Source organism: Ischnura elegans, chromosome 7 (assembly GCF_921293095.1).
Source record: "Ischnura elegans chromosome 7, ioIscEleg1.1, whole genome shotgun sequence".
Taxonomy (NCBI): domain Eukaryota; kingdom Metazoa; phylum Arthropoda; class Insecta; order Odonata; family Coenagrionidae; genus Ischnura; species Ischnura elegans.
The window spans coordinates 103,159,268-103,267,977 of NC_060252.1; the positions used below are offsets into that span (position 1 = coordinate 103,159,268).

Genomic DNA, 108,710 nt, shown 5'->3' on the forward strand with positions numbered 1-108,710 from the left:
TAGTTTCTATACGAGTAGATAGGAGTTCTACATCGTATGTGATTACCAATGCATGCATGAGGCACAGAGCTCAGGGAAACATAGCTTAATAAGTACCTTTTAAAACTGCCTATGGTCGGAAAGTTTCCTTCGTTTGATAAGGTATTAATAATCCTTATTTAAGCCAAGCGCTACCAGCTAGCAGGGTACTCTGCTACCTGCTAGCATCCTGCGTCGTATCAGCGCTCAAAGCCTTGCCCCAAGGTCACCTCACTTGTGGCAGCGGGAACCAGAACGACGTCACATGGGGTTTTCCCAGCATTCATACTTAGCCGTCGCGTTTTCGCGCGCTTGAAAATTTTCACTTTTCATTTAATCGCGAAAAATAGATATCGTCATTTAAAAATCTAAAAGCGTGAATTACCCACTCCAGGAGTAATAATCTTTTGATTTAGGGAATAAAAAAGTAATAGGAAACCACCCTATTGCGGAATTTTAGGATAAATGGTTAAAAATGGTGAGTTTTACGGCTTTCTGAGGGATATTTTATTAAACCTTACACTATTCTATTAGTAATATCAATCCAATTAAGTCAAAAGGATTAAACTTAAAAAAAATTCTGAGCTCTGGGGGGGAGTTTATCCCCCTCGCTGTGCCACTGCTGAGTATGTCCTTGAGTCTATGTATTTTGTAATGTTCACACGATCTACGGAAAGTTTTGGATAAATGGGACAAAGTGTACTGCTTCCGATGTGCACCATTTGATACGGATTGTAATGCAATTTTCTTCATCAGCAGGTGAAACGCCAGTTTCCAATGACAGTGGAGCACCATACAATTGGAGGACCAACCTTCGAGGTGATTACACGGGGTTAGAAGTGCCTCCCGTTTGCACGAGTGACCTCATTTGCTGGGCCTTCCAAATCGCACGGGGTATGGACTACTTGGCATCACGAAAGTTAAGTACAAAATCGAACAACTTCGAAGACCGTGTTCCAAGCTCGGAGTAAACGTAAAGATATCAACCAGAGCGATTTTTGGTCTATGAGCGTGCTAGCAAGTTGAAGTGGGCCTCGGACCTCATAAAACTCTCCCCAGAACATAATGAGATGACTTGTTCATTACACCTACCTACAAGGCCAGAATTCTTCGAGAATGGCTGGGTGGGCATCTTTCAGAGAAAATATATACAAGATCTATATTCGACTACTTAGCAAGAGGCTAAGATTGAAATGTAAAATTTTAGATTACCTAATAGAAGTTGGCTAATAACAGAAATAGAGTTTGTTTACTTTTTCTTTATTTCGAATGAAAATTTCCCTTTTATAAATTTAAAAACTCGGAGAGGAAGCATCACGATTCTGATAAAGACTTTAAGTTTTACTGTAAAAGTACTTATTTTATTAGAAAATGTTGTTCGTTTCATTTCCATGATAATATTGACGATGTGGCTTTGAATACTGGATTTTGGTCCCTGCACAAACATGTTAACTTACATGCATTTTCTCTTGAGGGTAGTCAGTCCTTTCTCGTTTTGTGAAGACGGTAGGTATATAATAAGAGATTTTCAATGCTAATGAAAAAAGGTTTATGCAATTGTCACGGTCTTTGTTCTACACGTTCAAATTTCCTACAGAATTAGAAGGAACAGAAATTTATCTTCTGTGTCAAAATAGCTAAACATGTAGCAGTTCGTTCGAAACTAATGGTTTGCGATTTTACTTCGTGAAATGGTGACATGAAAGATGTCAAAATAAACCTTGTTATATTCCTCACAATATTAATTAAAATCTGTAGCACTTTCGACCTTTGGAGGTCATCACCAAGAGGTAAAAGAAAATGTTCTTTTTACTTCTTGATAATACCCTGAAAAGGTGGAACCCGGTAGAGTTTTTAATAAATACTGTGTGGTATACATATAGGAAACAAAGTTTATTTTAGAATCTATCATCTAGCAGTTCCTTGCTATAAAATAGTCATCCAGTCAGTACTCCTCCTGATGTACTGAGCTGAACTCCAAAACGACGATAAACCCGAGTATGATGAGTTGAATATAAATATTTATGGATGAGTCCTCAAAGGGTGCAATTTTTATTAATACAGTAGATTCCGTTTAATGGGTCCACCGGTTACTTGGGGCAGCCGCTTAATTGGGGCGGATCTTGAAGAACAGAACTCAATAGAGGATTATACCACATTATTCTCCGCTTAATTGGGACAGCATGCCGCTTTATTGGGCCATGAGTTGGCGACATAGACTCTATACGCGCGACGAAATTAATTTTTTTTTTGTTTTCAGAATACTATTTTTTTATGATTTCCTCCTTTGATTTACTCTTATTTTTCACAAATGTTCCTATTCTTTCCCTATTTTAAAAGCTCTAGTTGTTATACTATCCGCAAGAGATTAGGACTTTTCTTTAATAGGACTTATTGTTAGTAAAAGACATTTATTCAGCGTCGCTCCAGGCTGTGAAAAATATTTTTAACTAAATTGTTATAATTCTTAAAAATCAAAATAAATTAACTAAACTCACTGATTTATTAATCAAATTAATAGTTTAATAAACTTATGTTGCATTATAAAAATTATTTACTCTTCTTTCTATCATTTGAATGTTTGTTTATGCCCATATACAGGATAGTTCGCCTAATTGAGGCAGCCACTTACCTAATTGGCGCAGAGTGCACAAGTCCCCATACGTCCCATTAACCGGAATCTACGGTAATTGATTCTTAACATAAACGTAAGATACTGTTCCTTGAAACTGAGGCCGGTGACTTAAAGTATACAACCAAGTATCACTTGAATCGAGGAAATATTCAGAAGAAATTCGGGAGTGGTTCACTTGGAGAAGGGGTACATTTCAGGGGAGATGGATGAGGTATAGAAAAATGCCATGAATTCCTGATCAGTTCGATTGGCTTATTTTGATAGACTGAGTTTATTTACACGTTGTCCGTTTCATTGAAAACTTATTTTAATTTAATTTGACAGTCTCGGAGAAGAAGCATCACAATTCCGACAAAGGCTCAGATTAGTGAAGTCATTTTAGGTGATTTGAACTTCTTTATCCCCTCGTTACGGCCTTGATATGAATGTGAAACACGTTAATGTTTGATTATGTTGCATGTGCTCCCTTTCTCGATATAAGTGATCTTTGAATTACACTTACAATTATAACACTTACTATTTTTTATGTTAACGTCACATAAAATGATAAGGCATGCTTTCAAGCCACAAAACGATGATGTCTTCCAAAATTACAGGTTCTTCATGGTGACTTGGCTGCGAGAAACATTTTGCTGGCCGAAGATAATATTGTAAAGATATGTGACTTTGGACTTGCAAAAGCAATGCACCAAGCCAATAACTACCAGAAAAGGGGTGACGTGAGTATGCCCAAAAATAATTCTCACAGCAATTTTAAAATCTTCGGAAGACGATATAGCCAAACCATTGAATACCGAGTTGTGAGAGGAGCCAGTACGCTAAAAAATAATTTTTTTTACAATGCACAAAAATATAGCGATTCCTGAGGCAACATGGCACTCCAAATCACGATCTTGGCAAGAATTTTTTCGTAGCTAAACTCACAAGCAAATTATTTTAGGTTGAGCATCCTCATCGCCTGCTGGAATGTTTTTGAAAGATTTATAATATAAAATTTGATCAAGAAGAAAAGCAAAATGAAGTCAATATGACATGCACTTGTAAATATATCTGTGAATATTCAAAGATATGAAGTGAAACACTTTCGACATAAAAATTTTTAAATTACAGTCAACATATGTGCCACTCACTGCAGCATTATCAAGACTCACAAAAAAAATCATGTGGAAAGAGCAAAGTGTTTCTCCCTTCATATCTCATCATGGATCTCCACAAAGTATCTGCCTCATCCATTCAATTTATTCACTAGGCAATGGTGATGATTGCAGAGATTAGCTTAAAAATAGTTTCTCGACAATTTCCACTGATTTATCTTTTGCTCTTCACACATGTACATTTTCACAGGGTCCGTTACCAATAAAATGGCTAGCGATTGAGTGCTTGAGGGATAAGACCTTTTCTACCCAATCGGACGTTTGGTCGTGCGGTATCGTACTCTGGGAATTATTTTCTCTGGGTCAAACTCCGTATCCAGGTAATTATTGTTAATGTTGACTATTTAATTATTACATGGTTGTGCGGATTGTGCTAACAGACATCATAATTATGATATGCTTTAATTATTTCCCAGGGATGGTGGTAGATGAAAGGCTGTACGATAAACTGTTGGCTGGTTATCGCATGAAAAAACCTCGTTACGCCACGGATGAAATGTAAGTGAGGAATATTGTATCTTAGTTTTATGCTCATAACAAAGCGTTAACTCATTTATAAATGGGTTGGCCATGAATCCACACAGAGATTGCAATAAAAAATATGGAGATTATTTTTTCCGAGAAAGGGAGATATACTTACCGTCCTCAAATGTCTAAATGAAGAAAAATACTTGTTCTATTATTTTTATATTGATTTATCATTTTCATTTCAAATTTTCAAGCCAACATACTGTAAAAAATACCTATCAAAGGAACTTAAATTTGAAATTCAACCAGAAAATATATGCAATAATTTTAGGTGGTGCATCCTATTCTACGTTGAAATGTTTTGAAAATTTTACAATAAAAGTTTAATCTAGCAATAAGTAAATTTAATGAATGCTTAAAGTAAAATTATATGAGAACCCTAAAACCCAATGGGTACAAGTGCAATTTTGACCGTTTTGGAGATAAGAGCAGATAATGGTTGGTGGGATACAAGACATTGTGACAACAAAGGGATACAAATGTGCTGATAAGTATTCATATCATACCTGAAATGTCAAACCTTGTAAATCAAAAATTTCATAAGCAATAGATTTCTATGCCTTTAGTAGTAAAACCTCGTGCATCGTACATTACAACTGAAAAAATATATTTTAAATGGAATTAAGTGAATTTAAAAACCTAAACATTTATTTAAATGTTGAGTGACAATAAAATAAAGTTTTTTTATTAATACCATAACTTTTGATATTTTGGATTAATGAGGTTTAACATTATACTATATGGATTCCATGATTCATTTGTAACCCTTTGTTAAAACAATATTGTGAACCCCTTCTACCATTGTCTGCCATTATCTCCAAAATTTTAACTAAAATTTGCACTTTGACTTCCAGGGTGCTTATATGCTCTTAAATAAATTTTTAGGATAAATAATTAATGATTTATCAAATTTAAAATTACTTATTGGAATATCTTGTATGATGTTGGGCCCAATATGGTGGAAGTTCTTAATATTAGTAAATTCAGACATTGCGATATTTCCTCTGAGTTTTATTATGACACTACACGTTTTGTCATTACAAACAACATTATCAAGTTTAATCGGTCTTAAGAGTTCCTCCTGATATATGTCTTGGTTCTTGAAGGGTAAGGCAAGGGGGTAAGGTGGAAGATGCGGTTTGGGTGGCGTGAAGTGGGGATATTGAAGGTTGTGGAAGGGAAGGGTCGTTTTTTAAGGTCTCGGAAGAGGAGCAGGGTGTGGGGTGGGGGGGGGGGAGAGAAAACAAAGGTTCCAGGGTGGGTGATGGTACCACGCACGTCTTCACTGTCTTCTTTCATGTTGTAGTCATCCAGATGGAATCCTCGTTGTGTCATAATAAAACTCAGTGGAAATATTGCAATGTGTAATTTTACTAATACAAATTACCAATTGGAGATGTAATCGATAATTTCCCCCCCAGATATGCAATAATGCGTGACTGCTGGAGGGAGGAGCCAAAGGAAAGACCAACGTTCTCACAGATGGAGGCTATTTTTGGTGGAATGCTGGATGAATCAACCAAAAGCGTGAGTATCCAAATGCGTCTTCGCCTGGCTCAAGAAATTATATTCCAAATGATAGACTACGAGCCAGGGGTGCGTTAAAATTAATAATAATATGTATACCTTAAGCGAAGCAACCAAAAATAGCTAGCGAAACTGATAAACAATTTAGTATCGCGAAAACCTCAATAAATAAACCCTCAGTAAAAATAACTGTAAACAGTAGCAGTAGTGCAGTGAGAGGGGGGGTTTTGGGGGATAAACCCCCCCTAGAGCTCAGCAAAATTTTTAAGTTTAATCCATATTAATTAATTGGATTGATATTACTAATAGAATAGTGTGAGGATTAATTAAATATCCCTAAGAAAACCATAAAACTCACCATTTTGAACCATTTATCTTAAAATTCCGCAATTTATTAATCTCTCACCCACAGCTTATCCTGGTGGGTATTCCATACCCCCACACCCACCGGCATTACTTGTACTTAAACCCCCCCTAACCTTAATTCCTAGCTGTGCCCCTGAACACTAGAGACACTTGCATCCTACTTCCAGCAAAATAATTACCAAAGAATAATATAGCTACTTAAATTTAATTGCGTTACTGCTAACAATAATATATTTGGTGATTTTTTCTTGTAAATGTAACATTGAAAAAAAATGTCACTATAACTTGTCATCTACCCATTTTTTTATGAATGTAATCGTTATTTTCATTATGATACCATACTGTTGAGCCTCAGTCAAATACGTGGAGAGGACGTGTATCATTATCCACAATAACTTTACCTCTGTTTCACTGGGTAATTTTAATTACATCTTATTCCTTATTTGATGATATTTGATTGCATTATGCATTCTGCCAAAAAATAACAGAATAGGTATGTAATAGGTTCTTGCGAATTTACCTCTAATGACATGTCTTGAGTTTTATAAAAAATCATTTTAAATGGGAGGTAAATGAAAATTAAAGTCCTCATTTCCACAACAGGGCGAATTCACATTACAGGAATTTTGGATCAACAGATTTTTTTAATGTGGGGCTTTTATAGATATTGCTTACATTTTGTTCCAATAATGGATGATAATTGTGTCTCATATCTGATTTCTTCAAAAATTTGAAGTGACGGCCGTGATAGTTTTGTGTAAGTGTAGAGGAAGTCGTTGGATTAAAGAATATAATAATGGACTTAAGCAATTGTGGAATTCACGGCCTCAATTGAGACACATAATTCACTTCAATTTGTAAGAATTGACTGCAATTTAGAGCAGTAACTTCACTTTCCCCATCTCGGGTGCATGGTGACCTGGTGACTTGAGCAATTGGTTACTGATTGAAGAGGCCAGGTTGAACTCCCCGGTGCAGGGGCACAGCTAGGAATTAAGGATGGGGGGGTTTAGGTGCCACTAGTACCAGGATGTGTGGGGGTATGGTATACCCACCAGGATAAGCGGTAGGTGTGAGGTTAATAAATTGCGGAATTGTAACACGTTGCGTACCGGGGTATTTAAATTCCTAGGAACACAAAGTTTGTAAATATGTGTCTGTTAGGGCGTAATGCCTTTGGTTTAAACATGGTTAAGAAGCTAATGTTTAGAATATAATTTTACCCAATCAAACGCTATGATGCATCAATTCATTATGAATAACGAACAACAACTGAAAATGTAACGACGAATACGTATTGTAACTTTTAAAATTGTTTAGGTTGATGCGCCTATATGATGAGAATCTTCATCATCTGTCCGTAATGTTCGGGAAAAAAATGACGAGAATTCTTGCCATCCGTACGCAACGTATTAAGATAAATTGTTCTGAATGGTGAGTTTTACGGCTTTCTGAGGGATACTTTATTAATCCTTACACTTTTAATTAGTAATATCAATCCAATTAAGTAATATGGATTAAACTTAAAAATTTCTCTGAGCTCTGGGTTGGGAGGGGGTATATCCCCCAAACCCCCCCCCCTTGCTGCGTCACTGACTGGGTGAAGAACTTCAAGTTGGTCCAAAAGAACCGTGCCCGTTGCCCTGAATGTGTGATATTAACATGCCTATGGCTAAGTCTGGGGTATCTCTACCCTCTCCAATTCAACCCAACCTGTGGACTTTAACCACTGCGTGAGTGAGAAAGCCTATCACTGGAAATGACTTTTGCATACCCAAATAAGTAAATAGGGTAGTTTCCTTCATCAAAGAAAACGAAATGCATTGATTGCAAATCGTTACCCACCATTAGTGAATTCATAATATACAAATTATTTGGTTTTAGAAATACCGTTTTAGACGAATGGCAAGGGTCAATTTTATCCTCATTTGAAAAAGGCCAGATTGGCGCCCATACGATTCCACGTGACGTCACAGGGACCTGGTTTCTACACAAGAGGATAGGGGTTTTACATCATCTGAGGGTACCAATGCATGCATGGGGCACAGAGCTCAGGGAAACATGTCTTAATAATCACCAATTAAAACTGGCTAAGGTCGGAAAGTTTTCTTCGCTCAGAGCCTCGCCCCAAGGTCACCTCAGTTGCGGCAGGGGGAACCAGAATGACGTCACATGGAGTTTTTCCCGGCATTCATACTTACCTGTCGTGTTTTCGCGTGCTTGAAATTTTTCACTTTTCATTTAATTGTGAAAAATAGATATCGTCATTTAAAAATCTAAAAGCGTGAAATACGTACTCGAGGAGTAATAATCTTTCGATTTAGGCAATAAAAAAATAATAGGAAACCACCCTATTCTCTGTAAGGCCTACTCCCTTTCAATCTATCTAAAAATCCTAGTCTCTTCCTTCCCCTCCCCCGTTAACTATCATTCTACCCTCTTAACACCCTTTTCAATATTCTCATCCACCATGTCCAGCACTTCGTCGTTTATCCTCCTCTCTTGTCCATTTCACCTTCTCCATACCCACATTCGAATGCCTCCAGTATTCTCTCGTCCTCCTTCCTAGGTGTCTGCACCGTAGAGTGCTACACTCCAGACCAAACTCTTCACTAACCTTTTCTTTAAACTCTTACATAACGATCCTCTCAGAAGCTCCTTTCTGTTTATTAAAGCCTCCTTCGCTAATCCAATTCGCTTCCTGATCTCCTAACTAATGTACCCGTTTTCCTCTATTGTGCTGCCTAAATAGTTGAATTGTTCTACACGCTCAAGTTTTTCCCCACCTACTTTTATCTTGAGCCTCACATTCCTCGCTCATGATGCTTTACAAAACCGCATAACCTTGGTCTTCTTGTGATTATTCCTCACCCCATACTCATCGCACTGCTCGTATTCTGCTGCTTTCTCTCCCCTGTCATTCTGTATTCCTAGTCCAAATTCTCCTATTTTGTGCCCATCCCTCCCTTCCCCGACTGAGGCGCTCTTGTCCCCCATCACTACCAGATTTTTCTTACACCAGTTTTTTCTTACACCAGTTTTCTCTAATTATTTCCTCTAGCTGTTCATACACCTCATCTACTTCTTCCTCCCTATGATTGCTAGTGGGCATGTAAACTTAGACCACCACAAGGTTGGTGGGCCGCGTCTCAATTTCTACCACCAGAATCCTATCGCTTACCTGGTATATACCTACCACACGCTTACCCATCTTCCCGTTTAATACTAAAACTACCCCTCGCTGGCTTTCTTCCCCACCACTCCAATAGTCCCCCCATCCCTCCACCTCACATTGCATAATCCTAAGATATCTATCCTCCCTTTATCCATTTCCCTTTTGATATTTTCTAACTTCCCCGCCCTCATCATTGTTCTCACATTCCACATCCCTACATTTATAGCCAACTTCTTCTTCTCCATCTTCTTGGTCTTCCTTTCTTCCTTCTTCATTGCTGATGCTGCTGTCATGATGATAAGTCTCTGCAAGGAATTCGCATGTTGACGACCCGGAGGAACTTGCCATGCCCGACACCTGCCCTTTGCGGATGGGTCCCAGGCGATGAGATTCCGAGGCTCATTTGGTTGTACTCCATGTTATCAGGGAAGAGATAGTTGGTAGGATTTCCCACTTCCATTCCAACAGTGTTTTTTAACGTGACACCATCACGTGGACTACCTTTCGTCTGGCCCCTACCCTTCGACCTATTTGGCTTGGGTGGCCCTACCAGGAATAATTTAGAATTAATCCCACCAGTGCAGCTCTAGGGGTGATAGGATCTTCCCAGTCTTTCCAATGCGACAAGGTTGTAGCCCATGGGAAAGGTGTATACCATTATTGCCGGAGATTAATTTACGGCCGCAATTGACGGAACAGGCGGTGGCATTAATCCAGTAAAACAGACTTACAACTAGTAAGTGAGCTGTAGGCATTTCACAACCTCACAACTTCCTTTCAAAATTGCAAGGTTGCAGAAATAAGCATTCGAAGTTGCAGCCAAGCTATGGCTTTCGTGAAAACCTTCGATTATGTTCGATGGTCATCGCATCGGATAGAGAAAAATCTTGATAAATGCAGCATAATTTCTCCTAAAGAACGGGAAACGGAGTGTAAATTATCAAGCAATGATTATATAATATGTTTCCAGCATATCAGCGTACACAAATTATACCGACCCTGTACCATCCGCATAGTTTGAAAGCAAGGACATGAACGTTTGAAATTTGGAAGACGACATCATTTTGGGCTGTTCAGGTGGACTGAGAAATATTTTGGGCGAAGAACAATTTTGGGTTAGTTTTCACACCTATTATATTAACCCCATAAGAAATGCATTGATATCGGCTCAAGCCTCTTTTTTTTGCTGTTTAAAATCATATACACTGCAGCTCTAGGGGTCATAGGATCTTGCAAGTCTTTCCAATGCGACAAGGTTGTAGCCCAAGGGAAAGGACGTGACACCTGACATCCAATAAACTGTATAAAGCCTACCCTACTTTATCCACTCGCCACCGGCCGTGATGATAGAACGCGACCCGGGTTCCGAAACGTCAACTGAATGGAGAGAGATAGCCCAATTGGAAGCCTAAATAGCCTTTTTTACTATATTCGCCAGGAAAGCATTACTAGTAGATCTGACTATAGCATACCTTTCTTTTCCTTTCAGCACTACGCAAACATAAACTTCAGCCAGTCTAACGCAAGGAGCCAAGAAGTGCCTACTCCATACCTGGGTGAGAAGAAGGCGCCCACTTATGAAAATGCAAGAAAAAAGCCAACAAATCAAATGATATGCACCGATTGGCCAACGAGCCCAGTGGTCGGAAACCATGGAGAGCTAGCGACCATCGGCAATCATGTGTGGCCATCCAAAGGAAAAGAGTTGAGTGATTCCGAAGGGAGAGTCCGATCAACTCCCTTAAAGTTCTTCACTCATAAGCCCGCGGATCCTGTAAATATCACCTCCTACATGTCAATGTCAAAACTGCAAAATGAACCCATCCAAACGGACGAGACAAAAGTGCGAGAAGCAAAGATGGAGCCACCGCAAGAGTCAGCTCAGCTGAGTCCCAGAGAAGAGTTTGGGACACTCCCGGAATCCGAATCAACAGCGGCAGAGCCCTTACTTCAGCATCAACGAGATGCTCCCCAAAGATTAGACTCGCTCAATTTGGGACGACAGAGCTTCCACTCAAACCCGACTTATGCGAGTCAGGCGCTCGTCCGCTGATATTCTGCCCCATTGCACAAATAACATGCCCGGTAATAGGTTGGCTAGATAATTGATAATAATGGCTGATCGCAAGGCAGTGGCGAGAAAGATTTTCCGGGGAGGTTTCACGTGTGAATATTGTGGAATAGTGTGTGTGGGTTGCATATATTTCGTGAGGATTCAATATGAGGAAGAACCCTTTAATCAGTAGGTACCTCCCAAGCATTTTCGGAGGTGGCGGAAAAGAGTGTTTCAACCCAACTGGTTACAGCTTTAGCTGATCGTTGGTTATCAAATAAAATCCTACATTATATATTCCAAGGGGTAGCCAATACGGTCACCACATGATCACACCCCTACCCAAAGAACCAGATGAATAAAAAAAAAATGCCGTTGACTCTCATGGGTACAAAAGGCACCAAATATTGGACGATTTTTACAAATCACTCACGAATAGCCAACATAATTTTTTCCTTAAGCAGCCAGCACGGGCCCAATTTTGTCCATCTTTGAAACCACCTAGTCTGGTGCAAATTGACTTTTTAGTATCCGCCAAGGAATGGCCAAATGATGTCCGATACACGAGGTAACCTCATGTATCTCTTCAAAAAAGTTCACTGACGAAAGATTCAAAGAAGTTTTTCTGGCTGCATGTATTTCTAATGCCAGGGTGGTGCAATGCAAGAAAATAATTCCTTCGTTCTTCTATGGAGACGGAAACTTCAAGGCCGCCTCTAAGTTTGGGATTTATTTTTCTTTGATTTTGTTACGATGATAATTTGTATGATCACTTTAAATAATTTATGGAGAATTCTAGCCAAATAAGCTGCCTCAAGGCTCAATAAGCTGCTACTAAGTTCCATAAGCTGCATTAATTTAATCAGTTCAATACGCTGCCGTGGAATACTTTGCTATAAGTATTCATATCATCCCTTTTATTACCAATGATCATCCAATAATCGGGTCCATTTATATCCCTTTTTCATTATCAAGGAACGTACCTACATTACATTTATATTGAATATTATTTTCCGTCTGTTTATGGTGGCAATGCATATTTTTTATTATTTTTATTCTCATACCACCGAATACATCTCATATTGGCCATTTTACATCAGGGTGTTCAACTAATTCAACAATTACACGTGCACAAACAACCATCCTCTGAACAGGGGCGACCTACCCGTGTGGAACTCAAACCCGCTGCCTGTTGTTGGGCAGGCGAAGACTTTACCATGTCGCCACCGAGGCCGTACAATCATTAAAATATACATAAAATGAATATCTGTGAATATGATAAATAAATATCAGTTTATATCAAAATCAGTTAATGGTGGTCATTGAAATCCTATAAGCACATCAAAAATGTTCGGCCATATGATCGAATGTTCGGTCTGGCCAGGTCGACTGGTCGGCAATGGCCTCGAGCATATAGGGGTGGAGGGGCACAACGCTTGGGTCTATCAAGAAGATTGAATCAGCTGAACCAAAGTTTCTTTTTCCCACTTACACAATTTTCCATTAAGTTTCACATACAGTAGATTCCGTTTAATTGGTCCACCGGTTACTTGGGGCAGCCGCTTAATTGGGGGAGATCTTGAAGAACAGAACCCAATAGAGGAATATCCCAAAGTATTCTCCACTTAATTGGGACAGCATGCCGCTTTATTGGGCCATGAGTCGGCGACATACACTCTGTACTCGTGATGAAATTTAATTTTTTTGTTTTCAGAGTACTACCGTATAAGCGCGTGTAAGAGGCGCACCTTTTTTCCCAGGTATTGCAGCCGAAAATGGGGGTGCGCCTCTTACACAAACCTCTTATCTTCCCCCCTCCCCTTCACCAGTTGCAAGTTCAAGGGGAACTGAGTGGCCTTGGTTTTCAGCGTGAGTCAGTCATCTGAAACCCTGGGTCAAAATCAAGCGGCAGGCAGGGGAGTTTCTCCCTTAGTGACGTATTTTTAAAATGCTCCTGTTTGAATTTCTTGCAAGCATCGCGCCGTCACGTCGGTACCCCAGAGGTGAACATTGAAAAGATCGCGCGGGGTGATTCGCTCCGGAGCGCGCGCTAAATTTATTGCCACGAGTGGACATCCCGCGGCATTTATATTGCATATAGTAATATTGGTGTCACAACCTGCGGTTGAAAAAATTCGAACGAGTGTGCTCATTGTTGGACTTAATGGTGGATAGAAGAAATCGGAAATGCTTATAAGTGAAGAGCGCTGAAGGAGAGGTCGAGGGGAAGAGGGCTCCCTCCCCTCCGTATTTAAAGCTACGAGCGAAGGAGCAAGGGAAGAACACGTCCGATCTTGCATGTGACGTCGTTGCCTTTAAAGCGAAGGGGCGAAGGCGCAGCAATGTGATATACGCAGTTTGCGTTGCCTGAGTTTCCAGTCCGTCTCGTCTTGTTTGAATGCGCATATGCTACGCTTGTTTCTTCCGAAATTGTGCTGTTTGGACTATGTTGAATATTAGTAGCCTTATTTTAGCTAGAAATCTCTGTGTCAATCAATTAGAGCTCAAAAAACTTAAATGCTGTAAGATATACGTCGCGTTAGGTCTAATTCTTTTTAGAACCTCGTGCGTGTCATACAATTGCTGAAAGATATCGAGATATCTTCGAGCTCAGAAGGTGACTCACGTAGCATTTGACCTCCAGAAACTCGGGGAATTGAACCTGGTAGACCGAAAAAGGTCAGTTGGTGGTATGGGGTAGGGATGAAACACGTTTCCATTGTTCCCCTGTAACTTGATATTTTCCTTTGGAGTCTCGGAAAGGAAAAAAACGGTAGAGGCATTAGCTGATGGAGAGCCGAGTGTAGTTCCGTTAGGCCCCTTGCACACACACCGATTTTGGACGGCCGGTGGAATATTGGCCGATATTTTACCGGCGAAGCGATGCTTGCACACACGCCGGATTTTTTCCGGTCAAACGATACGTTGCTAAGTATTTGAGCCGGCGTCGGCGATCCACAGTGACAATAGCCGGCAGCTAACCGGCATTTTGCCGGTGCCAGAGTGTGGTCGGTACGTGTGCAAGCTCCAATGCTCTCCCATTGTTCACTATTGGAATGTGGACGGCCGATATTTTACCGGCCGTCCAAAATCGGTGCGTGTGCAAGGGGCCTTAAATCTACGACGTGGTTATTATCCTACGGCGCTGAGATTGCCCCGATTGTTGTTCAATCTCTTGGGAAAGCTCATGCCATTTGCCTATCGTGTTTTGCCTTAAAATTTTCCACGGCTGCAATTCTATTGCAATACTCCTGCGAGAGCTTTTAAACAAAATTGTTCGTGAGTAGGACAAGCAACGTAGAGCGATGGCGTATGCAAAGAGAGGATCGGAACTCTTTCTACTCCCTCTTATGCCGCCGCAGTTATCAAAATTTCCTCTTTCAAATAGTATTGAAAGAGGACATTTCGATAACTGTCGAAATTCCCGGCATACGTCTGCAACATCGCACGATAGGATAAAAAATTTTTTTTTCTTTATAGCTTCGATCCTCAAAATAGGGGTGCGCCTCTTACACAAGCTTATACGGTACTTTTTTATATTTTCCTCCTTTGATTTTACTCTTATTTTTCACAAATGTTCCTATTCTTGCCCTATGTTGAAAGCTCTTGTTGTTATACTATTCGCAAGAGGATAAGACCTTTCTTCAATAGGACTTAGTACAAGACATTTATTCAGCGTCGCCCGAGGCTATGAAAAATATTTTTAACAAAAATGTTATAATTCTTTAAAATGATAATAAATTAACCAAACTCGCTGATATATTAATCAAATTAATAGTTTAATAAACTTATGTTGTATTATAAACATCCTTTAGTCTTCTTTCAATCATTTCAACGTTTGTTTATGCCCATATACAAGAGAGTTCGCCTAATTGGGGCAGCCGCTTAATTGGGGCAAAGTGCACAAGTCCTGATACGTCCCAATTAACAGGAATTTACTGTATTACAAAAAAGGATCCTAAAGTTGGCCTCTTAATATGTTGTCATCCACCGCTCATTTAAATCGGTTTACAATAATGAGGGGTATAAACAAAAATTTATGCTAATGATGATGTGATCTATCAAATTCATTACTTTTCAATCCTATTCCTCTCAATGACAGACATAATACTGCAAAATGTTATAAGGATAGTGGATCGCATTGCACTTATCACCCAGCCGCGGACATTTTTGAAAGCCGATTAAAATGCGACCAAAGGGACAAAAAAACTCAATGGGATGGAATTTGGCCTCCTCCCTGCAGTCCCCTTGGTCGGGTTATATGAGACTTTTTTCTGGACAGGGGAAATTCCCAGATGCGTCAACCAGTTCCGTGAGAGAAATACTAGGCTGATGCAGCGATTGAATAAGGCTTCACAGGAGAAATGGTATATTCAATAAAATTAACTTAAGGAAACATTTTTACTTTCTTCTAAGTGCTTATTTCCACGCACAAATGTGCTGTTTCATGTGCTGCGTAGAAATAAAAAATATAATAGCATATTTTGATGATGTTCATAACTAATTGCTATTTAGTTGAAGGAAATTCCTCAAGTGAACTTTTAGTATTTTTGAAGAATAAACAACATAAGCGACATAAACAGTTCAAGAATGATCAGATGTACATGGAATTTTGTAATGTACGCAGGCAGTGTAAGATTCTGTCTAAACAGTGCTATAGTAATTATATCAACAGAGTAAATGGCAATCTTCAAACGAACATCAAAGTGTTTTGGGGTCATTTTAATAGCACTAAGGGAAGACCGACCGTTCCAAAAAGAGTTCGGCTCAACGATGATATTTCTGAAGACCCAGAGGAGATGTGGAACTTTTTCAGAAACTTCTTTCCATCTGTATATCAGGCAGAGTCAGCGGATTCACTTAGTTTTAACTCGGATATTAATCTTTGTTTGTCTGACTTCCATGCTTCGTGAAAGGTGGTTGAGGAACGCTTGTCTTAACTGGATGCAAGTTAGGGATCTGGCCCGGATTGTATTCCTCCAGATGTATTGAAATACTATAGTAGTGTGCTTGCTCCACACACAACTTTATACTTCAACGCTTTGATGAAACTTGGAAGATTTCCTCGAGTTCTTAAAAGTGATATGTGGTACCTATATTCAAGAAGGGCGATCCGTCAGGTATAAAGAATTATCGTCCAGTTGTAATACAACCTGCAATAGCTAAGATTTTTGAATCAATTATTCTTCGTAGGCTCTCTTCCTCTTTGAATAATGTTCTCATGCCTTTCCAGCATGGCTTTAAGAAAGGACGATCTGCTACAACAAATTTGGTCCAGTACCAGGATGACATCATGCAGGCCTTTTCTCGTAACCACCAAGTCGATTCTATCTACATATCTGGATCTATCCAAGGCTGTCGACCGAGTGAGTCATGCTTATCTTGTAGCTAAGCTCGGTGGACTGGTTATCACTGAATCACTGCTCGGATGGTTTGATGGCTATTTTCGTGGTCGCTTGTTGACCGTTAAGTTTGCCGGGGCTGAGTGTGCTGAGTTTGAAGCTTCTTTCTAGCATTCCTCAGGGGTCGCTGCTAGGAAACATCCAAGAGCGTTTCCAATGCACGAAGCTAATTAAAAGTGAGCTTTCATTCAGCCAACTCAGTCATTGACGTACAAAAAAGTTAGTGGGGAAGAGTTTTCAATAACGCAGTATTCATTTACATTTGCACACAAAATGAAAGAATGAGAAAATGCCACTTAATAAAATCTTTACAGTAAACAACACGGAAACCCAGTAGCCAAAAACCTGTAAACAACTTAGCAATTAATAATGTGTATCATCTATTTCTTCACTTTTTCACAGCATTCATTGTCAACACTCCAAATTTCAATGCCTGCTCCAGACTTTAGCTGCTAAAGTTCCACTTTATAAAGTGAGATCCTTGGGACGATTTTGAAACGAACTTTAGCTAAAATCTCACTTTACCATAAAGAGAGACTTTTTAAAGTGAGCAATTTCAGTGTCGTCAATGAATCGAACCCTTAATGGAAGATTATCAGATAACATTTGGTACATTGTCATTAAAGGTAGAGGGATACGTTTCATAAAGTTGTTAATAGGAGATGGATTATTGTTACTGCTTCAAGAATGGTTTTATTGTCAATATAATGTAGAAGCAAATACTTTAAATGCACAATAAATGGGTACAGTACATTGTATTCCTTTAATCTGTGTTCGGGGCATGCTCAACGGACTTGCACGCCTTCCCCGGTGCAACAGCCTTGCTTTCGTGAACTGGCAATATCCTAGTGCGGTCCCGTTTGGTAACATGGCATTAATAGAATTTATTTTACATTCACAAATATCAATATTTTTATAGATTACAGATCATAGAAAAATTACAAATAAATTAAGAAGTGTTATTTCTAGTTTCGAGGTAAGCTGTAGGACTACTTAATGTTTTAACATTTTCGTTTATTGCGGACAAAATGTACATTCAAAAAATGTACAAAAGACATTTTCTTGATCTAAATAAATGTTCACAACTTATTATGGAAGATGAATGCTGTAGATGCAGTAGTTTTCCCTAGGTTGAGTTACAAAGTTCATGAAGTTGACAAAACGGCTAATTTTACGGTGTGCGGAGTCACTTACTGCACTAATGCATCTACATTTTTAATTTTTTCATAAAACAAAAAATACATCGGAATTAATAATAAAATTTTCTTTAAAATGATGTATTATTCATTATTATGCCATTCGCACAAGCCCAGATATAAATTTGCTAAGTATGAAGGCACATCATTGTGATGCCGACACGAAGCCTTGCATACACAACGGAAGTTGCAAAGAAGACTACCTCGAAAAGGTAGTTTTGAGTAGACTAAGAGGCACCTTCACACAGATCCATGATCAAAAAGCATTCTGTGTTTTTAATTTGGCGTGAATACAACTGGCTTCAGAAAGAAGGTTGAAATACAGTAAACTCTTGTTATTACAAAGTGCACCGAAAAAGCGGACCAGTAATAACGAACTTAGTTAAAGTTTTTCTTTTGGGAATAATCGCAAAAAAAAACATTCCTTATATCTTCAATCTCCTGTACTTATAGTCACATTTCAGAATAGCTTTAGAGCCATGTGCATGACATACATGATTAATTTATGAACAAATACAGTAAATCCTTGATATACGAACAAGATGCATTAGGGAGATCTTGTCGGTAAGTTGATAAACCTATGGAAGGCATTGATCCATATACATATTAAACTATTCTCGTTTGGTTTTGAAGTCATCTGCTTGAGAAGTGATCCTAAGGAAAACAATTTTGGACTTCCTAAATCTTACCCTCTGATTTCATTCAGCAGTTTCTTGTCGTTCTTCTATTTTCGAGACTATCAGGCATCCAAAACATCCATGCGTTGAACAAAAATTACTTGTCTGCCGCAAAACGCAATCGAGGGTTGATATCTTCCTGAAAAAAGTAAGTCCTCAACATGCGAACTAAATGCATTCCTAGAGTTAAACCCTTGTTCTTAAGTTGAATTTGTTTGGAAGTCGATTAACCTATGCAAGGCATCGACAAGTGTGGTTATCCTGCAAAATGCAACACTGCATTGCAATTTTGTGTTAACTAATGATTGTGACGATCTGATGTAGCTCTGCTTGCGATGTGGCCGGAGCAAAAAAATTCGCTTGCTGCAGGAAGGAAGAATAGGCGAAACATAGAACAGTTTCAGAGTTCAAAACGGATTAATTGATACTTGGTTCAGACTGTGCCCAAAGCGTGAGTTCCTCTACGGCACACTGCATTGCATCGGCCAATTCAATAGGTGTAAAATTTTAAATTCGGGCACATTTGAATTTTTCGAATATTCGTACCTCTAAAAGGTCATACATAGAATGTTCGTAAGAAAACTTACAGCCCGGCCAATTTATGAGCGGTAATGAGTGGGTCACTATGGTTCCACAGGAATGAGGCTTATTAAAATGTTGCATGGATACTGATATACCTCCTCCTGAAGAAAGAATCACAATTGACACTCTCGGGCACAGAGCACGAGGAGAATTTGAATGTAGCACGATGATTATGACAAAGCGTAGGGTATATCCACCTAAATGCCATTGCTTATCCAAATAACTTTGTATTAAAGTTCATTTTATAACCGCCAGGACTGGGACTGATGCTCATAATTTTGCAATATTGAAAATTTCGTAATGTTTCTTTTAAAATAGATTGGATTAGCCTTTTCGTTAGGAATAACTATTTACTTCATAAAAATGAGAACTTTGTAATGATGAGAGTCTAGCACAGGGGTCTCCAAAATACGGCTCGCGGAGGGCTTTCATTTGGCCCGCGGACTCGTTTCAAGTAGCGTGCAATTCTCGCTCGTTTAACTCTGTGAGGCGCCGCTAGGAGCATTGCAGCACTGTACTACACCTCAAAGTCACCTTCAACTCTTCGTAAATAAGAAATACGCCACCGGATACTTCAGTAGACATTGGAATCGAATACTTCAGTCATCGGTAAATTTGCTATTGAACTTGGAATGTGGCTCTCGTCATGGGTGCAGCCAGAAATTTAGGCTGGGGGGGTGGGGGGTGGGGGTTTAGGTGCAACTAATACCGGGGTGTGTGGGGATGTGGGGTACCCACCATGATGAGAGGTAGGTTAGAGATTAGTAAATTGTGGAATTTTAAGATAAATGGTTCAAAATGGTGAGTTATACGGCTTTCTGAGGGATATTTTATTAATCCTTACACTATTCTACTAGTAATATCAATTCAAATAAGAAAACTTAAAAATTTCTCGGAGCTCTGGGGGGTTTTTTATCCCCCAAAACCTCGCGCCCTCACTGCGCCACTGGCCCTCGTGGCCTAGTAAATTGGAGACCCCTGGTCTAGCATAACAATCTTGACCCCAACCACCTAATCAACCTTTCTATGTACATAAAAAGAACAATTTGACTCTTCTTCGGGCATCCAGTATCAGCGCTCAAAAGGTAGGCTAAAATGAGAAGATTGCAGCAGCTCTCTCATGCACTCCACAACTCTGCCATCATTTGTGAAAATTCTCTGTCACCCTTCTCAGCCACTCACCGACACAAAATTCTCTTCTCCAACTCTTCAAAAATAATGACAAATGACTCTAAATGACAAAAGTCATGGTACAAACAGCTACTTCGCAATGATTGCCTTCTCTCAGCCTATACAATGAAATTTTACCAAATCATACAACAAATCTATGTGAAATAAAGCATTTTTTCACAGTATGAAAGTAAATTCTGTATTTTGTACATATGCAAGACAGTTTTTCATCTCATTATTCAAAAATATTTTCCAGAAAAACATGCATAATACAAGGATGACTTAGAAGTCCAATCATTTCCATTACAAAATCATTCTTTCAGTCAATCATACCCATTGATGAATGGAATATTGCAGAACAAAAGGAATTGTAGACGAGCTATCTAACATTTCAAACTTCTATTAATAAATACATAGGATTAGAAAAATAAATTTCACTGTATCAGTGCTCTTCCATAGCAAATTAAGCTATCTCAGAGGTTAGTTTCTCAGCGTTTAGCACAAGAACATTTGATGCTCAATCCATAAACAGAACCAATTATTCACAACACTCAAACACTGGCCGACAGCCAGAAAGACTGTGTGCAAGTCAAGCTTTTTCACCACAAATGACAATTCATCAATCACAAATACCCACATTCACTAACATGTCATTGGCCGGCAAGTTATCCATTAAACTTCATGGTGTAAGAATCTTTGCACCCTTCTTCATTTCGGGATAGAGATCTAAAAGAAAATGTGACTAGAATTAAATACAGCCCTCAAAGTCTCAGCAAGTCCCACTTCCATGCTAGACGGATCATTCATAATGCATGCATATATAAAGGAGTTATATTGATAGTATAAAAATACACGAACTTGGTACATCATCTGCACAAATGAATTGAATAGCATCAATCACACCATAAGAAATTTGTCTTTCACATGAACATTCAATTAGAATTTATCCCATTTCCAAATTTCCAAAGTGTTACAGAGCAAGCATTCAAAAGGAAATAAAAGACTTACTTATTGAAATCCAAGTAATTGATATCAAGATTTCTCTATGTAAATTACCCTAAATTGCAATTAAAGGTATGCAAGTACCCAAATTAGTCACCTTAGGAGATTAAATATCATCCAACTATGCATGCAGGGGAAATAAATAATAGTGACATTCATAGGCTTGATTCAAGGGTTTGCCCCTAGACTTAGAGAAGTTAAACAATATTTAACCATTAAAGTTGTGCCAGAATGATAGAACTGCTTATATTAGTCAAAATGCGCTCACCAAATAAACAAGAGATTTTTTGTCATAAAATGGTCGTCTCATCCTAAACTAATGAGTTCTAATGATATTTCATCACTCAATGATAGTGAATTTTGTATAATGTATATTTCACTATCATATATATGTATATATATTATAAATAAATTCATAGGTAAAGTAAGAAAGGGATAGGAACATATAATGGAAAAATTGGTTACTCCTGTGGGCCAAAGCAAAGGGAGTTTCCTGTGTATGAACCCCTGCCGAAATCATGGTGAATCTAAGCGTCCTGGTAGCACAACTGGTAGAGCACCTGGCCGGCAACCAGGAGGTTCTGGGTTCGAGTCCCAGTCAGGCCGCATTTTTACCCTCTGATTTCTGGCTTTTTCCATCTACCACAGCACCGTTGTCCTCGTCCTTTTTCAATTATATGTTCCTATCCCTTTCTTTCCTTACCTTTGAAACTATTTGTATGTTTGCGCTTAAGGCGCTGCGTGAATGAATGAAGTAGTATACAGGCATCCCCTGAGTTACGTATGCCTCGACTTACGTAAATCCGTACTTATGTAAGTGATAACCGTATTTCAAGTGATTACGTTAATTTTCGAATGAGAGCACGATGAAGTAGATATTTGCTTGTGTACCCAATGGCAGAAAAAATATCGAATAATTATAGAGTTTTTTACGTGATAAACAAAACAAAGTGACCCATTTAATCATTCCTTGAAGGAATTTTCATTTATTTCTGTAGAAAAATCGCTTATAAACCCTAAGTCACCAATCAACGTGAAAATTTGCCGTTCTAGCGATGGAAGTGGTTGCACTCACTCCCGAACTCCAACTTTCAACTATTTAAAAATTCTATCCTTAAGTTTGGAAATTTCCATCTGTGGAATTTAAAGAAAATAAATTTCGAGCAGAAATCTTTATTGCGGAAAGGAATTGGTTAGAACCCACCTAAAGGCATTGAAATTTTGAGTGTTGGCAAAGAATGCTGCGAAAAAGTGAAGAAAAAGTTGACACACGATACTAATTGCGTACTTGTTTACATGAATACTGCGTCATTGAAAGTTTTTCCCCACTAACTTTGTTGCAAGTTAATGACGGAGTTGGCTGAATAAAAGCTCACTTTTAATTAGCTTCGTGCATTGGAAATACCAGAAATACTCTTTGATGTTTCCAGCGAAGTAAATATTAAAATGATGATATTTTCACGTAATTTTATTGAGATGTGAGAATAAGGAAGTATGTTAGCATGTGTTAAAGATTGAGTGTTTGTGCGTGTGAATGTAGTGATTTACTGGTATTTTTTGTGTGTTATTTGCTCATAATCCTCGACACCCCTCCTACGTCTGGTTACACAGTACATTAACACGTACAAGTTGATGTACGTTTGCGTGAATGATTTTGGTGGACCGGAACGGAACATGTACGAAAGCATGAACCAAATTAGTACAGGTTCTATTTTCCGTTCATGCATTCGCACAAGTTGGGTGGTTACACGGTGCATTTTAGCGTTCATTCTCGCATTCATACATTTAGACATTAACCCGTACGTGTTAATGTATCGTGTAACCAGGCCTTTAACTGTGACAATGGAACTACTAGATTCTTTTTTCTCCTTTTTCTTGACCTTATTTTAATATATAAAATGATGTTTCCTGGAGTTTAGGTCAATAATAATAATCTATTCTGTTCATACATATATATATATATGTTTATATATATATTTCTATAAATTATATTGTTTATAAAAAAAACCCGATTGCTCCTTTTTTATGTATATATATTGTATATTGCCTAATTCTCTGCATTTTATATTGTTTCACATTTTTTTTCTAACATAGCCCTGAAGATGTTTTTAAAATAAAACGAAACATTGGCTGCTAACTTTTAATTTATTGACCTAAACTCCAGGAAACATCATTTTATATACTACTAGATTCATCAATCAACGTAATATATAAAAGGCAGAAGATATAATGATTAAAGGTAAGTAGACAATGCAAACTATGGGCCCTTAGATCGCAGTTTAACATAATGAATCAATTTAAGTATTCAGTTTAGTAATGTAGCGTTGAGATACCGTACTTTTCCGAATCCACGCGATCAGTCAATTTGGAGAGTAATATTACGCATTTTGATTGGCAATGCTGAGATGCAACTCTCAAACTATATTAATGTTTATTTATTTTTTATCCAATAACGTAAGAATACGTGGAAGAGTTCATGATTATCGCAGTGAATTGAATGAAACTTCACCGAGAATTAACCGCACATTTCTCCGCTGAGAATTCACCCCACCGATCGAAATCTCCGAAGCACTAACGCAGAATGTTCGACTTACGTAAATTTCGACTTACACAGAGTCTGCCGGAACGCATCCCTTACGTGACTCAGGGGATGCCTGTATATATTATAATATATTTTACTATAATAACATAAATACATATATTATAAAATAATCACTATACTTAGTCAGCAGGACTGGAAAATTAGCACTTCATAATATCAAATTTCGTTATTTTGAACCTTTTTTAATAAGTTGCAAAAAAAAATTTTCTTTTGTTCCCACCGTCCTTTTTGACTAAAGTGGCCTTATATTAAACATTTTCGGTGGTTATTTACAATCGAATTTTTGAAAATGCTATTTTTTCATTGGTTTTATGCTGTGAAATATTGTTAAAAATCACACAACCCTATTGTTTAAAGTTAAATACCTATCAACAATCTTAGCGCTGAAGAAATTCTCGTCCATTAAGAAGGCCGAATGCATGGAATAATCAAATCCCAATTGAAAGTTGCAATACAGGAGCCATTCTGCCCTCAATATGGGCTTGTGTATAAAGTATTGCATATATTATTGGTGATATCCTTACTACCTCTCCCCACCTCTCGTTGTCGATAACCACGGTAATTTCCCTGACCTTTCCCTGCTCTGAATCCGAATCTGCGGGGTATTTTTAACACTCCTACTCCAAAAAAATGAGTGTAAGAAATACCTTATTCACGTGTTAAACTACCAAGTATTGCTGACACAATGTTTACAAGTAGGCACATAAATAGGGGCAATGACTCAGCCACGATATTTCTACAGAAGTTATACTTCCCCTCGATTCTCACGGTAAGTTTTCAGGTGAACCCTTTCCCTCCAAAGTTGCAACATCATTTACAATACCCTGCGTGACATTCTTCATATGTTAAACTACGAAGAATATTCGATGCAATGCTTACGAGTAGGCACGTAAATAGGGGCTTGGGCCAGCCACGATATTTTTACTGAACTCCAACTTCCCCTCGATTCCCACCGTAACTTTTTAGGCAAACTCTTTCCCTCCAGAGGTTGTACTATCATTTACGATTTCACGCTTTTGATGGACCACAGTAGGAAGTGCTCATTTTTTAGCTAATTACGACAGCATAACTAGTTTTGTTTATAAATTTTTCACCATAGTTCATATAGACTAATTCAAATGCTCCTTGGGACTAAGCCCGATTTGTTTATAATTTCACAAAATGTCTTTCTTTCAAAGATTCGTTATATCGAATAACATCATGTATTCACCATGTTACGGCAATGAAATAGTTGGTCTTTGGGGTGAAAGATGGCATACAGATGCCTGGAGTGACAAGAGTGACTGAGTGGTACCCCAGAAGGGGATGGACTGCGTTTAAGGTGCCGGAGCAGGGGGTTGTATTGTTAAGGGTGCCTCGGAAGGGGAAGGGAGAAGAGACAATAGTGTGTGAAGGGACTGGAAGGGATGAAAGGAAATGTGAAGTCACAACAAGTCAATGTGCGGTGCGTACTCCACGAATGTAAGAACGATTCCAAAACAGCTGTAACAACGATATAAAAACTAAAATACAGTCCATTTTAAATCGAAGCCGAAGGTGCAACACACCCAGGGTTCCCACTCTAGCTAAATTATAAAATTCACGTTTTCTTCCAGGTTTTCACGGTCTAAATTGCGTCAAATTCACAGTTTGTTGATAAGCCATTTTAGGAAGAAATATTGAACACATAAAAATCACTGGCCGCACATTAACTGAAAATATAGCAAACGCGATAAACGCCGGGAATAAAAACGCAGCGATGAAAGTGCTCTCATGACGTCGCCTATCGTTAGCGAAACTTATGTAGGGCCGGCTAAAGGTTGTGAGTGGGAAAATGGAGGGTGACAGGGAAGTGAAGAGGTGTCTGATTTCTCGCCAGGGTTAATGATCACTTTGGCCAAAGGTCTTACAATCACAGCCTTAAGGTCGGTATGTCTTCATGGCACACGGACCAATTAATAATTGCGCTTCGAATATACGTGTGCAGATAAATGCAAGGGCAGTGTCTGCGAGTGACTGACCTTGAAATATGATCGACGAGTCGATTTTTATTTTTATCCGTCAATCGTAGATCTACAATAAAGTTTGAGAGGTTTTTAAGGTTTTACGACGAATGTCACGGCTATTTCCAGGTTTTTTTTTACGGTAGACAGAATTCATGGCTCATTCACAGTTTTAAGGTTTTAACGGTTGAGTGGGAACCCTGACACCATATGCTTTTCGCCGGGACATCAATTTCATTACGTATTATCAAAAACTTCGTAATATCCTGCTTCGAATAATCCAGAGTTTACTGTATATGATCTGAAAATTGCAATGTGCTGGCAGTTCACAAGATGGATGCCGCACAGTCCTACCTCGTTATCATTCCGGTTACATCAGAACATACTCTAATTTCATTCTCATAATCATGAGCAGAATGAAAAAAAATACAACAAACTTTGTTTTAAGAGCTGATTTATGTTCATATTAACTACCGATTGAATGATATATCGCATGACCTTGTAAAACCACACTAACTGTTTCCTTTAAGTTCAAAATGGTGTTTTTTTAACACGAAATTTTCCACTTCAATGAGTTGGCATGGAATAACTCAGTCAGTCCATGATTAGAATACAAATGGTAATTTCCACACTATTCAATTTAACACTTAACGACCTACCATGGTTCCGACACTAAGTGTCATTTTCAAAGTGTCGAAACCATTGTCGGTCGTTAAGTGTTAAATTGAATAGTGTGGAAACTATCATTTGTGTTTTTATCATGGATATAGCAATATTCCACACAATTAAGCCTGAAACGATTTTATAAACTCAGTAAGCATTAGAATTACAATGACTACATACCAGATAGCATCTTGAGGTTTTTCCAGACTTTACCCTGAGCTTCTGCCCTCACATGTCCACGACCTTTCTTCATTCTCCTGATCCTCATCAATTCTTCTGATGCTCCTTGGCAATAGGCACAACGTAAAAGGCAAAACCCATTACCTCGTACTTGACCAGGAATGAAATAACCAGGGCAGGAAGCAGCTCTGTGAGAGAAAAAGATTGAAATGCAATATGAAAACAGGTAACTCATACATGGAGACCATATAAGAGTTAAATAGCAGTGCCTTAAAGAGTTGTGTTCAAACAGCTTACATCTCATCAAAAAATTGTAATCAGAATATAAAATAATTAAACATCAAGCATCCAGCAGTTATATTGAATGATATTACTTATTCATGCCCAAAGTACTTCTATTTGGTGGAATGCATGTAAGTTCACATCAAAGAACATAATTAATGGTATGCGAGGGAAATACGACTACAGGATAAAACTAGAAAAATCATAGGAGTAGCTACATCATAAAGAAATAGATATGGAATTTTTAATGTAAAATAAACTTAAGTCAATCTTTTTAACTTTCAAAAAGTAATGCCTTAATTATACTTCTTGATGCAAGACCATAAAAAAGATTGATTACATGTATTTAAATCTTCCCTATTGGTGGACATATGACATCTAATACAAAGAGCCAGATGCAAATGCAGCAGGAGGCCAGTGTTATACATTTGCTCAAAAATTTATTTTGGTTCATGGTAGTTTCCTGGGGCCAAGAACCAGCCAGGTATACTGATCCCAAGCAATGCTCGAGGGTGACCCTTTTCCGAACCCTTCCTCGGGCTCCCAGAGATAATCCGGGTCCCCAGGGAGACGGACGTCACAGCATGAGATTACCCCTGCCGATATGACCTGTCGTTATACATTTTTTACTTTATCAATAGAGTGGTTTCGTATTATTTTCTGCCATGTGAGGTGACCTTGGGGCGAGTATGTGTGCGCCGCTGCGATGCAGGCTACTGGCCAGTGGCGGAGTACCCTGCTAGCAGGTAGCGCTTGGCGTAAATAAGGATTATTATTACCCTATCAAACAAAGGAAAATTTCCGAACTTAGATAATTTTAATAGGTGATTATAAAGAGATGTTTCCCTGAGCTCTGTGCCTCATGCATACATTGGTAATCTCAGACGATGTAAAACTCATATCTACTCATATAGAAACTAGGTCCCTGTGATGTCACGTGGAGTGGCATCGCTTGGGCGCCAATTTCTGGCCTCTTTCAAATGAGGTTAAAATTTATCATTGCCATTCGTCTACACTGGGATTTCTAAAACCAAATAATTCGTATATTATGAATACACTAATGGTTGTTAAGGAATCGTAATCAATGCATTTCGTTTTCTTTGATGAAGGAAACTACCCTATTCCAAAACTTAGAGGTGAATAAATACACCTTTCATACTCATTGCCGTTGAGAGATTAAATGCATCTTTTGGTCAAGGTTCTACGATGGAAAATAAGGATTTTACGAAAAGTGATCAAATTTACACCGATTGCCTCTGCTGAATTGGGAAAGCCGAAATTTTGTGAGGGGAGGGGGGGACGCAAAAAGCTTTTTCTCCCCCACTCCAATTTTTAGCTTGTCTATGTGTTTCAGGAATTTTGGTGACGCGGATAGGTGTTTGGCAGGGTGTGAGTTTTCGCTGACTTGCACTACTTCATCTATTCTTCTACATCTGCATCACTCCATGTGAGCCACCTTTCGGGTGTTTGGCAGGGGGTGACCAATCACCAGCATGCAGCATGTAAAAGAATCCCCACAAGTGCACTCGATTTTGTCTGCGATCTTTAAAAAAAAACAAAAATGGCGCAAAAACACCAGGATATCTGCATTTTAATGCTAGGGTACACCGGACTTATTATTTCTGTTATAATTCCCTACGTTAAATGGATTTATTTTATTTGCCTAAAAGGAATGTTTCACGTCTACTCAGACGTCTGCTCTAGCAATGCTGACAACGATTAGCGGCAGGGAAAAAAAAACCTCTTGATTAATTTTTAAAGATTCTTAAATGCTTAACCAATCGTAAATTAGGAAATGTTATTGACGGTCTATAATTGCGTATTTCATATCGCAAATTCGCAATTATTGCTGTGGCCTCACTTGTGGTTGAATACGGCCTAAGGGAACCGGAGATTTCGACATGCTTACAGATAGATAGATTCGTTTATGTGGTGGGGGATCAGCTCCCAGGGCACTTAGACCTGTAGGTCCATTGTGCTAACCACCGATAATGGAACACCCACAGAGGCCAATTTCCTAAGCGAAGGACAAAAGGTCCCCAATGGGAAGATCTCTAACTTCCTTGGGTTCTATAAAAGGTGAGCCCAGGGGGGCTATGCTCGAAATTTTAGTCGTGCACGACTTCATTGTCGTGTGCGAGTCACGTGGTACGGAGCCGAGCGCTCTGGCCATTTGGTATGCTCGAGCTCCTTGGAGACGAATGCGACTGTCTCGTGCACGACTCCAGCCGAGCGGGGACTGTCGAGTGGTCGAGACCCCTCGACTTACCCTTCGAGTGTAAGCAGAGTGCTTAGTGCTCATCGTAATGAATGCATAGTTGTTGCATGTGCTCGCAATTGAAGAGCTGGAAGAAGCAAAATTAGATGCTTAAGATTCCACGAGGTTATAATTCCGTTTTGGAAAAATAAATTTCAATTAGAACACAAGTAATTCGTGCGTTTATACCGGTTGAACAAATAACTTACAGCGGACTTAATCGACGGCTTACGAGGTTTTGTGCGGGAATCGCCAAGATCTTCGGCATTGACGTATGAAACAAAAGGAGTGCTCGTAATATATTGTAGAAGATTGTCTACATGCCATTAGCTATGACTTCGATGTGATAATTTTACTCTCCAGAAAATAATTTAATTGATAACACACTATTTCTGAGTTTTGATCAACATAATTCCAAGGCATTTTAACGCCTAATGTTTTTACGGCGCTTCGTTTTTATGCTGAAGGACCTTACCAGTCATTCGTTGGGCAGGATGAGTACACTGCTATATATCAATCTACGGCTGGCAGATGCATTACCGAAGTGACTCATGCCATAACGCGCATTTAAGGGTGCGGTTCAAGTAGTGATTATTGTTGGTGGAAAATTCTAGGATTGATTTTAACATATATTTATCTTTATGTATACTTGTGATGCTAACACGAAAATACTGAATTTAATGCTGGGTTGTATGGGTCACTTTCGACCTGAGTCTACGATTTATGGCATTTCTATGGCAGAGCGAAGTGATTACATTTAAGTGGAGAAATAGTTGATCTAAATTCAACTACAGTAAAGGACAGAGGGAATTTCATTCAGCGAAGCGAAAGTCTATAAATCAATGCCTTTAAGAAATATTTTCACGAAATATATGACAATGTTTAGAACTTTTCGGACCATGCTGACAATTTTAAATTATAATAAGACGCTAGAGACTTTGGAGCCACTTAGTTGTATGTTCTTTATACTTTAAATGATTGAATAAATACTTGAAACGTAAAAATTACGTAGTGGGAGCAGTGCTATCTTTGCCTATATTACGATATGCGTTCCAATGGTGTTAGGTATAGTACATTATCTATATTCCATCATTTTTCCGAATGTAACGTATAGCTTCGCTTTTAAATTACCTATTACAAGAGTCGATAGGTATCTTCGGTTGACTCTTGAGGTTTGGTTCCGAAATCAAATTATAACATAATTAAATTTTCAACAGAAGCGAATGGGATGCTAAGTGGGATTGATGCACTGTTATTGAAATATGTTCATGGACATTTTGATAACTTTCTACTTAACTTCAATACCCTTCGTGAGCAGCAGAGAATGGGATTTATAATGAAAGTAAAAAGAGGCAAAGAAAAGGTAAAAAAGAAAATCTAATGAAAGTAACTTTCCTACCTTCGTAAATGCCCTTGCGAGCATTCGTTCGTGGGCACAAAAAGCACCGCTACTATTGAAAATGCATCTTGCTACCACATTTCAAAAGAATGCAAATGATATCACAAATATCCTCACACTCATTGACGCCGGTACCGGTGATCACGAATATCGTTTCAAGCAATGCTGAATTTACTTCATCATACTAACCAAACACCTTACCGGGCTTAAAAATAGGTTTCTTAATTTTAAGACCATGGAGTACGCACCGTGTATTCCAACGGAAGAAAGTGGTACATAAACAGAATGATTGCTCGAAATAAGGAAACATTTAATGAATTATTCATCATAAAGCTACACACATTTCATTTCAACACTGGTAAACCTTCATTCCTTCAGTGGTATATCACAAATTTACGCTGATCCAGTATATTTAGTCCGAGTCATATCAACGCTAAGATATTTGAAGTTAAATGAAAATGGTAGCAAAATGCAAACATTAACACTTCCATGAAAATCGCACAAGAAATTGATATTAGAAACTGTAAAGTATGTCACACGAGTTCACAATCACAACACTAGCGATGATTCCGTCTATGACATCCACGTAATTTACGCTTTCGTCGACGAATGTATTATAAATGGCCATAAATGTGATTTCAAGCGACAAAAAGGTTTCCTAATTAAATAATTACCCTTTTGGAAGTCGTGGACTTACGGCGAACAATGAGGCAAACGATGTAAACAAGCCGTGGCTGAAGATGGACGTATATTGTTACAATATTAATAAAAATAATTCTGTCACTACTAATCACAAGGGTATAATCATTGTAGGCGTAGGAAAACAAGTAGGCAGAACACAAAATCCTCTTCAAGACAGTTGTACTCTAACATTCCGATATATTGAGTACCAAAAGTTAGCGATATTCCTCCGTCGACGACTGTTGAACTCTTGAATATAAACGCTTATTTACTTAGGCTAGGAAAAATCTAATGGAAAAACGGAAAAATCTCCAAACACGAACCACATCGCACCAACTGGAGTAAGAAATTGAGTCCGCAGTGTAATTAAATATCGTAAATATCTTAACTTTTTAACTTCTTTCCGGGCTGCCGAGTATTCTATGGCGTTTTCAGAGTCTCATTTGTCACAGAAATTTGCTGTTGCTATATGAAATTAGCTGTTGTTTACTTCTCGAGCGCTCGTTTCTGCGACGTTGCCACGTACCCTTCGTGTCACTCGAGCGACCTATGTCGCACTCGGCCGACTTCGTCTCATGCATACCGATCTCCGCTCGACTCGGGATACCACTCGACATCACCACTCGCTTCGTTGCCGAGCGCTCGGATAAGTCGAGCGATTTCGAGCATAGACCCCCAGGTGTCTATATCGAGTCCTCATGATTGCGGGGCACTCGCATATTAGATGAGTGGTTGTTTCTTCTCCCATCTCACACCATCTACACCATCTGAGTCTGTTACCCCCAGCAGATGCTTTTGTCTCATTACATGATAGTGTCCCGTAAGCAGGCCTACTACCGTCCGCAATTGACATCTGTTCATATGGAGAAGTCTTCTCTCAAGTCTAGGAGAGAGCTCTCGTATTAGAGTTTTTGCCTGACGTAGCCCCGGTACGCTGCGACAAGTCAAGGTCATACTGGAGAGAGAGAGAATAGTAGAAGTGAAGGCAGCAAGGGAAGCAGAAGTAGAGATAGCATGAGTCATAGTTGGGCACTCGCCTGCGTAGATAATTTTCCATTAGTCCTGCTTTCCTATAAACGCTGCTGCGCGATGGCACGATTGCGTGCTAGTTGTCTTCACGGGAGTCCCGTGTTCCTGTTTTCCATGCATCGTGGTGCGCGATCGCACACAGTGATCGCGTATCAGGGTTCCCACTCTACCTACATAATAAAATTCACAGTTTTTTCCAGGTTTTCACGGTCTAAATGTCATCAAATTCACGGTTTGTAAACAAGCCATTTTAGGCAGATATATTGATCACGTAACAATCATCAGCCGCACGTTAACTAAAAATGTAACAAGCGCAACAGATGCCGTGGGTGCAAACGCAGCAATGGAAGTGCTACCTCTTATGAAGTCACCTATCGTTAGCAAAATTCATGTCCAGCTAAAAGGGTGTGAGTGGGAAAATGGAGAGAGCAGGGTGGCAGGGAAGTGAAGAAGTGCCTGATTTTTTTGCCAGGGTTAATGTCTTCCAATCGCAGGCTTAAGGTCAGTGTGCTGTCATGGCACACACGGACCAATTAATAGTTGCGTCTCGAATACACGCGTGCAGATAAATGAGTGGACAGTATCTGCACGTGACTCGGCCTTGAAACATGATCGAAGTATCGATTATTCTTTTAATCTGTCAATCTTAGTTCTACAATCAAGTTTGAGAGATTTTTTTTAAAGGTTTCATGGCGAAATTCACGGCTATTTCCAGGTTTTTTCACGGTAGACGAAATTCACAGCTTATTCACGGTTTTAAGGTTTTCACGGTTGAGTGGGAACCTTGCGGATGCGCATCCCGCAGCAGTTACATCCCGGTCTTGTGCTAGATGCGACTACACTGCGTGGTGCCTGACAGCAAGGCCGTAGCCAGGGGGAGGGATCAAGTGGGATTGATCCCCCCCCCCAAAATGAAAAAAAATTAAATAGATACTTTATGCTCGCTTGGTGCTCACACGACGATATTATATAGCGGTGCATGGACATCCAGTAGTCCAATGCGACTCAAGTCAATAATTATCCAAGCAAATTTGTAGGTGCAGTGTGTGTAGTTGTAGTGCAGTGTGTGAAAAAATAGTGCCATGAATTAGTAGAGAGGTGAGTGACTTATGAGCCTCCTGAGGGACCGCAGAATTGACATCGACACCGAGGAGTTAATTCATTTGGTCGCTGCAAAAAAGCTAGAAGGCTAAATTCAATTTTATAATATTTTTATATTTTCCTTTAAGGGTTTATAATAAATATGTATATTAAACCGTATACGCTATTTTATTTATCTTATAAAAATAATTTTATGTTTGTCTACTATTCCACAAACCCCCCAGGAAAATATTTTCTGGCTACGGCCTTGCCTGACAGTGTAGTTTCCGACATCGCGCAGTGGTTTGAAGCATTCGAGAAAACACCTTTCCGAATCAGTGATCTTACAGCCACGGATACGTAGCTTTTGGAAACCAGGTATGACACGGAGCAGTAGGAATATGAGTACAATCAAGTTTTCACAGATAATAAACATCGCGGTCAGGATAAAAAAAGCTCTTAATGATTCTGGAAAGCAATCTAAAATAGCAGACGATGGGCATAAATAATGGTCGCGTTCAGCAGACTCAACAGTTGCGGAACCAGTGAGACAATTTCTGCTGAACGCCCTCTGGTAGGTCACCGGTGTTACTTATCAGACGCCATTTTTTCCACCGGATAAAATCACCGATCACTGGTTGGAACATGTTGAGAATCAATATGGCAGGCAGCACGTCTTCTGGTGCTATAGTTGCAAAAAGATATACGTACAGAGGAATGACATATGAAATTCAGGATACTGAAGAAAAACAAGTAAAACTGGCTTCACGTTTGTCATCGACTAAGTAAGCTATCGTCCTGAAAACGAGGGACTATCCTTTCGTAATAGTTTTCATTCCGCGGCCTATTTCTTCTGAGGCGTACGGCTTAGGGATTTCTCCTAAAGAATCTCGTCTCGCGTTGAATTAAACCGAACAAATTGTTCACCGTATCATCGTCTCCTGCAATTAAAATCGCCAGCGCTTCTACTGGAATCACATTACCGCCCAATTTGAATTGTTTCTGCTATTTGGTCACGTGACTGACCACTGTTCAGCAACCGTTCAGCAGATCGCAACCACCGGTCGCTCACCGGTGAGGGATCTCTTGATCCTGGTGTGTGTCTGCTGAACGCGACCATTATTTCATCATTTGTTTTATATGAATTATTATTCGTGCTGCCTCTCCTCATCATTAGCCTGGATAGTCAGGAGTATGCTATACAGACTTTAGACACGATATTCTTACTTATTAGTTAATGATATCACTCCCTGTTAGCAGATTTCTGATCCTAATGGCCTCAGCTCTGAAACCGAAACAACTCAACTTGACAATTGCAATGGTACTCGAAGCTCTTGAGTCAAGTAATAACTACTCAAATCGAATCAAATTTTCAAGTACTAGCATATCCCTAAAATACCAATTACTTCTATTACCTTACTCACCATGGCCAATATGATTTATGGTCAATTGTAGTAATTATTTCAGTTCTCCGGAAACATACAATACCACACTTTACCATTAACACTACATAATATCACCTTACCTCCTGCCAGTTCCAATTCCATTACATATGCTCATCTTATCAATAATATACAGATAGCGACCAATATCTTCAAATTTGGTGACATTTCTGATCTCATCGAGGGCCAGTATCATGTTGCCAAAAATAACCTATAAAAAAGAACACCTACTATAGAATGACATTAGCAAGCTACGAAACATTCTATATATGGGTACGTGTATGTGTGTATGTATATAGGTATATATTTATACAGTAGATTCCAGTCAATTGGGACATATCAGGACTTGTGCACTTTGCCCCAATTAAGCGGCTGTCCCAATTAGGCGAACTACCCTGTATATGAGCATAAACAAACGCTGAAATGATAGAAAGAAGAGTAAATAATTTTTATAACGCAACAAAAGTTTATTAAACTATTAATTTGGTCAATAAATCAGCGAGTTTAGTTAATTTATTTTGATTTTTAAGAATTATAACAATTTAGTTAAAAATATTTTTCACAGCCTGGGGCGACTCTGAATGAATGTCTTTTACTAAGTCCTATTAAAGAAAAGTCCTAGCCTCTTGCAGATAGTATAACTACAAGAGCTTTCAAAATAGGGCAACAATAGGAACATTTGTGAAAAATAAGAGTAGATCAAAGGAGGTATTTATAAAAAAAAAATAGGTATTCTGAAAACAAAAAATTTTAATTTTGTCGCGAGTACAGAGTGTATGTCGCCGACTCATGGCCCAATAAAGCGGCATGCTGTCCCAATTAAGCGGAGAATACTCTGGGATATTCCTCTATTGGGTTCTGTTCTTCAAGATCTGCCCCAATCAAGCAGCTTCCCCAAGTAACCGGTGGACCCATTAAACGGAATCTACTGTATATAGCAACTCAGAGGAAAAAAAAATGTTTTGAATAATACCCACCTTAACACTCAAGTTCTCATTCACAACTAATCTTTTCTCAGCCTCCAACACTTTGCCTACTTTCCAGCAGGCAAATACTAAACGTTTTTTCCTCAAAACACCCAGGGTCCATGAATTACTTGGTAGTGATATGCGATGAACATCCCTCACAAGTGCTTCAATATCCAATGACGAGGAACCTTCCCCCATTCTTTTGTCAACTGTCTCGGATGGAGAGAAAGCAGGCCTGTTGAAAACAGCGAAGAATAGGTCATTAATCTCAATATTTAGTAAAAGAGAGAATTGTCTGGTGAGTTTAAAAAAAAACAACAAGTTGAAAGCCAATATGAATCTCAGCCAAAAATGATTGCAACGAATATTAAATAGGCATCTACAAAAAGCTTGCATTAACGAGCTATGATTTATAAGTAAATCAAATTTTATTCTGCAAAAATAATATAATTTTCATTTGATAAGAGAGAAATAGACGCATATTTTGACTCCCCAGAGTAAGGCATAGCTTTGGTGACATGCATCTTCATTGTTGTCCTATGCTAAAGCACATCAATATCCACTGTCACAATCTTTTTTATTGAACATCAAATTTCAAGTTTAATTTTGAAATGGATATTAGTCCATTATTACACGCAATGGCACACAGAACCAGATGCAATTGATTCATATAAAGCTTGCAATGGTGAATTATTCAGTCATCTCTAGATTTGCCTAATAAAAAATCCAAATTGACAAATATTTTTATATAAAGCCTCAAGAAAATATTAGAAAACTGCTCAAAGTAAAGAGAATAAATCAGTCCAATGTAGTATAAGTTTAATTCATTTTTATGATAAGACACTCATGGTGACCATAGAGCAAATGATGAATTGGCTTCCATCTTTGATGCATAGGATGAAATAAATAGCAACATCAAAAATATTATATTCAAGGAGACAATACCGTGATCAATGAGCAATTACATAGTGCTATTCATAGGGAAATGTGAAAACTGTCCATTTCAGACAAATAAGTTTGAAAATTGGTGAATTTGCAATTCTAATTTTTTCCCACTTACTTGGAATAACATGCGTAAAAGTTATTTGTTGGAACACTAACAAATATTCACTTTAAAAAACTGCTTGAGAATAAATTCACAACCACGGTAATTTGAAAAATAATTCCATGTAGCAACTAATAAAATGAGCATAACTTGTTTCTAAGTTCACAATTAAATCATTGTCAACATCATAATACCTTATAAGATTGTGTAAGAGGCGCACCCCTATTTTGAGGATCGAAGCTATAAAGAAAAAAAATTTTGTGACATTTTTTTAATCCTATCGTGCAGTGTTCCAGACGTATGCCTGGAATTTCGACAGTTATCGAAATGTCCTCTTTCAGTACTATTTGAAAGAGGAAATTTTGATAACTGCGGCGGCATAAGAGGGAGTAGAAAGAGTTCCGATCCTCTCTTTGCATACGCCATCGCTCTACGTTGCTTGTCCTACTCACGAACAATTTTGTTTAAAAGCTCTCGCAGGAGTATTGCAATAGAATTGCAGCCGTGGAAAATTTTAAGGCAAAACACGACAGGCAAATGGCATGAGCTTTCCCAAGATATTGAACAACAATCGGGGCAATCTCAGCGCCATAGGATTGTAACCACGTCGTAGATTTAAGGCCCCTTGCACACGCACCGATTTTGGACGGCCGGTAAAATATCGGCCGTCCACTTTCCAATAGTGAACAATGGGAGAGCATTGGAGCTTGCGCACGTACCGACCACACGCTGGTACCGGCAAAATGCCGGTTAGCTGCCGGCTATTGTCACTGTGGATCGCCGACGCCGGCTCAAAAACTTAGCAACGTATCGTTTGACCCGTAAAAATCCGGCGTGTGTGCAAGCATCGCTTCGCCGGTAAAATATCGGCCAATATTTTACCGGCCGTCCAAAATCGGTGTGTGTGCAAGGGGCCAAACGGAACTACACACGGCTCTCCATCAGCTAATGCCTCTGCCGTTTTTTTCCTTTCCGAGACTCCACAGGAAAATATCAAGTTACAGGGGAACAATGGAAACGTGTTTCATCCCTACCCCATTCCACCAACTGGCCTTTTTCGTCTACCAGGTTCAATTCCCCGAGTTTCCGGAGGTCAAATGCTACGTGAGTCACCTTCTGAGCTCGAAGATATCCCGATATCTTTCAGCAATTGTATGACACGCACTAGGTTCTAAAAAGAATTAGACCTAACACGACGTATATCTTACAGCATTTAAGTTTTTTGAGCTCTAATTGATTTACACAAAGATTTATAGCTAAAATAAGGCTACTAATATCCAACATAGTCCAAACAGCACAATTTCGGAAGAAACAAGCGTAGCATAAGCGCATTCAAACAAGACGAGATGGACTGGAAACTCAGGCAACGCAAACTGCGTATATCACATTGCTGCGCCTTCGCCCCTTCGCTTTAAAGGCAACGACGTCACATGCAAGATCGGACGTGTTCTTCCCTTGATCCTTCGCTCATAGCCTTGTAGCTTGAAATACAGAGGGGAGGGAGCGCGCTCCTTCCCCTCGACCTCTCCTTCAGCGCTCTTCACTTATAAGCATTTCCAATTTCTTCTATCCACCATTAAGTCCAACAATGAGCACACTCGTTCGAATTTTTTCAACCGCAGGTTTTGACATCAATATTACTATATGCAGTATAAATGCCGCGGGATGCCCACTCATGGCAATAAATTTAGCGCGCGCTCCGGAGCGAATCACCCCGCGCGATCTTTTCAATGTTCACCTCTGGGGTACCGACGTGACGGCGCGATGCTTGCAAGAAATTCAAACAGGAGCATTTTAAAAATACGTCACTAAGGGGGAAACTCCCCTGCCTGCCGCTTGATTTTGACCCAGGGTTTCAGATGACTGACTCATGCTGAAAACCAAGGCCACTCAGTTCCCCTTGAACTTGCAACCGGTGAAGGGGAGGGGGGGGAAGATACGAAGTTTGTGTAAGAGGCGCACCCCCATTTTCGGCTGCAATATCTGGGAAAAAAGGTGCGCCTCTTACACGCGCTTATACGGTAGTTAGCAAATAGCAGTTAAAAAGAAATAAATAATCTTCTTTTTGATTTACTTCATTTAAAATCAATTATCTTCAAATCTTGTGTTAAAAGATAAGATCTTTTAACCCTTAACCAGTGGCGTTAAATATTTGTTACACTACCAGTGACTATTTGTTTATTCACAATAAAACAAAAATTCATAAAACGTTGCAACGGCATTTTTTTTGTTACGTTTAATTTTTCTTTGACTTCTCCACTTTTATAAAACTTATATTTAATATAATGCATTCCCACTACGAGCAAAATTTTCCAGTAAAAATTGTTATTTGAAACAGGATCAAAAAACTGATACCAAAAACACTTGAGTTGTTATTATTAACGTACTTTTTTAAATTAACTGCTTAATTATCCATGATATGAGACTAAAAATATTTCCATACAAATCATTAATAATATGTAATTATTATTATTGTTCTTGAAAGATCACCAGGAATTGTTTTTAACAACTTTTTGAATCATTTCCACCAGCATTACATTTATCTGTTTTTCCAATTCAATGACGCGAGGTCTCAGAGACCACTACTAAAATTCATTTGCAAATTTTCAGATATAAATAATAAGAACGTTAAATTTTAAGAGTGCTACGTCCTTATTATGCAAAATTATGACGCTCACGAGGATTATAGATATTTTGAAATAGCAATTTTGAAAATATTCATAACTTTAGAAACCCAGCAGTCTCCCAGACCGCACGTCACCGGTTGAGGGTTAACACAGGCAGCAGATTTTGCAAGCATTAGCAGGAAATTTTTGTGAGAATTGATCTTCTAGTGAATAACAATTAATTACAGTACTAAGTCACCTACAGTGTAATTTTTTGGGGATCAACTCATCATTTTATCAAAATTTTTCGTTTACAAAAACATGCCATGAGAATCATTGCACATAAACGTTACAAATTTCCCAGCAGACCAATATTTAACGACATGCTTATCCTCATGATTCCGCATGTATATATATATAGTTAACTATTATGTATGTTAAGAAAAGCCTAAAAAATTATACTTTGAATAATAATGTACATAGTAATTATACAAAATGTCATTGTGATACACATCATAATTTTGTACGAACAAATGTTGCTAAAAGGGGTCCCAGAGAAATGGGCATAATACTTTTTAATAATTTCCCTGCTGATATTAAAAATGTTAATGATGATATTTTGCTTAAAAATAAGTCGAAAAAACTCTTACTAAGAAAAATGTATTATCCAGTTGAGGGATATCAGGATGATGCTCTTCAACACTTCAATGTAAATATGTGTACAGGGTAATATACTGTTTGTTATGTTGTACTGTTATATGTACTGTTATCAACATATGTATGTATATATTGTATTACCTGACGTGCCTTATATCTGGGACATTATTTAATGTACAAGATCGCTGGGCAAATAAAATAATAATAACGAGCGTGCTGCGCCCGATCCCAGCCGGCTTCCCCCGCTCTTTTCAATGCAGGTCCACAGAGGGATAGGCGCGTTTATAATTTTAAAAGGCAGGGTCTTATGTACAAATTTAATTGGAATGTTCATGCACAAATTGAGGTCAGAGGACCTCTTTAAACACAGCATTGGAAGTATTTACACAATCCTCTGTTAAACGCACATGATGACTCATACTTATATATCAACAGGAGACTTGAATGTGGAATCAGCCGCATTTTGATAAGTTATTTAAAGAATGCGAGATATTGTTGCAAATGAACAAATGTATCAGTTTGACCGCCGTTAACGTCAGGAATATTTACTTTTTTTATTATTTAAAATCAATTTTAGGAAACAATAGCAATATATAGGAAGTAAGATATGCCGTAGCATTTTCTCTGATAAATTCTGCGCATTTTGGTACCTCATTTGTAGAGTTTGGTTGCGTATAAGTTGAGAAAAAGGTATCTATAGAGTAGAAATAATATAGAAGATAGTACTCGTACACACCGGACAAAGTCCTCAGGTGGGGGACTGAGGAGGCGCAGAGGTGTGGCTAAGGAGCGCCACTCTGGAGGTGGTGCCCAATCTTCAATCTCAGCCTCCTCCCCCGATTCCACGTCACTATTGTCCACAGCACACGACTCGTCACACACACCCTTCTTGATTGCTCCCTCTGGAGAATGCTTTCCTTCCGGATGGACTCCTTTTTTCCGCAATACCTTTCTCTTCTTCTCAAAATGAGACAGAAACCAACAATTAGCAAGGATCATCTGCAAATTAGATGGCCTTCTGACAAGCAACACTGCAATAGGGTAGTTTCCTTCATCAAATAAAACGAAAGGCATTGAATGCGATTCGTTACCCACCATTAGTGTATTCATAATATACTAATTACTTGGTTTTAGAAATCCCAGTTCAGACGAGTGGAAATGGTCAATTTTAACATCATTTGAAAAAGGCCTGATTGGTGCACATGCGATGCCACTCCACGTGACGACACCGGGACCTAGTTTCTATTCGAGGAGATAGGAGTTATACAACGTCTGAGATTACCATGAATGAGGCACAGAGCTCAGGGAAACATCTCTTAATAATCACCGTTTAAAACTGCCTGAAGTCTGAAAGTTTCCTTCGTTTGATATGGTATTAATAATCCTTATTTATGCCAAGCGCTACCAGTTAGCAGGGTACTCTGCTACCTGCTAGCATCCTGCATCGTATCAGCGCTCAAAGCCTCGCCCCAAGGTCACCTCACACGGTGACAGAGGGAACCAGAATGACGTCACACAGGGTTTTCCTGGGGTTCATTGGCCGTCACGTTTTCGCACGCTTAAAATTTTCACTTTTCTTTTAATCGCAAAAAATAGATATCGTCATTAAATAATCTAAAAGCGTGAAATACGTACTCCAGGAGTAATAACCTTTCGATTTAGGCAATAAAAAAATATTAAGAAACCACCCTATTGACTTCAACACTAACTCTCCACAAAAAAAATTTTCAAAAGCCTATTACGAAAGTAGTTTTATTTTTTGATAAAATTTGATTTAAAACTATGAGATTTCGGTGTTAATCTTGGGGAAGTTATTATATTATTACAATGCTTGCATATTTCTAGGCAATTTATAGTTTTTTTTCACATTTCGTTATGCATATGCTTTTATTAAGCATTTTACATAACATTTAATACAATATCGATTGTAAAAAATTTCTAACAAAACAAATGAAGGAAATGGTTCAAGTTGTGTTAATATCATAGAGTGAGTAACAGTGGCCTCATCTGAAAGCGGCCTGAATTTCACGGCACCGAGCCGTGAACGGCACCCAGCAAAAATTTGTTTCGTCTGAAAGCGGCTTTAATGTAGCACTGTCTGTATTTCACGCCAAAAAGGAAGGCCGGATTGATATAGGTGCTGTGATGACCGCGGTAGCTGTCCATGTGCCGTGCTGTCCCCAATGGCCAAGTGGCGTCAAGGGCGTGATTCGACACGGTGCCGTGCTTTCAAATTACCATAAGTCTGTAAGGATATGTATCTTCAAACAAGTAGGATTGTGCAGTTGATGGCACAATGCCGTCGATTGCTGCTGTGGTCAGCACGGCACTCATTTCAATTTGGCCCAATGTTTTGCCATCTACGGCATGAAATACACCCAGTACTACCTTGAGGACACTTTTGGACGCCTTGACTTTTCAGCAGCCACCGTTCACAGCACGGAGTCGTGAAATTTAGGCCGCTTTCAGACAAGAAGACTGCATTTCATGGCGATCGGCGATATCGCAAAAAGAATTTAAAAGTAGAAGACAATAGACTATTCCTCAACAGAACCAATCCTTACAATCATAGACCTTCCCATTTAATTTTGAGAGAATTTCAAAATTTTGGAACAAATGTGTCCGTTGGGTGTTTAAGGGTTTGCAATATGTTGTATCAGCCCCAAGGGCTTTTTTACTGTTTTTTTTCCTAACCAAGAGGGGCAACAAGCCAGGATGACGGCAGTTATTGAAGGGTAGCGGGGCAATGTGGTTGTACGCTCGAAGCATGAACCATGTCATTTTCGTGTAGTGTATTAATAATAATAATATGTTTTATTCGCCCTAAAGACCAAGGTAAATTTATCAAGGTATAAAGCATGTCAATCATAAACATAAGTTACTTAACAAAACATAAAATCAGTCAACACATATACCACATAATCAAAAATCAACAATCAAAACAGAGAATAAAAAAACACATTGTAAAACATATCATCAAGCCCTTCCTTTACTCACATAAGTATTCCTCCAAAGAATATTAGGAACGTAGTAGAAGGAACCTTTTTAACTGCATTTTAAATGCATTAAATTTTTAAATACTTTTTTATATCAGGAGGAAGTTTGTTGTAGAGTCGTATCCCCATTTCCATACGGCCAAGTTTGTTAAAAGAAAACATGGAAAGAACTGTGCTCATGTTAATTTCCCAACAGGTTAAAAATCTGTTTAATCTTGCTTGCACTAATTATATAATTCCTACCTGGCATTAACAGAAATTAAATTAAAAGATCACACAAACATGAAGGTACTTTTACCTTTACCTTCTTGTGCAAATGGCCAGATAGTTGACTGGACTTGGGTTTCCTTAATATTTTGTTCTGCAATCCAACTCTGCCAACTATTTCCTCTTCATTATCTAGTGTAGGTGAATCTTTCTCTGCTTTTTGGCAATTTCGACATTGTTCCGCTGAAGTTTCTTTCTTAGCAAAGTCTTTAGGAATGGTATATCCCAAACACTTGGGGGATCTAAAAAAAGAAAGTACAATGGACAAAAATTACCTAATAATGCAATGCACATAGCATAAAACCCAAGTTAAAGTAAGTCAGCCCTACCTGGAACTTTGACAAATATTTAACTGGTCAATCACAATCAGAAAAGCTCCAACTTCTGCAAGGCTGCGGACTTCCTTCATGTTGTTCAATATGCCATTAACGCTCCCAAAATATATCTGTCAGGAAATAATGGTGCATTAATTTCCTTCATTAGTAGAAACGTAAAAAATACTTACATGATCAACAACTGACCTTGACTTGCAATTTTTCATCTATCAAAACCCTTTTCTTTGCTTCAACCGTTTCACCATCACTCCAATTGGCAAATATCACTTGATTCCCTTTCAGAACACCAACAGTCCACATATCTGATGGGAGTACAATATTAAGGGCTTCTTTCATGAGCACTTGAAAATCAAAGATCTCAGGCTCCACCATGCTTGCTTCACTATCCTCTGCACTATCACCTTCCATATCACTGATGGCACATTCCTGGGGGTCAGGCGATGCAAATGGATCTTCAGTCCGACAACCTTTCTTTTTCCTTGAGGAATTATATACATCCGGCGGTGGAAAAATTGAGGGAACAGCATGCTTCTTCAGCGTAAATACTTTTTTTTCAATTCTATGCACTTCACCCCCAGGAAGACCTTTAACCTCCCAATATTTATCAATGTCATCTTCCTTAAAATGTAGTTCACACACAACATCCGTTTTGACAAAACGACGGTCTGTCCTACCAATGGCCTTATCCCAGAGCGGCACAAGGTTGAGGTCCTGCAAATGAAAAGGTACACAAGAAACTTAACTCAACAATTACTCAACTTAAAGCTTGAATTAGAGGTTTTACTATGCTCTGTATGCCTCCAGGTATCAAATAAGTTTCAAAGATTCTCCGAACATCTCATGCTACTGACAAAAATGATTTCCACAAATAGTTTTTTTGACCAGGGTACTGCCAAAATTCATGATTACAACCAAGAATTAGAAACAAGAGAGGTACACAGATACACTAAACATAGAGGTCATTCCAAATCAATTCCTAGATTGCATAATGCATCAGCCAAGGAATTTTTGTTTCACACACGGATGTTTTTGACGCCTGATAGTCATGAAAATGCTGAATGGATTCGGAGGGCAAGAGTTAGACACACCAAATTTCTTTTCCCTAGGATCACTTTTCAAGCAGATGATTTCAAAACCAAACGTGAATAGTATAAGATATTATTTTGTAAGAAATTTACCTCTTTCGTTGTAACAAATTCTAAAAATCACCATTAATGCTTAACTTTGTTTAAATTAGAAGATATTGTCATTTCAGATCCATCTTTCGCCAATTTGATCGAGCTGTCCCTGGTAGATGCGATTGTTCTACAGTTTAATTACAATTTCAGCCACATTCTTTTATTGATAAAATGAAACTATTGCACTGTTTGCACGAATTAGCTCATAATTGAATCGCATATATATCATACAAATGGCTCTGAGCAATTCCGAAGTCTGGCTAAAAGTAAGGGAGACTGAAAATAGAACAAATTTCGTCAAGCTATGTATTTTTTGCTTAAAGCAGAAGAAAGAAAAAGAAACGGTCTTCCAAATTTCACTATTACAAACCTCTACAAAATGATGGTTTGTATATTATGAATAGTGAATCACAATCAAGAGAATCTTTTATAAACTATTCAAGCAAAAACAGAATGAATGTAAGTGAAAAGGAAAAACGGCATTTTTTGTTGGGAAAATTTAAATATTTGAATATTTTGGCTGAAAATCAGCTGTTGTATGCCATTGTGTGAAGCTGGATCAGAATTTATGAAATGCAAAACGTGTGTAGAAAATAAGATGCATAATACTCCTTTTAAAAGTAAGAGAGAAAGGGCTAAAGTTATTTTGGAAATTGTTCATACTGATGTATGTGGACCTTTTCAAACAACGGATGTTAAAGGTGAAAAGTATTTTGTTTCCCTTATTGATGATTACAGTAAATCAACATGATACTCTGCTAGCCACCTCTAGGGTGTTTGGAAGGGGGTGACCAATTACCAACAGTAAAATAGCTAGAGTTTATGCCATGAAATTTAAAGCTTAAGTTTTTGATTGTTTTGTTGAATACGTGAATGAAGTTGAAAATCTAACAGGTATAAAATATTGAATTCTTGAAATGTGACAATTTTAGGAAAGAATATTTGAATGGTAGGAATTAAAGTTTAGCAAAAGGTAAAGGTATTGTCATTAATAATTGCCCCGCTTATGTAAATGACCTAAATGGAACAAAAGAATCATGGTTTAATCGAACAATAATGGATGTTTCACGTTATTTATTGGCTGGGGTGAAAGTACACGAGACATACTGGCCTGAAATAGTCTGCATGGCTACTTATTTGAAAAATTGTACATATATGTACTTTTCATTTTTATGCAAGCTTTGGATTGTATTTCGAGTTCATACATTCACCACTTCATTTGCTTTGCTCTCATTATTCAGCGTTCAGCTACTGAATCCGCGAGGATGCATTGCATGAACGGTTCAGCTATTAAACTGGTAGAGTTCAGTAGATGTTCAGTCCAGCAACCCAACCCAGTTAAATCCAATGTTTTCAGTAAAGCAACTGAACCCGGTTAAATCCAACATGTTTTTGGTACAGCAACCGAACCCGGTTGAGTGTTTCAAAAAGCAGCTCAGTTACTAAAACCGATTGTTAAAATTTTCAGCTGGGTAGGTTAATACTATGGAATAAAGACTCCATATGAAATATTTTACGACAATTAAGAGATTGGATGTTTATAATTTACGGCTCTACCCTGGTATCGTTTTTGTAAGAATACCAGAAAAAAAAGACCTTCAAAGAAGGACAGAAAAGCCGATATGGGATTTATGATCAGTTACAGTAATTTTGGTTATTGTGTACTCGTAAAAAATGGAGTTATTTCATTTAGTTACGGGATAACTCATTTACCATTTTCTAACATATAATTTCACAGATAAAGGACAACAGAAAATAATGAATACTAGTATAACTAGTACTCTAACAATAAACCCATTAAAAAATAAAATCTATACAGAAAAGCACATCCAAAAACCCTACATGAGGACGGTAATGTCCCACCTCTAATGTGTTATCAATGGCTGCACGAGAAATTCAAGTTCCAACCTTGGCCGCTAGAGGGCTGGCCTGCACAGGCGAGGCAGCTAGCAGATGTTTTACTGTAGAATCAATGTTATTTCGAAATTGTTTTAGACTTCAATTCGGCGAACATTGATGGGTTCTACCCAAATTTATGACAATATGCGTTAGATTATAGTCAGACCTGTACTCGATGCGAAGGAAGAGACGCAGATGCCCGTGATAATTTAGCCATCTGAAATTATATACACACCGACGCCCTCCACAAGAAACTGTTATAACTTTGTGTAAACGGTGATCGTCCGCCGATTGAGCTTAGACGCACGAAATAATCGGGAAGGAAATCGACATATGAATGATTACTCAAGAAATTGGCAGCATTCAAATTTATTAACCATTATAACATCAAAGGATATTTCGAAAACAGTTATCAGGCTATTGCTATGACTACTTGACAGGTTTCTTACACTGGGATGTGATCAGGCACGAAAATGGCAATTTTGGCAACAAATACCTCCATAACAACTAATCATCTACCTCAGACCAGAGGTAAAAAAGTTGGCGTTTCTACACATGGACTGAAATATATTATATCCACTCCCAAGCAACAAATAAATGTCATGTAAGACATGGGATTTGAACCCAAAGACCCTTTCATCAGCAGCTAAGTGTTCTTTACGTACAACTTGTGCATAATAAAGACAATAACACAAAAAAGTCCAATTTACCAATGCCTCAGGGTATATGGGGTGCTCGACTATCAGGAGCGGCTCCAGGATTTCTTTCTGGGGGTGCGGGGGGGCGCAAGGAAACCCCATAATACAGAACTAATGCAATGGTAACTGGACCCTATTAAATATCTTGCATATTTTTAAGGGTCTGGGGGGGTACGTGCCCCCCTAGATCTGCCTATGTTGACTATTGTTGCATTAATGTAAAAACCAACATACAAGGAGCATTAAATTATAATAAAGGGAGAAATTAAACAGAAGTATAATGTGAATAGCTGTGATACTGTTTGATGATGACTTCCACACTGATGCAAGTCTTCATTCCCTGAAAATATCGAAAACATGTTAATCCTTAAATCAGTGAATAAATAAGGATAATATTGCATAGGAAATCACACTGAAGGAAAACATATGGTCAACTCACTTGTACAAAACACTAACACTCGCAATAGTGATGTTCAGGATCTGAATGCCTATGTTAATTTCGGTTACTATATTTGTTATGTAGAAAAATTGTCATGCTTTCTTCCACATAAACAGGTACAAGAAATATTCACATGTTAAGATTTCACGCCCTTGAGTAATCATCTCACTTTCAAATCACAACTCAAATGCATGGAGTTTTCTTGCAAATGAATCTAAAACCTTACGTGGACGAGACATTTTTTTTCACTTCTAGCACACACTTAGGGAGGAAAGACAAGTGGTGCAATGTGTGACGAATTGTTCTCAAATGACACAGGGGATACAACTTGTAAAATGGAAAATATACAACCTCGGTGCACATCATTATACCAGCCTTGCAACATACAGGATGCCTGTATATTAAGATGCTTTGAAACGTTTCTTTACCACACTATTTACGTTTAAACAAATATATTTGTTCCAATGTAGGATTAATGTATGCTAGATGCAGAAATATCATCAGCTTTAAATGTTTTTTTTTCATGCATATTGCCCAAAGATCTGCACTGTCACAAAATGAACGAATTAAATATTAAGTGGGAAAAAGAAAACTTATCTCATAATGTCATAACTGAATGTGCTTCCATTCACTCCGTTTTCCTTAATGACATGCCTTCTAACGTCAAGGCTTTTAAATTTCGCACGAGAAAAAAATGCTAAGCGGCGGGCGTTGCAGGTTGTTCGTTTTGTGGGCGGTAATACAGTCAGTCTAAACGAAGTGTAAAACGGTGTGTTTATTGTTAATTGCGATTACAGTTTTAGCAAATTTTCTGCAAAATGAATTCTTAGGTAGGTGCGCAAGGTTTTACTTGACATAATGGTTTTCAGGAACCTAAAAAGTGATTTCAAGGAATTTTTCCGTGTAGAACTAAAGAGTTTTTGTCGTCACTTTTTTCGCAGTGTTCACAATAATTTTGGTTCCTGTAACTGCGACGATGTTTCAGCGATGATGATGCCCACGCGATGCTCGCCCGGGCAACCACCATAGTGAAGCCAAAAAGCAAATGCGGGAAGATACAAAAATGGAGAAGGATTTACGTCAGTTCTGCTATTGTCGTCGATGAAGACAGGAACTCTAAATGATGATGATGATACGCTAAAATTTTTTCGCGTAGGAATTGTGAGGTCTAGGAGCCGATATTCACTTATTACATTGTTTCTTATGGGGTATTATGTTTCGATTAACGTCATTTCGTTTATCGTCACATTTTTCAGGAACGGTAAGTGACGTTCAACGAGGACTCACTGTACCTGTTAATCAAATGTCATCATATACGTCCTTAAATTCGTGTGGTAAGGCACAATTCCGAGTTCCATTTAAAATCAATTAACTAATGTGCTAATAAAAAAGCGAAGAAACTAAATTAAACGAATAAGGATGTGTGGTAAAATGATGAGTGGTAACAGTGAATTCTAAATTTACATAAACAACAATTAGCCTATACCACACTAGCCTTCACCTAGTGAGCAAGGGAAAGTCTAGGACACAAGAGGTAAAAGACACTGGAGGAGCGACTCATACCACTAAATGGAAGTTGAAAGGGGCGATTACTCAAGGGAAGTCATGATGTGCGAGATTTGTAAATCCCAATATCTCTTGAACACGGGTCAACGCGGAGGACAGCAGTGACATTTTTTTCCACATAACCAACATAGTTTCAGACAAACATCGGCATTCAAACCCCGGACATAACTCTCGTCCTGTCTCCCTGTAAAACCATTAGGGAGCACCAGCAACTTGATACGTCATGTGTTACACTCCAAGACCAGCACAATTCAATCATCATCAAGATCACCATCAATACCACTGATGCAAGTCTTCATTCTCTGAAAATATGACAAAAAAATTAACAATATGACAATGGAAAAAATATGGACAATACAACATAAAATTCACACTGGAGGAATGCATATGGAACACTCACTTGCACAACAAATTCAGAGACCATAAACCAGCATCAGCATGATGATACTTTAAAGGCCCTCCCCAAACAGGGAACAATACCAGGGGAACAATTAGATTCCAAGACCACAACCATTAATTCATCATCAAGACCACCATCAATACCACTGACACAAGTTTTCATTCTCTGAAAACATCAAAAACATATTTACAATATGACCATGGAAAAAATATCAAGACTTTAACATCAAAACTAACACTGGAGGAATAAATAATAGTTTCGGAGCTCTTTCTCCCCCAACCCCCTTCCCCCCATCGCTGCACCGCTGACTAGAATTAATGCGATACTGCCGAGTGAAAAGGATCACAGTGTAGGAGAAATTCAATGAAACAGATGCAATCGGAATGGCCATGTTAAAGTTGGAGTGGATAAGAAAATGAAATTAATTGTACTCGTTACAATTGGAAGTGCGTGAAGCGATTAAGTACTGTAGATAAACAAAATAGCATTAGGAGCAGGATAGGAGATGGTAGCTAATCAAGGTTCTTAGAGTTAAGGTTGCCTCATTCGTGACTCGGGCTCCCATTGGCTTGACGTCACTGTGGACCCAACTTCCAGCGCCATTTCAAATTCTAGCCTTTCCGCGGGCGTAACTGCTTACTACAGCGAGTTCTTGAAGCTACCATCTATCAAACACTATAAGCCGAATTTTAAATTGAATGCCGATTTATGAAAATAATGATGTTAAGATTTAAAAAAAGATAAATTCGTGTATTCAGACGCTATAATATCCTGATGAAGTGATGAAATGGGAAGGTGTGTGAGTTAATTCCGTGTCCACACTTCCTTCCTGTAACTCTCAAAACACTGTTTTCCTTGCTACTTCCGCAATATAATTTAAACTTAGATTAATATGGCTGAGAGGAAAATATGCAAAAAACGAATTAGTTGCTTCAAAAAATTACAGTTCCGCCACTTTTTAAATAGAAATTATGCTCGTTTTCATTCCTCGCCGGGCTTTGAAAATATATAAGATAAAGAAAATTATGCAAGAGGACATTGAAATCCTTTACTTCAATGGGAAGAAAAAAATAAGCATACAGAGTGAAAAGAGCTGTAAATTTACCGTTATTACCATTTTCAAATCATTCGTAATAGGAATTCAAAGTGATCATACGTTAAGCAAAAATCATACGGATGAAACGGAACTAACTTCAATATTATGCTGAGAGAAATAAGAATTCCCCAGTAAAATAATTTCTAGAATGGAAAATGAACCACTAACAATTGCAGTTATCAAAACAGCACCATAGTTGCCCGCTTGAGTGGAGAACAGCCTTCAAATCAGAGGACTCTTCTCTATCTTAAATCCCACAGAAAGTTTCCACTGCAGCCTTTGGTCAAAATACCAAAAAGAAAAATGTTTCATGGCACCAAAAAGCACTGCAGGAAACAAATTCGATAATTTTCAGTGGCAATTGCTGGAACAAAAACTTAAGACTAATGCATATCAGCTATTTGGTCAATCATAAGTCTGTTGTGGAAATTTAGCTCTACCGTCAAGGCTCATTTTGAAGAGGGTATAAGTACTCGAGAATTTATGTAAAAGGATTTACTGAACAATTTTTTAAACCTTTTTAGTGGCACTACCAAAGTTGCTCTTCCTTGTAGCATTTTTTTTGTTGAAACATTTTATTCTTGTGAAGACCCTCTGCTTGGCGTAACATTTAATAATTGCTTTGTCCAAGTTGGAGACACAGCACAGAATATTGGTAATTTGTCGAATTAGTCCTAATTAGAGGGTAGAGTCTACTTCATTACAGTTTGCAGGTAAATATAAACGCGAAAGAGTACTTAAAAATATTATATGGTTTGACTCAAGTCAACATTTATAAGTTTGTATAGGCTATTCTTAACCAATTTACTAGTTCGAGACAAAATATTACGATTAAAATTAACGCAAGTTTCTTTTATGTGAACTCCGATTTAACACTTGATTCCTGATAAATATTTTTATACACGCTAAAACTTTACTGTCCCTAAATTGATAAACAATTTTGCGCAAACGTGGCCTCGAAAATTTCTCAATAGCTCTCAACGGCATGCGAAAGGACTCAAATTTACAAACTTAGTACTAGAGATTTGTTAACCTGATATCTTATCATTGGCACACGATGTTACTCATAGCATACGAGGTAAACGATGAATTTGCAAAATAGTCCCTGCATGAATGAGTGCGCAAAATATTGTTCAATTTGCCTTAAAAGGGAAGAATTCCTGATTTTCCAATGCAATAGGGGCATTCAAGTTCAGGATTACGAAATCTTTAGCATATCCACTTAGTTTGTCTGACTGATTAACTTTCACCACTTTTTTCACATGTGTGGAGGGCGAGACACAGTCAATGATTCGATTAGTTAATATATACAATCAAAAGATTTTTCAATTTAAGCATCCGCCTGTGATATGAGACATTCCGTCCAGCTTTCTTCGTTTTCGACAAGCTGTTGGAGCACGTTGCCACAGTACAACGCGAGCCTGGCATATCCGAAGATTAAAGGCGCTCTTAACCCACAAAAAGTTCGTCTTATGAGTAGTGGATTACATTGACGATTTCCAGTGAAATTGCAGGAAATGTGTTCAGATTCGCGTTAAACACAAGGCGGCGCAAGGTCTCAGGAACTTATTCTCTCTCAATTTCTAGCGTGCAAACAATGAAATAGCTAGGATCAACTGGGATACAGGGTCTACAGTGACGTAACGGGACTTCTGCTGGCGCATGCGCAGTTACGAATGAGGTAACCTTACAGTCTACAAACCTTGGTAGCTAATGACATTTTGGTGGAAATGTGCATCATTGCCAACTTCCTAGCAGATGTAGCAGCCTCGTTATTACGCATCGGCTCAACCGTAGCTGGCGAGGGGTAGTGGAACAGCATCTCATAATAAATGGTATAACTGTAGTAATATCCACGTGTTTCTTTTAATTTTGAAATTGTACTGCAATAAAAAGGAAATTAAGTGGAAAGTACCCAAGTTTTAACATTTATTATATAATTCACGAATATAATTTCAAAGCTGTTTGCCACCTAGCGTAACAGAAGCAAGCAAAAACAAGTAAGTAACGCATTGGAAGTCAATGAAGGAGCATATTTTCACAGTAATTGGCATACTTACTTAAACATCATAATAGTAATGAAGTGAGAGCATGGACAGAAAGATATAAATTGAAAAAAAAAAAAAAATTGGAAAGGAAAGTTACTGAGAGCTGTTACCGGTTACTTAACACTCAAAAGCAGAGTGACTTTCAGTTAAAATTGCTCAGGTTGCAATCATAGCGTGAAACACTCACATGATAAAACAAACGAAATGATGAGACAAATCCGAAAATAGAGTAATGTAAATATGAAATAAAATTCACTATTGGTAATTATGGAAACTATAACTAAGTACGAATTTTTAGAAAATAATTTTGAAATCTCACCAATTCATTCAATTTCCAAGACTTACTACCAACGACAAATAAATGCTTAGACATTAACTTCTATCTGCCTCAATATAAACAGCATGAAACAAACGATTACACTCACAAAAAATGATTAATTACACACGGCCTCCAATATGAATTCGGAAATTATAGATGAAAATATTCCTTAATTTAACAAAAGTGGTACAGTTATAGAAAATACCTTCGGTCATCACGCACTCCTTTACACAAACGCAGGTTATCAATGGCACCAATGACCTCCATTACATCTGCATTACTCTTGACTTCCTGGACCTCATTTAGTTGAACCACCTGATTCTTTAGTATAACCTATAATACGACAAAAAATGATAACAATACGGAATAATCAAGGCATACGACCAGTTCATGTTTGTACATTACAATAAACTTAAGAACGGAACAAAAAAAAACAAAAAAACAGATAAAACATACCTTGTAACTAAGATCCTCCGCAATAACGAGGGTTTTTTCAGTGAGGAAATTCACTCCCACATGGAGGAAAACAACACTGACCCCCACTCGAGTACATGTCCAGGGGCCGATCTGTGCGGCACCGATTCGTCGGGTGCGACGTCACACCGACTCCTGGCAAGCAGTGGTGCGATTCTGTACGAACCCGATCGGTGCGGCACCGACGTGAGATCGTCGGTAGCCGTACTGACAGCAAAAAGGTGTCGGTACCGCCACCGACTAGTGGGTTTCATGAACTCCACGGTGCGCATTGTACGTTTTATTTTGTTTTTACCTCATCACCGAGTAAATAATGAGGTTTGCTGCAATGTTATCTTTTTCTGCCCCTTCGAATACGCCTCTATAATTCAATGTGTCATCATCTATATTGATTACCTTGACAGAAATATAAGATATTGGTTAATAAACATGGGGTTTACTAAAATATAATGACTTTCTCTCATTTATGTTACCACTTTCACTCGCTTGTAATAAGCTTTGTTTCTCTCTATCATCATTTATTTGCTCCTTTGACATAAAAAATATATTTTTGATTAAACATAAGTTTTGCCGCAGTGTTATCACTTTATCTCACTCTGAATAGGCAACTATTATTTCACTCAATCATCATTTGGCGTTTCTCTCGGCATAGAAATAAGATCTTTTTATTCAAGTACATATGAAGTTTGCCACAACGGTATCAGTTTCTTTCATTTTTAACATGCAACTATATTTCATTTCATCGTCAGCCATTGATTCCCTTGACGATAAAAGAAGATATTTGTTAATAAGTATGAGGTTTACCGCAATATTATCATTTTCTCTCACTTGGAATACGCAACTTATACATATGTATTTCACCCAATCACAATTTCTTTACTTCCTCGTCATTACACTTCTTTTAATTACACCCAGCTCCATATTTTTATAACAATTTCCTAACTTGATCCTATAATATGACATTTAAATTTGCTTTTAAATCCTACGTCCACGTTCCATGGTATGTGATTTTCGTCTGCTACGGTGCCAATGGAATAACCTTCCGTTGATTACATTTAGGCGGAACTAAATTAATGACAACTATATTACCAAATCATGAATAAATAGCAATAAACGGAACCAATATTTAAAAAAAGAAACAACGACCTCAAGGATAGTTTCAATAATTCATTCCAGCAACAACAATCTCCATCACATAAAAACTTTATTGCGATGTTGTAATATTGTTTCCTTCGATTCTGTAGGTACAGCATCACTACCACACATTATATAAACTTTGTTAACAACTTATCCAATATCGATTACCTTAATCTAGCAATAAGTCGTAATTTCCGCAAATAAAAAGATTGAGAATGACGACAACAAACTTTTCCGATGACTCTTCACTTGTTTTTACCCTTCTTTCATTGGTGGTAACACGTTAGATGACTTCTAACTTCGAATATATTCGGATTTTCCCTGTTTGGGAAGGAAGGGGAACCGTACCGACTAGTTAGAAACCGACGACCTTACAGAACCGCTGAAAGTGCCGTCGTCGGTACGGAATGATGTCCAGTCGGTGGGCTTGAAAGGGAAACCGACCGGTGCGATAGTACCGACGAAATACAGAATACGGCCCCAGCTCGGATCTGGCAGCTTAAGCGTCGGTAGAGCTTCAACCAAGGCACTCACGCTATACAAATTGACTGATTTGCACCCCAACTCGTCCGCAGCAGTACTTAATACTACGACCGCTAACACGTGCAGGAAGTTTCCGCAATCCGCCTCCTCTGTTATATTTGCTGGATATGTTACCTCGGCATGCCGCACATCCACTGATGTATTTGGTTCCTCTTCCAAATTCTGCCCTCCAATGCCCTCTTGCCCTAACTTCCTTTCCGTGGGTGGCTTCCTCGTCCTGCTCTCCTTGGACAGGTACTTGGGCAAATTTGGAAAAATTGATGGAACAGCCTCATTTTTTAAGAGCGGGATTCCTCTTTCTATTTTATGGATGGTCCCATCAGGCAATCGTGTTTCGTACGATCGAATTATGTCATCTGGGCTGAAGTGTCGCTCACACACACGATCTGTAATCGCCAAAACCTTATCCTTCCGAGGAATAGCCTTCCTCCATTTTTCAAGCTGGGATTCGGACTGAAAAAGTAGTTAAAAGTGAAATATTTCGGTATTTATATGGTTAAATAAAATACAGGGAATTCACGCACAAACTTAAGATCATTATAACTAATGATTTCCTAGCGACCGCAATGGCGGACAATGACCCGTGTACTTACTTTGGCTTTAAACAAACTCCCGTTCTTCACACCCAGACGTTTATTCTTTCTCTTCGAAGATGAATACCCAGTAGAGCATCCTGGCACACAACAGCTTCTTAAACCCATTGCTTCCTGAATAATCAGCGATTTTCCAAGGGACTCTCACGGGGCAATGGCAAAGTGGCCGTAAGTCTGCCTACAGCTATTGGTCAGCGCTACCATCGGCGGGATTAGGAACCATATTAACTTGCGACACGAATTTTGGGCAAATGACGATCGGAGCGCGCGGAGACAATAGTTCTCATGTGGGGTTCTTGAGCACATCAATGAATAAAATATATTGGATGACGCAATGATAAAAAATTTATGGTATAAATATGTTCTCTTAATAGAATTTTTAATTTGAGTTCACCTTTGCCACAAGTGACTTTGAAAACTAGAGATAGACATAGAGAAATCAAGACTTTGGCCGAGTTTATTAAAATTCCTCATCATTCTGGACAGCAAAGAGTTAAAAGCATAATTTGTTCTATGGTAATTAACAACAAATGGGTGTGGATTTCCAAAACTACAGCTGGGTGCATTAAAATTTACTGAAGAAAGGAACAATCAATATAAGAATTAATAATTTCATAGAGGAATAGGGCATCGATGGAAGAACATCTGTCAGATAAGGGTTTCAGATTTAAAAGAGATAGAAGATATGAAGTATTGTAATCAGAATGTGATATTCCTAATTTGTAATTAATAAATTTATTTTGGAAACGTTCAAGCTGGACTGCGTCTGTATTATAATAAGGTGACCATTCAACAACAGAGTAGTCTAATTTTGAGCATACCGGAGCTATATAAATGTGTAGTCCTTGAGCATGAATATTGTTAAATTTTTGCAAGATTCATTCTCTTTATGAATCCTAGATTCTTTACGGCATTGCATGCAGTTCGGTCTAGATGCACCTAAAATGAGAGCTGGCTATCAAACCCAACAACTAAATAACAAACTGCAGTTGGTCTATGTAATACAGCATAGTAACCATTATTTTTTGGCGAGCCAGTGGTATAACAAAAGTTTGGAAAAAGCAAAAAATTGACCTGAGAGACTACATTGAGGATGTTTTCTTCGCACAACCACTATCAAAACAAATTTATACGTACTAAATATGAATGCAGTGGGAAATTATTTTGCTATTTGTGCAAGTAATTCTTAGGACTGATTGTTATTGTCTACGCACTGTCAATGATGCAAGCATGTGCTCCACTAATTATGCTCGAATGTTAATTTCTACACAATTCACATAACTATAGTTAAATAAATAGCACCTAAGCTAAGATTATATTATTAAAATAAAGTCGAAATTAATTTATTTTTAACTGCTATTCCAATTTTCAATACGTTATTTGGTCATAAATCTCAGAAAAATTCATATTTTTCTCAGTTCCCTCAGATTTTGTCAAAAACAACCAATGATCCTGACAACGATAACTTATCTTTCACCACGGCTTCTTTTCGGAACTTCATTTCTTACGCCCGAAGCTACATCGAAACGTAAGACGACACCTGTGTGACTAACTATAACTGCTATAACTGACCATATAGTGTGTAATTTAGGTGAAATATAAAATAAGAGCACATTAATAGCCGCGAATACGAAGGCCAATTTAAGTTAATATCGGCACTATGGCCAACATCGGTCCCATATTTATAAAAACAACATGAATACAATATTCAACACAACCACGGCATCCTTTGGACCAATCCATGGGAAATACATTATTTAAAAGGCGAGTAATTGCTAGTCGGCCGGCTTTGAAGTATTTTTCGGATATAAACTGCAAACATATGCATTCTAAACACTTTCGATGTTAGTTTTCATAGTCTTTTCGGGAACTTGAACACAATTAAGGTGATATACCTCCACTGCTGGTAAGTAACAACAACACATTTCCTTCCTTGGTGCTTCACATTCCTCCCACGGCGAATGATAACCAATTGTTATCTAATCACCACGACATATAAATTAATCTCTAATAACAGACAATTATAAAAAAACTGACGTAAGTTAACCTCTTTTACCAACTAAAATGGTACTCACCATAATCTTGAACATGCTTTTATTCCGGATACCCAACAAACGGTTCGCTTTCATCGTCTTCTTGTAGCCGGTCGTGCATCCCGGCACATAACAAGTTCGACCAGTGCGAACCATTACAAATATTTTCCGAAGAAAATCTCACAATTTGATGACTTCCAAAACTTAGCACGAAAGCCCCCGATGCTTCACGTTATAGAACTGACGATCATTGACGACCCAGAGGGACGATTATTCGCCACGAGTGGCGAAGGTGGGAAACTAATTGGCGCGGAAGGCCGAGCACAGGGCTTTATTAGGCCAGGGTCTCGCAGTTAAATTTGCATCAAAATATTTCTATCAAATTTTGATACCGTGGACGCAGAAGGTCAAATTATCATCCAACAAGCGTACGGTCCAATCGTTTGTATCAAACCCAGTTTGTTGCGAATGGAAAGGACTAGTACTATATGTTCATCCAATTGGATGAAACCAACCAATCACAGGGCCTATGACAAAACACATCGACAAGTCAAGAATATTTCATAGATCTCCAACTCCACCCAAAACGTCTTTGACAGTTAAGAGTTTTCCTACGATAAGTTCAGATGGCAGTAGTATCGGCAGCTCAACATTTGCCGCCAAATTCAAATCACAAGAACACGACCTCGCTTCCCACTCCATTATTTCAAGTCTATTTGCTTCAGCTCAAAATGCCCGCAAACTCGTACGCACAGAGTATAAACTGATTCTCAGGTGCGAATGGGTAGTTTCATAGCATTTTTATTTGGAGGAAAGAGCCATCAAGGCCTCAGGGCAATAGGTTATTGCACATAAATTATAATCCAATATAAAAAGACAAAAATAATATTTATTGTCAACTAGTACATTATTTATGAGAATAACAAAACTTAGCCGAATAGTTCTGGGCTACATATTTTTTTCATGGTGAAGTTCTGAAGAATGATTCATGAACTCCTGGATAAAGAAAGAATATAAAGAAACAATCAGAGTACATCACTTGAAATGTTTCAGAAATTAAAGGAAAATTACACCTCCCTATGAAAAACACAATAAAGTTAACAAAAATGCTAAGACTTAATGACTTTCAAACAAAATTAGCTGACTGAATTGGCCATAACTGAGTATTGCATTGTTTAAACAATTTTTAGACGATATCCACAAAAATCAGTTCTGTAACACAAAAATGGAAGCAGACGCGTAACTATGGGGAGGTGAGGGGGATAGATCCCCCCCCCCCCCCCCCAAAGCCTCAGAGAAATAAAAAAATATTGTCTAGTTTTGACATTTAATAACTGCGTCTGCTTAAAGTTAATTGTTTAGTGCGAAAATTATGTGAAATGTATTTCCAAGCATGCTATTTTTAAAAAAATTTCCCCAACGAAGGTGGAGAATCGCCACCCCAGGCTATCCCTTCCCCCCAAAGCATAGTCCTAGTTACGCCTCTGAATGGCAGCATGGATAATGCGATGATTCAAAACTTTTTAAGGAACTAGAAATACAGCTCAGTAATTTCTTAGACGAAAATTATCTTAGACTGTTGCAAAGAGTATATCAATACCAGGTTAAAATTTAACAAAGATTCACATGATACCAACACAAAAATGCATAAAGTTAACTTCACAAACAACACAATTTGGTGTAGATAAGTGAAAGATAAAGGTATTAATTAAAAATGATTTAAACAGTAATACTAATACATAGTAACTTCAAACCACTGTGTTTGGAGGTTTGGTGCAAGCACATAGAAGCATGAAAACAATGTGACGAGCGAAGGATGGAAGTTAACGAAGCATAGTAAAAATTATGCATTCCTTTTTCGAGACCCTATAGGAATTTAATAGTAATCGCTTCAAGCAGAGGAACTACATTTGGATTAATCATTCTTAACAGTCCTATACTTACTCCACGGGAAAGATATGTATTTATCAATTGAGAGGAAATAAACTGACATGTCACTGTTCTTCTAAAGAGTGGGATTAAGTTACCCAAATTTAAAAATCCAACAACAACGGTCTTCAGAAAAGTACTTCCCAACAAATGACAGCAGATGCAATAAAAATGAAAGTGACTTACATGGCTACTGTACGAGGAAAACAAAAAAAACTTACAGCCCTTGGAAGGGCAGTCCTTAACTGCGCAACTGTAACGTATTTCTTACGATACTCCAAATTTTGAAGATCTATTACGATGCGACACACGCTGGCAAATGCCGAAATTCTTCGATTTCACCACAGAACTCCGAAACCAAAGTGCGTTTAATAGGAGGTGGTCTCAGCTGAAAGTGGGGGAGGAAGTGCGTGACGTCACGAAGTTCCACATTGCCTTTCGGTTACTCGTTCCTAGCGGTTCCTACCCTGATAAAAATAAACTCCTCCATTAAGGAGAGGTTTACCCTCCATTGAGGGTACAGGAAGGATACGTGTACCCTTCCTGTACCCTTCAGCAAGGGTACACGAAGAGTATTTTAGAACATTGGTGGGTACGCCCTCTCCTTCCTGGAGTGTACGGGAAGGGTTTGGACAGCCTCAATGAAGGGTACAGGAAGGGTAGGATTAATATAAAAACTAAAAATCCATAAATTAACATAAAAATTTAAAAAATCGCTAATAAACTAAATTAAACGAATGGGGATGAGTTGCAACAGTGATTTCTTAAGTTATAGGTCAGGAAAAAAATTAGCCCTCACGTAGACTTGGATCCAGGAACTACCTACGAGAGAATCATGAACTAGCAATTTAACAACCTCGGCTATCGAACTAGCTTCTCAACGGAACTTATACTAAACGGAACTAAAGACTTTGTCGAGGGAGGGGAGGGGGTGGAGGGGAAGTCTCTAGTAAGTGGTGCGGCGCGTACCTCAGCGGCGCGGCGCCGCGGTGCGGGGTAGCGCCCTGGGGGGTGGATTGCATTATAACGGACGATATCTCGTAAACGCATAGAGATAGGTCAAAACAAACAGAAAATCGGTCGTAAAGGCCTTTACATTTTCGTTTTACATAGGGATAGCACTTTTTCTGCTCCAAAAAACTCAATTGAGGGTCCTCAGTACTTAGGGCCCTTGGGGCACGGGTTGCCCTTATTTTAAAGTAAACTTCATTTGGATCATTTTGAGACTAGGAAAACATAACTTTCCGAAATTCTGAAAAATAAGGGCCGGCCTACTCTGCACTCAAGTGACATTTGCCAGCGTCCGTTACCTTTGTGGTGACCCCACTCTCTTCATGGAAACAATGGATTAGTAATCTAGCGCCTGTGGCCTGAACCCTTATGAATACAGTATTGTCGCAAGAGGAAACGATGAAGAATTTGCCTTGCATTTGAATATGCACTGGGTTGTCTGAATAAATGTTTGACCGCCATTCGGTTTATAGAATCGTGAAGGTACGTCCATCGCCCGTCTTACGACCCAAATCTATGGGACACCGGTCCCTTTCCCCATCCACTGACGGCGACCCTTCCAACGGATTAGCTGCCCACGTCGCGGAGTGAATGTATGGTTAACTTATTTGCATTGTGTGACTTGTCGGTCCATTTTTTGTAGTCATTTCTAAGAGTGTAACTGCATGAAGAAGCATGGTGAGGGAAAGGTAAAGATGTGTGGGGTTGATGTAATCTGTACACTGAAATTGCTCCTTCTACCCATTCGCATGTTTAAATATGCCCTGTATCGATGCATTTCACCACTTCTTACCCATATTTTCAGATGCAGGCTTTCTTCTGGGGATATCAGTTGATAGGGGACAGCCATGCCGTCCGCCTGGAGGAGAGGTTTGGTTATCTCCTAGAGGGAAGTAAGTAACGATTAATTGTTTATATTGAAAAACATATTTCGGAAGATTTTGAAAGTACTTTGTATTGACGCTGCCTTTCCTACGTCCCCAGGATTTCCGCGGCGGATGAGTGGGGCCCGCGTCCTCCATCTCCTCCAGAGGTGGTGGAGGGCCGGAGCGTGCCCTTATAATTATTGGATCCAACGATCTGAGGAATGTGGGTTTTTGACAATCAATCTGTATTAATTAATTTGTAACCTCATCGATAACGAGTTATTAATTCCGAACTTTCTTTTTCCTCAGGGGAGAAGCATCCTTAAAGTGAAGGTGGCGTATTATACAGCCTCAATCGGGAGCTAGTGAGTCAGGGATGCCAGGAAATTGTCGTAGTAGAGGTTTTCCCGGCTCCCTGCCTAACGGAGACAATAGCCTATGATAATGAGGCTCAAATAGTTTAACAGGTGGTTGCAGGGGGGGGGGGAGCAAGGTAAGTGTAGCTTCGTTTTCCCCTGTCATTATTGCTCTGAACATCAACGTTACCATACCCTTCATAAGTAGAACAATAAGTTGTACTTGTTTTGATTAGAGCATTGATATTCCGAAGAGAATTGAAAGTTTTCACGTCATAAGTTGTTGCGTACATTGTCGTACGGGAGTTGAGGAAATGATTGAAAGCGTCTTCATGATTGTAACGCTGAAGTAGGTAATACCCATAAAGCAGCAGAAGGTAAGGATCACACATCTGCCAAGTTATCATAAAGGCATCCATATCTTAGAGTCACACGGGTTAAGGTGGACGAATACTCTTCTTTGAAGTGCCTGTGACAGGAATATAGCTTCCAATTCGAGCATTAAGTAAAGGTAGTTTTTAACTATTAATGTTTAATCTGTTATATTTGCAAAAATACATGAAATGAATGAAGGCATAACTGAGCAATGGTAATTGCAATCAACTGATGCATTACTTAGAGTCACAGACTCGCGGTGTGAAAGTACTATGGATTACAGATCCTGTAACTTGGAAGCAAGATACAATTCGTAGAATAGGTAAACAAAGTTCTAATTATTAATGTTTAATTTGTTGTATCTGCAAAAATCAGCGAAATGAATGGACACATAATTGAGTGATGGCAATTACAATCAACTCATACGTTCCATGGAGTCACAGCGTCGCGGTGTGAAAATACTATGGATTGCAGATCCTGTAACTTGGATTTAAGGTAAAATTCGCGGAATATATTAACGTAGTTCTAAATATTAATGTTTAATCTGTTATAATCTGCAAAATTCCTGAGGGTATTTAATAGGCTCTTTGATTTTTTTAAATTCTATAAATATCCTTCAAAAGGGGTGGAAGAAACCCCTCTGCACCTTCGATTCGCGTGAGGTGTTCGATATTTTATCTTACACTGACCAATATATGTATCTCTAATATTAAAGATGCTAAAGGGGTATAAATTACAATGTCAAATAGAAAAGTTGGGTTTATGGGATTCATAATAAATATAAAAAGCCTTCTTGGTTTGTATTCATCCCTTGTAGATGGCAGTCAACCATCCCTAAAGTATATTTCTACATACAAAATGAGTCAGGACCAATTAGAAATATTTTTCTCCACCCAAGGGGGATACAATTATAATCCAACAGCTTGACAGTTTTCCTCAGCATATAAAAAATGCTGGTTCAGTGCCAGGTGTCGGCATCAGTCAAGTCAATTGGCTCCCTTTAGAGGAAATAAAGATTTTCAATGCTGGGAGTGGAAGTGGATGCAACTCTGTGAGCATTTTGAATGGCACGGCTTGTCATGGAAGTGCTGCCATTGAGGAAGACCCTACAGCCCATGACCATTGCTACTTTCTACCCCATACTCATGATTTGTCTGAGGTGGCAGACAGTATTATTGCATACATTGCTGGATTTGTTGTTAGAACTCTGTATAAGAAGGTTAAGTGTGGAAATTGCTGTGCAATATTGAGAGGTGATGGCAATGAGATGTGTGGGCTTATCCAGAAGAAGGATAGGGGTGGCCTTCTAATGCCATCTCACGATGTCGTGAGAATATGCAGACATGCAGAGAGACTTGTTCGAGTCTCTATGCACAGTGTTAAAGTGAATGTATTGTACATTGTATCCTCTGTATTAAAGATGTTTGCAGGGAGTAATGTCTTCCATGGAGTAAAGGAGCATGCTTTTGACCAGGAGCCTGAAAATAATCATTGCGTTCACCTGATAAGATCTCTTTGCCATGAGTATGTGAATATAAGGCTTCACTATGTTAAAAAATGCAGGATGGAATCCCTCCAAGCTGGCAAGATTTGCCAAAAATTGAACAAAATTATTCTTTTTAGGGGTCGATGATTATATTTTTCAAATATAATTATGTACAGTCGGATTCAAAAGTATTGCAACAAATTGAGCGGCGCCACTTTTGCCGCAGTTTTGAAATCGAGTGCACCAGTGGGAGGGAAATTTGAACAACATTCCCACTTCCCGCAATATTCTCTAGCGTTATTTATCCCAATATTCCAGGCGTCGCGACGCGTCGTCCGAGGAAATGCCCCCAGGCCTGTGTCTCAACGGCTCTCGTTTGTTAACTTCGTGGAACAAAAAGGGCATTATTGTCAAAAAGCGCTAGTAGGAGCTAAATGTGATAAAAATATCTATAACTATAAGGACGTTTCCACATGTCTTTGAATGTTTCACAATCCTACCTCAACACATTTTTTTTAAAGTCAATTTAAACTTTTTAAGTCGAAAAAAACGAGGTTTTAAAGACTGAGAGATTACCATTTGAAATATAGTATTTAAAATCAATTATATTTTAAGAAAAATCACTCTAAATAATGCTACATACCGATGTCTATAAGATCCCGTTAGAAATTCTGGTTCCGTGCGTTTTTGCTATCTAGCAGGTACTTACGTGTTAATGCTGGCGAGTCAGCCACTGTCTGGATGTAGGCGGAGGGTAGGCAATATCAACGCGAGACTTTGCAGCTTCATAACATTGTTATAACTTATATAAACGTTGTAAAAGTTACCAATCATAATTAAGCATTTACTTTCGGATATCGCTACACCTGCGGCGACTTTATATTTAAAAGTTGCAAAGCTAACTTTTGATGACTGATACGCACGAAAACTGACTTTGTCCCGCTAGATTAGCGATTGGGACCACTGTGCGACGGTCTTACCTAGGTCCGACTTAAGACAGTCTCTTAATAATTGAATAGATGAATTAAATTTGATTCGATTTGTCTTCATTAGGGAGTACTGTATATAAATAAAAATTAAAAGAAATCGTATCTCTATATTTGGTAAAACATGATTTCTCATTGTAACTTTTATTACAAGTGTTAAAAATCGGAAATTTTGAGGGGAGACTAAAATTTTCTTAATGAAGCACTGGCTCAAGAAGTATTCTTTGTTCTTTAATAAAATTGATGCTCGAAAATCTTTCTTCATAGACGCTTCGTTTAAATTGTTGCTAGGGGCGCTAGCATCCCGGCGTTAGGTACAGAGTGATCCATTATTCCCATGGTATTTGCAATAGAGCAGTGGCGGCGCGTACATGTACGCATGTTATCAAGTGCACACCCAAAGATGAATGAATTATAAAAGAAAACTATTCCTTTACAACGAGAAGGAGAAAAATTCTGTCCACTTATGGATGTGATATGAAGCTCCGAACGCTACAGCTATCTCCTTGGCGAATTCACCGCTCTACAAGTGTCCGATCCCGTGGCATCGCGCCGGCCACATATATTATAAATTTAGTGAGTATATACGTATGCGTACGTCATATATATTTAGTGAGTTACTCGCAGGTAGTGTAGCGCTGGAGCAGCTGCCACTACACTACCTGCGCTCAGGATCCTAGTCCGTCAATGCATTCAGTGCCATTTAGCAGCATTCATTTGAACTTCATGGCCTTTTTCATCATCGTTATTAGTTCTTCGTATTTTTCATCATCTTAGTTCTCTAACGCACACCCCGGATAGATTACCACCAGACGCCACTGCAATGGAGAATCAGCAATCTCGAGGAATAGCGTGAGACAGTAGCGGATACAGAAAAAACTCAAGGCGGGGGAGCGCGAAGGATATCTTGAGCTACCTTTACTTTTATAGCAATAAAAAATTAATCAAGCCACGTTGCGAAGTTGAAGAAAGTATCATTTAAACGCATTATACACGTATATAAGACAATATCTTACGATATAAAAAAGTTGCAATTGTGGTTCTAAAATTTTCGGCAATGGGGGCGGCCCCGCAAGGGGGGGGGGGCGCGCCCCCTGCGCCCCCATCTGTATGGGAAAGGGAAATGAACTTCATAGACCATATAGTCTGGCATAATAATTTCTGTTCACATCCCTAATATCATCTTACCTCCCCGAGAATTTCGGATCGCTCTTCCTTTGTAAAGCCGTTTAAGTGCGCGGTGAGAGGCAGCTGAATAGAGAATATTCCATTGTGTGATATGCGTGCCTCTTACATTAGAATTTGCCAAAGCTTTCCCGTTTAAAGTGAATGGGCCGAGGTACTTCCCAAGAATTGTGCCCAGTCCACTTGGTACGTCTCATGGGCGACTGTTCCTCTGCTTGCGATCGTTTTTCTGTTGTGCGTATTCATGAGTATTTCTATCGCCTCGTGCTTCTAATTGTGAGTCGACTTAACCGTATGCCGCGGCGAGGGCTGGTCTATTATCCCTCGCTACACACTATATTTGTAAATGCTCTCGAAGGGAAGAATTAATTTTGATTCCGCACGAAGCATTCATGAATAATCGCTAGCATTTAACACGCGTGATTGAAAACGACACATCACACCCACTCAACTGGTCGTATTTGCTTTATTTCTCTCGGACAAAGCAAGTTGTGAACTGCGGTCATATACCAACCCAATATGGATAAGGTCGAGTCTTTATGCCTCAGACATGGCGCAATTCACAGCTAAGTGAGGATAAAGTTTGGCATCGATGCCATGCCCCTCAGAATATAGTTCAGTGTTGGATAACCGTGTGATGAGTGCACCGAATTTTATTTCTGAGTCGTGTCCCTTTACCGTCTTGTGAAGTGATTATTACAAATTTCAAATAACACGAAGGAAGCGATTGAAACTAAAACACTTAAATTGTTCGTCGCGCATTGTGAACGAAGAGCACTGGTCTATGCGGAATTAAAAAATCCTAATTGGGAATTCACTGCATCAGCGCATGGCACAGTGTTAAGTGTATTCGATGATATAATAGTGGAAGCATATTGTGGTGATTGTGTTACAATGTGTGGCTTGTTGTGTTATCACGAGAGTTACAGAAGAGAAATAACCTTATAAACGATAATGGATCTTAGGACTTGGCTTAATTCTCGTGGCAAAAGGTAAATTTCTCAAAATCCAAGGAAACAGGCAAGTAACGATAATTATTTTCTTCTGTTTATTACCTTTTAATTATTACATTTATCTCCAATACCCAACTATTCAATTATCCACCATTCCGCTTATTGTAGGCAACTTACGTGACGCAATACCGCATTAGTATTGACGCTAGAGATATGTTGGACGAAAGTGGTGACAAAATCTGCCATCTACCACTCCTTACTCTAAGCTTACCGTCGATCATATCTTTCGCAATCTTTTTTTATAAAACACACATTATACGCGGTCATCTCCACATCAACACCACACCAACAAAATGTCTATAACGCGTTAAAAAAATAGACTTTTCCTAGAATTATAATTAGTGAATAAAGAGGGTATTTCGGTTCCCATTGACTTAAAATTCGGTAATTCTACTTATCATAGTCATTACTTGATATGAGGTAAATTTCTCTTGAATTCATCTGGTAGAAAGTGAGATAGGTGTACCTATCCACCTAATGAAAAAATATTAATGAAATATTAAGTCCTCGAAAATCAATGTCTGAATTAAAGCGTGGTTTTTTTATGTGATTGCTCTGATCCATAATCAGTCTCGTGATTCAATTTTTTTAGAAAAGGCTTTAGCTTCGAATTACAGTAGAGCGTCATTAATGCGAACATCTAGAATCCGAATCCATGAGTATAATTTACATGCACAATCATAAGTTGATGCCTGACTACATGATAAATTCATGTATTTTGATGAATATTATGAGCAGTCCGAGTAAGGAGCATCTGGCAGCCGTAAACATCCAAATAAGAATGTATACTGTTTATGTCTATCACTCACATTAACCTGTCGTTTATGTCGCAACCTTGAAAGTCTGCATTACATGTATTGATCTTTCTCACGTTATAATTCAATAACTTAACTTTACTTCCAATTTATGGGAATATTTCTGGGATATGAATCATAGTAGAGCATTATTAACCTGGAAGCCAAAACAATACAAAGGACCGTTGATACTGTGAATTATCTCGCGGAACATAAGATGAATTGACAACGATGTACACACAAACATAAATAGGAATATTTAATTGACATACTGCGTAACCATTTCATATTAAATGGCTGCAATAACCTGCTCTATTTTCATGAAGATATAACTTCAATATTACATATTTTTATTTTTAAGGTATCTAACTACCTCTTTATCTTCTATTCGTATATCCATAATAGCATTTGATAATGTGGACTTGGTCTCGTCGCAATTACGATAAGTGACGATATTCCGTGCATCGAACGAACATAATCAGCTGTAAAGAAACGGGGGTTTGGGGATTTGTAGTAGGAGGCAAGGTCATTATTTCCAAGTTGAGGCCATCGGTTAAGTGTACCTATGTTCAATAAACGAGCTTGGAGGTGGGGGCTCAAATGAAATGCTTCCTTATGAATGCGCTGAGAACTGAAGGTCGTGGAAGGGAAGAATCGGTCCGAATCTCGCTTGTCACTTCTAAGCCGCATCAGTGGAGGACAAGTGTATTTACTAATGCAGTTGAAATATCGATATTTTTCTTCCGTTATACACAAGAGCCACGCAATTACCATAATAAGAGGCCAACATTGAAACCCAAACCTAAATATTAATGAGGGAAACGGCGAGAGTTAGCGAGGGAAACAGTTACAAATAGAATATATTTAAAGACAAATGCCCAAAACGGAATCCTCCGCACCCATGTTCTCGTAAAGTTAACCTCTTATTACGCCGTCCTCACATCCACTGGCCCATTTAGCCGCCCCGATTAATTTTAGGATAATCACCAAACAATGTGAAATACTGCCTAAAATATCACTTTCGATGGATGCAGTGCGAAATCCGTGGGACATAGTCGACCTGAATAAAAACAAATTAAAAGTTATGGGGGAGGAAAGTGAGTCGCACCTGTTTTTGAAGGATTTCGTCGTCTATTTTGTGAGAATGAGCCGTCGTAGAAGTGGTTGGCACCCCTTTACAAATTACGATTTCACTTGAATGAACATGAAAATTAATTTTTTTCACTCACGTCATCTCTATTAGTCCCGTGAATTTCCGCTCCGCCGGCATGCTCCCACAAGGTTTCCGCAAATTTTCTTCTCACTTCATGCTCAAATCCGTGACAGCAGCCCCGACGAACACCAGGAACATCAATGCCCAGAAAACCGCTCAGTCCAGCGTCACTGTAAAATAACACAAAAGAGAACGACATGAATAAGGTTTTTGGAAATTGATTTACCTGTTAATCATCGTATGAATAATATGGTTTGAGTAAATGCTAAGTTTTATCGTCATCTGCATCACATCCTGAGAATAGATTGATAAAATGATTCAATAAAAAAAAGACAACAAAACATTACAACAAAACATTAACAACTAACCAATTTCGATTAATTTCTCCAGCGTATGCCCCATGTCCACCAAACAGTCACGTCTCTGCATCCATGTATCAATTGGGACGTCACACCGATGTTGATGAAGTTCAGGAAGGTGTCCGTTGGTGTACAACTGTTGCGCTAACAGCGCGGAAGTAATTTGAAATGACGCAGGAGAACGACTCATAGTCAGGTGACGGATAACACGACCGTTGAGCTGGGGTGGGGGTGGAAATGCCATGGTACCGTTGACAGTTGGTCGAATAGAGCATTGAAACCGTCGGAAAGTCAAAAAGGCCCATTCACTGAAACTGCAATGGAATAAAGTCGTTTTGGAAAACTAAATTATTTTAAATGAATTTATATATAATATTACATTTTAATATTAATTTAAATGAAATCATATATATTCAATTAACGCTCAAACTCTATTTTTATTGTTTTACGAAAATATATCGTACTTATTTATCGTGACGTCATAGACGTCCTTCAATCACGAGACTGTTCGGTGTCGGAGCTTCGATCCTCGTCATTTTGTTGGAGACCGGCGTCGAGTTAAGAGGTAAGTGAACAAGCCATTTACGACTACGTTATCGTTTACCCGTTTCACACCTTCGCAATTACCTTATATTTGAGTGTTTAAGATACCTACAAGTAAATTTGCTACGAGTAATGCCGATATTTATTCAATAGTTCTATACTTCATTAGGTTATATTCCGCCTTTAATTATGTTTTAACCTTTGCAAAGTACCTCAAGGTTTGAAGGTAGGGTTCTTGTAATATCTTCACCAGTGATATGTATGCTTTTATTGTTGCTGCCAAAGATACGACGATAGTGAGGATATTTTGTTTTAGATATCCAATCCGTCCCCGAATGTCACCGCTTATTCGCTTTTAGTGGTCCGATTGCTTGGGTGATACGAGATACGTCTAAATTGTTCCTAATCGATTGCGATGTCTAGTGCTCTGGTTTCGGTAATGTTGCATGCGTATCGGATGATCATAAATTGTCCTTTCGGTCATATTGTGATCCTTTTGTCACATAGGCGGATTCTCATTAATTTTCTTGAATTGAGTGCCAGTGAGCATAATAATATCTATCCCAACGTTGGCTAAAAGCGATTCTGATCGAGTTTTCACGTATTTGTTGCTGTTGCCGCAAGAAAATTCGGAAAAGAAACTTCAGGACCTTATCACCATTATAATGTACTTTTTGTAAGACTGTGCCACTTGACCGCAGGTTGCCTTGAGTAATGAAGAGAACCTCCGGGATTCTTTCTTAATATTTCGCTTTGAGAGTTGAAATAGACGCCTCTCATTTGTGTAATCGACAAATGCTTGTAACCACTTGAACTTATCCCTATTATTCGGTGATTCCGTCTGAATTCAAACAACCGAGGCCTTTCACTTTTCCTCTTAAATTTTTCTCATCTCGGCCGTTGATTTACATGGCATTAGAAAGGAATAAGGAAGGACGATAATCTTTTCACACCTACGTATTTCTTCTATTTCACATCCTTCTTTACTTGTTCCATATATTTTGTTCGAGGTCTTCCTTTTCCGTTCTTGCCTTCAACTTGTCCCTCGACGATTGTCTTCATCAGGCAATCATGTCTCAAGATGTTGCCTATAAGGTTGTTCCGTCTTCTTATTAAGGTTTTCATGAGGCTTCTCTTCTCTCCTACCCTTCTTAGGACTTCCTCGTTACTAACTCGGTCAATCCATATGATTTTTCATCATTCTTCTGTAGCACCACATTTCGAAGGCCTCTATCCTTGCTTTTTCCGCTGCGGTCATTGTCCATGCCTCACTTCCGTATAGGAGCATACTCCAATAACTTTCTTCAATTCCGTTAATTTCTATTTGAAAAATTTATCAATATGGCTCACTCAGATATTCTCGCATATTTTAATCATCTTCCTAGTGATAATATTTATAGTGTGACTGGAGGTTTACCAAGAATAGTAATCGTTTTAATCGAGCACTAAGTCGATGCGAAATTTAATTTGTTATTTTTCTTTCTTTACAGCAATGCAAATCCGTTGTCGCTGTCGAATGCGTGAAGTGAAATCAGATTTTGCGGGAAATCCTTACAGGGTCACATGGGAGAGGTGTGCTGATTATGATATGGTAAGTCAGTCAAATTTTCGTTCATTTTTATTTTAAATATCCTTGGTGGTTCATTCGCTTCCTTTAGCCTTTGCTTCATTTATATTTTGCTATTACGTCACATTGTCTCAATGCACTCGCAAAGTAGAACTATTTAATGACGTAGTGACCATTCATTTGGTGATTCACGGGCATTGTAAACTTTTTCTCGACGTAGATTTCTCTGTCTGCTTTGTTCCTCCGTGAGGGAGACTCCCAGGAAAAAATATCCAAAATATACTAAAAAATTTATGCAATGAGGTGGCATTAGGCAGGGTCATGTATCATGAGAACATTCAAGAAACCTTTTTAGAATTATTTTTCAATCATCAACGAATGAAACGCATGTTTTAGCTCCACTGTGATAAGTTAATAGTCGTCATGTTAATCCATTGCGAGGAATTACAGTTTTGTTCATTCAGATAAATAGGTTTACCTATAAACATGAATAATCATCATTATAGCTTAATTTGAATGACTTGCGTACTGCGATTTACCCAGCTTACTTGCCCCCTTTGCCTCCTATGCACTATTCTTACTTCAATCTATTTCTCAGCTCGAGTGATACGTCTTCATTTAAGGTCATACTTGTTTTTGACACAGTAGACCAGTTTAGGACTTTCTTTTATCGTCGATTTTGATAATGGCACGGAAAAATTTTTCCGTTTACAACCCGTCGTCCACTTAACGAGCAATTCTCGGTGAAAAATCGAAGGTGTCGAAACTTAGGCAGAAAATTTGATACCGTCACAAATTAATGCGGAGCGAGTCACCGCCCCTAGATACTCCCAAGCATCTCTCGCGTAACAAGCGAAGTTAATTGCCGCTTATTTTAATTATTTCTTCCGACGATAACACTTTCATTACATGAATGAAAACAGTAGAAATAGAGTAAGATGCAGATCAGCAGTGTCGGATCCAGAATAGGGAAAATGCTGGGGGGATGCTAAGTGGGGGTTAGCCGACCAGCAGTAGTGGGGGTCCGAAAAAAATTATTATTTTATCTAGTGAGAATTGGACACCTAAGGGGGGGTTATAGCCCCCTTAGCCCCCCCCCCCCCCCATAGATTCGCCACTGTGCGTATAATTAAAAAAATAACTGCTTACAAAATAAATGCAACAATTATTAGCCTAGGAAGGTTAGGCTATTATTATAAGAGGGCAACTAGACGGTTGTTTATTTAGAAATGCTTTCCGTCTCTGATCGGTTCTGATTTATCAGAGATGTAATGGCATCACCAACTCATGATATGTGGGGGTACCTTCTCGTATCTTTTCATTTTAAACAGAGAATGGCTGAGTGAAGAAAATCATTTTTCCTCGTAAGTAATCTTCCCACTTCATCAACCGAATTCTAATAATGAATTGCGGTTCCTTGTCTGAGTAATCGACCCTATTGTGACATTTTGCCTTCTAAGGGCTGCAGCGAAATACTTAGCGGCGTGGGTCTCTAGTGATTGGTTCACTGTTGGGCAGTCCAGGCTCTCCTTTCACTTCGTGATTAATTTTTCAATTTCTCAGTCGGTAGGCATTAAAGTCAAATAACTGTCTTAAGAGCCGTTTATTTTTACTTGCCCAATGCATGATTTTAGCTTACTTCGACTGACTTGCGCGCTACGACCCAGCCTGTTCTCGTATTTCTCATCATGGCTAAAACTTACTTCCTTGTTATCATACACATGAGTAGGGTTCCTTTCCCCAAAATTAGGCGTGAAAATGCTTAAGACCTCTTATATCTGCTGCTTAAGGGAATAGGAGGCAATATATAAGGATTTATGTAAGAAGCAGAAATTCTTGATAATGATGTAAATTCATTGATCTAGGACGCGTTCAAAATACCAAGTACACATCTTCCACATCTATGCAAGGATGCAAAATAGTTTCCACTAATTATTAGCATGTTTAAATCAATTACAGGTCAACATTGACTATTGATAATGACTCGTCATTTTCATTTGTCACAAAATATGATTTTGTTTAATTTTTTATTTCTTTTCCCTCGAATGTCCGAAATTATAACTATGCCGAACCAACCGCAACTCAAATTTCGTTCTTTCAATAAATGCTCGCATAACTTTAGTTTTGAAAGACATATCAAATTAATGTCGTTTCAAAATCTTGAAGGGGAAGTTCCATGACTTAAGGGATGTAATATGGAATGTGAGCTGAGGGTTGGTGGTGTGGTGACAGGGGAGACCTTAGAGGTCTGGATTTGATCCTGTGAAACCAATCAGGAGTTTTCATGTGAAAACATTTGTTGTGGTAGATCGGTTACTTTGCGAGTTTTTTCCATTGACCTCCCACATAGGGTCTAGACTACGAGCAGACTTTATTCACAATATATTAGGCGCAACTTCCCCCTTTTACTTCTTCTCAGTACCTACTCTTCTACATATGTATACTACGCAGCAAGCCGCGTCAATAAACGTGTGGCAGGGGGTGTTAGGACACCAGCCGTCAACGAATAAAAAGGAAAGGCTGTAGCGAAATTCTACCTAGAATTTATTAAATTCTTTTATCGTGCGGGAGGAAAACAAACTCAATTACTCATCCTTTCGAAAAATAACTCTTATTATCGTTTCTGAGGGACCTGGAAATATAGTGTTGTTCTAATCAGTGGCGCAGCGAGGGGGGTTTTGGGGGATAACCCCCCCCCCCCCCCCCAGAGCTCAGAGATATTTTTAAGTTTAATCCATTTTACTTAATTAGATTGATAGTACTAATAGAATAGCGTAAGGATTAATAAAATATCCCTCAGAAAGCCGTAAAACTCACCATTTTGAACCATTTATCGTATAATTCCGCAATTTACTGATCTCGCACCTACCGCTTATCCTGGTGGGTATTCTATACCCCCCCACACACACCCCGGTATTAGTTGCACCTAAACCTCCTCCAGCCTTAATTCCTGGCTGCGCCCCTTATTCTAATATGATTTTCTCCGAGTCTTCCTATTCTTGTCGTGCGTGTTTTCCAAAGCGGAAAAATGTCAAGCGAATTATGCCTACTAACTGTGGTCTGCCGCAACTAGACATTTACTTTTGAAGCCCATTGTACAATAGTGAGTCGATTATTCAGTCATCTTTTTCTCCTACGGTTTTATTCATACCCGTGGCCATATTAATGCAAGCGTATAAAACCCAAATTTAATAAAACGTGTTTATCGTTTTAAGTTTCCCGTTGATTTTAACCATTGGCTTTGACTTGCAATGGTGAAATGCCTAACTTTTATTTTTATCATCAGATCTCCACAATAGTTACATGTATTTCTCCTTAAACAATTTAAAAAGTTAAATATCATACATACATAAATAATTTTGGAGCTATTGTTGACCTCAGAGTCTATTGTCTGTTGGAGGGATCACCTTCAGAAATACAATCGTAATTCTGTGCATATTGCTGCGAAACAAGAAATGCTTTCCAAATGAACTTTTGATAAATTAGAAACACACAATAAATATAAACTAAAAAATGGAATTAACAATAAAAAAGGAATATGGTTTGAAAATACTTCTATCACATATCCCCTATATAATTCTTTTAGTATACAGCCAGATTCACTTGCTTAAGGATGGTATATATGTTGTTACTCTCATAGTCGTATACATGTTGTTACTCTCTTTGATTGTTTTTCGCAAACTAGTGCAAATTTTAGGTCCCAAGAAAAGAAAGCTACCTTTAAAAAAATAACATTTGGTTTGGGCAATACATATGAAGTATCTGTTCGTATATAGTATAATTGGGGTTTATCCAAGACTTTTGGACCGCCTCCACCACCACGAAGGTAGAAAACATTAGCACCTAATAGATTTTTCAGTGTCTCAGGGGTAGTAGGTATCTGCAGTTTAACAATTATAGGAAAAGAGACTGAAAGGCCATCTGCTCCGGCTGCAGGAGCAAGTGTGATTGCTCTTAGAGCTGTATGTGTACGTTTGAGCGAATTTTTAAATGCACTAGCCCAGCTCAACATACCATAATTTACCCTAGTATATATAATAAATATAGTAAATTAAAGTTAAATAACACTTATTACGAATCAAGTAGTGTTTCATTCTACAATTTTTAAAACTATTTGCAATATTATTTGTATAATGCTTCCATTTTAGGTGCTCATCAATTGCTAAACCATGGTATTTGTATTCCTCAACTAGAACCAGAGTGAAACTGTCAGCGTGTCCTTTTAGTACGCTTGGGAGAACGGTACACAACATTAGTCAATGGGGAAGCTGTTGTGTAAATTTAAACAAAATTTGCGTTTTCTCGTTTAATTTAAGTTTGTTTGATGCAAACCATTGGTTGATATCGTTTATATCACATTTTATGTATTGCTGTAGGTACATCAATCCAGTTCACACTTTTGTAAGACAGAACTAGGTTATCCGCAAAGGCGGTTAGTTTACCACTGAAATTTAGATTACACCGATGATTAATTTATAATAAAAATCATATTGGACCTAACGCTGATCCTTGAGTCACTCCAGAACAAATATTTTCTGAACTTCTATGGCTATTGTAGTACTTAAAAAATTTTAGCGCGCAGTCAGGAAACTTGCGAAATGACTTTAGATTCTACGAATTTCTGCCAGATGTGTTTTATCCAAAAACATCTTGCACTTTATTGTATCGAAGGCTTTTTTATAACTATGCATACAGCAGTGGTTTATTCATTACATTTAATGGACTGGAAAATCGGGGTGATAAAGTTTTTCAAGCGTCCTGTGTACTTTTACCTATCCTAATACGAGGTTCGTTCTATAAGTCCATAGAATTTTCGAAAAATTTCTCTCTTAGTTTCCAAAATTAATGTTAGTCAGAAATTAGCACTTGTGACTCGTCAGCAGTTGAAGTTTGAGCTGTATCATCCCATAGTTTCTTTGTTGTAGTCGATTGTAGAGAACAACTATTGCTTACAAAAAAAATATAGAGCTGAAAGGAGACTAAAATCAAACGTATATAATAATTGGTCCAATACAATTTGTTTTAATACCTTTTTCTAAAGACCTTTTGAACAACCCTCGTACTATATTGACTGTCACAAAACTACTTCCTTTTCCGGAAAATTTACCAGTATTCTTTTTACAAGTTTTTCAAGTACGTTAGAATAAATGTAGAGCAAAGAAATCGGAGGTAATTGTGAATACCACGTAGTTCGACTTTTTTGTGAACGGGAACAATAATTTCTTGCTTTAAGGATGCAGGGAACCTTACATTTGGCAAGCTTTGATTGAAGAAATGGCAGAGTAAATCTGCAATTTCTTATATGATAATTTTAACATACCAGCATTTAGTCGATCTGGACGGGCAGCTTTTTTAAAGATTGGCTATTGGCAATTTTTAATGCATCAGGCGTGGTGACTGATTCCAAAAAGGAGTTTAGGCTCAGATGATTTTTACTATTTGATGAATTATCAATCATTGAATTATTTTTTACAAATGGATACAATTTAGGAGACTCAAATGTGCTTATGAACTCCTTCTTGAAGTCAATATCAATAATAACTGGGTCATTTAAGGTCCGATTTCCTTGTATTAGTTCATACATCCGAAGTTTGTTTCGCTCCCGATAATTCCTTGAAGATACTCCACTGTTTCTTTTTATTTCGATTCACTTTGTCCAATTGTTCCATGTAATAGGAGTAGCCGCATTACGGATACATATACACAGTTAATTTCTCATTTTTACGTACTCTTTTCTCAAGCCGTTATTGTGCGGGTGATGACGTAGTTTTTGAAAAAGATTTGTTTACCCGCAACTTTGCTCATCGAGGAGTCGGTGATCCAGGGCTTTAGTTTTAAGGCGCGTTCATTCCTGACCATACTTAACCCTATTACTGCCAGCCCATTTCAGGTGGGATGTGCGAAGACTGCCAAGGCTTTTTTTCCGGAATTAGCAACATTTCAGATTTAAAAATGTTTCAGCTACTTAATTTTATTTAATGCGTCTAGATTTTTTCCCAATTCTTAAGATATATTTACATCTTATAACCATTGATAGATTATGGGGGTTTGCATAAATTACAACCGTTGAAATGGCCACAATCATTTTTTTTAAAGTGAAATAATTCGGGCCGATAAAGAGGCCCCTGGCAGTTTTTGCTCGACCAGCGAGGGCCGATATATCGGCCCCGCGGCACTAAAAGGGTCAAGACTCATTTACACATGCTAACAGTATGTTTGAAAATGTAGTAAAAGTTTAGGATATTTCATTTTCTTCATACAATACTTCCCAAGAATACAGTCGAACATTTTCATTTAATGATTTACGGCGATAATACTATGGCAAAGTGACATTAGATGGTGTACTTTCGTTTTCTTCGCGAGCAGAAATATTGGAGATCGGGTTGGAGTGGAGAGTGATGCGTTATACCTAAATGCATAACCTTAGCTTGGAGGTCTAAATTAAATGTGTTGAAGAACCGAGTGACAACATGATCTGAACAGGTAGCTCATTGTCTCGTAATTCTGGTTGCCTCGTTGAATAAGGCAGTCAAGCCACATGAACTCATGAGATTTATAAATTGCTTGGAACCGCAGCTGGGCATTAGTAACTTAATATTCATATCACCGACCATTACTAATTTTTGAGATATGCCCCTTGATTAGGGTTCAAAATCTAAAACAAATTTATCAATAAAAATTTTTGTCCCTTTAGACGACAAAGAGATTAAATATACAAAACTTGCATGAGACATTGATCAACAAGCAATCACTAGAGCTTATATGACAAGGCCTCAATACGGTCGTTATGTCATGTCTTATAATCGCTGACACATCTCTTGCTCTTTCAGAAGTATACAATTTCTATAAGAATAGTACCTACCCACTCACTGTTTATACATTAATTTAATCAGATTGTATTCATATTTCATTCAAAGCTATAATATCGGGTAATTGTGACATGCTATTTAAATGTGAAAGAAGTACATTAAAATTGCGTCTAGCACTTCGGATATTTTGATGGACGATCAATAGGGAATTCATTCCATTAAACGCATTTACATTAATATTTATATCCATAAAATTGGCTTGTAGTCTAGGTATACCTTCTATACCATTGAAGTATGAATCACAAAAGCAATGACCAAAGATGTTTTACATCATTCATGATGCTTACTACAATTGCTGGCTCCTTTTCTACTTTTCTCAAATAAATTTTACCTCCACGAATCCAAAGATGCTTACAGTGCTTATCATTCTTCGCCAACCCACCTTTCTACCAGCACAAAGGGTCTCATTAATGTAAACAAGTATTATCGTTTTCAATAATACGCAGACACCCACCAGTCCCATTTTATTGATGGGGCCGTGTCGGTGACCACTTACAGGGTTGGCACTCAATGCCAGCTGCTTCCTTTGCCTTTACGTCACCGACGAGGTCGGACGCGGATTCAGGCTGGCTAGCGAAATGGGAGTCGAATTCCCGGAGGAAACTCACGCACACGTTGGGCCGTCGGAGTGCTTTCTTTTGGGCTCAGCGGCAAGTACAAACTATGATGTGACTCACTTGAGGGGGTGTATATCGGCCACACTGGGAGGAACCTCTTTACTCATGTGTCCGAACGCAAAAGGTGCTTGGAGAACCGTGACCCAACTTTTCAAAGCGCCCAATAGCACAAAAACATACTTCAAATTTTCGATATTAAAATTATTCGGTTCCAAGAAAAAGGGCTTATTTTAGATGCGGCCGAAAAGTGGGAAATAGTGAAAAAGAAATTGAAGAAATTTGGCTTACTGAACGGAAATGAGTTTTTTAGTCACTCCTCCATCTTATATGTACTCCCCTGACTGCTACCTAACCCCACTTCCTTCCCCAAAACCTTTTTTACCTCGTGAAATGACGCAATTCTGGAATTTAGGTGGTCTGTATGATGAACTCTTCTTGACTTACCGTCTGTGCCTCCTCCTACAACACCTCCACCTACTTCCTTCTGATCCTTCCCCCTCACTACTTTTCAGTAACGGATATAGAAAAAACTCAAGGGGGAGCGCAAAAGATATTTTGAGCTACCTATACTTAAATCGTAATGAAGAATAATCAAGTCACATGCAAAGTTTAAGATATTTTTATTCAAAATGATTATACGCATATACAAGACAATGCTATCTTATGATATAAAAAAGTTACAATTTAGTTTCTGAAAAATTAGGCGATGCGGGCGGTCCCGCAAGGGGGGGGGGCAATGTAATCGCCACTTCTACTTTTGAAGATATATATTTCTGTCCGAAATAGTAATTTGTTTGTACCCGATTATGACTGTATAGGAATCGAAACACGTGCTGTGATGAGTGGAATGAAATTAGTGGGCAGTACGATATCTTTGCATCAATTCGATATTTTGTTCCGCGATATCTCCCCGGAAAAAGGTTGACTTTCTTGAAAGATGGTATATCCTCTTTTCATATTCATACGTGACTCACTGTTTCTGACTTACGAAGTTGCGGCTCCATAGCTCAGTAGGTTCATTACATGTGCGATTGTTGCGGTGAAATGTGGGAGGGTTAAAATTCGAATTAATTTTTCTCTTTTTCATTTTATAAAATAATAGAGTATACAAGAGTCAATACTACATTTATAAAAGCAATGGCTTTATCTACCTTAACACATTTCTTTCTAAACAAATTAAATCACTGAGGTGAAATAAGTAGGGGAAGTGGCAGTGGTTGTATCTTAATTTCCTTGCGGCTAATAGGGTAGTTTCCTTCATTAAAGAAAACGAAAGGCATTGATTGCGATTTGTTGCCCACCATTAGTGTATTCATAATATACAAATTATTTGGTTTTAGAAATACCGGTTTAGACGAATGGCAAGGGTCAATTTTATCCTCATTTGAAAAAGGCCAGATTGGCGCCCATGCGATGCCACTCCACGTGACGTCACAGGGACCTCCTTTCTACACGAGAGGATGGTAGTTTTACATCGTCTGAGGTTACCAATGCAGGCATGGGGCACAGAGCTCAGGGAAGCATGTCTTAATAATCACCTATTAAAAATTGGTAAGGTCGGAAAGTTTTCTTCGTTTGATAAGGTATTAATAATCCTTATTTAAGCCAAGCGCTACCAGCTAACATGGTACTCAGCTACCTACTACCATCCTGCGTCGTATCAGCGCTCAGAGCCTCGCCCCAAGGTCACCTCACTTGCGGCAGCGGGAAGCAGAATGACGTCACGCGGAGTTTTTCCCGGAATTCATACATACCCGTCGCGTTTTCGCGCGCTTAAAAATTTTCACTTTTCATTAAATCGCGAAAAATAGATATCGTCATTTAAAAATCTAAAAGCGTGAAATACGCACTCCAGGAGTAATAATCTTTCGATCTAGGCAATAAAAAAATAATAGGAAACCACCCTATTACTATCAAATATCCGTTGAGTAAAATCCCAACTTACGGTATCGACAATACTCAATAATTGACCAATACATTCGTAGTTGAAATCATTTTATAGCCCTAGGGTATGGGACATATGGGAGTCACTAAAATGGGACACGCGGATGTCTACATATTATTGAAAACGACTGTACATCACTAAGAGGTACGGATAACAAGGTCAAGAGTCGAATGGAAAAAAATTATTTTTACTCGGCAAACAGGTTATCATTTACGTGCTGATTCAGAAGTCGGCGTTGAATTCCTCCTGTTTCCCAACTAGATTTCGTCTAACCGGGTAGTAGTTGACAAATTGGCTATTATTTATTTCTACATCTAATGCAGCACAAACTTTATTCACTACTACTTCCATATTTTCATCACATTGGCTGGGGATGCCATGAATTTCCGTGTTAATACCTAACATGCGTTTCTCAAGGCCATCAGAACGGTTTAGTGCGTCAGAAAGTTGCGCCTTACGCACCACATTTTCACTTTCAATTTGGATATTTTATCTAAAAAGTTCTCTAATATTTTACCCTGCGATTCAATTAACTTCAACCTGTCTCCTAATTTATCGTATGGCTTATGAATAGTGTTCCCTAGTTTTTTTGATCCGTTACATTTAGTTATTTTATATTCCCTATGAACAAATAAAATATTTCCTGAAGGGATTTACCTTCCGATTTACTTCTGTCCATACGGGATGTCTTTCGTAAATTTTGGCAGTACACACATGTCCAGGATTGTCCTCTTGATTCAATCCCTTCGATGTCAGCGACTCCTGTAGAGAAAATCCATGGAAGGTTTTACGGCAGGTATCGCTATTGATGGAAGTTGTATTCCGTGTAGATGTGTTACACTTTGCACACGAACTAATGCCAGAAAGATGTTGTAGTCCTGGCGGATATAAGCTCGATTTATCACACTTTTCTTTACACAATGAAGGCTTCCACACAATGAAGGCAACTATTTTCACACATTTAGCCGGAAACAAAATGGCTAGCAACCGGCGATGCATAGCGTTGAGTCAACCACACGGAGTGAGAACTCATCCATACCCGACGGAGCGCAACACGAACTGAATGTAGCCAATCTTAGCACCGAACCTCGTTGCACTCACTGCCCTTTAGTTTGCATCTACATACTACCCCGCAAGCCGCCTAAAAAGGCGTGCGGCAGGGGGTGTTAGGACAAAAGCCGTTTACATATGAAAGAAAATGCTCTAGCGAAATAACGGCTAGCATTTTTTAAAAGTCCTTTATGGTTCGGGGGAAAAACGAATTCACACATCTATCCGTTCGCCAAAATATCTCTTTTAATTTATTGCTTCTGTCGGACCTAGAGGTATAGAGGGGCTCTAATATTATGTTCTCAATGTCACTCTTAAAGATATCTATTCTCAATTGTTCAAACAATCTTAGCCTAGCGCGCTGCCACCGAGTCTCCGGTGGCTAATTCGCTGGGTAACGCTGTCTGCACGCCCGTAGCAGTTCTATTACGAATCGCGCAGCTTTTATTTGTACTTTGTTCAGCTCACGGATTATGTCTTTCTGCACCGCATCCCATATGCTTGCTGCATATTTAAGGTGTGGACAGGAAGAGCGTAAAATAACACCTCTCTCTCAGTTTTTTATCCGAAAATATTCCCACAGTACGCTTCACGAATCTTAACTTCTTCAGGGCTCTGCCAGAAATATTTCTTATGTGTTCACCACGATTGATTGTAAGTTTTGTGAAACTGTATTTTGTGATTGTATATTTTATTTTGTGAAACAGCGAAGTCTTTTTCTTAACCTTTGTGCATCATGAAGGAGTTTCACCATGTTACACCAACCACCATCGCACGTAATTAATTCCGTTACACAGAATGAAAGGAGTCATATCAATATTAATTAAAAGCTGTAGAGTATCACCTGGTTAAGAAGCTCGGCTGCACAAATCTAGTGGTACCAAAATGACAGTCAGCGAAATGGAAAATGAAGGCAGGTCTCACCAGATGTCGAATATTGCATATTGCTCCTTGGTAATCAATCACCTCCTCGGATGCCAGTGAAATTAACCCTCCACCACTATATCGTATATTTATCCAATGAGCGGTGTTTGTAAAAGTGCTGAGAAAAAGAAACTGGGCTCAATTCCAGTTACTTTTTAAAAGGTAATCATTTACGGTTATAAATTACTGATTTTAAAAGTAATCAGTAAAATTATATTTACTTCTTGTAAAATTGTCCACTCTAAAGACCACTTGGCAATAAATGTCGAATATTGGAGTAAAAATATGGAATTCTAGAGTCAGAAATAGCTAAAGTTGCACTTTAACTCGCGATACATACAATGATAACTATTGTAACACCACAAATGGGTGCAACATAAGAGTGGCTGAACCTAAGCAATGAAATTATGACACTCAAGGATTATAAGTTATACGTAGGCCTAGGCAAATTAGTGAAATCTGTAATGTTAGCATCGATTAGGAGCAATTAACGATTACATCGATAGTACCGATTCCTCTTCTAAATTAAGTAGTAAATTACAAAAAAAACTTGCATTTCGTAAAAAGTAATTGTTACAAATACAAATTACTGCAAAAGTAATCGTTTCAAGAAATCCGATGAGTTTTACTCGATAACCAACCAAAAACTCCGATGAGGTACACTTTGGTAATTATTCAATATTGGGGTATTCACTGCATAGATAAGACATCAAATGAGATGAGACACGTTTTGCTCTGCCGTTCCAAGCACTCCAATACAAAAAATGCTAGCTGTGAAACACAACAAAGTACTCTGTTAACATTAAATAGATTACCTTAAAGCCAGAGGTAGCATGCTGTATTATATTTGAAGGCGGATGTGGAGATTCGCACACGACATACTCACCTCTTGCACGCAACGGGCTGATAATGATTTTTATTGGTCGGATGACGAGACATTCACACTGCGAATTGTCAAGTAGAAGAATGCTTGTGCCTTCATCCGTAAGGGCCCACAAATATTTACAGAATATTAAATTCAATCTCTAGAAATGCAGATATTTTTCAGAAATCCACCTTTTTTAACAAAGTTCCATTACAGATTGTAAAAAATGATTTTTTTAACGATAAAGATATTTTAATTTTTTCTATTTCAAAGGAAATAATTCTTTATGTAAAAACATTATTCCGTTATCCGAAATGTCTCTTTCGGGGACTTTCCTTGCCCTTCTTTCCTTCCACCTGTCCTTCTAAGATTGTTTTCATCAGATTATCATGGCTCATATTATTGCCAACTCAATTTTCCCGTCTTATCCTAAGGATTTTAGAATATTTCTCTTTTCTCCCACTTTTCTTGGCACTTCCTCATTATACTTACTCAGTCGATCCATTTCATATTCATCATTCGTCTATAGCACCTATTCGCTTCATCAACTTCATCATTCTCCGGTAGCACCACATTTCGAATGCTTCCACTCATGACTTCCCTGCTGCTGTCAACGTCCAAGTCTCACAACACGCCATAACGACACGAATTTGAAATATTTCACGATTATTATCAATTACTTAGCGATTGATAAATAGAATAGGTATTTACATCAACATCGTCATGCGTGTAGATAAGCTACACACACCATTTTGAATTCAATTTCGAACAATAATTATCACAACTAACATCACATATTAATATATTTTTAATAAAATTAAAGCTACAGGGAGAGTAATTAACGATTTTTATTGATAATAGGAATTTCTATCAACGCCGTCATATACGAGGTGTGTTCAAAAAATATCGCGACTTTTGTGTTTTTTCAAAAATTATTTATTTATTCATGAAAATATATTTTGTCCCCTTCAAAGTAATCCCCATGAGATATTATACACTTGTGCCAACGGTTTTTCCAATCTTCGAAGCACTTCAAAAAATCATTTTTTTTATCTTGTTCAGCTCCTCCTTCGATGCCGTCTTTATCTCGTCAATCGTAGCGTAACGTCGTCCTTTCATGGGTCTCTTCAGTTTAGGGAACAAGAAAAAGTCACAGGGGCCAGATCTGGGGAATACGGTGGCTGCGGCATCATTAGTGTGTTGTTTTTGGCCAAAAAGTCGCGCACAAGCAACGATGTGTGAGCAGGGGCGTTATCGTGGTGCAAAAGCCAATTTTTGTTCTTCCACAAATCCGGGCGTTTCTGGCGGATTGCTTCGCGCAAATTGCGCATAACTTGCAGGTAATATTCTTTATTGACCGTTCTACCCTGTGGCAAGAACTCATGATGCACCACGCCCCTGCAATCGAAGAAAACTGTCAGCAAAACTTTCACATTCGACCGAACTTGGCGCGCTTTTTTCGGTCTTGGTTCGTGCGGCAGCTTCCATTGAGATGATTGAGCTTTGGTTTCCACGTCATAACCATAAACCCACGATTCGTCACCAGTTATGACCCTCTGCAGCAAATTTGGGTCGTCGCGGACCCAAACCCAACCCAACCCGACCCGTCTCATGCCCAAATCATTGATAAAAATCGAATGGCACGAGCCAATCGATATGTTTAGGTCCTCAGCAACTTCTCTAACGGTGATTCGACGATTGGCCAATACCATTTTCTCCACTTCATTAATTTTTTCGTCTGTTGTTGAAGTGCTCGGGCGTCCGGCACGCTCTTCGTCGTTCACATCTTCTCGGCCTTCTGAGAACATTTTGTACCACCCTTAAGCCCGTATGACACTTCCCAATTTATTGGCCAATCCATTGGATATTGGATTGTGGACCCACTGACACACACCAATTTCTAGCCCAATCTCCGTTTCACAATATTGGGCACAATTTCTTGGCCAATCTAGATTTTAGAACGGGTTCTATTTTCTCGAGGCCAATCTCCAATCAGAACTCAGTCTTGTCGACTCCTAGTGGCCAAAACTAGAAGCTCTTTGCAAAACATTTCACCTCGGGATTTTATTATCATATATAAAAACTTTAGAAGCATAGCAATCCATGGAATAGCTCAAATAATTAATATGTACTTTGAGAGAACATAAATTCACAAGCATAAACTGTCTAAAGTGGGTAATTCGGAAATAACATTTCGGATATTTAATGAATAAAAACGTCGTGATTCTCCTCGATTGCGTCTATATTTTGTTTAAATTACAATTATTAAACTATTTTTCATGATTTGAGCGCTAAAGTTTCGGGTGAAAGTCCTAATTGATGACACAATCTCTGTTTATTCGATGAACATATTCCAACCAAAACGAGCCGCTACGTTATCTTGGCTCACCTATGAGATCACAATATTTCCTATCTCTCATCATTCAAGGAACTCACCCGAATGAAATTTCGAGCAATTCGAGAATATCTTTGCAGCCCCTCGAAATAGTTATTAAATTTACAATTATTATGCCACCTCCCATTCTGTGGCTCATTGGTAATCAATCTGCGTCTTGAGATGCTCTTTTGTCATTTTGTGTTATGTGGCGTTCTCTAGTGGGGTATTAGAACACTATAACGGCCAATATTGGTGTAAATATTGGTACGTGTCATACGATGCGTAAAGCCCAATATTTTAACCAATATTGTGCGCCGATATATTGGCCAATAAATTGGCAAGTGTCATACGGGCTTTAGACCATTTAAGTAAGTAGACCTGCCATTCGGGCGGAACGCTGTGGCCAACATCGCACGGCGGGGAATTGAGTGGGATGAGGGAGCGTGACGTCACGGTTGGGACTGCAGACGATATTCCGTATGCGCGCTTGAGATATTTTAACGCTCATACGCTGCAAAGTCGCTGAAAAGTGACGATATTGGGCACGCAAAATGATTATACACTTAATAAATATATTTTTACGATGAACTAAGGCATTTTATAGCCTTGACTGTGGGCAAAAAGCTAAATAAATCAAGATAAAGCGAGAAACGATCATATTAAATAAATTGATTAAGAATGTCATATGTAAACATGGGCGTACCCAGCGAAGGGCAGGGGGAGCAGCTGTCCCCCTAGTGGCAAAAAATCGCTTAAGTCTTTAAGCAAAATCAGCACTGAATTAAAACGAAAGTATTCAACAAATTTTCTTCAAACCAACGAAAAGTGATATGTATTAGTATAAGTTAAGTAACTGAAATAAAACTATTTTTTCAATGAAATAATCTCATAAACAAATAAAGCGCTGTTATAATGTTCTTATAATGTTGGTTTCATTCATCTTTTCCATGCTAAAATGTCACAACTTGGCTTGCCCCCCCCCCCTCCTAGATCATGGTTTCCCCCCCTAGACCATGGCTTAATCCCCTCTAGGTAAAAAGAAGGGGTTCTGGCAAGTATCACGTAATTTTTTCCGCAAAAACCAGGTTATTGCGATCTCTGTAATCTTCAATAAAAATAATTAAACAAATCGTTTTATTTATCAACCCAACACAGTGAAGCCTAGATTAACGTATTTACACTGAAAATACGCATTTTGAAAAATCCTACGTGAGATTAGAAAGAAGGCGTGGAGCAAAATCCCACGATATCTCACATAGGATGAAGGGAGGGGTCCATAAAAAGGCAAAATTATTTTAGAAATATTACTTTTTACTAGTAGATTAACCTAACGGTGACATTCCTAGAAAATGAATATTAAGACTGTCCCAACGGTCGTGTGTCATTTTTAACCCGTAATTTTAGTAACTTTGCATCGAGCAATATTCATGTAAATTGGCAGACATATGGGGAAAGGTCCTAAGTTTTGTTGAGTTTAAGAAAAATTTTACAATTTTGACCTTTTGACCTCACAATGTGGGTCCAAACCAAAAATTTTAATTTGCCTTATGTGGTTTTAATGTAAAAAAATCGAGATTGAAAAATGTCTGAATTTCATTGACCAAAATGTCAATTCTTGGGTTTTCGGACACAAGAAACCCGAAAAAAACACTTTCATTTACGAAAATTCAATCGTTGACCCAGTAAGGTCACCGTCAAGGTCATAAGGGTGGCAAAAAGAATAGCATACCAACAAAGGTGTCGATCCATGGATTTTATAGGGCACCCATGTCATTGACATTGTCCAAATACCCGTATTATTCACTAATTGACCTCCAAGGTTTATACGGAGGTCAAAGGCCATAGAGGTAAACGTCCGGCCATCGTGACACCAAGGTTTCGAACCATATGTTTTGAAGGGTGCCAAAGTCGATTTTTCAGGTAATAGATCCGTATTGTTGATTTTTTGGCCACCGAGGTCTCAACGGGGGTCAAAGGTCATAGAGTTAAATGTCTGGCCATCATGACAACCAACGTGTCAAAACATAGGTTTTGAAGGGTGCCAAAGTCGGTTACGCAGTTCATTCATCCGTACAACAATTTATTTTGACCTCCGAAAGTCATAATGGGGGTCAAAGGTCATAGAGATTTTAGTCGACCGCTTTTGATTCAGATATTTTAAACTTCATTCGCTACTTCGATTACCAAAATTTTATCACCCTCAATAACTTCAATAGCATTTTAAAAAAAGGTGATTGATTGTTTTTAAACTCTAGCTAAATTTGAGGATTCTTTTTCAAAACTCTCTTCTTCAATTCTAGGACATTAAGCCTGATATAGAAAGTAGGAATTCATGGTGTGGTATAATTTAAAAATTCTATCTACAGCTGACGAAAGATGTAACTAGCTCGTTTTTCAGTAACCAAGTATTTTCTTATACATGCGACTTCCGCAGTTTCACAAAATTCTTTCAGCATTTGAAGACGCACAGTGTAATGTAGAAATAGAAATATATTTTAATGACAATATTTTCCACATCTGCGGGGTCTGCGGGCAACAAAACAGCAGCTGTTTGAACGGCGTTATGTATCATGTGCGCGGCAAAACCGATTTGATAACTTAGATCTGAAAGAATGACTATGAAAAATGGCATGGAAAGACATCCTTCTGCTGATGCTAGTTTCTTTTCTTCGTTTTTATTATAAATTTCTGTATTTTGGAGGAAGATTCAGAAGTATATAAATATCTTTTATGCTCTTGCGTCTCCAAGTGCTTCGAAATATCATTCCTACTGCCGTGAAAAAAAAATTACCCGTTACATTTCACACATTAGGCAAAGTAATCGCTCCTGGATTTTTTTTAATAAAATGAGATTCACTACTTAGATTATCTTTGAATTTGCATCTCTTTTGTTACGCATTATGACAAAAATCTAAAAAATAAATTCATGTCATAAATAGTTTTAAAAAATTTCATTGAAAACTCGGTAAGTACATACGTAAAAAATTACAAGAATATATTTATTAAGTTATTCAATGAATTAAATATAATTGATTGTTTTAAAGTAAATTTATCTTTAAAATTATTTTAATCCAATCCTCTCTTTCTTTCTAATTATAAATATGTCAATAGGTATTATTTATTCCCAGAATTTTCCGTAGCATACGTAAATCGTAGGTGTCACTTGCAAAGCCGGCGCTAGACCTTTTTCCACCATCGCAAAATATAAATTACACGAGAGCTGTCTGCTAAGTGATAAATTATGCATTTATGGAATAACTAAATTACTTACCTAAATAATATGAATGCTGATTTGTTGACATCCCTTTTTAGTAGCGCTAGCGCGCAGTTCAATTAGCATCGCATAGTTGACCGTTTAAAAATTACTATATGCGAAGGCGTTGCCGCGTTACTTCGTGGACGACCGGCAAATTTTTTACACCATGACCCTTTTCCTCTCTAAAATTTCCCCCGTTTACAACTTTTGTGCAAGATTTCATATTTTTATAACGATGTTCCGAATGATGCTTGATCGCTAATGAGATAAGAAAAAAATCTGCGGAAGTTTACAAAGGGCTTTGTCTTCATTTTACTGCCACAATATTTTTTCGTCGCTGCCAATGCCGAAAAATGCCACTGTTCATTAATTTTAAGTTCAGCAATCCAACCATGGCTGAGAGAATACTTCTCGTACATAACGCAACAAATATTAGTACTTTTAATTGAAAAATCGCGAAGAAAATGTTCAAAATACCGCAGTGATACAGTGAATCCCCATTCGTAGCCATGCGCTACGACGATGAGCGTCCCAACCGTGACGTCACGCCGCTTTAAAAGTGGGTGGGGAAGGAAGGGAGCGGAGGGGAATGTTGGCCACACGGCGAGACATGGGTAGGGGTGGGGAATGGCGGGTCTAGTTCTTATATGGTCTAAGGTACCACCGATAAACGTTGCTTCGGTCCAAGGTAGCTTCTCCCTATGCCACAGTCAACATTCGGAATGCATTCGCGCACTTAATTTCGTTTTTCACACAAAATTTGATACAGGTTCTTTGATCCATGGTAAAAATCGAAGACGATCCAAAACACGTGCAAGCAAAGCAGCTGTCAACAATTAAGTAAACATTCAAAATGGCCGAGCTTGTCGGCATAAGTGACAGACATGAGTACCAACATAACGCCACAAAAAAAATCGAAATTCGATTATACGTAACCCGCGAAAAATTCAAAATTCGCGATACTTTTTTAACACACCTCGTACGTAGTCAAGCTGCAAAATTTCCATTACACTCGCGAATAATCTTAAGATGGCCCTATACATTGCTCAGAAAATGTTAGAGGTGGTTTACATTAGGATTCATTTGGTTATCGCTCGATTACTTCTCGTAAAGTTTTCCATTCTTCTCTCATACGTAGAATGTAAGTATGTCGTTTTCCAAAGTAGGTAGTCCGACTTAACTGATGGGGCCGGGTCGGTGAAAACTTGAGAGGTTGGCACATAGAGCGACCTGCATCCCTCACTCGTAAGCAATCAAGAGCCGACGAGGACGGAGGTGGACGCGACCCAGCCACCGAATCTGGAGTCAAACTCCATTAGCATAAGCCCAATCAGAATTAAGATTAGCGGATGGAATGCACTGAGGTAATCTACACTCACGTTTGGCCGTCGCAGTGTTTTCTTTCGGGCTCCGTGGCTCCGAGGTTTTGCCTATCTTTAGATTCACATTTGGACTCACCGTTTGTCTCTTACTACCATGTGGCTCCGTCGCCGAGTACGTCTACACTGAGCGCGGTTGTTACGGAAAAGTTCTGGGAGTATAACTGAGCTCATCAGAGGCTCCGAAGTCTTGTACTGCAAAAGGTTTTCCGGTCTGGTTATTCTTCTGTTAACTTGACTCGCGTTGAGAACTCGGAGCTGACAGCTGTTGTTGAGTCTTAGTTTATAACCGAGTATTTATATGGATATCAGTACTCCTTTTTAAAACCTTATTTAGGCTTTATATGACAACTGTTAAAGTTTTTTTTAAGGTGTTCAAGTAGGCGTGTAATGCTTATACGCTGTTGTGAATATATTGTTGATAACTTAGTTTAATGTAAGTAATACTATCGTAATATGGGCGGGATCTAGGAACCCTTTATAATGAAAAACGGGAAGGACAGGTAGGGGTATATGTCATAAGAAAACATATGAAGCGAAAATAAAATGTTTGTGTGAAATATTATAATTGTCATAATTAGATGATTCGGGAGGCTTCAATAAACTTGAGGAGCCACCTGCCAAAAATTTTCCCTGAATCCCTTCACGGAGGGATTCCGATTTAATCTATCCTTTTCCCTTGTTACCGAGAGAATGCTATATATATACACGGCTTCCGGAAACACAGCTCGCGCTCATTCTTCACGATGTCCTTCAATCTGTCGAATCGAAAAGACATGATTACACTTCTTAGATTTTAAGAAAGCATTTGACACAGTACCTCACAATTAACTCATATACTATTTACAGTCATGCGGATTAGATGAAACAGTGGTAAACTGGATACGCGACTTTCTTAGTAGTCGCAAGTAACAAGTAGTTCAATACGGAATTAGCTCTGATGTAGTTGAAGTGACATAAGGTGCCCCACAAGGAAGCGTAATGGGCCTCGTTTTGTTCATTAGGCATATACATGACCTATGCCCTAGCATTAGCAGTAAAATACGCTTATTTGCTAACGACGCCGTCATCTTTCGCGAGATTAGTGATCACTCTGACAATGAAATTCTATAATCGAATTTAAACAACGTTCATTTATGAAGCCAAGAGTGGGGACTCGAACTTAATTTTAGCAAATTCATTTCGGTGCATTTTTTGCGGAGTTCGTCCAACTATAACCATGCTAATGCTATGGATGGTATTAACATAAAGGCCACAGAGAAGGAACGTCGCGACGTTGCCATCCATCCCGCCGTATTAGTGATCACTCAGGCTTTCAAATTCCATCTACGAACTTAAACTACGTCCATGTGTGGAGCCAAGAGTGGGGACTCGAACTTAATCTGATCAAATGCACGACGGTGAATTTTTTGCTCGGGTCGACCTACTATCTCCATGTATTTTCTGTGGATGTTTTTAACATTATGGCGACAGATGAAGCAAGGTATCTGGGAGTTACCATAACCTCGACCCTATCTTGGGGAACGCATATAATGTAAAAATATTTCTTAAGGCCTGTTTACACGATACATTAACACGTACGAGTTAATGTCTGTTTCGATGAATGATTTTTGAGGATCGGAACGGAACACGTATGAATGCATGAACCAAATTAGAACAGGTTCTATTTTCTGTGCATGCATTCGCACAAGTTGGGTGGTTAGACGGTGCATTTTGGCGTTTATTCTCGCGTTCATACATTTAGACCCGTCCGTGTTAATGTACCGTGTAAACAGGCCTTAAGAAATATTTTTGTCAGAGCCCTGAAGAAGCTGGGATTCGTCAAGGGGTTAGTGGGTGGATTTTCGGATGAGAAAGTAAAGGAGACGTACTATTTCGCACTCGCCAGGCCACACCTTGAATATGCAGCGAGCGTATGGGATCCGTTGCACAAAGACTTAATTCGTGAATACAAAGGAAAGCTGCACGATTCATAATAAACCCGCTTCGGGCGTACAGAAAGTGTTACACAGATGTTAAACGAATTAGGTTGGGAACCGCTGTAGATTCGGAGGCTGCGCGTTAGACTTGGAATGCTTGAGCAATTGACAATGGATATCTTTCGAAGCGAAAACGGAGAACATCAGAGCCCCACCACATTTCCAGGTCTGACAGAAACGATAAATTGAGAGAGATATTTTGCCGAGCGGATAGGTATGGGAATTCGTTTTTCCCCCATCGACAATAAAGGACTTTACTAAATGCTGGGTGTAATTTCGTTAGGGCATATCCTTTTTATTTGTCAACGGCAGGTGACCTAGCACCCCCTGCCACACGCCTATTGAGACGGCTTGCTGGTTAGTATGTAGATGTAGATTTAGGTGATCAAAACAATTTTTAAATAATTTTATAAAACATAATTTAATGTTGTGGATTAGTTCTGTGAAAGGATAACGCACCGTCTAAATAATGCCCAGATGACGAGTAACGATTAATTAATGATAAAATGTATTAGTGTATAATTTTTTTCAAATGCGCTTATAAATATATTGTGTGCCTTCGAGTAAATACTTTTCTTTGCGCTGACAAGGACGCATGTAATCTTCCTTTTTCATTCCGTTAGAATTTTTCACCTGCCCTCTTGTCGAGAGTCAGAAATATTGAAACTTTTACTTTGCGATGTCCGAAGTAGATGATAATTGTTCTAAAGAATTTCACAATACAGAGAATAATAATGGTTGCCTAAGAGAAGAAAGTTGAGTAAAATAACGTCATATGTTATGCACTGAGAACAATGATAGGAAAACTACATAGCAGTAGTGATTTTGTTTCATTAAAATTAGCTTTTCAATCATTCTTTGTCCGTAGAAAACTGAAAAATTAGTTTGTGCTGGTTTTTATGGAAAAAATTAAAAGAGGCTCCTTAGTTTAAAGCTGATACAATTATATAAAGCTCTATCATTCGAATAATTTCATTGGGAATCGGGAAGTACTAATCATTGCCCAGGAAAATTACTGGAATATTTGTTGGAACATTACCACATGACAAAATTGATTCGAGTTCTTTGTATACCGCCAATGAATAAATTCAGATTCATTTTATAGCGTCCGTGAGCGATATATCTTAATCTTGCGAAGACAGGAAGTTAGGACCCAAGGAACGCAGTGAATTACATGTTCTATGATAGTTTCATTTGAAATCACGGACCAAACTCCTCTTCCATTACCATTATGTTTCGTAAAAATTTCGTAAAAATGGACATGCTTACACGCTTATGATAAGCCAAACACCTTTTCAGTTTGCTGGCTGGATAAGTGTTTCTTCTTTTATAGGTATACCGGGACTAGCCACGGTGGTAACTTTACGAGAGTCACCCACAATGCACAAATTGTTCTAAAATCCACTGAGAAAAAAATTTTTTAGGGGGTATCCGGGTTCGAATCCTGGCGAATGATTTTTTTCTCCGTGGATTTTTCGCACAATGCTGGCTGGATATTATTCTGAGTTAGCATTTGACATCGGGATACATGTCTCACTCTCGTTGGCGCTAATTTAACTAAACCTTCAAAGGGCATCGGAAAAAATGTCACATGAAGCATAAATAAGCAAAGAAGCTGATTAAGTGTAGAAATAGTCTTTCGCGTACAGAAAGCTAGTACGTGATTGGATTCAGTGAATGAGGCTAACCATTTATGACATCAGTTACAGGATAAGACCGTGGTTTTTATTATTTCTTATTCATATACTTCACCACTGAAGTTGAAACGTTTGAAAAATTATAATATATTCATTCAATCTTTAGCATTTCATACTTTCAATTTCATAATTTATCGCAGATGGAGTTTTCACGCTTATCTTTTACGTGTCCGTACTCGATACTAAAGCCTTTATACAGGTGAAAAATAAGAGAACCGAATATTATTATCATATTATTCTCGAAGTTCCTCTCATTATAAATTGATAGACACTTGACTTTCCCCTTGACTTGTAGGCACAACAGAGCCATATTTTTCGGAAGTTAATGTGAAATAATGCTTCGTTGGTTCGCTATCCCTTACCACAAAAAGGGGTAATAGAAGACGAGGTATCCGGGTACCTGCTCCCGGATTTCGAGGGTATGGCCTATGTCCCCGCTTCGTTGGGTCCCGACAAGACTTCGCGTAGCTGCGACCGACATAAAAGGGCAACGAAACGGATATCTGCGGAATTCGTTCGCCTGCGTAGGAAAGTATGAGACGAAAATTTGCGGCTTTCGTCTTCCGTGTCAAAAACCGTCCGGGCGAATATTTACTTTGTTAGTAGCGAAAGGGTTAATTAGATGTGGCGTTTAGGAGGGGCGAGGGGGTCAAGCCGATTCTCACCCAATTCCACGTGGGGGACCAGGGGGTCCTTGCAAGTAGCACGTAATTTTTTTCATAAAAAATGATAAAACATTATTTTTTAAATAAATTTTACGAATGAAGGTTAGATTAACGTATATACATTGAAAATACGCATTAAATTCTGTCGCTATAATAACGCATGGTTATGGGTCATGGTTTTAAGTTATTGATTTTTCATTTTACCATTAAGATAACCCGTGAACTATAGAAATAAGGTTCACTTGACACCCTCCTTTGTTTCCAGTATCAATTTCAACGATTTATGTGAAGAGAGAAGGAAATTTTAATATAAATATTGACTATGATTATTGATTAATAAGCTCTTATAAAAAAAATTTTTTTAAAACCAGCCTTTATATTTAGATTACAGGGGATGAGCAACGTTTATATATGACACAAAGCAAAAAAACTCAGTGACCCCGAAAAACCAAAAGTGACGTATTAAAAAAGTCACTATATTTATTAAATTTTCAGTGAATGGTAAGACTAAGCTGTAGGTCATACTACAATGATATAGACTACTAGTCTATGAGTACTTTTCCATAGACTGATATTAAAAGTAATCGGAAAGCCGCACGGGAGAAAAAGTAAACGTTTAAATATTTTCAAAAAATATCATTCAGGAGTTGATTTAAATTTAATTTTTGTAATTCTAAGGTAATGAATGAGACTACATTCTAAATAATAAATGCTTGGACCAATTCTGAGATGGATTATTTGAGAAACGTTGTTTAACAAAGTTTTAAATATTTAAATATAACAATAATAGGGAAGTGCAATTTATAAATATTTTACTCAGAGTGACTTCCGAAAGGATTTAGCTGTAAAATAAACAATAAATAATGGCTCTACGACAATTTCATAGTTAAATTATGGGATTTATATGATTTAAGGCAATTTTTTTGGAAAAAAAAGATAACGTATTAAAATCACATTAAAAAATATCTCAGGGTATTTAGTTTGAGGTTAATGTAGACCCATACAAATATCAAAATCTGAGTCTCTTAGGGAAAAACGCTTGTTGAATTAAGGCGGAGTGACCCATATTTAATAATCTAACCCCCGAATTTAATTTAATTTTTTGCTCTCTCCTTAGGTGCAAGCCATCCCTGGACGTGAGGGGAAGAATGAAGGGTAGAGCAGGAAGAATGAAGAAGAGAAGAAGACGGTGGCCTCGCTGGACATCCAATGCTAATTCTTTTAATGTTATTCGGAGAGATTTGACTCGAATTTTAATCCACATTTTTGCTTTTTCAATTTCAGAATGAATATTGAAGAATTAGAACACCATTCATCGACTTGAGTTTAAAGCTGGGAAGAGTGCAGTTTTGCTCGGACGCTGTGCATCGCCGTATATTTTCATCAGGTTTACATCAGGTTATCTTGAACGTGAAATGGTAAAATAGGGCCGACCTGAACCACACAACTGGAGTTATGAGAGACTCCTGGTGGAAAGTGAATCCACCGTCGATTATCAAAACACGAGCTCTAGGTAACAACAGTACACGAAAGGTAACGGCTCGAAGGAGCAAGTGTAAAAAGGTTTCGAAACAGCGCTGAAACAAAGGTACCAGAAAGTGCACTTTAAAGTTATTTACTACGAATGAGACCGGTCCTAGGAGACATAGAATGCATTCTTAGGCAGGGAATCTATGTGGGTATTTTTGTGTGTTTAGTTTTTTTAAGGTATTTGGGTGGGTTTTGTACTAACACCATTTATTGCAGGAGTGAAGAATGAAAAAAGAAGACGTAGCTCAGGCCCCGAAGATTGAAGACATCGCAGGGGGCCTCGAAGAATGAAGAGTGAAGATAATGTGTGTGTGTATCGAGAATGAGTGGACATTGATAATCCCTCCCCTGAACTGAGTGTTTTTTGTACTTAATTGTAACATGTCTGTAACTCTTTCCCTTCCAGCCATGAAGATTGAAGACATCAAATTGAGCTCGAAGAACGGCAAGAATCCGATTGCGTGTTTTTTTATCCATCGTGTGATATTTTTCTGCGTGTGATTATTTATATTTGCGTGTGCTGCGAGTATTTTTCCGTTGCGTCGCGTTAGGGCTTGCATGTTAGTGTTATTTATTTATTTGTTTGTGCATGCACTAATCTTAACTCTTCACAGATTCAAGCCATCGCTGGACTTCAAGGAAGGAAGAGTGAAGTCTGCACGAAGAAGAGGAGATCGACGATGCAAGTATTCACAGAAGAGAGAAGAGGAGCATCGTAAGAAGACGTGTGCGATATTTGCGGCTTAGTTTTGGGCCCTTCTGGCCAACGAAAAAAATTTTCGTAAGGCTAGGCGTTTTTTTCGTGCGTTAGTTTTAGTTTTTTGTGCCGTGGTTTTGCATTACGGATTCCGTTGCGTCATGCTGGAATGTGGCTGTGGCTAGGTAGGAAATTTATGATTTCCTATCGATGCCATTGCCACGTTCTTGTGTGCTGCTTTGGAGTGATGCAATCCTCGGAAGGGTTATTTATTTGTGTATGCACTAACCCGCTCTCTCCCTAGGTCCGCAAGCCATCGCTGGATGTGAAGAGGAGAGTGAAGATCCATCGGAAGAAGAGAAGACAGAAGAGGATGGCACCGTGGGACCAGAAGAAGACGACATCTTAGCTTTGGGCCCTTCTGGCCAAGGAACATAAATTTGCGTAAGGCTAGGCGTTTTTTTTCGCGCGTTAGTTGTAGTTTTTTGTGTGCCGTGGTTTTGCATTACATATTCCATTGCGTCATGCAGGAATGTGGCTGTGGCTAGGTAGGAAATGTGTGGTTTCCTATTGATGCCATGGTCACGTTCTTGTGTGCTGCTTTGGAGTGGTGCAAATCCTCGGAAGGGTATTTATTTGTGTATGTACTAATCCGCTCTCTCCCTAGGTCCGCAAGCCATCGCTGGATGTGAAGAGAAGAATGAAGATTCATCGGAAGAAGAGAAGACAGAAGAGGATGGCATCGCAGGACCAGAAGAAGACGACATCTTAGCTTTGGGCCCTTCTGGCCAAGGAACATAAATATGCGTAAGGCTAGGCGTTTTTTTTCGCGCGTTAGTTTTAGTTTTTTGTGCCGTGGTTTTGCATTACATATTCCATTGCGTCATGCAGGAATGTGGCTGTGGCTAGGTAGGAAATGTGTGGTTTCCTATTGATGCCATGGTCACGTTCTTGTGTGCTGCTTTGGAGTGGTGCAAATCCTCGGAAGGGTATTTATTTGTGTATGTACTAATCCGCTCTCTCCCTAGGTCCGCAAGCCATCGCTGGATGTGAAGAGAAGAATGAAGATTCATCGGAAGAAGAGAAGACAGAAGAGGATGGCATCGCAGGACCAGAAGAAGACGACATCTTAGCTTTGGGCCCTTCTGGCCAAGGAACATAAATATGCGTAAGGCTAGGCGTTTTTTTTCGCGCGTTAGTTTTAGTTTTTTGTGCCGTGGTTTTGCATTACATATTCCATTGCGTCATGCAGGAATGTGGCTGTGGCTAGGTAGGAAACTTATGATTTCCTATTGATGCCATTGTCACGTTCTTGTGTGCTGCTTTGGAGTGGTGCAAATCCTCGGAAGGGTATTTATTTGTGTATGTACTAATCCGCTCTCTCCTTAGGCGCGAGTCATCGCTGGACTTCATGATAAGAAGAAAGAAGACACTTGGAAGAAGATAGGATGGTGCACCTTACTGAGCCGGTTTCTTGCGGCTCTACATGAGTTGCAGCAGATTAGGAGCGGTATGATCTCATAACATTCATTCAAATTTGGTTCATTTTTCCCATAGAAATTTTTAAATTAACGAGTTGCTTGAGAATGTACAATTTTGCATTCATTAACGGAACTCAATTGTGCTCATGCTTATACTGAACTTCTAATTTGCCCATAATGCCATCAAAATTAACAAATGAACTTAATATCCTCCTCAATTTAGTCATTGACTGCTTAGTTTGGAAATTGTGCTGGGTACTTAGTAACTGGAAGTGACATTTAATTGACCTATTGACTTTAAATTGAAATAAAAAGTTATGAAAAAATATTCCAATGGGTAAAATATTTTTTCTGCCAACATTTTTCTGCATGACTCATAATCACACATGTCTCCGCAAAATATTTTCACATTATAAAGCAGTCCGAATAACTTTTATTTATAATTATTTTCTAATTATCTGTTTATTCATTACAAATTTTATTTTCCATCATGATTTTTCAGTCTGAATCAGAATTATTTAACTATTTTTTGTCCTGTGAAAGGTTACCCACTTCAAAATCAATCCTCAATTGTATCCTATTTAAACAAATATATAGTTCCATTTAATTGGAATTATTTTATTATAATAAGTATTATTAATTGAATATTATTTTAATTTCCTCTGCAATACGGGAAATTTTATTTTTCACTATAAGTATTTTAAATCTAATTATAAGGTGAGCCTATTCATCTTGTAACGTCCATGCGACATAAGAAAATTTATTGATTGATTCGGACATGAAGCCGATTTTCTAGGACATTGCTTTGTCTCTTTATGAGTGTTCGTTTTTTTCAATTGCAGAGTTCGTTGGATCGTATTGCGTGAGTTGACTACTCGAGGCCTCGATGAAAGCTCGTGCAAAAAGATCGAAAGAATACAGCTCGTTGCCGCAGGCAGACGGTAAGATTTCATTCATTCTTCCTCCAAGTTTTGAATTCAGTTCAGAACCATTATTTAGTGATCACATAGGTACACTATGATTTTTACATTCAGGAATCTCGATGATAAAAGTAATTATTGCATGAGAAAATAAATAAATATTTTCACTTTTCCAGCGCGAAAATATTTAATTAAACCACACCTAAAATTAAGATCTCGCGCTCTTTTTGCAACACTCACAAAACTTAAATCCCGCGCTGAATCTCAAGGCATTGATTGTTTGACGACGACGATAACGTTTGTTTTCATATATTTCGATTTGAAACTTCATTTCCATTAAATTTAATAATTCGAATGAAGGACAGTTATGAGGATTTTCGTGAATCTATCATAAGTATTTACTTTGCTGTTTAATTTTCTCATTGTAATGCGGAGGTCGAGGTTTCCATATTGGCCTTGCTTTTGGTAACTCAGCAACCGTCATGCGCGCTCAAGTAATTACTTCCTCGGAGACCCTACCTGAGGGAAACATGAGATTCCGGTCATATTTTCTACCTTTCTGAATTTTCCGTGAATTTAATGAGTATAAGTGACATATTTAAAACAAAAGTCGCAACAATAATGTTACAATGATAGATAATCTTTTTTATTTAATTTTGGGTACTTAATTTCAGGTGACGCGTTTTTCCTTCCTATTAAATATTTATTAAGCCAATGGTGTCGGAAAAATCAGTAAATATTTTTCATTTTTTTCGGCTGTTTTGTTTCTGAAGTAATACCTCTGGCTCTTTGCATGATCTTGAGAATTAACTTATGTTATTTCTTTCGTATCAGAAGACATAATTATTAAATTACATCCTACAAGAAGTTAATAAAATACATCCTCCTGGATACGTGTATCCAGGAGGATGTATTTTATTAACTTCTCTCCTTAATAGTGATGCCATGTTTGTAACTGCTGTTTTCGTCTTTTTAAATAATTTCATCATATCGATTTTTATAATTTCATTATTTTTTTCCAATTCATAAAATAGTACATATATTAAATTCAGAGTGGTATATATTTGCTATCAATTTTTAGTAATACCCATGAAGTCCAACTCAGTCGTAAAAAAAGTTATATAAATAACACTCAGCTCACTGTAATGATTTCCGGGAAATTTTTAATATTGCCCAAATATATCTTTAAATATTTAAAGAATAATGAAGATACATTGAAATATCGCCGATTAGATAAGCGTTAAATAATTTGGAATCACCCACTGTTGCATTTTTTTAATTTTAAAAATTTCTACTCTTAAAAAGTTAATATTTTCTGAACATCTTCCTCGAAATGATATTTCTGAGCTGAGAGTTAACTTTTTAGGTCTCCCCTTCGTTGGATTATGAGAATTGTTTTTGTTATATTACCACAGGTCAAGCTTGTGGACAACAACAGCGATTGCTTTTGGGGGCAACTGTGAAGGTCCATGAAATGGACTCCTGAAGGTTACTGCGCCGACAACTAGAGACTATGATTGCATCATGAAGAAAGGAAGAATGAAGATAGGAAGAAAGAAGGCACCAAGCCTGAAGATAGTTGTTTTTTTTGTATTTTCTGTTGCAATTATTGTACAGGGTGTTTGTATATTTTTATTAATGCATGCATTTTTTCCAGCTATAGTTAGGATTTGCGGCAGGAGAGTAGGGATTTTATATTGCGTCCTACCGTCGAGTAGAAATAACTCAGATTAGGCAGGTCTTCGTATATCGTGGCCACGATTCCGTATTTAGGCGTTTAATTAATTCAGGCGTATAAAGCAGTATTTAGGTAGGCAGGGTTGTATGAAAGGATGAATGTGATTTTATGAATGAGTGTATGGAATGTGATTTTATGAATGAGAGAATGGAATGTGGTTTGATGAGTGAGTGAATGGAATGTGATTTTATGAATGAATGAATGGAATGTGGTTTATGAATGAATGAATGATATTAGTAGTAGTAGTGCTTGATTGCTAATTATATTTTGTGTAGTTTTTTTTCTTATTAATTTTGGTCGTAGTGTAGTGCATGCCCCCCTCAAATCCAAACTGTTCCCTCATCGTGGGGAGGGGGTGTAACAGGGATAAGTCATAATTTTTCACCAAATGCTTACAATATTGCACCCTTATTGGGAATGTGAGGGAATATTTTTTCTTCCAAAGTTTGTGGTTTTTCCGCATGAGTTGATTGTAAAGCAATTTGTTAAGTTTTTTTGATAACATGCAAATATGACTTATCCCTGGCTAAAACAGTTGGTGCATTGTGATTTGTATTTAAATATGTGAAACCATTGAATATAATATATGATATGTTGCTGTGATCTTTATTCCAGTGCTTATTACTATTTGCATTACTGTTTTTGATGTTTTTCGATAATATTGCACAGAGCCTTTGTTTATTTTTGTAACTAATGCGTGTATTTTTTCTCGGCTATAGTTTAGAAAGGAGAGTAAGGATTTGATATTGCATCTTACAGTTGATATGAAATGACTCAGAATAGGCAGGTCTTCGTATATTGCGACCATGAAAATATAATTAAGTAACACCCTGACCAGAATAAACTGTACACATTGCTAAGGTCGATTTGTATTATTGTTGTTGATATTTTGCCTCTATTTTTTTAATGATATTATTTTAATAGCATTTGAAATTATTAATTTGATAATATTTAATGTTATTAAATGGTGTGCATGTAATTTCTCCCTACTACTTCAAGTAAAGGCAATAAAACTTATTTCTATACACCTTTGACTATGTTACTAAGGAGATGTTGTAAAAATAAAATATTTTAATATCTTTGTGGTTGATAACATAAAATAAAACATTTTAGATGTAATTTTTGTGAAAATTAAAGTGTGTTACAAATCCAGTAAAATGGATTGTCGTTAAGGCATTGACAAAATTTTACATTCATCACTTGACAATTAACCTAAATAAAGTGAACATGTTCAGAAAGCATCCATCAAGGTGCAATTACATTGGGCATATATTGTGTGTATAACAATATTTTAATTCATTCAATTGTATGCAAATAGGCAATTTGTTAGCATTTTTAATCCATTTTTGGTAATGATAATATGACATTGTTACACAAAAAGATTAGGAACATGTGTTTTTCCGGCTACAGTTTAGATTTGAAACAGGAGAATATATGTTATATATTAATTATATAATGCTGTCGATTATAAATAACTCAGACTAGGCAGGCCTTCGGACATCGTGACAATGATTCCATATTACGGCATTAGGTTAATTCAGGCGTGCACGTTGAGGCATTTAGTTAGGTAGGGCTTTAACAATGGATGTATGTGATTTTGTGAATAAGTGTAATGGTACTGGTAATGCTTGATCAGTGTAAATTATTTTAATTATGTACGTTTATTTTTTATAACCATTGGGGTGTTTTAGGGGCATAAACATCCCCCATATTTCTCCCCTGGAGGTGACTACATGCAACGCATCTGCTGAAAAGACTACAGCCCTCCAGCACTCCACATTTCAAATTATGTGGTTACATTTCATTATGTCTTCCAGTAGGTAATCAATGATTTGTTATAATGCTGAAAGATTATTTCATCGTTAGGTAGCTGAAAAGTTTGTAACGAGTATATCGTTGTCCGATACCTCCGAAGCGACGACAAAAGTGTATAAGTGCAGGAAAACCACATAACACCCAACCTCTTCATACCTTTCAGGCTATGTGACTGACTGAGAACTCAGCAGCGATCTGCCAGGTCAGTTCAACCATGAAAATTAGAGCCTCATTTGCATAGCTAATTTCCATTGTGTTTTGTTAAATATATAACATTGTCAGACAGTAAGATGGAGGGGAAGGGGCTTTGGGATATCATACTCGAATATTTATACATATAAGATGAAAATATGCCAGTTTGGGCACACACAGTACAAGAAAATTTAATAAAAATCTTTCCTAACTCTGAGGAAGGTGGTAGGTGCCCCTGAAAATCTATTTATTTTCATCTTTAAGTGTGTATTTTACAGTGTGCGCCCAACCTGGGACATTTTTGCGTTATATTCCTCGTATAAGAATTTCCTGAAGTATTTATACATATAATGGTAAGCAGGGGCGGATCCAGGATTTCTTTCTAGGGGGGGGGGGGGGGCACAAGCGCGACCGTATCCAGGATTTTGTTCTAGGGGGCACAAGGATACTCCGTAATACAAAGCGAAGGCAATGATAATGGGACCGTATTAAAAATATTGCATATTTTTTTAAGGGTCTGGGGGGGGGGGGGGCACCAGCCCCCGTGCCCCCCTCTAGATCCACCTATGATGGTAAGTTATTAGTTATATTTATATATTGTCACTTCTTAGTAGGGTAAGGTAGCTACCCCAAAAAACCAGATGCAAAGACTTTCAGGGTTCAAGGCGAACCCTGATGAGGGTACAACACACCGGGGCCCGGAACCAAGCCAGGGGCTTATACGCCAGGAATCCCGGGGAGGGGGAGGAGAGAGGAAGGAAAAAGGATGGAGACGCCGTCGCGATCGGAGCCCGCCGGCGCCTCCAGGGAAAGGAAAGGGTTGGAAGGGAGGGGAAGAGGGATAAAACACTCCAGTGCTATGGAAGCAAAGGAGGCCCAATCTAGCGAAACCAAGCGAAGCTATTTCTCTGCCACCATCCCGGAAGGATTTTCCTATAAGGAAGAAAAATCCCAGATAGGGACAGTGGGAAGAGTAAGATCCATTATTATATGAATATATTTGAGTGCAGCAAGAGCAATCTCACATGGTCACTCAGTGTAATACATCGCCGCTCTCGCCAGCGATCCCGAAACAAATTCCCGCAGTATCTCCCGTGCGAACTCCCGTCCCCCATCCAGCGACGGGCTATGCTGGTATCACACGAGGTTTGCGGAGAAGGCGCATCGCTGTGAGTCCCCGTGTAACTTCGCGGTAAACAAGTATTTTCATCTTAAAGTGTGTAGTTGGGCAGTTGTTAAACGCGGCAACCGGCTACCGCCCTGCTGTCAGCCGCCTTTTCATCACTGACTCTAAACTGCAGTATCTCATCGACACTGGATCGGACTTGAGCGTTTTTCCTCGAGCCCTACTCAGAGGTCCCCGCCCAAAATCCACGTACCAGTTGTTCGCTGCAAATGACACGGTCATTGCCACCTACGGCTGGCTTGAGCAGCATTTAAATCTTGGCCTTCGCCGGGATTTTGTGTGGATATTTGTTGTGGTGGATGTGTCGAAGCTGATCATCGGAGCCGATTTCTTGAGGTATTACGGCCTCCTGGCCTCAGGGCATTCTGGGAGGCTTCCTTTCATTCAAGCACTTCCCTCTCCCATTCGCAATAAGGCCTATTCCCTTGCATTCTATCCCAAAATCCCATTCCCTCCCTAACTCTCCCTCGTTTACCTATCATTCTACCCTCTAACACTGATTTCATCATCCCCTCTTCATCCTCATTCCTCCTCCTCTCCGTCCACTTTGCTTTATCCATTCCTTAATTATACTGCCTTCCTGTCTTAGAGTTATAATTTGGAGAGGTCGGATGGTTAGAAATGTCTTTAGTAAACACATGTACCTATCGAATCTTTTGCGTGACGAGGGAATTTCAAACAAATTGATCGCGGGGGAAAAAATTATATTTTATTTTATTATGCGTTCCTCGAGGAACTTTCTTCTCCTCGGCAGCTTTTCTACGAATTCCAAGAACTCCACCCAGAGCTAATTCCAGTGTACACGGACGGTTCGAAAACTGACTCGGCATGTGCTTGCGCCGTGGTTTCAAGCCACCACGGCAAAGAGTTGATATATATAATGAAACGGAAGCTCAGCCCTCTTTCCGGTATTTTTTACGGCTGAATTGGTCGCCTTACGTACGGCCCCTGCAGGGGATCCGTCACGATGACGTGTCCGCTGTCATAAGGGTGCCTTCACAGTTCGGCGTTGCGTTGACGCCTCTGCTAGCGAGCCATTCAGAGCCCATTTTTGAGAATTGATAACGTCACGTCTCCAGCACGCTGCGTCGCAGAAAAACTGAACCTGTCGGATTTTCTCTGCGTCAAGGCGGCAGTACGCCGACGATTTCGAATTGGTGTTTGTTTATGGGAAGCTTAGGTATACAAATATGCAACATTAGCTCTAATGGGAGTGACAAATGCTGTTTATTTCATTAATTACTATTATTTTGAAGTGTTAAGCATAGATATTTCGTATCTTTCCTAAATATAGAATAAATGTTAACCCTAAATTAGATTATAATCACCGAGGAGCGTAGATTAACATAGCACATGCCCGTCAATGGTATCACAAGGTAAATACAGCGTGAGAGCTCCTTGTTGGTGACTACGGTCGTTTAAATTCCAATTGATATCTAATAATTGTGCCCTCTATTTAGTTTTAGCTATTTAGATAACATGACATAGGACAATCTGTTTGAACAACAGTGCACTGACTCAATGAGCGCTCTCCAGTCCATCACCCCTTCCTCTCCGTCACATCCCATTGCACAGGAAATTCATGCAGTCCTCAGCTCCCTCCACTTGAGGGGTGTAAAAATAATTTTCATGCGGGTACCAGGGCGTATGGGAATACGCGGAAATGAAAGAGCAGACAGCGGCGAAAGAGGCCTTATCCGATTTAGAATCTTACACATTGCTGGTACCAGCCGAAGATCTCAAGGTAGCATGGAAAAACGTCGTTCTAAACCAGTGGAAAGAACACTTAAGTTCCCAAACAAGGAACAAACTGTATAGCGTGAAACCTGACGTGTCAGGGTGGGCCTTATCTGTCAGGGGTACACGGAGAAAGGAAGTTGCCATCACACGACTGAGGATAAGACACTGCGCCATGACTCACTCTTTTATCTATTCACGGAATCCCGCCTCAGTGTAATGTATGTGACTCCGTTATCATGTCTGAGATAAAGATATAACATACCCGGTATAAATCACACTCTGTCAAGAAATGTCTTACACATCCGTGAAAGATATTTCTTGACAGAGTGTGATTTATACCGGATATGGCGAAATAGAATGGACCTTGTCGGAGGATTAAAGGACATGCTTCGTGACGACCCTGAGCAACTTAGTCAGGTAATAAATTTTTTTGGAAGCAACTGGCCTTCTACATAAAGTTTAGCTTAACTTCACGAATATTTTAGCATAAGATATGGTGTGGTGCAAAATGACCTCAGATGTCGACGCACCCTTTAAACAAGATTTCTACTACTGCTACTACTCTCTCTTATTATTTCGTTCTGCCACACATGAAAATAGTTCGGTTCTTGCACTGTCCTCTGCGTTACTCTTGATGTATGTCTATCCTCCACGATATCTAAGTCCTGTTTCACGATATCTAAGCCCAGAACGTAGCCGCTGAATCATCAGTGGCCTCCAACTAACTTCGTCCGAAAGCTGTGTAGCGATATCTGTTCGCCCTGCCTCCTTCACATTACGATTGTTCCAGTGATTGTCGGAACAATCGTGCATTCACACGACGATTGTTAAAACCTGTGCTGCCCTCTAGTGCTGACATCTAAAGTGAACGGGAAATTGACGGTTAGCAAAGCTGTTGAGGTATGCAGGGACAAGATACTACTGTGTTCAACGTGTATTTACCGAATAATTTTTCTTCCGCCCATATTCTTCCTTCCTAGGACAAATCCATGAAAAAAATAGAGCTTCACGAGCTTTTCGTATTTCTCTTGTCGCCTCCGTTTCCGGTCTGCCAGCGCCTAACCATCGTAAAGTGGCAATGTTCGGAACTACGTCAACTATTGTCAGGACATGCGGCTTCAACAATTCACACGGCTAGTTCGGCCAACTATCGTTGGGACGATCGCTCGTACAATCGTAATGTGAACGAGGCAATAGTAATCTTTTGCCGGATTCCGCCCCATTTCTTTGATGTTTAATTTCTTTGTATTCCCACGCTGTACAAGCCCAAAAACCCGATTACCCCCTTCCACGACCTTCATTTCTCAACGTATTTATCTGCAAATTCCTTCCTTATAGTCACGCCAACCGAGGGTCTCAACTTTGCACGTATGACCTCGCCGGCGTTTTAGGGTGACCCCTGAGCTTGAGCTTGCCTTAATTTGGCATACGTTGCTGGAAACTGGATAGGAGCGAATACCGGTTCACAATAACTTTGCGGTTTAACTCGACTTTGAATATAAAAAATAGGCTCAGCTTTAATTTGGTGGAATTTTTCAATCATTATCATAGCAGAACAAACAATATCTTTCAATTTTCTATACTATAGCCAAACTAACATGGTCTTCTAACTAGGAACGAAGGTTATTTACCGAGATTTCTCGTTAAAAGACCATTTTTCAGATTTCTGATTACCGTTACTATGTATTTAACTTCGTCTCTATGGAATCATTCATTATTGACCCAC

General features: G+C 38.5%; 2 protein-coding genes and 2 long non-coding RNA genes across 6 annotated transcripts; 1 reads left to right on the forward strand and 3 right to left on the reverse strand.

Annotated features, from left to right (window-relative positions):
- The first annotated feature begins 2,855 nt into the window (after positions 1–2,855).
- On the forward strand, positions 2,856–12,037 carry LOC124163056 (vascular endothelial growth factor receptor 1-like). The gene is made up of 6 exons (XM_046539840.1): positions 2,856–2,864; positions 3,250–3,372; positions 3,998–4,127; positions 4,224–4,305; positions 5,757–5,862; positions 10,893–12,037. Exons 1-6 carry the CDS (start codon positions 2,856–2,858, stop codon positions 11,454–11,456), a joined length of 1,014 nt encoding a protein of 337 aa, XP_046395796.1. The 3' UTR covers positions 11,457–12,037.
- An 8,600-nt stretch (positions 12,038–20,637) lies between these two features.
- LOC124162252 lies at positions 20,638–58,851 on the reverse strand. 3 transcript variants are annotated; one of them, XM_046538722.1, is made up of 10 exons: positions 56,347–56,543; positions 55,868–56,206; positions 44,143–44,667; positions 43,951–44,066; positions 43,653–43,863; positions 41,095–41,315; positions 36,060–36,285; positions 35,166–35,293; positions 26,913–27,100; positions 20,638–21,209 (listed from the first exon to the last, which is right to left on the reverse strand). In XM_046538722.1, the coding sequence occupies exons 1-10, from the start codon at positions 56,452–56,454 to the stop codon at positions 21,163–21,165; spliced, it is 2,109 nt and encodes a 702-aa protein (XP_046394678.1). In that variant the 5' UTR covers positions 56,455–56,543; the 3' UTR covers positions 20,638–21,162. The 3 variants fall into 3 exon arrangements, with proteins under 3 accessions (XP_046394678.1, XP_046394679.1, XP_046394680.1); XM_046538723.1 differs by having other exon boundaries at positions 20,639–21,209; positions 43,659–43,863; XM_046538724.1 differs by lacking the exons at positions 55,868–56,206; positions 56,347–56,543 and adding an exon at positions 58,422–58,851 and having other exon boundaries at positions 20,640–21,209.
- On the reverse strand, positions 44,997–48,893 carry LOC124162255. Its single transcript, XR_006865520.1, has 2 exons — positions 48,171–48,893; positions 44,997–48,071 (listed from the first exon to the last, which is right to left on the reverse strand). It is a non-coding gene; the product is annotated as an uncharacterized LOC124162255 (long non-coding RNA).
- Positions 49,407–54,231, reverse strand: LOC124162254. Its single transcript, XR_006865519.1, has 4 exons — positions 54,056–54,231; positions 53,805–53,932; positions 50,137–50,301; positions 49,407–50,038 (listed from the first exon to the last, which is right to left on the reverse strand). It is a non-coding gene; the product is annotated as an uncharacterized LOC124162254 (long non-coding RNA).
- Positions 58,852–108,710: the final 49,859 nt, after the last annotated feature.

Bases quoted from the DNA above. Each gene is read 5' to 3' on its own strand.
- LOC124163056 (XM_046539840.1), top strand. The intron at 3,373-3,997 runs GTGAGTATGCCC...ACATTTTCACAG, and splicing joins ACTACCAGAAAAGGGGTGAC to GGTCCGTTACCAATAAAATG. The intron at 4,306-5,756 runs GTAAGTGAGGAA...TTTCCCCCCCAG, and splicing joins CGTTACGCCACGGATGAAAT to ATATGCAATAATGCGTGACT.
- LOC124162252 (XM_046538722.1), bottom strand. From the start codon at position 56,454: ATGGGTTTAAGAAGCTGTTGTGTGCCAGGATGCTCTACTGGGTATTCA. The intron at 44,668-55,867 runs GTAACATATCCA...TTTCATTTGCAG, and splicing joins TGGATGTGCGGCATGCCGAG to GACCTCAACCTTGTGCCGCT. The intron at 36,286-41,094 runs GTGTGTACGAGT...TGTTTTCAACAG, and splicing joins CCACCTGAGGACTTTGTCCG to GCCTGCTTTCTCTCCATCCG.